This window comes from Triticum urartu, chromosome 3A, assembly GCF_056163025.1.
Source record: "Triticum urartu cultivar PI428250 chromosome 3A, HENAU_Tu73, whole genome shotgun sequence".
In the NCBI taxonomy this organism is placed as follows: Eukaryota; Viridiplantae; Streptophyta; class Magnoliopsida; order Poales; family Poaceae; genus Triticum; species Triticum urartu.
Window position 1 is genome coordinate 730,352,368 of NC_141875.1, and position 144,179 is coordinate 730,496,546.

A 144,179-nucleotide genomic window follows, 5' to 3' on the forward strand; every position below is an offset into this window, starting at 1 on the left:
CTAATGCCTCTAAAAATGCATGCATGCAACATGTGGCGCGCGTGACCGAGAGCTGAAGGGCAAGAGCGCACACGCGTGGGGGGCGGGGAATAGTGGTAATAAGGCAAAGAAATCCGGCATTCTAAACTTGGTTTTCTTTTATTTGGAGAAGAGCTAAATACACTAGCGGTCACTGAAGTTTAGGAGACAGTACACTTTGGTCACTGGTCTTCAGAATACCCTCGTTACGGTCATTGAATACACATTCATATGATTATACTACTACTAGCTCACCGTATAGCTTTGTATTTTGTTTACATGACAGTTTGTTGACTGTTCAAACAGTCTACATGGCAAACAACGTCGCCTCGTCATCTCACGTTCTCTCTTCCATGCGAGTCTTGTCTGTCGATGAAAGAAAGAAGTAAACAAAGAACTAAATTAATGCATGGGGTGGAGTGAGGCAGGTATTCAAACCCTGACCTTAGGTAGGCAGTCCACATGCGCTAGCCAATTGAGCCGACACCAAGTTTGTGTATCATAAAAGAATTATTTTTTGTTGTTTACACCTTTCCCGTCCTAGGCCATCTCCTTTCCCGCGTGGTGGTGATGCAAGGCTAGCATGTTCGATGCTGCGAGTGGGAGCACAGTGGTGCACCACCAAATTCATTGCCGACGCGCTCGCCCACTGTTGTGACCTTGTCCGGCAAGGAGGAAGAAAGGGGCGGAGGTCAGTTTTCATACCAAAATTGGCCACATATGCATGGCCATGTCCGAGTGGGTTGGTCGTGGCTTATTGTGATCGTTTTGCTAACTTTATAGAAGATGCATGACAAGTTATGTGACCCATGGTGCAGTTGGCTCCGATGGTTATCATTCAGAATATACAACATTTTTTTGGTGAATCCAGGAGCATAGAATAGTAGTTACCATAATATATAAGGTACAACCCTTTATATCCAGGAAAAGTTTCCTGTAATCTTCATTCACGGTAATTAACCAACCACAACATCAACACACATGCATCAGCTCCTCACACATGCATTAGCGATGACATGTACACTGACCAGGTATATTTTCTTTAGCATAGGACCTTGGGGCCCTGTTCCATTACTAGAATGGAACACAATATTCAGCATTTACAGAAGCATTAACATCCCGGGCACAGGGAACTGCAAATGCAGTATCTAAAAAGGATTAGAAACCGTCAGGCGACAACACAACAGTAGCAGCAAATGATCAGCGAACCATGCTTACAGCTAATAAGATGATAATCATCAAATACAAAAAGAAGAGGAATAACTAAGCAATCGTAAGTTGCTGGTAATGCTAAAGTTAAGGCAGTCCACAAGAGTCTGGGGTCGTTTTAGCATGCCATCTAGGAAGGAGGAAGCAGGTGTGATGCTTCGATCAGCGAGATGGTAACCCTCGGCGTTGTACCTCTCCTGGAACTCGAAGCTCGGGTAGATGGTATCACCGGCGATGGAGCCGGAGGGGAAAGCCTTGATAGGCACCGAGAGTGACCTACGCATGGCCATGTACAATGCTCGACCAGCACCTAGGCTATTGACCAAGAATACTGTCCCTTTTTCTAGATCTACCTGATACAGGTCATAGCTCGGCTTAAAATTATACCGGGTCCCTGAGAGCGTGCGGTGAACCAGCAACAGCACCCCATCATTTTCCACGAGGTGCTCGGTATCTCTCTCGGCGGAATCCCGGATATGCAGCTCAGCAGCCACCTCCAGCCGTGGTGGGCTCGTCTCCAGCACCATGAGAGCACCTTGATTGACGCAGTAGAAGCGACCTGCGAACATTATGGGTGCTACCTCCCACAAATCATCCTGGTAGGATAGTGACGACCAGTGGTCGTCGCCGGGCTTGGCCGTGCCAAAAATACCCAACTTGTTGAAACAAAGCACTACTGTTGCATCATCACTTGAGCCACATGCAGTAATGTCACTGATGGAGTAAGGCAAGCGCCAAATGTCGCCTTGTGGAGGCAGCAAAGTCGTGACCGGCGGGAGGTCAGTGAGGAGGCGACGGGTCAGCGGGTTGAGCAGGCGGACGTGGTCACCGTCATGGAGCAGGACGAGGAGGCGCTCGGCCGTGATGGCGAGCAGCTTGTGGTCACGGAGCTCGGGGATGTCCACCTGGACGCACTAGCCAGTGGATGTGTTGAGGAAGGAGCGACGGTTGGGCGCGGCGTGTTCCTCCGCGAGCATAGTCCATCGCCGTGGGTGGAACCGGCGGTCCAGGACGCCGTGCGCGTGCGGATTCGAGGAGCAGCGCCGCCAGGAGCGGCATACGGCGCGGAGGCGGACGTAATCAGCGACGTCAAAGTCGAGGACGCGGTCGGCGATGAGCCCAGCCGGCCCGTCGTCGAGGCCCGCCCAGTCCGGAGATCTGGCCATCAGCTCGGATGGCCTGCCGGACGGGGGCTGGAGCAGCAGCAGGCAGGCAGTCGAGCCCCGAGAGGCGGTGAGGGAGACGGGGATGAGGATCTGGCTGAGATTCGCCGGTCAATCCAATGGGGCCGCCGGCGAATCAGCAATTGGCCGGGAGGAGGTAGCGTGGAGGTGGAGCCGATCCAACAGCCGGAACGAGAGTGGGATCCTTCAGATGTAGTACTACTGTATTGATAGGTTCAGACTTTAGAGTGTGTCCCGTTTTCAAAACGTTTTCTCGTTTTTTGGTGATGTATATCCGTCTCATATATTAATTGACACCAGGAAACGAAGAGAGTATTTATTGTTTCTCACAAAGTTGATGATTGCTAGTAAATGGCAATGAAAGGCGCCGGCAGGCCGGCCGAAATTTCGGCCGGTCTTACCGCCCATGTAAGATGTGTGTGGTTCTAACTGCACAATCTATTCTTTAACTGCTTTGTTTAGAAAAAAAACAGAAAGGAAAAATCCTTATGAAAGCAGTATAGACACAAATGCTTATATATACACACATACACTCATCCCTACGAACGCAAACATGCACAATCTATCCCTATGAGCACCTTTCCGAGCGACTCGTAGTCGACGGGAACGTCTCCTCCCACTGCACACGCATCGACGGACCTGAAATAAATTTATAATAAATGCGAGCATCAGGACATGAACCCTAATGGGTTGAGGATATTATGTCCTCCTAACCATCCGACCACATGTTGGTTTGTAAAGGGTATTTATTGTTTCTCACAAATCGATGATTGCTAAATGGGCAATGATAAGGGCCGGCCCGTCGCACTACACATGTACGATATGTGTAGTTGTAGCCACACGATCTATTCTCCAATTGCTTTTCGTTAAGAAAAAAAGAAAGGATCCATGGCACCTCTCCACTGTGTCCACGTCGTGATCCTCCGAGATGCTAGCCAGGTCGTCGGCCGTCCTGTCCCGCTTGGCCCACCGATGATCGCTGCCCTCGTCGCCGGTGGTCACTCTCACAGCACCAACCTCGCCGGTTCCAGCAGGACACGTTGCCCTGTAGCAAATCGCCACCGCCTTATAGCACATCCGCCGTTTCTGTAGTTGCAGGACCTAGCTGCCATCGTCATAGTACAACCATGCCACCGCCCGCAGCTCTCAACGTCACCGTTCACGCAAAAATCAACACGTCGGGTGAATATTTTTCTCAGGCCGGTGGAAGCTTTTTTTTTCACGCCGGTTGAACCTTTTTCATACAGGTGAAGCTTTTCATCATGACGGTTGTAGCTTTCCCTAAGTCGGTCGAAGCATTTTTCCCCCTAAGGAACTAGTCATATATCATCTTGACGGTTGTAGCTTTCCCCTAAGATGGCCTGCCCAATGATTCTCCCTTATGATAGAGTGCCAGAAAGGGTTCCAGAAGGGATAGCTTCGGAACAGTGGCTTTGAAGTCGTGATTAAATTGTATCGGGTCTCGCCTCGAGGGTTTCTGAATATGTGAAAATTTATAGTCCAAAAATTAGGGCAAACGAAGCTACGAGGGCTCACAAGTCAGTGTGGCTCCCCCTACCCCTCGAGGGCGCGCCTACTGGCTTGTGGGGCCCTTGTAGCTCTTCTGGTCCTTCCATGGAGCTTCTAGGGTCTCATATGTTCCAGAACAAAATCCTCGTAAAATTTCATTGTGTTTGGACTAATTGAGTGATGAAGAAACCTTTGCGATGGTGCTGTGAAGTTGGATTCTCAGAGAAGCTTTGTTGTGGGACAAAAGGGTCTTCTTAAGAAGAGTTTCTTTGATGAAAAGGGCGTAGCCATGACGGCAAGTCAACGTGGGGACCTGTGAAGGAAAGCCTTGTGTATGTCGGCATGATGACGAGAGAAAGGTAATGACCTTTGACAATAGCCTTCCGTAGCACACACTGCAATGACTTCGACCAGGAGACCAGCCTGTCCAATACCCCAAGCCATGACCTTAGAAGTTCATACCCCATGATATTCAATGACACCCATAGACATTTGATCATTGATAACTCACATTACGCTTTCTTTCCTTTTTTGGACTTTGAATTCCAAGTGAAGGAAACTCGGTGAAAGATAGACTAGGATTCGACGACAAGAAGAGCAATCTTAGTACGCGACACACATAGCTGATGAATGAGACTGAAGTCCCAAACCCGGTTCAAGACTAACTGTAGAACCAAGAATGTCGTGGATACAAAAGTGAGTGCTTCCCCATGCTTCATGAAAGATGGGTCCAAGGACCTAAGCGACAATGTGTTTGCTGACACTAAATAGACGTGGCTCGGGGAAGACTTGAGCATCTAGGCTAAGTTCCATGGTCTTCTCTTGGCCTACCTACCCCTACGACATGGAGGTGCTTACCCTTCTCCAAAAAGATTTACACCAGATGCTGCGATTGATTACCGCTTTCCAACTCAATCCAATATAGACCAAGGCCCCTCTCTAATGCAGTGGAGATGGGGGTTCCTTTTCAATCAAAGTGATGGGGGTCCTTCCACACGAGCCATAACAAGTAGTCTGGACCATCCAAATTAGCAATGGGTCTACTCTTAAAGAATAAGAAGATGCGAGGCCATATCACAATCTAGTCGCATGTCGACCGGAGTGTTGCACCCGAAGGTAAGGTGGACAGACCAGAGGGGCAGGGTTGCTTCCGATACAACCATGCTTGGTAATGGAACATTATGTCCTTGTTTTCTTTATGACTGAAGGCGAATTGAATGAACTAAGTTTAGTGGAAGCAATTCGAGTTTTACCGTGATGGATCTGGCTTGATGGATCCGGAGGGGAAAACCTTGATAGGCACCAAGAGTGTCCTATACATGCGCATGGACAATGCTCGACCTCCACCTAGGCTATTGATTAAGAATGATGTCCCTGTGTCAGACCCCACCGTTGTCCACGAGGTGCATGCTATCTATCTGGACGGAAAACGGGCATATGCAGTTCAGAAGCCACATCCAGGCATGGTGGGCTCGGTTCCAGCACCATAAGGGGACCCTGATTGACGCAGTACAAATGGCCTATGAACGTTATGGGTGCTACCGCCCACAAGTGAGGATGGTAAGATAGTGACGTCCAGTGGTCGTCGCCGGGCTAGGCCGTACCAAATACATGGAATTCGGTGAAGTAGAGCACCACTATTGCATCATCACGGGCAATGCCGGAGCCACTAGTATTATAGCCATTCACGGAGAAGATCATACGCCAAAAGGTCATCTTCTAGAGGCAGCAGTGTAGTGACCGGTGGGAGGTCTACGAGAAGGTGGCGAGTGAGGGGGTTGAGCAGGCGGACATGGTCGCTATCATGGAGCAGGACGAGAAGGTCCTCGGCGGTGAGGGCAAGCAGCATGTGGTCACAGAGATAGGGGATGTCCACCTGGAAAAGGAAACGGAGGGTACTATGTTTTTTAACAGAGAAGTGGCAATATTTTACATGCACTAGCAGGTATAGAGAGACTACAAAACCAAACCGTTTGTGGATTGGGATCTACCCTGAAGAACTCATTGATGTAATAGTTGATAAACAAACTATTATTAGCTTTATTTGGGTAATAGTGGGTCTTTTATTGGCTTCACAGTTAACACGCACACACACACACAAGGAGTAAATTGCTATAGGGTTCATAAAAACAAGGTAGCTTCAGTACTATGTGAGGACTCACCATCCAACAATCGTGAGGCCACAACTTGCTGAATGAAGCATTTCCGACGTCATGTCCAGCGTGGTGTCGATTTCTGTCATAATGTTGCATTTCGATAGCTGTGTATATTTTATTTAGAAATTTGAGCTCAGTGACTGTGGCCTTGACACAAGTAACATACCCAATGAGTTTGTTTATGGCACCCCTAAGTTGATACGGGCCATCCAGCTATTCCAGTCCAACGGTTAAAGGCATCTCGTAGTGCAATGCAATTTTGACAGAGCACCATCGCTATCTTCCGGGAGTACTTGTGCTCAAGGGTAATATACTAATTGCGAGAGCCAAAGTTGCAATTAGATTTGCAACTCAGTGTTTCCCCTTCAGATGAGTGCGTACTTCATGAGGAATAAATTGTTTGCATCACTCTGATTAGTTCTTCGCAGCCCTCATGCTATTATTTAGTAACATCTAATCACCATTATCCAGATTGTTAATGATGTGTAAGATTTTGCCTTGAATATACATGTTTGTACTGAGTTTTTGTATATTCATTTTAGTGTCTTCAACAACTAAAAACAAGCTAGAGTAATCTGAAAGATTTTAAAGAGACACTTGAGTTGTCCTCCCCAACAAGTCAGAACCTAAGATCAGCGACCACACTATGGACAGTGACGCACACCTTGCAAGTCAGTCCAATGAACCATTGATTCATGGCCATAATTTTTTCAGAAAGGTTCACGAGCACAAAAGAGTAAAACATGTGAACCATGGGATGGACCAAATGTGACACTTCCATCACCTTTGACACCTCTAAGACTGTCCAAATTATTGGACGACAAGCCATCATATCCCAAGCCGATGATCGTCGAGAACAAAACACCACATGCTCCCTGGTGTCTGACGTGTCAGCCCCACATCACACAAGGGCAGAGAAAAAGCAGTGGGTCTATTATTCTATCTGAAATCATTTCCATCATCTAGACTCAGATTTTTCTATACTCATCATTTACTAAGTTTAAGGGTCTATATAGGGTCGCGCTATTCGTTACCCTAGGTGAGCAATAGTTATTCTTCACCCCCTCTCTATTTTGACATCAATGCACCGTATTTTTAGCTTTCGTTAATTTTGTCTTATTTCATACATAAAAAGAGAACGTAAGAAAATATATACTCGCCGTAAAAATATTTTATGTTACATAAAAATTGCGAATGTAAAAACATACATAAAATGCGATATTTCTGGTTTTATAACCTATATTTTTGTTTTCTTATACCAAATTTTACATAGTGAATCAATATAAATGTAACTATTTTTATTCCAAACATAATTTATTTATGAAGCGATCATAAGATTACCTCAGATGAAGAATAACTTATTCTGCATTCTGGGTGATGAATAGTTCTTTATATTTTAAGTTGTGTAAATTTCCACGGTCTTGGTATTTCTACGCTGATGTAACAGAAAGTGGTGTAAATTACAGCATTTTCATTCTACTGAAGTAGTATTTTTATCTACTTGGATACATAACTTTGCTAAATTTTAAATATATCAGTATTTTTATTCAAATAAAACGTCTATCACTAGAAAAATACACACGCCATGCTAAATTTATATTGTGTCTTCCGGCACACATTATTTTTTCTTTATGAGACATGCCACCTCAAAGATTAATCATGATTCCTTCAAATGTGAGAAAAAAAGAAGAAGAACTGAATAACTTGCCTTCGGTTATTAATTTATGAGACCTACATAAATTACAACATATAACAAGTGACTTTGCGCATATTTTAATATTCTTGAATATCTCATCACAGATATGCAAAACATCTCACCGGGTAGCCTATTGATCTTGCCGTCCTTTAGTCTTACATCATGGGCATTTGAGAAGAAGATTCACGCCCCATCCTTGAAATCTCCACATCTTCCTGATACAACTCATTTTATGCTTACAGCTAAACTTCGCCATGTACGAAGACACCAGAACTCCATGAAATCTCCATGAAGATGTAAACACTACTTCTCTTACAACCTGACTATACTTTTATACACGTATATACGACCTACCAAGCAAACCCTCTCAGACGCTAAACGAACTCGACCAGCACATGGACACGAGTCCAAACCAGACTAATGAATATTTACCTTTGAGAAGGAAAGGGAATTATGTGAAGTAAGTAAAGGAACCTTAAAATGGAGTGCAGGACATTTTACATTTTTTGCTCACCGGAAAAGTAATCCTGACGTAATATAGCCATTCACTGGATGTCTTGTCATTGTTAAATCCACCCTAGAAATCCATAGGGATAAAAAAAATTAAAAAATGCACTAATAACAAATCTCTACTAAGAATGGTGAGTGATTCGGGGCCACAAAATAGATTACTGGTATATTTTAGTCATGAAAAATGGCAGTCAACAAGACTTCTTACCTGACGGCTGAATCCACATGCCAAGAACCATCTACTCAAGAATAAAATTGCTGCCAAAATGACAAGCTCATGTGTCTTCTCTGGACTGTTTCGATGACGACTTAAAGTGTAGGCACCAATTTTGACAAAATTCAGTTCATACCACATCTTCCTGATACTTGCTGTCATGGAAGACTGAAGAATTAATAATGCACGTCCCTGATTTAGTTCAGATTACAACTAATAATACACACTCACAAATCAGTAATAATTTATGTGGTACACATATGATCTTAGTTAATTTGAAAGCTCAAGCAGGTTAGGCTGGCTTAGAGCACCACATCCATCACCCTGGCACCCACTCCTATGGAACAAGGAGGGCAGGGCCTAATGCATGACCAAAGTCACAACTCCAAATCCAGCAAGTAACTTTCAACTTGTGTTAACCAGCACCTATACACAATACACATAAAACTCAGAGATATTACAAAGCATATATACCACATTATGCTTTATTTAAATCAGCCATACAATAACAGACTTTTGCTGCGAAGGAGTGAATGAATTTCAGGGATGTTACACAACTAAATTAGGGAAGCATCAAATAAAACATATCAACTCTTCTACTCAAGCAACAAAATGTGGTGAGGGGCTCGCAAATAGATTTAGGTAATACCTCACAACAGGCAAAACACCTTAATTGAGTACATCTAGCCAACAAATTCCCTTGAGAAATAAATATATTCATGAAAGCTAAACATATATAGAGAAACTCTAGGTACTTTAATTTTACTAAAAACAAAGAAACATAATTAAAGCCTAACATATATAGTTAGTCTAGCCGCACTAATTATATGGGAACTAGGTGTAGTAAATAAATCCACCTGAAAAAATGGGGAGCGGGACATTTTACATTTTGCAGACCAGACATGTAATCTTGAAGTCATATAGACATCCATTGGAAGTCAGGTTTGTCATTGTGGAATCAAAATCACTTAGACAATACATTTTCAATCTACACTAATAAGAAATCTTTGATGAGGATTACAAGTGATTCAGGGCCAGTAAAATCATCCTGATGCTCACTGTTATGGAAGTTCAAAGAATTATTATAACACCTCCCTGGATTTGGTTCATTGTACAAGAAATAATATGCAATCGAGCAAATTGGCATTTGTTAATCGTGTGCACACTTGATCTTGGTCAGCACCATATTTTATACCACAATATGTACTAGTTAATTTGTAAGCTCAAGCGCGCTAGGCTAGCTTAGAACACCACATCCCTCACCCAGACACCCAGTGCTATGCAACAAGCAGATCATGGCCTAAGACATGACCAAAGTCAAAACTCCAAATATAGCAAGCAACATTGAACTTGTGCCAACCAGCATCTATACACAATACTCATCAAACACGGAGATATTACAAGCGATATATATTGCTCAGGAAGCTGCTTTGTTTAAATCACATGCAAACAATAATAGATTTTTGCTACAAAGGAGTAAATAAAATTCAGGGATGTTACGCAACTAAAGCAGCAAAGCACCAAATAAAAACACATCCACTCTTCTACTCAAGCAACCAAATGTGACGGGAAGCTGGCAAATAAAATTAGGAAATAACTCACAACAGGCAAAGCACATTGGGTACACCAGCACAACAAATCCCGTGAAATATCTAGCATATTTCATGTTGCTATTGTGATGCAGATTGAGGAGCAGGTAAGGCATCATCCCAGGATCCAATTAGAAGAAGGCAGGAAGGAGTCACCTGCCAGAAAATCATTACATTGTGAAGGCCAAATAAAACCGGGTAAGCTCAGAAAAATGTTTGTCTTTCAACAAGCAACATCTCAAGATCTCGCAGTGTCGACAACCCAGGCAAAAAATAACCTTTATGAAAGCAATGTAGACAGGCTTGGCTTTCCAGAAAGATTGTCATCGAAGGAAAAGATTTGCTTTGCTTTCAAGCAAGGCCACTAAAAATGAGAGTGCACAAGACTACCTACCTGATGGCTGAATGCACATGCCAAGAATCATCTACTCAAGAATGAAATTGCTTCGAGAATTACAAGCTCATGTGTCTAGTCTGGACCGTTTTGACGATCTGCAGTGTAGGCACAAAGTTTGGCAAAATTCAGTTCATATCACATCTTCCCGATATTTGCTGTTGCGGAAGACTGATGAATTAATACTGCAGCTCCCTGAATTTCTCCGAGATTACAATAAATAAAATGCACTTGCGTCGGTATCAATTTATGTTGCCCTCATCGTATCTTGAACGGAACCAACTTGTTCTATACCACAAGATGTACTAGTTAATTTTTAAGCTGAAACACATTAGCCTGGCTTAGAGCACTACCTCCATCGCCCAGACACCCACTATTGTGGAACAAGCCGAGCAGGGCCTAGTGCATGACCAAATTCACAACTCCAAATCAAGAAAGTAACTTTCGATCTGTGCCAACCAGCACCTATACAATACACATCAATAGCCCAGTCTGGTTTATTGAAATCACAGGTATACAATAACAGACTTTTGCTATGAAGGTATAAAACACATCAACTGGAAGGAGTCACTTACTGGAAAATCCATTTCATTACATAGGTCAAACCAACCAGGATAAAGATAACAAACATCTGTATTTCAATGAGGCAACTTTCCTAAGACAAGCTTGGCTCTCAACAAAAAATTCCATCAAATGAAAAAAGATGATTTGCTTTCAACTAAAGCCACAAAATGATAAACTGATTAGGCAAGTACTTGGAGTACAACACGCTTATTTTCAAGACTAGACGTACCTTCAAGCGGAACTCCGCAATAAAGTATGCAAAACACGACCAGTTCTCATTCATATAAAAGTCTAGCAAACCAAATACGATAAAATAGTACACATTGTTTATACGTTACTGCTAAATGATAGATCCTTTGGATCGGGGTAGGCTAGATCATCCCGGTGAACCTACCTTCTGCCTGTCCAACAAATACTTTATCTCTATTGTTTTGGCAGCATTACTCGACTTGTTGTTGTGAGCATAGGATACTGCGGACTGGTTGTCACAGTATATCTTTAGTGGTTTGTGAATAAAATCTACCACTTCCAAGTCGGGTACAAATTTCTTTAGCCATATCGCCTGCCCCGTGGCTTCGAAGTATGCTATGAATTATGCATACATCATGGATGATGCAACTAATGACTGTTTGGAGCTTTTCCGCGAAATAGCTCCACCAGCGAGAGTGAAGACGTATCCTGACGTGGATTTTCTATCATCTCTGCCCCCGCAAAATCTGTGTCTGAATACCCTTTTATCTCTAGGGAATCACTTCTCCTGTACATTAGCATGTAGTCCTTCGTGCCTTGCGCATAACGCAATGCTTTCTTTACCATCTTCCAGTGCTCTATGCCTGGATTCTCTTGATATCTACCGAGTACCCCGGTGATAAAGGCTAAGTCAGGGCGAGTGCACACTTGTGCATACTGTAAGCTGCCAACTGCCGAAGCATATGGTACTTCTTTCATTTGATCGATCTCGTACTGGTTCTTGGGGCATTGGAATTTCCCAAAACTATCGCCCTTAACTATAGGAGCAGGCGTGGCTTTACTCGCATGCATATTATACTTTTTAAGAATCTTTTCTAAATATGCTCCATTGTTCTAAGACTCCATTGTTCCTATCTCGGTGAATTTCTATGCCCAAAACATATGATGCTTAACCAAGATCTGTTATGTCAAAATTTGAGGATAAGAATTTCTTTGTTTCTTATAGCAGACTAACATCACTGCTAGCAAGCAGGATATTATCCACATACAAGATTAGGAAAATATATTTCCCATTTTTAAACTTTGCATAAATGCAATTATCCTCAATATTTTCTTTAAATCCAAAACTTTTAATCGTTTGATTAAACTTTAGATACCACTGTCTAGAGGCTTGTTTTAATCCATAAATGGATTTCTTCAGGCGGCATCCCATATTTTCCTTGCCTTCCATGATAAAACCCTTGGGTTTTTTCATGTGGACCTTTTCTTTTAAACCACCATTCAGAAATGCCGTCTTAACATCCATTTGATGTAACTCTAAATCAAAATGAGCAACTAATGCCATTATGATTCTGAAGGAATCTATCCCTTCTCTTTGTGTAAATCCTTTTGCCACGAGTCGTGCTTTATACATTTCTATATTCCCTTTAGAGTCATACTTAATTTTGTAGACCCATTTACAGCCTACTGTTTTGGCTCCTTTAGGAATTTCCTCTAAGTCCCAAACATCTTTGGAACTCATCGATTTCATCTCGTCTTCCATTGCCTTCATCCACTTCAATGAATGAGGGCTTCTCATGGCTTCTTCATATGAGGTGGGATCTTTTTCCATATGAACCATTTCTGTGTTATAAACTTTAAAGTCAGTAGAAATAGCTGACTTTCATGGTCTTGTAGACCTTCTAAGGGCCTCAGTTTCTGGCACATTTTGTGCCTCAACTTCTGGCACTTCTTCTAAAATTTGCTGCTGCACCTCCCTTTCATGCTCAACAACTGGTTCAGTCGGCTCCTGTCGGACAGGTTCCGGGTCTACTCCCATAGTTGTCATGGATGGAGTTGCAACTGGTAGTGAGAAAAAAGGCTCGTGAATCATCGGATTAGGTGCATGCACCCTCTTCTCCTCAAGATCAATTTCCCGAGCTACCAAGCTCCCCCTCATCATTTCTTCCTCTAAGAAGACTGCATGTCTCGTTTCTACAAACTTTGTATATCTATCTGGGCAGTAGAAACGAAAACCCTTTGATCTGTCTGTATAGCCAATGAAGTGGCAACTCACTATTTTGGGATCTAACTTTGCAATGTTTGGGTTAAACATTTTGGCCTCAGCAGGGCACCCCCACACACTGAAGTGTTGTAGGGAGGGCACCCTTCCTGTCCATAGCTCGTACGGTGTTTTGGGCACCGACTTGCTTGGTACTGTATTGAGAATGTGAATGTCGGTTTCAAGTGCCTTCATCCATAATCCCAATGGCAAGTTGGAATAACTCATCATGATGCGCACCATACCCATAAGTGTACGGTTGCGCCTTTTAGCTACTCCATTCTTTTCTCCCAGGGTGGGATACATTAAAAGCACATGAGTTATCATATCTTTGTCTTGCCAGAATTTCTCCTGCCATACGGGATTTTTGACATAATATTATATCAGCTTTACCCCGTTACGCAGGTATTTTTCCAGACTTTTCCCGCCATGCTGGTTTTATCATAATCATCTTTTCCCGCCATGCGGGTAATTCCCTGTAAGGGAACATAAATGCCAGAATTGGCTCTTTTGACTGCATATTCAATCATCAAATTTAGGAATAAATCCGAATGCTCTTTGACACACATGCTTGATCCGACGTTGGTCAAATTAAGCACGCATGTTGTTTGTTTCATCTCAAATCATGTTGACTGAAAAATCTTCCTCATAGAGAGTACATGAAAGACCTTCATCAATCAAGACTCTCAATGATCTATCTCTTTTCTTTTGATGCCATTCTTTAGAGAGAACATACTCCCTCACGTTATGACCTTTCTTAGTCATCTTTCGGGTCACAAGTACCCAGCCATTCGCTTTCACGAATGAAAGCATGAAAAACTTTTATCTGAGAAAACATAGCCAATAATCAATAATAATGGGCATAAAAATAACCCTACGTTGGTCTGGTTGAAAAAATGCACATTAAACTTTTGAAACTTTCTTTTATATTCTAAATCACCGTTGTGGAAGAATTAGAATAAACATCATCCTTCTACATTAATTCCATATCACCGTTGGGAGGAAATGGAAATAATGCATATAACTCATAAACAGTGTGATGATAGTATTTCTATTAAACAACTTTGCTAAGAATTAATCATCTTCATCAACTTTATTGCAGCGGGAACAAGAAATATACATTTTTCTAGTTCAAGAGCATTTCTTGATCTTTATCCGTTCTCTAAAAATTGATCACTTAGATACAAAATTTATCAGAGATTTAAACTTTGGATTATAGCACTGTTATCACCAAGGTTGGTCAGAAAATAACAATACCATATTTTAACTTTAAAACAAATATCTTTCTTCTGTCATAGCGAAAACTATGTGCATCTTATTTCACCCATGGGGAAAAAACATTGCTAAGAACATTTCTTCCAATTAAATTTTCCCGTTGGTTCCAATTTAATTGGAGGATAAAACTTTTACTTTGCAGCGGAAACTTTACAATATTCTATTCAAAAACAATTCTGTACTCTTTTACTCTCTAAGCAATTTTAACCGGTTGGTTAAAAAATGCATTAGAGAAGCAACAATTTAATCTTTTACTTTAGCTTTATTCACTTTTAAAAGAGCACCTTTTAATTTCAATAATAAAACATTATCATGTTATTAATAACGTTGGTCATAAACATAACATAATCATATTCATTAAAAGAGCACTAATTATTGACGCAACGAAAAAACACGAATAAAAAAATTCATGAACTTTTTATTAATTACAGAAACTTTCTTTGACCGAAAGAAAATCATGAACTTTATTATTCTCTATATAAAATTCATGAACATTTCTTTTCAGAAATTTGCATTTTACTTTTCAGAAACACTCTATTTTCTGAACAATCAAAAAATATCAGAAACTTTTCTTTTTACTTTTCAGAGACCTTTCTTTTCCTGGAAAATCAAGAATTAGCCGCAGTAGAACCCAGCGCTCGCGGCCCTAAGCTGAAAAAGCCAGCCCACGGCCTGGCCTACGTGCCGCCCGCGGCTGTGGCCTCAGTCCAGCGCCAGTGCGCGCGCTGCCGCCGCCGGCCTAGTCCACTTTTGGCCCAGAAGGCCCGCAACGCTCTAGGGTTTATATCTAGATCGTCCATCGCGATCCAACGGTGGCCCGTGGCTTTCGCTGGATCAAAATCGAGGGAGCGAGGGGATTGACCGAAACCCTCGGTCATTTCTCTCTCCCCCGCGCCGCTCGCTGCCTCTCTCGCTCGTTCCTTTCTCTCTCAGCGGCGAGGCAGAGAAGAACTGCTGCGACGGCGGTGAGAGCCACCGCGCCGCGCGCGCCTCTCCCTTTCTTTCCTCCCTTTTCTTTCTCCTGTGGCAGAGAGAGCGCAGCGCCGCTGAGCCCTCCTCTTCCCCACTGCGCGCGACGACGGTCGAGTGGCGGTGCGGTTGGAGCTGCGCCGTCCGCCGGCCGCCGGCGACGCCGTGGATCTACCACCGCGCCGGAGCCCCTCCCATATCCTTTTCCCCTCCTTTCTATGTACTGTCTCCATCCACCACCTCCCCACAGAGAGAAAGAGAGGCAACTGCCGCACGACGGCGACCTAGATGGATGGAGCGGCTGCGCCCCTGCTGACCCCTTCGCCGGTCGCGCGTTCCCCTTGCGGTGAGCGCGCCGTCGTCGAATGGATCAGTGGTGGTGATCTTTGCCCCTGAAAAGGGGTGGTGTTCTTCTTCTCGATGCCTCGGCTTGCCGATGCGCATCGAGATCGAGAGGAACGACGCGGCCTTGCGGCGGCGCTACTTTTTCCGTTTCCGTGAAGGATTCGTTCTTTGCCCTGTCTAGGGTTCTTGGGGGGGAGGGGATCTCTTTTTCTTTTTCTGTTTTTTGTTTCTTTGTACCGAAATCATCTAGCCAGTGGCATCTGATACCATTGATAGATCCTTTGGATCGGGGTAGGCTAGATCATCCCGGTGAACCTACCTTCTGCCTGTCCAGACGAGCTCGATCCAACGCCGGCCATGGTGAAGTAGGGGCCGATGACGATGTGGACAGAGAGTGGACGGCGGCGGTGGTGGAGCTTCCCGTGAGCACCGCGCTAACCCTAGATCGGTAGGGATTGTAGGTGGGGATTGTGGCAGCGATTAACCTCGTAACTCGTGCCCTGGCCCCCACCTCTGTTTATATAGCGCGGGTCACAGGGGCCCACCAACCATATTGAGGGTTGGGCGCCCCCGATCAGGGCGCGGATCTAAGGGCCCGGTGGGCCGTTGGGCCCACACGGAGGAGATCAACCTAACACTAAACAGCAAGGAAATAAGAGCAACTCCAATGGGGCGACCCATTTTGTCCGCCCGCGTCTGTTTGGGTCGGCGCGGACAAAAGTGGTGGCCCAACGCACCGACCCAAGCGGACGCGCGTCCCTTTTTCGTCCGTGGGCGACCCATTCCAGGCCCAATTTTGAGCCGGATTTGCGTCGGCACGGACACGAGACGGACGCGCGCGCGCCTACTCCTCTCCCTGGGCCCGCCGGTCGGTGGCAGCCACCAACACCCCCACCCCATTTTCCCTAAAAACGCTCCCGCCTGCGCGCCCCCGCCCCCTAACCAGCCATAGAGGACGCCATCGACCTCGACCTCGACGCCGCTGCCGGCCTCGCCTCCCTTGCCTCGTCCGGCGCCGTCGCTCCCTTCGGGAAAGGCAAGCCTCGTGCCCCGCGCAAGACCGCCGCCGTGACCAAGCCGAAGAAGGCGCTAACGCCCGAACATCGGGCAAGGGAGTCGGCCAAAAGGAAGGGCCGGAGGCATGCCGCAGACGCGAGGGACGAGGCCGCCGCGCAGGCCGCCGTCGTCGCCGCCGCGCAGCAGGAGTTGACCAACGCCCGCGTCGTCGCGGCAACGAGGGAGGCGCTCTACATGCTAGGGGTAAACCCTAGCCAGCACAGCGTCCTCCAAACCGCCATCGCCGCGGCCAGCACCGGCTCGTCGGCGTTTCCTCGAATGGTGCTTCCCGACTCACCCCGCGCGTCGGTTTGCAACCCGGTCCCCGGCTTCCACGTCTACCCGCAGGCCTCCCGCCTCTCTGGGGAGTGCTCACCCGACGTGAGCGTGGTCGCGCCTTCCACGCCCACGCCCATCGACCTCAACGCCACCCCGGTGGTCGGTGGCTCGTCGTCCGGCGGCACGAGGAAACACGCGTGACAGACGCCGGCGGACGGGCTCCTAGACGCCTGTAACCCGTTCGAGGAAATGCCGACCACCGTCGACGAGGACTACATGCAAAACCTCATCTTCGAGGGTGGTGCGCCGGGCACTGGCTACGATCCCGACGAGACACAAAGCCAGGACGGCCTTGGGGCGTTCACGCCGGCCGCTGGCTATGATCCCGAGCAGGTGGCCTTCATGCGTGATCAGGTCGGCATCGACCTGGACGGCTTCCCCCTCGACCACGAGTTCCCAGAGGACTATGGGCTAGAGGAAGAGGACGAGTGCGACATCGAAGTGGAGCCTTTCTTCGAGGACGAGCTCGCCAACCAAACCGCCGGTCCTAAGCCGAAGCGCAAGAGCAAGCGCACGAAGGCGTACACAGCTACCGAGGACAAGCTTCTTTGCGAGTGTTGGCGAGACATTGGACAAGACCCAAAGACGGGCGCCGAGCAAAAGCATTCGACCTTTTGGACTCGTGTGCACCGCGAGTTTCATGAGCTCAAGAAGTTTCCACCTTACCAATTTGTGAGCACGCGCGGGTGGGTCTCCATTTCCAAGTGGTGGAGGGTGATCCAACAAGAGTGCAACAAGTTTTGCGCCACCCTTGAGAGCGTCAAGGCCCTCCCCGTGAGCGGCATCGGCGTGCAAGACATGGTATGATAGCAAGCAAGCCGCCCTCTTTTGTGCCATCAAGATCATTCTTTTACGTCTTCATTTGCTATCACTTGCCCATATGCTTGCATGGAAACATTTTGTAGGCATTTCAAGCTTTGGAGGCATTCGAGGTTCAACACAATGGCAAGTGCTTCAACCTATCCCATTGCTATCGGGTCATCAAGGACGAAGTGAAGTTCAAGGCACAATATGCCGCGCTCAAGGCACGTGGGGGGAAGGGCACCGTGGAGGATGTTGGGGAGGGCGAGCCAGCGCGGCCGCGGGGGAAGACAAACTCAAAGAAGGAGGACAAGCGAGATGCGGCCACCAACGCCTTGATCGCAAGCGTGGACGGCATGATGAATAAGAAGGACTCAAGGGAGGAGGAGCGCCGGCGTTTCATGGCGGAGCAAATGGATACTTTCATGGAGATCCAAAGAAGGAGGCTTGATCTTGACGCCGAGAAGCAAGCCAAGATGTTCGAGCTCGAGGCGGAGAAGCAAGCCAAGATGCTAGAGATCGAGGCCGCCAACGCCAAGACAAAGGCGAAAGAAGTGGCTCTTGCAAGCATGATGACCGGGGTGGAGATCATGAAGGTGGATCTCAACACCTTGTCGCCAAGGAAGAGGCCGTGGTTCGAGAAGATACAAGCCGGCATGCTCAAGTTCGAGGACGAGTGATCTATGGCGTCGAGGGCCATCTTTTTGTATGCCGGCAGGTGTGCCGGCATGACCACGGGAGCCGCGATGGCGTGGTCAAACTCAAGTCCCACCTTTTTTTGTGTGATGGCATGTGTGCCGGCCGGCTGGCGAGTGCGCCAGCATGAACTGTGGTATTTTCTGAAGCCGGCATTGTATGCCGGCGCTGGCATTGGTGCCGGCATGAGACATGGCCGCTGGCATGATCGGCCACGGGCCTTTTTTATTTAAAAGTTGAATGCGGATATGAAATGGATCGGCGCGTTGGGCGCATTGCCGACCCAAATGCAAAAGTGGGCTGACGCCCGACGGGCGGCCGACGCAAACGGATAAAAAACGGACAAATGCTGGCCGTTTGGGTCGTCCCATTGAAGTTGCTCTAAGATAGCTCCTCAAACGGTATACTTGACAGTATTGGCTAAACACAGGCAGTCAACAAGAGTATGGGGCATGGCACCAAGCCACCCCAGCGTCTGCTAGCACGTCCCACGCATCCCAACCTGAGATGATATTTAAAAACTCCCTCTCGCCAAAGTCAAAGCTCAAGTAGATTGTGTCAGCACTAATCGTGCCGGAGGGGAAAACATCCACAGACACCGACAAAGAGCCGTCCGTACCCATGAACAGCGCACGCCCTGTGCCGCCGCCCAAGCTCTTGACTCGGAATAGCCCCTCAGTGTCCAAATCCACTCGATATGTGTCGTACCTCTCCCTCCAAATACTACTCCCGGACGGCGGCGTCAGGCTTTTGACGGTGGATCAGCAATAGCTCCCCACAATTGTTCACCAGGTGCATGCAATCCTGAAATGGCCGGGCAGTCATATTCAGGTTGGCATCCACCATCAACCGAGGTGGCTCATCTGCACCCATTTCCAACACCATGACGCCTTTTACGGTAACACAATAGAAGCGGCCTGCCAACATCACGGGTGCTGTACCCAGAGAATAACCGTCGTAGTAGGCCGGCGTCCAGTGGCCGTCGCCGGGCTTGGCCGTGCCAAGCATGCCGAGCCGATTGAAGCTGAGCACCACTGTTGAATCATCACCAGCGATGCCGGTGCCCCAGGCCGTGCACTGTCTATAGATGTCGAAAAAATAATGGAAAAGACCTACTCCGGGAGGCAGCAGCGTGGTGATCGGCGGGAGATCTGCAATGAGATGGCCGGTGAGCGGATTGAGCAGGCGGACGTGAGTGCACTCAGGCCTTTGGAGCAGAACGAGGAGGCCCTCGGCCGTGACCGCCAGCACGTCGTGGTCCAGGAGCTCGGGGATGTCGACCTGGATGCACTCGCCGGTGGAGGTGTTGAGGAAGGAGCGACGGCTGGGGGTGGCGTGTTCCTCCCGAAGCATCGTCCACCGCCAGGGGTGGAACCGGCGGTCCATCACGCCGTGCGTTCCTGGATCGAGGGAGCACTGCCGCCAGGGGCAGCACACGGCACGGAAACGGACGAAATCAGCGACGTCGTAGGACAGGACGCGGTCGGCGATGATCCCCGCCCGCCTAGTCCCGAGATCCGGCCATCAGATTCAGATCCGGATGCTTGCCGTACCGGCGGTGGAGGAGGAGCTAGGCAGGCAGCGGCTTGCACACCAAGAGGAGGAGTGGGGAAGGGGGTGGAGATCTGCGTAGTAGCAGCTGTTGTTGTCGAGATCCGCCGGCGGTGGTTCAGCGGCCGGGAGGAGGAAGCACGCCCCGGCCCATACCCATCCAATTCCGCCGCCGGCAGCAGATGCAGGTGAGTGTTGTGTGTTTCAGACCGTCCGGGTCCCGAGTCGTGATTGAAGTCGTATTGTTGTCATGTACTCCGTGTAGTACTATTTTCTTTCAGGGATACTTTCGTTTAGTACATGACACTGTTGATAGTACAAATTTTTTTTTTTTTGTGACGGAGTGTACCACTGTGTGTTTTTTCTTTAGGAGAAACAACACACTATTCCATTTGTTCCTAAATATTTGTCTTTCTAGAGATTTCGACAAATGACTACATACGAAGCAAAATAAACGAATGTACACTCTAAAATATGTATATATACAATTCATATGTGATACTCCATTTGAAATTTCTAAAAAGACAAATATTTAGGAACGGAGGGAGTACTTGATTACTCAGATAGTAAACATAGCTTACATGCAACACTCGCGGGAAGAGTCCCCAAGAAAACCAATAATGCACAAGGGAATAAGATGAAGGAGCTGTGCACAAACCCAGGGCCCGAGAGACGCCATCGTGGGCAAGCCTCTTTGAGAGCCAAAAAAACGCCGGCAGAACTGAAACTTTGTGGCGCGTCGGCTGATGAAGCTATGTACCGAGGGTAGGGTCATGGATCTGTTCAGCATACCCTCCCCGAGGACATCTTTTACAAAGAATCAAAAGCAGCCGAAGAGAAAATATCATCCACTCGACCATGAAGATGTGCTTACTCGACTTCCTTGAAGACACTCGACCACCTTGAAGACACTCGACCACCAGAAGACGAGAAGCCCTCCACTCTGCAACGGTCGCGACTTAAACCATAGCATTATGGGCATTTATAACACTTTATTATAGACGTTACCAGTAACGCCCCACCTTTATGAACATTGAACCCTGTGTAACAGAGGGGAGCTGGGGTCTTGGCGCACTCTATATAAGCCACCCCCTTCCTCTGGGACAGGGGTTCGCACTTTGGTAAACACACACACACACACGTATAATCCAGTCGACCGCCTCAGGGCACCGAGACGTAGGGCTGTTACTTCCTTCGAGAAGGGCCTGAACTCGTAAAACTCGTGTATACAACTACTCCATAGCTAGGATCTTGCCTCCTCATACCTACCCCCCATTCTACTATCAGTCTTAGATCCACGACAGTTGGCGCCCACCGTGAGGCAGGTGTCTTAGCGACTTATTGGAGAAGTTGCAATTTTTCCGATCCCCATCATCATTGTTCCAGGCGGAGGTTTGGCTGAGGGCCGCGAGATCCGTCTCGGCGCGCTCGTTTTTGTCAACGACGACTCCGCTTGGCTTCAAGAGGCACCACTCGATGTCGATGCGCTCCCCGCCCGCGGGGCGACGCACTTTCACGCGTGCGTCCGCGGCGTCCTCCTGCGGCAACCGTCGACCCAGTAGCAGTCGACTCCTACGGGTTTCCACCTCCCTGTGACCCGCCAGAACAAGCGCACCGGCCGGTCGAGGGTTCAACGGTGGGTGAAGCATGCGGTGGCACGCCAGTCGGCCACCCCTCAAGTCGCGGCGCTCGAGCCCGACGAGTGTCTCTATGGCCTGTTCGATCTGTCGATTGGCTCCGTAGAGACCGCATCCGAGTGCGGCAGCAATGACTCGGCAGCGGAAGTCCTGATGGTTAATGGACCACGCGGTCCTCCTTGCTTCGATCGTGAAGACGGAGGTGATGGGAACGGCGATCCGTCGTGCGTTCACGAGGAGTACCGCCCCGAGCCTCTCTCCTCACAACAGAGAGAAGAACTTCGTCGCCGGAACATGGATGCCCTGCATACTCCTATAGTTGGAGAAACGCCCGAGGCCCAGGCCTTGGAACAGGCTCGCTTGGCCAATCTGGCTGAGCGCACTCGGCTGGAGAACCTACAGCGCGCACTCAATGATCGCGCTCGTCAACGTGCTCCTGAGTCCAGCCGACGCCAACTTTTTCCACCTCCGGCTCAGGTATACCGAACAACGATCCAAAACCTAGCAGCTGCGGCCCGGATAGCAGAGTCGATTCAACCTTCCCAGTCAGAAGCTGGCCGAGGTCTGGCGCAGATCAGGGCCTTGCTCCGGGCAGCAGGAGAGCAGAATACGGCCGTGTCTCAGTCGCGGGATAGGATCCATAGCAGATCTGTAGTCGCAGATACGGTCCAGTCGGCCCATAGCCCGAGATCGCCCCCGGGGCGTGAGGGACGTGGAGAGCGGCGTGATCAGTACAGAAACCAGGAGCAGTATGATCGTCGAGCCGATCGCGATGGTCGCCGTCGAGTGCCCACGCCTCCTCCAAGGAGTGGGTCGTACGTGTCGCGGCCACATGAAGACAGGCGCCCTAACAGCGTCGGAAGAGGTATTCCAGTCGACCCCAGGGAGTCAGGCTTTGATGCGAGATCTATTCTCGTACAAGGCTTGGTCGACAGAAACAGAGCTCACCGAGATGGCCATGACAGAGGCCCGCAAACCAGCAACAGGGTGCATGTCTCCGGCCCAGAGTGCTTCAGCAGAGCTATCAGAGCTGCAGTGATCCCCCCCAACTTCAGGTTGGCGACTGGAGCCAGTAAGTTCACCGGAGAGTCCAAGCCTGACACCTGGCTCGAAGACTACCGAGTGGCTGTCCAGATTGGTGGCGGCAATGATGAGGTGGCCATGAAACACCTTCCTCTGATGTTGGAGGGCTCGACTAGGGCGTGGCTGAATCAGTTGGCGCCTGGCAGCATCTATACTTGGGAAGATCTCACCCGAGTGTTTGTCAGAACGTTTGAGGGTATTTGCAAGCGGCGAGCAGGTTTGACAGAATTACAGTGTTGCGTCCATAAACCGAATGAAACTTTGAGAGATTATATCCAAAGGTGGATCACCCTGCACCACATGGTGGAAGATGTGTCTGATCATCAGGCAATTTGTGCTTTCAAGGAAGGCGTCAGGTACCGAGAGTTGAATCTGAAATTCGGTCGGACAGGAAACATGACTTTGACTCGGATGATGGAAATCGCCACCAAGTATGCCAATGGTGAAGAGGAGGAGCGACTGCGGAGCGGCAAGCACAAAGCAGTCGCCCACGAAGCCGGAGGAGGAAACTCCAGTTGGAAACAAAAACGCAAGGCCGAACCAGCTGCTCCGGGTGAGGCCTTGGTTGTGGTTCAAGGAAAGTTCAAGGGGAAACCCAAAGGGCCGTGGAACCCCAAGAAAGTAAAAGATCAAGATGGAAATGACGTGTTGGATCTGCCGTGCCATATCCACACCAAAAAAGACGAAGAAGGTAATTTCATTTACCCGAAGCATACCACTCGACAGTGTCGGCTCCTGATCCAGCAGTTCCGAGAGAAACAGCCCAAGGAAAAGGAGAAGGAGGCAGACAAGGCTGAGAGTGAAGGGGAAGATGATGATGGTTATCCTCACGTGAATTCCACTCTGATGATTTTTGCTTATGTTGAAAATAAGAGTCGATTGAAAGTCATCAACAGAGAAGTGAACATGGTCGCTCCGGCGACACCCAATTACTTGAAATGGTCGCAGACTGCCATTACGTTCGACCAGTCTGATCACCCAGCGCACATCGCCACCCCTAGGAGGCAAGCGCTGGTGGTCGACCCGGTGGTCGAAGGCACTCGACCGACAAAGGTCCTGATGGATGGTGGCAGTGGCCTGAACATTCTGTATGCAGAAACGTTGAAAGGAATGGGCATTCCGATGTCCAGACTCAGTGAAAGCCACATGAGTTTCCATGGGGTCATCCCAGGCAGGAAGGTTGCGTCCCTCGGTCAGATTGCACTCGACGTGGTTTTCGGTGATGCCAAAAATTACCGCAAAGAAAAGTTGACGTTTGAAGTCGTGGATTTTCAGAGTGCGTATCATGCAATTCTGGGCAGGCCAGCTTATGCACGATTCATGGATCGACCTTGTTACGTGTACCTCAAACTGAAGATGCCTGGTCCCAGAGGAGTGATCACTATCTCTCGTAATTGGAAAAAGGCGGAAGAGTGTTTCCAAAAGGGCTCAAAGATCGCCGATGCCCATATGGCCGTGGCAAAATTGCAAGAATACCAGAAAAATGCAGACCTAAGTGACTTGTTGCGAGCCAAGAAGCCAGCCACGGATTCAGCATTCCAGTCGTCTGGCGATACGAAGTCTGTTCACATTCACCCGACGGACCCCAATGCAGCTCCGACCCACATTTCGACCACACTCGACTCCAAATAGGAAGAATCGCTCATACAGTTCCTCCGTGAGAACTGGGACATCTTTGCATGGAAGCCTTCTGACATGCCAGGTGTTCCCAGGGGACTGGCTGAGCATCGTTTGCGAGTCGACCCGAAAGTGAAACCAGTCAAAGAGCATCTTCGACGGTTCGTCGTCCAGAAAAGAAAAGCAATCGGCGAAGAGATGGCTCGGCTTTTGGCAGCTGAGTTTATCCGAGAGATTTACCACTCTGAGTGGTTAGCCAATGTTGTCATGGTCCCAAAGAAAGATGACTCACTCCGCATGTGCATCGATTTCAAGCATATCAATCGGGCCTGCCCGAAAGATCACTTCCCTCTCCCTCGCATCGATCAGATAGTCGACTCGACTGCTAGGTGCGAGCATTTGTCCTTTTTGGATGCCTACTCCGGGTACCACCAGATCCGTCTGTACGGACCCGATGAAATAAAGACAGCTTTTATCACCCCGTTCGGGTGCTTCTGTTATGTCACAATGCCATTTGGCTTGAAGAACGCCGGAGCCACATTTATGCGAATGATTCAGAAGTGCCTGCTCACTCAGATTAGTCGGAATGTGGAAGCATACATGGATGACATTGTGGTCAAGTCACGTAAAGGTTCTGACCTGCTGACCGACCTCGCCGAAACCTTTGCTAACCTCAGAAGGTATGATATCAAGCTCAATCCATCAAAGTGCGTGTTTGGAGTTCCAGGCGGAAAGTTACTCGGTTTTCTTGTTTCTGAACGAGGAATCGATGCTAACCCAGAGAAAGTAGGCGCTATACTTCGGATGAAACACCCTGTCCGTGTGCATGATGTCTAGAAGCTTACTGGTTGCTTGGCCGCCCTAAGTCGATTCATTTCTCGCCTCGGTGAAAAGGCCCTGCCTCTTTAGCGACTGATGAAGAAATCAGATGCGTTCGAGTGGACTCCAGAAGCAGATACAACATTTGCAGAGCTAAAAGCCCTGCTTTCCACCCAGCCGGTGCTTGCTGCTCCAATCAGCAAAGAGCCTCTTTTGCTTTATATAGCAGCCACTGGACAAGTCGTAAGTATAGTACTTACGGTCGAGCGGGAAGAAGAAGGAAAAGCGTACAAAGTTCAACGCCCAGTTTATTATATTTATGAAGTCCTGACCCTGTCAAAGCAGAGATATCCTCACTATCAGAAGCTTGTCTATGGAATTTACATGACCACGAAGAAGGTTGCACACTACTTCTCAGATCACTTTGTTACAGTCGTCAGCGACGCTCCATTGTCAGGGATTCTGCACAACAGGGATGCAACTGGTCGAGTGGTAAAATGGGTGATTGAACTCCTTTCCTTGGATATCAAGTTTGAGGCAAAGAAAGCTATCAAGTCCCAAGCAATAGCAGATTTCCTCGCCGAGTGGATTGAACCGCAACTGCCGACTCAAGTTCACTCGGAGCATTGGACCATGTTCTTTGACGAATCCAAGATGTTGAACGGTTCTGGTGCTGGAGTGGTTCTGGTATCCCCGCGAGGAGACAAGCTCAGATATGTCCTCCAGATTCACTTTGATTCCTCCAACAATGAAGCAGAGTATGAAGCACTCCTGTATGGGTTGTGCATGGCCATCTCACTCGGCGTCCGTCGCCTCATGGTCTATGGCGACTCAGATTTGGTAGTTAATCAAGTGATGAAGGAGTGGGACATCAGAAGCCCAGCCATGGCTGGTTACTGCAACGCGGCGAGAAAGCTTGAGAAGAAGTTCGAGGGGTTAGAAGTCCACCACATCCCCCGATTGAAAAATCAAGCAGCCGATGAATTGGCAAAGATAGGTTACAAGAGAGAGGCCATTCCCAGCAATGTGTTATTGGAGCATATTCACGCGCCGACAGTTCAGGAAGACCCTTTCATTGAAGAGCCCCCACAAACCAAGAGCGCCACGGATCCGACTGAAGTCGAGGTCCCAGCTGTGGTCGACCTAATCATGGAGGTTCTGGCCATTACTCCCGACTGGACGGTGCCCTACATTGCGTACATCCTCAGGAAAGAGCTCCCAGAGGATGAAGAAGAAGCTCGACAGATCGTCTGCCGATCTAAAGCTTTTACTGTGATAAGAGGGCAGCTGTGGGTCGGCGGGCAGAGGAAGAGCGGCGTGGGGTCTGCTCCTCCGGGTGGTGGCGCGTGGGCGCGGGCGGCGGGATCGGCTTGAGCTAGGTGGCAGCGGCGGCGAAGAGTGGATCTGAATCGGGGGAGAGGGGTCTGACGGGAGGAGTGGAGTTAGGGTTTGGGCTGCGGGTGGGTGGATGGATGGATGGATGGATGGATGTGTGCCATGTCATCAATCCATGGCACAAACATCTCCACCAATGACAATTAAGCTTATGCAAATGTGTTTTTTCTTTTTGTTTCTCTTTTTTGTTTCACCTATGTGAAGAACCTATCAACTATTAGTTAAAAAATTGGACCGCAACAATTTTAAAAAATATTATGCCATATTTAATGCATAATTAACCAAATGGTTGGGTGTCAAAAGCTTTTATCCACCTCTCGTGGAAAAGACAAATTTCTGCCGATTCAGTTGGAAGCGGGTCAAATTTGAACTGCAGCTGTCTCATAGTTTGCTATTTATTTTTCCCAAAAATCTATTTTAGGTACAAAAGTATCTATTTAATCAGAGAAACACAAAAAGTTTTCCAAGATTCAACTACTAGCTAGGAACGATCATGCCCGCCGTTTTGACCACATTTTGAAACGGGCATAAAAAATTTAAAAAAATCAAAAAATTGGGAAACCTTCGCATTGTGTCATTATATGTGGCCAAGTTCCTAGGAAAAATAATAAACTTGTAATATGGCAATTATTTTAAAAAAGTGTTCTCAGAAACGAGCTATCACGTGTGGAGATCAATGGCTTTCAAGCCAAATGATCAATCTTATGGCCACATCCATGGCATAGTTTGTTCAAATGATCTCATATTGTGCACAAGGGTGCATATTGGAATGGCAAACAATGTTGCCTAAGGAAGTTGTCACTTTCTTTGGACGAAAAAACCATTTTCCATTTTTCGAGTGCCCGAAAGGAGGTTTTTTTGTGAAGGAACTACCAAATAATTGTTGCAAAATTGTACCAAATCATTTTTATAAAATACTAGGCCATATTTAATGCACAATTGACAAAATAGTTGGGTGTAAAAAGTTTTCATCCACCTCTCGTGAAAAAGACAAATTTCCGCCGATTCAGCTGGAAGCGGGTCAAATTTGACCTGTAGCTACCTTCTAGTTTGCTCTTTATTTTTTTCAAAAATCATTTCTAGGTACATAAGTATCTATTTAATCATAGAAACACCAAAAAAATTCCAAGATTCAACCACTAGCTAGGAACGGTCATTCCCGCCGTTTTGACCGCATTTTGAAACGGGCATAAAAAATTCAAAAAAAATCAAAAAATTGGGAAACCTTCGCATTGTATCATTATATGTGGACAAGTTCCTAGGAAAAATAATAAACTTGTAATACGGCAATTATTTTAAAAAAGTGTTCTCAGAAACGAGCTATCACGTGTGGAGATCAATGGCTTTCAAGCCAAATGATCAATCTTATGGCCACATCCATGGCATAGTTTGTTCAAATGATCTCATATTGTGCACAAGGGTGCATATTGGAATGGCAAATAATGTTGCCCAAGGAAGTTTTCATTTTCGTTGGACTAAAAAACCATTTTCCATTTTTCGAGTGCCCGAAGGAGGTTTTTTTGTGAAGGAACTACCAAATAATTGTTGCAAAATTGGACCAAATCATTTTTCTAAAATACTAGGCCATATTTAATGCACAATTGACAAAATGGTTGGGTGTAAATTTTTTGATCCACCTCTCGTGAAAAAGACAAATTTCCAGCGATTCAACTGGAAGCGGGTCAAATTTGAACTGCAGCTGCCTCATAGTTTGCTATTTATTTTTTCCAAAAATCATTTCTAGTTACATAAGGTCCTATTTAATCATAAATACATGGTTTGGTGGCGATATGTCGAGGTTTGGGCGGTGGCCGAGGGCCCCAACTCTAGAGCGCGTAAACTCGCATGCCCGTCGCGTGGTCACCGCGTGACCGTAATGTTGCCATGTGTTCTGGGCGGCCTAGGCATGTCTAGTGGGTTGGGCACTCCCCAGGTTGGTGCTAGGAAGAAAATTACAACATAAGATTCTCACGAGGAGACCGATCGATGCTCAAACATGAATTAGCAGCCAAGTGTTTGATTTGCGGTACGGGAAATGCACATGGCCAATGGGCGTGAGTTTTGGCTGAGGATGATCATCTACTAAGGAGAATGTCTTCACAAATTTTTAGCTCAAAAGGAGGAACCTAGGTGGTACTTTCTTTGCAAAGTACCACGCTGGACAAAAATATGAATGTTGAAGCTGGGCTCAAAAGAATGAATGGAGTGAGCTGAAATTTTGTGGAGGATGGTTATTTGGGCATAGGAAAGAATTGTAGAAAATTGATACCATTTGGACATGCGAAAGTAGTAGTTCCTTCAAAATGCTCTTCTATGGACAGAAACTTGGGAAAACTAGTGAGAGAGATTGGATGAATGAAATGAGCTCAAAATTGGTGTAGGTAAGTTACTTTGGTATGGTCATGCGCTGGTCAATTTTCAGATCATTTGGGTAAGCCTAGCTAGTACTTACTTCACAAAGCTTCTCTCGAGGCAGAAACTTTGGAAATTTCCCGAGAAAGATTTACTAGGAAAATTAAGCTGAATATTACCATGTGGCAATGATTTGGGTATGGAAGAGTGCCCGAAAAGTTTGAGGGTAATAGGAGGGTTCTATATAACACTTGCTTTGCAACGTGCCAATTTGGCCATAAAATATAAATTGAACCTGGGCTCACATAGATGATTTGACTGAGATGCAATTTGGAGGAGGGTGATAATTTGGGCATATGAAGGAACTGTATACATTTCATGTCATTTAGAGATATAAAAAAGGTACTTCCTTCACAATGCTTCTAAGTGGATAAAAACTTTGAAAATTTGCCGAGGAAGATTTTCTAGGCAAATGGAGCTGAATTTTGTCATGCGGTAATGATTTGGATAGGAAAGAGTGCCCAAAAATTCCGAGGGCAATCAAGAATAAATAAATAGCACTTCCTTCATAAAGTGTTGTTGTGAACAGAATAGGAAAATGAATATTGTTGAATTAGTTTTGAACTAGGCAAGGAAGGATTTTTACATATTTGATGAAGATATGCCCCAAAGAATTTATGAGATTTTTTTGGGAATTTTGGGAATGATAGAAATATAGGTTGCTTCACAACCTAGGGCAAAAACTGCCACATGGACATGACACATAGGCAAAACTGATGAGATGGCGCCTAGTCATCACAACCCACCACAAATCTACAAGGCTATGACCATCTATATTGGTCATTAACAACTAGAAATAAGGCAGCGGACTAGCACTGTTTGCTTTGTGACCATTTCGTGTGAGGAAATTACGACCTTTCTGACCAAAATGGTCGCAATGGTTTAGGGTTTGGAGCCCCCTGAAGAGATTTTGACCAATTGGTCTAAAATGGTCATAAATTTATGACCAATTCTTCGAGGGTCACTGACAGAAGGTCATAAGTTGACATATTTCTTGTAGTGAGTGTGGCTGGAGTCGGTCAGAAGTGCATAACACCAGAAGAAGGTCGAATGATCCTCAATGACATCCACTCGGGGACCTGTGGTCACCATGCGTCCTCTCGGGCCATCGTGGCTAAAGCATACCGAGTTGGATTCTATTGGCCACGAGCAAATGAGATGGCGAAAGATATAGTCGACAGATGTGAAGGCTGTCAATTTTACTCTGATATGTCTCACAAGCCAGCGTCAGCCCTGAAGACCACCCCCCTCGTCTGGCCCTTTACTGTTTGGGGACTGGATATGGTTGGACCGCTGAGGACCGGCAGAAGCGGCTTCACTCACGTGCTCATTGCAGTTGACAAGTTTACCAAATGGATCGAAGCCAAACCCATCAAGAACCTCGACGCTAGCACCGCTGTCAGTTTTATCAGAGAATTGACGTTCCGATATGGAGTCCCACACAGCATCATCACGGACAACGGATCGAACTTCGATTCCGATGAGTTCAGAATTTTCTGTGCCTCTCAGGGCACTCGAGTCGACTATGCTTCTGTTGCTCACCCGCAGTCGGATGGACAAGCAGAAAGAGCCAATGGCCTAATTCTCAAAGGACTGAAGCCCCGACTGATGCGTGATCTCAAACACGCAGCAGGTGCTTGGGTTGATGAACTACCGTCAGTTCTGTGGGGTTTAAGGACAACTCCTAATTGATCGACTGGAAGAACTCCTTTCTTCTTAGTCTATGGAGCCGAAGCTGTTCTGCCAAGTGACTTGCTCCACAACGCACCCTGAGTTGAACTCTTCTCCGAAGCAGAAGCAGAGCAGGCCCGGCAAGATTCACTCTATCTCTTAGAGGAGGAAAGAGAGATGGCCTTGATCTGCTCGACCATTTATCAGCAAGATTTGCATCGATTCCACGCCAGGAATGTGAGGGGTCGGGCCTTTCAAGAAGGAGACTTGGTTCTTCGAGTGGATCAGCAGAAACCACACAAGCTCGCTCCAACTTGGGAAGGCCCCTTCATCGTCACCAAAGTTCTCCACAACGGAGCATACCATCTTTACAGTATCGGGCATCAGAAAGACGGGCCACGGGCTTGGAACGCAGAGCTGCTCCGCCCCTTTTATACTTAAACACTCGTTCGAATAAAATGTAATAAGCAACACCTTTTGTAATTCGTTTATCAAAGACAAGAGCTTATGGTTCTCTCATTCGGTTGTGTTGTTCTTATTTACTACTAAAATCCCCCAGTGGGTGGGCTTAGTCGCGAATCCGTTCCGCCTAAGTTCGAAGAAATCCTACCGAGTGAAGAGTAATCCTTCCACTCGGGGGCTTAGCTGTAGTCGATCACTCTCCTAAGTTCTCTCACTAAGACGCTTAATGGCAGTCCAGCACTCGCCTAAGTTTGGAAAAATCCTACCTAGTGGAGAGCAATCCTCCCACTCGGGGGCTTAGCTGCAGTCGAGCACTCGCCTAAGTTCTCTCACTAAGAGGCTTAACGGCAGTCGAGCACTCGCCTAAGTTTGAAAAAATCCTACCGAGTGGAGAGCAGTCCTCCCACTCGGGGGCTTAGCTGCAGTCGAGCATTCGCGTAAGTTCTCTCACTAAGAGGCTTAACGGTAGTCCAGCACTCGCCTAAGTTTGAAAAAATCCTACCGAGTGGAGAGCAGTCCTCCCACTCGGGGGCTTAGCTGCAGTCGAGCACTCGCCTAAGTTCTCTCAATAAGAGGCTTAACGGCAGTCCATCACTCGCCTAACTTTGAAAAAATCCTACCGAGTGGAGAGCAGTCCTCCCACTCAGGGGGCTTAGCTGCAGTCGAGCACTCGCCTAGGTTCTCTCACTAAGAGGCTTAACGGCAGTCCAGCACTCGCCTAAGTTTGAAAAAATCATACCGAGTGAAGAGCAATCCTTCCACTCGGGGGCTTAGCTGCAGTCGAGCACTCGCCTAAGGTCTCTCACTAAGACGCTTAACGGCAGTCCAACACTCGCCTAAGTTTGGAAAAATCCTACCGAGTGGAGAGCAGTCCTCCCACTCGGGGGCTTAGCTGCAGTCGAGCACTCGCCTAAGTGCTCTCACTAAGAGGCTTAACGGCAGTCCAGCACTCGCCTAAGTTTGAAAAAATCCTATCGAGCGGAGAGCAGTCCTCCCACTCGGGGGCTTAGCTGCAGTCGAGCACTCGCCTAAGTTCTCTCAATAAGAGGCTTAACGGCAGTCCAGCACTCGCCTAAGTTTGAAAAAATCCTACCGAGTGGAGAGCAGCCCGCCCACTCGGGGGCTTAGCTACAGTCGAGCACTCGCCTAAGTTCTCTCACTAAGAGGCTTAACGGCAGTCCAGCACTCGCCTAAGTTTGGAAAAATCCTACCGAGTGGAGAGCAATCCTCCCACTCGGGGGCTTAGCTGTAGTCCAGTACTCGCCTAAGTCTGAGACCCATCCCTATCTGCAAGGACGACGAGGTGCAGGTCGACTGCCACCTTCTCCTTCGGAGCTGCGTCACTAATACAACGTCCGCTCCATCCCTATCCGCAAGGACGACGAGGTGCAGGTCGACCACCACCTTCTCCTTCGGAGCTGTGGCACAAATACAACGTCCACTCCATCCCTATCCGCAAGGACGAAGAGGTGCAGCAAGCAAAGTCCATCCGAAGGCAAACACAAGCACATTCAGAGATAAACCAAATTCAGATAAATACTAAAAGGTTCCAAGCAGCAAATCAAAAGTACTCGGGCACCAAGCCCGAAGGAGTTTAACGGTTACAGAAACCACTCGGCATTCCGAGGCAAATTTAAAGCGTATCCAAGTTTCATAAGATTGTTCACTCAGCCAGAGGAGGACTGGCAGGCTCCACGAATGAGTCCAGATCGATCCCATCAGCGATCCGAGTGGCGGCAGCAATGAAAGTCTCCATGAAGGACTGGAAGTCGTGCTTTTTGGTGTTAGCGACTTTGATCGCAGCCAACTTGTCTTCACGAACCTCCTTGCAATGGACTCGCACCAGGGACAGCGCCACGTCAGCACCACACCGGGCGGAGGATTTCTTCCATTCTTGCACTCGGTCAGGGATCTCGTTCAGTCGAGTCATCAGAGATTCCAGATCATTCTGAAGCGTCGCCTTCGGCCAAAGCGTCGAGTCGATTCGAGAGACAACCTCCTTCACGCGTGCGAGGTAGCTTGTGGCGCTGGCGATACGGGACTCCAGTCGGAGCACGTTCATTGCAGTTTCGTCGCAGACCGGGGAAGCGATAGGGTCCAAACCCGTCTCAACCCTCCCAGTTTCTTCGTCAAAGTCTTGACAAAGTTCTGCAGCCAAAAGTCAGTTCAATCAACCGAGCAAAATCCGATCGCAAACATCAACATAGTCGGATTAAAAGAAATACCTCCCAGCACGAGATAAAGCTTCTTGGCGAGGGTCATCAGATAAGCTTCTGTGTCATTCCTCTTGCGGATCGCAGACTCCAACTTTTCGTTCAGGGCGACCTTATCCTTCTTCAGGCTGGTCACTTCGCGGTTAGCTTGATTAAGACAAGATGTCAGTCCAGTCACCTCTCCTTCAAGCGTTCCGACTGAAGCTAGCTTCTTCTCTGCGAGAGCGGTTTTGTCTTGGGATGCTTTTTGCGCGGCGGCGAGGTCCGAATCCTTCTTGTCCAGAGCCAACTTCATTTTCTCAGCAAAATAAATAATCGAATCAAAAAAGAGATCAAAGAGATATATTGAAATTCATTCAGCAATCAGTTACCTTCCATACCAGCGGCCTCGTCTTGAGGTTTTTTTTAGATTTTGCTGAGCCAATTCCAAGTCTAAGTTGAGTTGCCTCTGCTTCTCTTCGAGTTCGGCAAACTTGGAGATAAGAGTACAAGACTTCTGCAAGAGGCAAGAGACAGGTCAATCGATAGGTTCGAAAGCAGTTCATTTCCGAATGAATAAAACCTAAAGAAGTGGACAACAAGCTGTTCAGACCCTAGTCGACTGCCAGCAGTTGACCGCGGTCTCGGGGACTACACCCAGTGGGTGCACTTGGCGTGCCCCCACCGGTTCTGATCCCACTCGCCCGGCCCGCCGGAGTCGAGTGCAAGGAGTAAAGAGAGAGAGAGAGAGAGAGAGAGAGAAAGGACAATTGCGCCGTCAAAAAAAGAAGAACTCAGACCACAGTCGACTGCCAGTAGTCGACCGCGGTCTCGGGGACTACACCCAGTGGGTGCACTTAGTGTGCCCCCACCGGTTCTGATCCCACTCGCCCAGACCGAGTGGAAGAGCGAAACTACCAAAAACGACAACAACACCCAGTGGGTGCTCTAATTCAACGCGAACAACAGGAGATTATGCAGAAGAAGATTTTTCGAGAAAAAAAATAGTCGGAAAGTCTACTCACCTCGACATTGGCCCGAAGAGCGGCACTAGCATCATAGGCAGCCTGACTGCTCTCGTGCACTATCTTCACCCGCTCCATCATCATATCAGCCTGTCGGATGGCTTCCGCAGCTGCTTCCGACTGGTTGTCTGGGACGGGGTAGCTGGTGAAAAAATGTGCAGACGACCCAGGTGCAGCTGCTTGATGCTCCGTGGTGTGGAGTTGGATAGTTGAAGGAACCACAGGCGTGGTCGACCGCGTGGGGTGCCCACTCGGCAAGGGTGCAGCGAATGTCACAGCGGCCCTGCCCGCATCTTCAGCTTGACAGACGGGAGGCATTGCAGTTGGTTCCTGCCGAGCCACCCTGCCAGCTGTTACCTTCTTGCTTTTCCTAGGCTTAGGAGCCACATCTTCGTCGTCGTCCGGAAGGTCAATGATGTTGGGTGGAGCTGCAAGATAGAACATTCGACTCCAAGTGAACCACTCGACCCTAAAAGGATCAAGAATCGAAATCGCAAGAGTTCATACCTGGGTTAGAGGTCACCACATCCTCCATTTCCTCGGCCCGGTACTAGTATGAAGAGGTCCCTAACGTAGCAGCACTGCAAAGGCCCGCATTCAATCGGTTACACCCAGTTAATTGAATCCACATAAAGGACAAGTCAGATGGTTACCCGGAGATAGTAGGAACGGTCACTTTGATCCGAGGCAAAGCTTTGGGTGGTTTGGAAGAGATGGCTTTCGGCACTTTTGGCGCTGGAAGCGGTGCGACCTTGGATTTCTTTGGAGGCTTCTCAGTCGGCGTCGGGGAAGACGTCCTGGGGCGCTTCGAGAATTGCCCGATCGGCGCAGCCACCAAGTCCGGAGCGCGTGCCTGGTCATGAGTGTGCTTGGACCTCCTCTCCCTGCGAGGAGGCGAGTCGACTTCTTCCTCATCGGTCGATTCATCGCTCTCCTCATCCTCCTCGGCTTCTGAATGCTCCTCGCCGCTCTCGCCCCCGCTCCCTTCTTCTTCAGCGCCGGGGTCCTGCACTCCGTTGGGCATCGAGTACATTTCAATGAGGGCCTGAAAGGATGACAATCAAAAGACATTCAGTCGACCACAAACGGGACATCACGTGGTGAATCGGAAAGATACTTGATAAAACAGAAATATACCTGCTCCAGCTGGCGCGAGTTGTCGAATGGAATCACCCTCCTGGATCCCCGAGGGTTGTCTTTGTTGCCAGTGATTCCCCTCAACCAGTTCTCCATGGTATCCTCACTGACCTCCTCCGGGTGGATCCGAGTGGTATCTTCGAGCCCAGAGTACACCCACATCGGATGATCGCGCGCCTGAAGAGGTTGGATGGGTCGATCGAGAAAGACCTCCAGCAGATCCATCCCGGTCACTACGTCGCGGATAAGCTGGATGACCCATTAGACCAGCTCCTTGACCTGTGCCTTCTCTTCTGGAACTACCTTCAGGGGAGAAGGCTTTTCCACTCGAGCCAAGGAGAAAGGAGGAAGTCCAGTCGACTGGCCAGAGGTTGGCTTGTCCTTGCAGTAAAACCAAGTCAACTGCCAGCCCCGGACCGAGTCAGGAAGGATCATCGCTGGGAAAGTACTCTTGCTCCTCATCTGGATCCCCAGACCACCGCACATCTGGATCACCCGCGTCCTCTCGTCACTCAACTTGGCCTTTTTGACCGACTAGGAACGTCAAGCGAAGATGTGTTTGAAAAGCCCCCAGTGCGGTCGACAGCCCAAGAAGTTTTCGCACATGGACACGAAAGCGGCCAGATAGACTATGGTGTTCGGAGTGAAATGGTGGAGCTTAGCCCCAAAGAAGTTCAAAAACCCCCGGAAGAAAGGGTGGGGAGGCAGCGAGAATCCGCGATCTACGTGGGTTGCTAGGAGGACACACTCACCCTCTCTAGGCTGCCGCTCAGTTTCGTCCCCCGGGAGCCGAGCCGACTTGTGGGGGATCAATCCCCCCTCCACCAAGTCGTCGAGGTCATCCTGCGTGATCGCCGAGCGAATCCAGTCGCCCTGGATCCAGCCCGCCGGCAGGCCGGACCTTGACGAGGATCCGCCCCGGCTAGTCCGCTTGCCCTTCGCCTTCGCGGTCGCCTTCTTCGCGCGTTCCAGCGCCACCGTCTTATCCTTCCCCATGGTGGCAGATCGAGCTCGAGCGGAGGTCCGGCGACGAGGCGGAAGCGAGAGTGGCGGAGAGATCGGGAGAAAGAGAAGAGAGAATGGTGGCGTGCGGAGCAGAGGCCTGGCCCGAGACCTTTTATAAGACCTTCCGCCGAGTGGCTGATTAGTGGACCCAAGCGATCTAAACAAATCCCGCAACAGTCGCGCGCGCAGTACGTGGCGAAAAAGGTGGCGCGGGGATCGAGGAGACTTACCTAATCCGTCCCGATGACCTTGTTTCCTCCCGTCTGGCGCGCTTCCCAAAATTCGGATCCCGCGAGATCCATGGAGAGCAGAAGAACCTGTCAGACTGAAGACAAACACCCTCTACATCATCATTCGGAATTCAACCATGAAAGTTCACTCGACAACAACCAAGAATGGACCAAGGCGACTGAGAAAGGAGTCGACGTCGTCTCCTCAACTCATTGTTTCAGGACAAGGCATATTCATAGCACAAAGAGTGGGTCGGAAGTGTTCTCAACCCCTTCCTCATTCGAACCCTGATCCATTCGGGGGATAATGATGAAGCTATGTACCTAGGGTAGGGTCATGGACCTGTCCAGCATACCCTCACCGAGGACATCTTTTACAAAGAATCAGAAGCAGTCGAAGAGAAAATATCATCCACTCGACCACCTTGAAGACACTCGGCCACCAGAAGACGAGAAGCCCTCCACTCTGCAACGGTTGCGACTTAAACCATAGCATTATGGGCATTTATAACACTTTATTGTAGACGTTACCAGTAACGCCCCACCTTTATGAACATTGAACCCTGTGTAACGGAGGGGAGCTGGGGTCCTGGCGCACTCTACATAAGCCACCCCCCTCCTCTGGGACAGGGGTTCGCACTTTGGTAAACACAGACACACACACGTATAATCCAGTCGACCGCCTCAGGGCACCGAGACGTAGGGCTGTTACTTCCTCCGAGAAGGGCCTGAACTCGTAAAACTCGTGTGTACAACTACTTCATAGCTAGGATCTTGCCTCCTCATACCTACCCCCCATTCTACTGTCAGTCTTAGATCCACGACATCGGCCGAAGGTCTTCTCACGCTCGCCGGTCCATGACTCTGATGTCTCCCTCAGACCACATTAGCGGAAAGCGCCGAATCCACGAACCGCAAACCCCGAACCTAGCATTGCACGCCGGCCCAAACACCCAAACTGGGTCTCCCACACCCAATGCCGGCGCGGGAGCAAACGCCGACGCGACAAGGACAAGAGCAGAGAATAAAATTCACCACTGGTGGCACCACCGAGGACGCCGCCACCTCCAGCACGACCTCCCCGGCACACTCCTCCCACACCCTATGTACCCAGAGATCCCGGGTTCCCAGCCCATCCTACTATTGTAGCGGCTAGCGGAGGAGAAGGGAATCCCTGGAACGAGGACACATAGAGGGAAAATGAGATCACCTCTTGGCCATGCTAGTATGAGTTGTTCGCAGTGTAGCACTGTCAATAGTATTGTTTCTGTCAACAAGTTTCCATGGTTGTTTTTTAAGGCTTTGCAATTAGCATCATCTTTTATGGCTCAACATATTTCACTGGGATAGCTCATTTGATTATATGCAGTTATGGATATACTTTGATAGCAAGTGTTATTTTTTTTATGTGCATTTACCAATGCATGTCCTCTGTTGGTATGAGCTTCAGCATTATAAACGTTTATTGAGATATTCTGCTTAATAAACATATTGTTTCCTTTCATTCAGTTTAATGACCAGTATTAACGGCAAGTTACATTAGGAAGTGCATATACATGTTGCATTTTTCATTGCTTCTGTATAAATGAGCATTCTTTCACTACAGGGTTTATCTGTTGCTGCAGATATTTTATTCAGACATTTCTTGCAGCTGTTACATTTTGCTGAATAAATGTTGCTTATTATTTGAAGGATCCTGGTCTCCCACCTATTTTGAAAGAAGAACCACCGTTTTTGTTGTTACACGTTACGATGTAATAATGAATAAACTGACATTTTATCTCTTATTGTATGGCCCTGTTTACTAGTCCCCAACCAAATTTTTGGCATTCCAGAATACAAATCCCCCATAGAACCCCGCTGGGTTCTGTAATTTAGACGAGCGCACGGCTAGCTACTAAAGTGATCATCGGTTAGTCGCTGATGATTGGGTGCAGAGAGTTAGGGAGAGAGAAGAGTAAGCATGTGGCACGACAGAGCTTAAGAGAGCAGAGCTCGAGCTAGTGACTGTCAGTGGGCCAAAATATCCACTACTGCGGGAATGCCTAGTAATTCGGGCGCAAAAAGCATAACAGTGGCGGGCCAACTCTCGGGGGCGCCCGCCACTGACCTGCCGCCATTGCTATCACATCATTAGTGACGGACGCATGCCCGCCATTAATTATATACTTACCTCTGGCGGGCATCCACTTGCACTCACCACAATTATCTTATGACAACCAAAACAAACAATGCCATGTCAGCATTTTGTGGTGCAGTTACAACTTCTTTCAGTTTAGCAATAATATCAGTACCCTAAAGTCATAAAAAGCACACTTCACATACACACTTCAGTTCAACCACTCTGTAATGTTCAATACTTTTTTTCGCGAATACGCCAAGCTTGCGTATATTTTCATTGATAGAAGAAGTTGAAGTGAGAACATAGAGGGGGGAGGGGTACATCACATGACACAACCAAAGATGGCGTAAACATAGCGCCCAAAGCAGAGAGACATGGGCTGCTCGGCCCAAAAAAAGCTACAACACAGTGCTAAACTATCCTATCCAAGCGAAACAACCCAACCAAGAAGATGCCTCAAAACTCAGAATCCAGTACCAAACACGCCATGAGCAAATAAGACGACGCCATTACGTCGTCGTCGTCCGGTCCGAGGAACTGCACCTGGGGTTTCCCCCAGTGCTCGAGTAGGGGAACGGTGTAAAGGCCGTGGCAGCGGCTCCAGGAAGGGAACGGCACCCATAGGTGTCGCCGCTGCGAACATCAGCAAGCCAAGCAGGGATTTTGCCCTGGACGATGTCCGAACAATCCCAAGGTCGTGGGATAGGATCCAAATATGAGAACATGTCATAAGCTGGGGCTACCATCGCTAGAAGGGGAGCCAAGCCCACTGCCAAAGTGGCATCAGGAGCCACCAGAAGCGCGAGCATTGGATCTGGCGAAGGTGGGGCGACGCAAGGTGTAGCGTTCGGGGCTGGAGAGGTCATAACAAGGCGTAGAGAACCATCACATGGGAGGCGACAGCATCTGGCACGTCGATGAGCCAAGATCTGGAAAAACGCAGATCTGGACCGACAAGGCCGCAGCTGCCGAAACACCGACGCCCGATGAGCCCCGGAAGCCGGAAAGAGCGCAGCTTCAAGAGCGCCAGGGTCGGAGCCGCCAAAACATCGACGAACACAAAAATCCGGAAAGAGCGCAGCTTCTAGGGGGTCGGGGTCGAAGCTGCTACGAGAGGAACGCCGGTAAGCTGGACACCGGAAAACGCAGGCCCACGCCTACCAGGCCGCAACAGCGACGACTAGATCCACCGTGTGCAGGCCGTCGCGTCGTCGAAGATGAGGAGATCCGCACCACCACCAAGCAGAGCGGTTGCAGGCCCACGTGGGGCCCAGATTGGGCCCGCCTGCAGCACCAACGCATGGAGCATCCACAGGCGCACCTCGCATGGCCACGACCGTGCCAGTCGTGCCAGAGAAGGAAGACGCAGCACGCCAACGCAGCGGGCGCCGGGTCCCTCCGTCGTGGCCCCCATGGCCAAAACCGCCACTCTCGTGCGCGTAGCCAGGGAAGGAGGATGCCGCGGGGGACATGAGAGCTGGCCAGAGAGGGGAAGCGCCGCGGCGAGAGAAGAAGCCCCGCCGCGGAATCACACCGCGCCGCCGGGAGGCCATGGCCCCGCATCTTGACGCCACAGAAGCAAGAACGCCCCGCCGCCACCATCCTTGGGGCCGCGCAGACTTCGCCGGCGTCCCCTCCAGCCGCGGCGACACGAGGGGCCGCAGATCTAGGGGCGGCTGGTGGCGAGGCTAGGGTTCCCCCCGAGTCGACTGGGTGGCGGCGCGGGAGGGGGAGGGGGGGGGGGGGTAGTTACTTACACAACATAATAAGTGTGTGCAACACATATATGTTCAATAAAGTGCTAGCTAGAACCATACAAGTACTTATATGATATTCGGTTCACCACCGAAACATGCGTAATATGGTGACTGTGGGACATCGTACCACAAATATATTGTGTTGCCACGTTGGGCCTCCTCAAATTCTTCACAGAAATAGTAAGAACGTATTTCCAGCTTGCGTCCCTAATTATGTGGCAATCTGAATCCAACCTGGAACACTAAAATATGTTCTTCTTGCCTTATTGGTGACACTGAGGGTTACGGGTATGCCATTTTTTAACATCTTCGTATCAAACTGAACTATGCCCTCCACATTGATGGGCAGGTTGGCCACACGCATGAACTTGGCCCTTCCCCAACAAGGGATATGTTGAGCATGATAAAAAAACAGAAATTAGACAATTCTGGGCGCAACTTTATATACATTTCAAAACAATAAGCTATAGCACTAATTGAATGAAAATATACCGCCCATTGCATAAAGTAATCCTAAAGATCTACACAGACTTCATTGCAAGTGAGGTGAACCTTGTGACATGCACCTAGTCTCATGTCGCCATGCCAGTGGCAATCTTGGTTCATTGCCCACATTCATGATATGGAATAAGCGGTCAAACTTATGGATGGACGTAAAATTGGGCGTGACTTGTGCCAAAAATGAAAACATTGAGTGTTAGAAATGTTGCGAAAATAAATAAAAGTTAATCAAATTTTCCAATATTTTCGACACTCTTTTGAAGCCATGTACGGTTTGAGCACTCGACATAAATATGTATGTGAATACTCAATGTGGATGAGAGATTAATATAATAAAAGGCTACCAACTATATAAATATATTAAACATCAACTAATCTTAAAGAGTATGGATGGACGAAAAATCTAGGCATGACTTGTGCTAAAAAAATGTAAACATCGAGTGTCAGAAATTTTGCGAAACGGAAATTAATCAATGTTTCACCATAATTTCAACACTCTTTTGAAGCCCTGCATAGTTTGAGCGCTCCAAATAAATATGCATGTGAGACTCCGTATGGATAAGAGACAACTTGAATAAAAGGCTACAAAATATTTAAAAATATGAAACATCAACCAATATTAAAGAGTATAGATCGGATGGACAAAAAATGTGGCATGAGACGTGCTAACAAATGTAAACATTGACTGTCAGAATTTGCAAAACAGAAAATAATTTTGACACTCTTTTGAAGCCCTGCATAGTTTAAGCACTCCAAAAAATAGGATATGTGCTTTTCCCCTAAGGACAACAGCTCTAATCTAAATATTTGATTGATTGGATGTTAAAAACAAAAGTACATATGTTTAGAAGCTTCTGTATGACAGATGTAATTACGGAACATATGAATTATGAAGAATGTTGTCATACACTGTTAAGTTAGTATAGGCACAATAGTCCAATCAATCCTCCAAAAATAACCATCACACGGACAAGAGCATAAGACGTTAAGAATTGGTTAACCTTTCTCTCATAAATCATATATGAAGAAAATCTATTTGAGGTAAGGTCGTAAGGAGGACATCACAAGTTTATTCCTCTCCGAATGATTCAGTTTGATAGTTTTATGAAAGAGAGTCTACTTTGTAGAGTTCATAATATTTTTTGCATGTCAAGGACATGCACAACATAGATAGTTAGGGTGCTATTTACTAGAATAGAACTATTTTTACATAGAGCTAGGTAGAAAATATGAATGTCATGTAGCATCCTAGCTTGTTTCATTAGGTATACGCAGTCAGCTACAATTTGATGACTAGACCTGTGAACAATGATACTAGGTGCTGGACAAGGATAGGTCATGGAGAGTAGGAGGATTCAATGAGGTAGAAAGTGCAGAATGTCAAAGTATTAGATATATAGTTGTGGTGTTCGTCACACATGTCAACGTGTGAATGGAAAATGCATATGGAGGAGCAGAGATATAGGTGTTGGTTGTGAAAAGGTCTATCCAACAGGATGGTCGTGAGGCATCATGATCTCTGATATGTAGTCAACATAAGTGATGTTGTTAAGTAGGAGTTCCTTTTATGTGTGGCACATAATAAGAGAGTTATTTTTTACTTTCATTTAGATCAGTATTTAGTGTGTGATGGCGTTGAGCGGAAGTCTAGGAAGTTGGAAGCACAAAACAAGAGTGAAGTAGAAAACAATTTTGCTAGAAAATTGACTATGACGTAGCAGACAGTACATCACAACACTACATCGCCAACAGATAGGTTGGAAGGGAAAATAGCGCTTCAGCAAACAGTCGGTCGGCAAAGACTATTATCGACTGGCCCCGTTTGTTTGGGAAAGTCGAGATGCGAAAACCTTTCCAGGCCGACATACCTTTGCCAACTGACTATTTGACGGCTATTGGAAAAGTCTTGGTCGACGGTCATCCTTTCCCGACTGACATTTTATGCCAACAGACTGTCCGACGGTATTTTCATGCCGACCAACTTTGCGTGGGCATTCCCGAGCCTTTCAAGACCAACTGCCTGAAGGTGTTTGTTTCGCCGACTGAATTGCCGCTAACACTTCCCTGAGCCTTTCCCGACCAATTGTCTGACGCGTCATCTAAATAAGACAATATAGTTGTAGCTTGAGTCATGTGGAGTCTTAGAGTAGCAACGAACTCATAATAAGATCTTAGTTTCAATATAATGTGGTTCGACGCACGGTCAAATTCAATATGATGGAGAATATTCGTCAAGGGATCTTGTTTAGTTCTATGACTGTAATACTGTACTATTCTTGGTTGCGTCTATCTTAACTGAAAAGTTTTTTTTTGACGAGACATGTTACTGCCCATTATTTGGGTCATGCATTGTGCATCACAACTTCACGCTTTGCTTTTTGTGGAATCTAGGGATGGCACCCCACATGTTCCCGCTTGAATTTGGTGGAATTATTTCATTGAGATTTGGTTTTATGAAAACATTATTGTTGAGACTAACAACATGAAAACTTAAACTTACATATCGGTTATAGCATTGAATTATAGTATAGTTGTGGAATATTTATTGAACGTTTGTAGGGCATCCTAAAAAACAACTGTGTTGTGGGAGTGGTCGAGGACATACTTAAGGAGGGTATCCTCAACCTCGGGGTCATTCTTGAAGTCAGCGTTCTCGAACGTGTCCCGATGATCCCACTCCTCCTTGATGAGAGTCAGTCTCCTCCTGTGTGGCCTCCTCATTCAATCTGTCATGCCTCCTCCTCTATGATCAGTGGCATCTAATCTAATCTTAGGCAACGCGGCATGCTGAGGACCAGAAGAGGTGTACCTAGTGAAGGAAGGGGGGATGCAGAGATGGTAAGTGGATCTATGGATAGGGATGGGGAGGCATTGGCCTCTTTACATCCATAGACAATGGATGGCGGGAAATGGCACATCACTAGTAGAAAAAGGACCTAATGTGAGATACATTAGTCCCGGTTCGATTTTGGCCCGATACTAATGGCAGCATTAGTGCCAGTTCGAACGGCTATGCATTAATGCTGGTTCGTGTTGAACCTTTAGGACCGGTTCGTGCCACGAACCGGTGCTAAAGGGGTGGTGGCAGGCTGGCGTCAGGCCGGGGCCCCATGATCACCTTTAGTACCGGTACGTGGAACAAACCGGTACTAAAGGGCTAACCTTTAGAACCGGTTCGTGCCATGAACCGGGACTAAAGGGGTCTGACCTATAGTCCCGGTTGGAGACACAAACCGGGACTATAGGGCAATTTTCAAACTCTACCCCCCCCGTATCGCCATTTTAGTTTTGAAAAAATCAAAAGAAAATGATAAAAACTTCAGAAAATAAAATCCTTCGAGAGTTAGTTATATTACTACACCTACTAGTTATGAAAATTTGAAAACTTAAATTTGGACATGTTTTGCAAAAAGTGTAGGGAAAATGTAAATCGGCTATAACTTTTGCATACGATGTTGGAAAAAAACGTATAATATATCAAAAAATTCAGCACAAAAATCCGCATCCGATGGAGACCGCCTACGGCCTGTTTGCAATTTTTTAGAATCCTCAAATTTCAAAAGGAAAAAAAGATATGCTCAAATTTCAGTTTTTTTTAAATTTTGGTCAAACTATGGTCAAACTACTTATTCAAGAAGTATTAATGTTACTACATAATTATTCAAGAATATTAGTGTTACTAAATAATTATTTCAATTTTTTGAATTTTGGTCAAATCTGGTCAAACTGTGGTCAAACTATGGTCAAACTTATTGAAGAAATATTAGTGTTACTAAATAATTACTGTTTTTTAGAATAATAGTTTCAAACTCAAATGGTGAAATGAGTGACCTAATGCTCAAGCTAAACTACTGAGGGTTAATAGGATTGACAACTTACATTTGTTAGAAAAACAACAAGTGCAGACTTGGAAAGTAGGGGGAATAGAACTCCGAAGTTAAGCGTGCTCAGGCTGGGGGAGTGAGAGGATGGGTGACCGACCGGGAAGTTAGACGATTTGGAATAAGTGATCCATACTTGAGCAGTTAAGAGGGGTGATTAGAGACTAAATCATCAAATAATTCAATTTAGAAAATTGAAAATCGAAAAAAATCAAAAAAAGTTCCAAAATTTTCAAAATAAAAAATTCATAAAAAAACCTTTAGTACCGGTTGGTAACACCAACCGGTACTAAAGGTCCCCCATGCCACGACGCGAGCTCACGCCACGTGGTTGGCCTTTAGTGGCGGTTCGTGCCGAACCAGTACTAAAGGGGGGGGGGGGGCTTTAGTGCCCACACTTTAGTGCCGGTTACAGAACCGGCACTAAAGGCCCTTACGAATCGGTTTTAAAGCTCCGCTTTCTACTAGTGCGTGTGGCCAAATGGGCACGAGTCGTTGGATATGTGGCAATGGTCATTAATTGGCTCTCTTCCCGGTGAGAGAAGCGGCTGCGGAATTGGTATGGGCTGTTCGGAATCGTCCTCATGATCGATCACATCAAATTATGATGAACATGCGCGCACAGAAAACTGGTGGCCAAAGGCACATGTCATGCCTTATTCTTCTCCTCTTTATTGATTTTCTGTTTTCTCCATTGTGTTACAAAAGACTCACTAGATCAGCCAACCCATGGCCTAAACCTATTCGTAGGACCCTAATCCTACTAGCACTAGGACACACACATGTAGACACTACAAATTCCTAAGCTGATTACTACTAAGACTCTGCCTCAATTAGACACGGTACATGCAACTAGAATACGAACCGGACTCGAGTACTATACCAGCATGCACCCAGCCGGACACATCAAGTAACTAATCAACCTAGTTAACAATTAGACAAGATTATAACCTAGAATTTGTAGTGTCTACGTGTGTGTTCTAGTGCTAGTAGGATTAGGAGTCCTACGAAAGAGGTTTAGGCATTGGGTCGGCTGATCTGCATATCAAACACATTAACCAATGGGAGAATGGCGGCCAACCAGCATGGTCACGTGACTCATGCTGGTTGGCCCTGGCAAGAAACTTTTTGATTTTTTTGAAAGATGAAATTGAGAAACATTTTGATTTTTCTTTGGAAAATGAAATTGATACTTTTTTTCTTTTGAGGAAATTTTCTTGGAGATTATTTTTGGAAGATGGAAGTGAGACTTTTGTTTATTTTTATTTTAAAAATGTTTTTTAGGGTTTTCCTTTTTCTTTTTGAGAGATGGATGCGATGTTCACATGTTGTTAGAAAGTTTTCTTTTTAATTTTGAGACGAAGTTGAGGTTTTTTTTTGAAAGGGAGAAATACACGCACAACTTCCTTTCAAGAGGCCCGCAATGGCGGGTTCCAACCACTAATGTATGTGCATAGGCCGTGAGTCTTTTGTACCACCGTGGAGAAGACAGAAAATCAATAAAGATGAGAAGAACAAGGCACGACACGTTCCTTTGGCCATTAGTTTTCTATGCGCACGTGTTCATCGTAATTTGATGTGATCGATCCCGAGGACAAATCCCAACAATTGGTATCGAAGCTAGGTTCGAGGTCGTCGGCTGAGCGCTGCGATTGCATGGAGTGATGACCAAGATCATGGCTGAAAAAGGTGAAAGCATGTTTGTCACGTATCCGATGCTAACGAAGACCAACTACTCGATTTGGGACATCAAGATGAAGTCGTTGATGTGCACACAAGGAGTTTGGGATGCGGTGGAACCGGCTGTCGCCGACATGGTGGACGAAATGATGGATCAGAAGTCGTTGACGGTTATCTATCAAAGTATCCCGGATGATGTGTTTGCCTCCATCGCCGAGAAGGAGACGTCACATGAGGCTTGGGAGGCGAGAAAGGCGAACCATCTTGGAGATGATCACATCATGCAAGCGAGGTTGCAAACCCTCAAATCTGAGTTTGATATGCTCAAGATGAAAGACACTGAATCAATTGATGACTTTGCTCTCAGGATGACAAGCATCGCTAATGGGATAAGAGGACTTGGAGAAAAGTTTGATGAGACTAATGCTGTCAAGAAAATTCTTCGAACGGTCCCATCAAAGTTTCTTCAGATTGCATTTGCCATAGAACAATTTGGTGATTTCAAGACGATGACCATGGAGGAAGTCATAGGGAGATTGAAGGTTCACGAGGAATGACCACGGGGCTATGTTCATGATGACTAAGATGGTGAGCAACTATTGCTGACAAGGTCGGAGTGGATAGCAAGGGAGCGTGAACACGGTCGAACTAAATCCAAGGTCCAGTGTTGGAACTGGAAGGAGTTCGGACACTTCAGGTTGGACTGTCCCAACCGGAAGAAGGACCCGATGAAGATGAAGGAAGTGGTGAACCAAGCTGTGATGGGAGATGTTGACAATGACCCAAGGTTGTTCTAAGGACAAGAAAGGCGACAAGGTTAAGAGGCGCGTCTTTCCGTCCGGTCGACGGATCGATCTGGTGTACTATTCGAGCATATAGCTTCTGGGTGCAAATAATTCTAGTAGGTACCTTGACGTGATAGTTTCTCTCGGCCAGCAGCAGCGACGACATACGATTTGGCTACTTAGGAGACGATTTGATCTACGGCAGGCTGATAATTCCAACATGAGCGTCTCGTCATTGGCAAGGCGAAAAGACAAATTAAAGGCAGAGAGCGTGCGGGGTGATGATGAGAGAGAGGCGAAACTTCCCTCCCACACAGGCGGTTGGGGTCGGAGTACTGCAAACCAGCGCTAGCCAACCTCCAAATATGGAGGCTATTACCCCGATTGGAGGGCAAGGAAAAAATTGGCGATCGATATCGACAATGGGGACTCTGCTAGCGTCTTTATCAACTATTTTTGTCATAAAAGCAATTATTATGGCGATCAGACACTTCTGACAACTCTGCTAGTGTTGCTCTAAGATATGGCAATATAGCTCGTGCACATAAAAACAAACTGTTATTCAGAGAAGCATTGTTTCCATGGACTGAAGTGTACAAATGGTTACGACAATCAAGTTATAATTGTACGGATTAAGACATCTTCCAATTTAAGAATGATACTGCGTTCAACTAATGTCAATTAACACCAACTTTGCAACACAATATTGGCCTAACAGGATTATAACTCCGTTCAAAATAAAAAGGGGCACATTCCGATCATGGGTTGTCATTAAAACTAGAATAAGCATGAATTATCACAATGATTTCACTGATTTGATTTTACGAGACTAAAAATAGAAAACCAATCATCTTCATCCTCCAAAAGCAATCAGGAAACAAACAATCACCCAACTCAATAGAAAAAGGAAACAAACAACCATGGGCTTCATTACAGACACACAATGATTCCCATTAAAAACTTAGGAGCAACTTGAAAGGTTCATCATTTGACAAACAATCTGTTGATGAGGAAACAACCAAATTACTCCCTCCGTTCCAAATTACTCGTCGCAAAAATGGATGTATCTAGAACTAAAATACATCTAGATACATCCATACCCACGACAAGTAATTCAGAACGGAGGGAGTAGATCTTAATCAGTTCGCTCAAAAGAAAACCTTATTAGTTCATTAGCAGAAACAGGTGAATCATTCTTTTTTCTTTGCATGATTCTTATACTCATGAGCCTCGTCCCAACAATTTGGAGTAGACTCTCGAGTAGGAAAAAGTAGAATTAGCAGTTTTTCTGAAATTCGGGAAACACGAGTTAGGGGAAATTATCATGAAAATTAGGAATAAAGCAGGATGCAGTTGCTCAAAGAATAATTAAATTAACAAACCCATAAACACAAAAAGAAAGCATCAGCATGCACGGGACGGCGTGCATAGGTGCACAAATCGACCGGGGGGGGGGGGGGGCCTTGCTCGTTGAACATCTGAAAAGAACGCAGCAGCAAATTTTTGAAAGGCCAACAGCACAATTTTGCGCTTTCAATATGATCTTCAGCTCGACTATTACCATGTGAAGTCAGCTTTAGTCCAACCAGTCCTTATTTTTAAGCCCATGGCTATGTAAATTTGTGTTGCACTCTTTTCTATCTTTAAAATCACACCATAGGCTGTGCTGTTTCAATTATGAAGGAAAAAAACTTTAGATTCTATAATCTGAACTGTATTGACTGGGATTTTTTTCGGCCATGCTGTACTGATTTTAAAAGATAGGCCTAGCAGGCTGGCACATATATTAGTTTTCCGCATATGCTGATCAGATAGAATCATAGAAGTAACCTGTGGACCAGAAACTAAAAAGAATAGTTATGAGTGCAGCCTGAAACCACCTCTAGCAATTTGAAAATGAACTTTCGCTTAACTGAAGGAAGAAATCAGTAGAAAGCAATATGTGCTTGTGAACCATTTTTGTTAAATTTCAACCTTTTTTATCATCAGAATTCATTGTGCTAAGAGGAATAAATGAGGAACGGCCAAATTAAAATGCAGCTAAAAAGTAACAACAACAGCCATGCTTAGAACTAGTAAATCATAGAACAAGAAGAAAAAAGAAGTCATATAAACTCTTGTATTTAGTCAATGCTCAGAATCTAGTATATCTGATGAATTAATAGTTCCCTCTACCAGGGGATGGCGATGGTACTGTAGACACCGAATATTGTGTTTCATTCTAGTAATGGAATAGAGAGCGGTATGAAGGTTCTTTGGCTCTAAAAACAAATATACCTTTTTAGAGTACATGAAAGTGCTAATATTTTTTTACCGATCCATGCTGTGAGGAGGTGATGCCAAAAATATCTTAGAATATCATGTTGATCCTTTGGTAAATAAAGCACTAGGTCTTGCACCCTTTTTCTGACATCTAGTCATAGGCTTTATTAGCAACTAAATCACTAGCCACCACATCAGATGCAAAGTCAGGTGCAGACTTCAGACTCATGCCAATACATGCAGACACTTTGGGTCAGTATCAGTATAGCTAGTGGTACACCATGCCAAGCAGTGTCCAAAGTCATTGGTGAGAAGGGCTGCATCTGTTTCGATGATGATCCGGCTGAAGCCCACTTCAGAAGCAAATTCAATAGCCCTGACATGGACGATTGTCCCTGCATACAAAGGATATGCATGAGTCTTCTCTAGCATAGAATCTGCAACCTCAAGAGCTGGCATCTTTCATAATCTTCAGGAGGCAAACAATTATTTACTACTAAGAACTTCCGCAGTCAATCATCTGAACAGGGAATCAAGAACCATACAAAACCAAGAGTATGCCATGTGAAGCACACATGAATATTTACCTCTGAGAGGTAGCCATTCACAGGAAGTTTTGTCAATATAAATCTATTCAGCTTATGAACAAGTGGTGCACCCTCAAAAGGGAAGTGGAGCTTCCAAACAAGATAAATGAAACTATAAATTTGCTTGCATCTTCCCAACTTACAGGCTGAAAATTGCAAGCATATTCGAGTACATACAAAGAAAGTAAACTAAAAGGTAGAATCCACACTTCTCTGTTTCAAGAGCGGCCATAATCTGTAAACTGAGGAATTGCACATTCAAAAACTTTGTACTGAAAAGAGTTCTAAAATATTAAGGAGGGAAGATGCAAGCCCAGTCTAAAAGAGTTCTAAAATATTAATGTAAAAGAAACTAAGCCCAGTCTAAACTTCTGAAACCGCGTCATCTGATGTCCAGTTACATCAGTAATTGTGATAACCTAGCTTTGCAAAAAAACATAGTTCAATTTAACCTAACAAAGTTAATTGGCAATCACCCCTAACCTGGCCATAAAAATCACCTAGACAAGAAATTTACAAACTGCCCTAATAACAAATCTCTACTAACAACATAAATTTTATGGTGCGTTTGTGATGAGAACCAGGTTATGCATGTTCTCAATGTCCAATTAGAGGTAGGCTGGTAGGAGTCACTTACCGGACAATTCATTTGTTTACAAATGTAGTACAAGCTATGTAGAGTGCAAAAGGAGGTTTGTCTATCAACTAAACATCTTCCCAAAACAACCTTTCTGCAATTTTAACGGAGATTTCCATCAGAGGGAATAAGTTTCTTTTAACAAAGATTCCCAGCAAATATGGAAGTAGTACAATAGACTGCAGTGCACACACTTCTTTTCTTGATATATGCAATTGAAAATAAATGTGTATGTGTGCACATCCAAACAAAACTCAGCAACAAAGTGAGCAAAATAATGACCAGTCATCCATACACAACTCTATTCAAAATAACAAATATATTAAAAACATAAACTTCATGGTGCATATATGACGAATGCCAAGATAGCCATCTTATCCAATAAGAGTCACTTACATAAAAATTGATTCCCTTACACAGATGTCATATGTTTATGGGAAAGTGAAAAAGGAGGTTTTGTCTTTCAACCAAGCATCGTCCCAAAAACTCACAATGTCACCACAGCCATACATAACTCCTGCGAGATACATGCACTTGAACACTATGTAAACCAAATGAGATAAAAGGGTACACATTGCATATCCATGCCTGCTAAATATCAAGGAAATGGTGTAAATCCTCGGACAGTATTGGACAATGATAGACAGTCAACAAGAGTATGAGGCCGTGGCACCAAACCACTGCTATATGTGCAAGGGCGTTGTACCCTTCCATCCGTGAGATGATATGCTCCAACTTCTAACCATTCTCTCTCATCATCATCATCAAAGCTCAAGTAGATTGTGTCGGCGATTAAGGATCCGGAGGGGAAAACATCCAGAGACACCGAAAGAGAGCTATGCATGCCAATGAACACCGCGCGCCCTGCACTACCGCCAAAACTCTTGACCGGAAATAGTGTGCCGTTGTCCAAATCCACTCGATACGGGTCATACAAACAACACGATTTATTCTCGGCTGTCACTCCACCCCAACGGTGCACCAGCATCAGCTCCCCACAATTGTCGACAAGGTGCAAACCAGTGTGGAAACTATCCTCAAATGGGTAGTCATCCATGTTTTCCATCTTGGCATAAATGCTATCCATCTTGGCAGCCACCTCCAGGCGTGGTGGATGATCTGCTCCAGTTTTCAGTACCATGACACCATTGTTGTCAACGCAGTAGAAGCGGCCCTCAAACATTAAGGGTGCCTGTGCCCAATCACCGTTGTTATTTACCGACGTCCAGTGGTCGTCGCCGGGCTTGGCAGTGGCAAGCAGGTCGAGCATGTCGAAGCAGAGCACAAATGTGGAACCATCACTGGCAACACCAGAGCCCCACGCAATGAATTCGGTGTCGAAAAGTTCATTACTCTCGTCAAGTATGCCCATGTCCTTGAACTTGGAGGGCAGCAGTGTGGTGAGCGGCGGCAGCTCTGTGAGTTGTCGGGTGAGCGGGTTGAGGAGGCGGACGTGGTTGCGTTGGTGGACCAGGAGAAGGAGGCCCTCGGGGGTGACGGCCAGCAACTTATGGTCATGGAGCTCCGGGATGTCGACCTGGACGCACTCGCCGGTGGATGTGTTGAGGAAGCAGCGGCGCTCCGGCGAGGCGAGTTCCTCCCGGAGCATGGTCCACCTCCGGGGATGGAAGCGGCGGTCCAGGCCGTCGTGCGCGTGCGGGTCCACGGAGCACGCCCGCCACGGGCGGCATACGGCGCGGAAGCGGAGGAAGTCGGCGACGTCGTAGGCGATGACGCGCTCCGCGATCAGCCCCGCCGGGCCATCGCCAAGAGCCGCCCAGTCCCTCTCCCTCCTGCATCTGGGCAAAGCGGATCAGATCGGAATCATCCTCCGCATCTTACCACAAGTGAAATGAATTTTAGTGGGAAACAGACCTCGAGGAGCCGGCGAGGTCCATGTCTACTTCGCTTCGCTGGTCCGCGGGTAGGGAAGAAGACCAACTGCGACCAGGCTGCTCCTGTCCCCGCCTGACTGTGCGCTGCCGCCGCCGTCGGGAGGAGTGGTGGAGGGCGAGAGGTCCGGCTCGCCGTGTTTGTGATGGATGGGCCGGGCCAGTTCTCGGGACTGGCCTGTTGCTTGTGGTCCGATAGAGATCTAAAAAACGTAGTACTATTTTAAGCTATACGAAATTAGGGAGTACTATTTCGAATGGTTAACATACGACATTAACACCAAGTGAGAGAAAAACCTAGTGCTCTTTGTAGAAAAGTCGAAATTCAGTCAAAAATAGCAAGAAAAGAAATCTAGGCCGGAGGCGCGGGAGCGTGCTCATTAAGAAGAGTGATGGCGCATTCACAAGTCGCAACATGGGCAAGGAGGTTCTGCGGATGTGGGAAACTGTCCATTCCGCCGCCTTGGCAGGGACGCTGGAGGTCATGTCGCTGAGCTCCTAGTTGAGGCCGATGAGCATTTTGATCATGAGGGCGGCGTCGGTGACGTCGTTGACGGGGTTGCCAATGTCATGCAGGGTTTCAGAGAGGGACTTGAGGCCGTCGCAGTAGGCCGTGATAGAGATCTCACCCTGGAAGTTCATGTGGAAATCATGTTGGGCATACACCGTGAGGTACATGCGGCTGTCGAGGAAAATCACATTAATGGACGTTTACAAAGTGTATGCCGTGTTTTCCCACTAGATGACAATCTTGAGGATCTCCTTGCAGATGGTGACGTTTTTCCAAGAGACAATGAAGAAATATGTCTTCATCCAAATCATGTCGAAACGGCTGGAATGCGTGTCGATAGGGCCGTTGACGTGGTCGACGATGCAGAGCTGACGGAAGGCCACCATGTATAGCATGCTCTAGGCGGTGTAGTTGGATTCTTCCAAACTGAGAATCGTCGAGATGGGGAACGGGGATTGTTGAGTATGGCGGTGAAGTCATGGTGGAAGGAGGGGTCGGTTGCATTGGCGAGGGGGTTGTTGCTGTGGCCGGCCGAATTCGGCGACGGTGTTGGAGTGAGAATCAGCTATTAGCCCGGGAAACCAGGCCTAAGCCACGAAGAACACCAATAGGAGGAGACGTTACATGGCCCGTACCCAAGGGAGTAGCCACGGCCGCCGGCAGCAACCGTTACGTGGGCTATGACTGTGTGCTTCATCGTGCCACCACCATGGCGTGTGCTCTACTGCCGGTAAGATGCAGTGAGGAGTGGGGGCGGTCGTATGAAGGGGGAGACAAGTGATGGCTAGGGTAGTAGGGTTACGTAATTGGGGGGGGGGGGGGGGGGGGGGGTATAATATTGTGGTGGGTTGCTGGGCTGGCCTGGGCCTCATTTCTATGCTTGGCGAGAGGCCACAGTCCGCAGACGTACAGAAGTTGGAGATATCATAGAACAATTGGTCATTCTCAACCTGGGCCAGTGATAACCCACAAGTATAGGGGATCGCAACAGTTTTCGATAAGTAAGAGTGTCGAACCCAATGATGAGCCAAAGGTATAACAAATATTCCCTCAAGCTCTATCGACCACCGATACAACTCTACGCGCGCTTGACATTCGCATTACCTAGAACAAGTATGAAACTAGAAGTACTTTGTAGGTGTTTTTGGATAGTGAGGGAGTCCTGGATTAGGGGGTCTCCGGACAGCCGGACTATATCCTTTGGCTGGACTGTTGGACTATGAAGATACAAGATTAAAGACTTCATCCTGTGTCCGGATGGGACTCTCCTTGGCGTGGAAGGCAAGCTTGGCAATGCGGACATGTGGATCTCCTCCCTTGTAACCGACTTTGTGTAACCCTAGCCCCCTCCGGTGTCTATATAAACCGGAGGATTTAGTCTGTAGGACAACATACAATCATACCATAGGCTAGCTTCTAGTGTTTAGCCTCTACGATCTCGTGGTAGATCAACTCTTGTAATACTCATATCATCAATATCAATCAAGCAGGACGTAAGGTATTACCTCCATCAAGAGGGCCCGAACCTGGGTAAACATCGTGTCCCCTGCCTCCTGTTACCATCCGCCTTAGACGCACAGTTCGGGACCCCCTACCCGAGATCCGCCGGTTTTGACACCGACATTGGTGCTTTCACTGGGAGTTCCACTGTGTCGTCATCATAAGGAGGAATGGCTCGTCTCGTTGTCAAGGACAACATCACCTCTGGGGGAGCCCTGGCTGTAGGCCGAACTCTCCGACTAGGCGGCTTCGTCATGACCGCACGCTGGGCCGCTGCGCCGACGATGACTTCTCGGGTCATCGAAAATAGCCTCCACATCGGCTCGAAATTCACCGAGCAGATGGATCCAACGGAGCTCTCCTCTTTGAACGAGCTCTTGGATCGCATCGCCGCTCTGTGAGTCGCTACAGACTACGATCGGATTGGGCTTAAACCCAACCAAAGGGAGATTAACTCTCCGCCGGTCACCCATTAGATAGCGGCGGTGGAGCAGTAATGCGGCGATTCTCCCTCTATCCTGAGGACAAACTATGTCCGGATTCCCGAGCTCTCCGAGCCGGATACCCGCCCACGGAAGGACATCACCCTAACCCTGAACCTAGAATCAGGCTGCTTGCCGAACTTGCGGGGCAACATCCCGGAGCCCGAACTTCCAAGATCGGAAACTCCCCCGCCCCGGGGTCTTAGATTGGGTCAAGGTCTAGACTTAAATCCACCCACCACCCAGATGTTGGGGAACGTTGCAGAAAACAAAAAATTTCCTACGGTTTCACCAAGATCCATCTATGAGTTCATCTAGCAACGAGTGTTTAGATGCATCTACGTACCTTGTAGATCGCGAGCGGAAGCGTTCAAAGAACGGGGATGAGGGAGTCGTACTCGACGTGATCCAAATCACCAGAGATCCTAGCGCCGAACGGACGGCACCTCCGCGTTCAACACACGTACGGTCAGCGTAACGTCTCCTCCTTCTTGATCCAGCAAGGGGAAAGGAGAGGTTGAGGAAGATGGCTCCAGCAGCAGCACGACGGCGTGGTGGTGATGGAGCTGCAGTACTCCGGCAGGGCTTCGCCAAGCTCTATGGAGAAGGAGGAGGTGTTGGAGAGGGAGAGGGAGGCACCAATGGCGTAGGTGAGAGGCCCTCCCTCCCCCCCCCCACTATATATAGGGGGCCTAGGGGGGCGCCGGCCCTAGGAGATGCAATCTCCTAGGGAGGGCGCCGGCCAAGGGGTGGGGGGCTTGCCCCCCAAGCAAGGGGGCGCCCCCCTTTAGGGTTTCCCCCACCCTAGGCGCATGGGCCCTAGGGGAAGTGGCGCCCCAGCCCACTTTGGGCTGGATCCCTTCCCACTTCAGCCCATGGGGCCCTCCGGGATAGGTGGACCCCCGGGACCCTTCCGGTGGTCCCGGTACAATACCGGTGACCCCGAGACTTGTCCCGATAGCCGAAATAGCACTTCCTATATATAATTCTTTACCTCCGGACCATTCCGGAACTCCTCGTGACGTCCGGGATCTCATCCGGGACTCCGAAAAACATTCGGGTTACTTCATATACATATCCCTACAACCCTAGCGTCACCGAACCTTAAGTGTGTAGACCCTACGGGTTCGAGAGACATGTAGACATGACCGAGATCGCTCTCCGGTCAATAACCAATAGCGGGATCTGGATACCCATGTTGGCTCCCACATGCTCCTCGATGATCTCATCGGATGAACCATGATGTCGAGGATTCAAGCAACCCCGTATACAATTCCCTTCGTCAATCGGTATGTTACTTGCCCGAGATTCGATCGTCGGTATCCCAATACCTCGTTCAATCTCGTTACCGGCAAGTCACTTTACTCGTACCGTAATGCATGATCCCGTGACCAGACACTTGGTCACTTTGAGCTCATAATGATAATGCATTACCGAGTGGGCCCAGTGATACCTCTCCGTCATACGGAGTGACAAATCCCAGTCTTGATCCGTGTCAACCCAGCAGACACTTTCGGAGATACCCGTAGTATACCTTTATGGTCACCCAGTTACGTTGTGACGTTTGGTACACCCAAAGCACTCCTACGGTATCCGGGAGTTACACAATCTCATGGTCTAAGGAAAGGATACTTGACATTGAAAAACTCTAGCAAACGAACTATACGATCTTGTGCTATGTTTAGGATTGGGTCTTGTCCATCACATCATTCTCCTAATGATGTGATCTCGTTATCAATGACATCCAATGTCCATAGTCAGGAAACCATGACTATCTATTGATCAACAAGCTAGTCAACTAGAGGCTTACTAGGGACATGTTGGTGTCTATTATTCACACATGTATTACGATTTCCGGATAACACAATTATAGCATGAATAAAAGACAATTATCATGAACAAGGAAATATAATAATAATTCTTTTATTATTGCCTCTAGGGCATATTTCCAACAGTCTCCCACTTGCACTAGAGTCAATAATCTAGTTACATTGTGATGAATCGAACACCCATGGAATTCTGGTGTTGATCATGTTTTGCTCTAGGGAGAGGTTTAGTCAACGGATCTGCTACATTCAGGTCCGTATGTACTTTACAAATATCTATGTCTCCATCTTGAATATTTTCACGAATGGAGTTGAAGCGACGCTTGATGTGCCTTGTCTTCTTGTGAAACCTGGGCTCCTTGGCAAGTGCAATAGCTCCAGTGTTGTCACAGAAGAGCTTGATTGGCCCCGACGCATTGGGTATGACTCCTAGGTCGGTGATGAACTCCTTCACCCAAATTGCTTCATGCGCTGCCTCCGAGGCTGCTATGTACTCCGCTTCACATGTAGATCCCGCCACGACGCTCTGCTTGCAACTGCACCAGCTTATTGCCCCACCATTCAAAATATACACGTATCCGGTTTGTGACTTAGAGTCATCCAGATCTGTGTCGAAGCTAGCGTCGACGTAACCTTTTACGATGAGCTCTTCGTCACCTCCATAAACGAGAAACATTTCCTTAGTCCTTTTCAGGTACTTCAGGATATTCTTGACCGCTGTCCAGTGTTCCTTGCCGGGGTTACTTTGGTACCTTCCTACCAAACTTACGGCAAGGTTTACATCAGGTCTGGTACACAGCATGGCATACATAATAGAACCTATGGCTGAGGCATAGGGAATGACACTCATCTCTTCTATATCTTCTGCCGTGGTCGGACATTGAGATGAGCTCAATTTCACACCTTGTAACACAGGTAAGAACCCCTTCTTAGACTGATCCATATTGAACTTCTTCAATATCTTATCAAGGTATGTGCTTTGTGAAAGACCTATGAGGCGTCTCGATCTATCTCTATAGATCTTGATGCCTAATATATAAGCAGCTTGTCCAAGGTCCTTCATTGAAAAACTTTTATTCAAGTAGGCCTTAATGCTCACTGGTAGAAAAAGGGCCTATAGTCCCGGTTCGTAAGGGCCTTTAGTCCCAGTTCCTGAACCGGGACTAAAGTGTCGGTACTAATGCCCCGACCCTTTAGTCTCGGTTCAATCCAGAACCGGGACTGATGGGCCTCCACGTGGGCAGTGCGCAGAGCCCAGGCAGGAGACCCTTTGGTCCCGGTTGGTGGCACCGACCGGGACCAATAGGCATCCACGCGTCAGCATTTCTGTGGCTGGGGTTTTTGTTTTTTTTCTGAAGGGGGGGGGGGGGTTTGGGGGTTTTGGGGGGTTAATTTAGGTGTTTCATATATGGTGTTAGCTAGCTATAATTAATAGAGAGAAGTGTCCTCTCTTATGTCCGTGCTTGGTGGACGCTACGTACTATACATACGTATAGAGAGGACTAGACACGCTGGCTAGCTAGTAAGCAAACGAAGGAAACAGAAGATCGTCATGAACATATATGCATACAGAGAGAAGTGATATCAACCACCTCTCCTTCTCCGAGAGATTGGTCGAACAACAAGTTCTCGTATATCTATCTGACACTACCGGCTACATATATACTATAATTATCTCTTACAAATATAATCATACGGACTCAGGGTCCACATAGAATTCTCCATCTTCAGGGATCACGTGGTCAAGAAAGAATGCCGCCAATTCCTCTTGAATTGCTCGCATGCGAGCTGGTGCTAGGAGTTCATCCCGCTTCCGAAACATCTAATTTAAAGAAGGGGGTCAATACATATATATATGAATGAATGAAACTCAACACAAATGATGGTAATAAAATAAAATTGTGAATGTTGTTATTTACGTACTTCATATTGTTCGTTAGAGTACTATAGTACTACTTCTCCACTATTCCTTCTGATGAGAACCAGTCTATTGTACTACTTCCATATTTGCTGGGAATGGACTCGCAAACATAGAATATATTCTATTTTCTCTAGAAGAGGAGAAGATCGTGTGGCGAATGGAATAGCTAGAGGAGATGATCGAATATGGAAGTAGAGGAGAAGATCGAATAATGGATACTATGTTTGTGAGTCCATTCGCCACACGACCTGTATAAAATAAAAAGAGGAGAAGAAGAAAGGAATAGCTAGAGGAGAAGATCGAAGAAAAAAAAAGAAGAAAAAAAAGAGGAGAAGAAGAAAGGAATTCTATTTTCTCTTCTTCTCCACTATTCCTTTCTTCTTCTCCTCTTTTTTTCTTCTTTTTTCTTCTTATTTATTTCTCCTCTTCTTTTCCTCTCCTCTTCTTCTTTCTTTCCTCTTCTTATTTTCTTCTTTCCTATCCTTCTTTTTCTAAAATTGTAACTTTTGCATATATAAAACTTTTCTAAAATTGTAACTTTCTATATAAAACTTTCCTATCGGGAGGGGGAGAAGATCGAAGAAAAAAAAGAAGAAAAAAAAGAGGAGAAGAAGAAAGGAATAGAGGAGAAGAAGAAAAATAGAAAAAAAATTCTATTTTTTCTTCTTCTCCTCTATTCCTTTCTTCTTCTCCTCTTCCTTTTCTTCCTCTCCTCGTCTTCTCCTTCTTCTTCTCCTTCTTTCTCTACTTATTTTCCTTTTCCTTATTTTACTTTTTCCTCTCCACTAACATAAAATGCAACAAACATAAAATGCACTAAATCGATCAACTAACCTAAAATCAGTGATAAAATGCACTAACCTAAAATCGATATCTACTAACAACTTAAAAAATTAATACATATATGAAAAAATGCATATATGAAAAAAAAACATCATCATATCATCAACAGAAAAAAACATCATCATATCATCAACAGAAAAAAAACATCATCATATCATCAACCTAAAATCAGTGATAAAGGGCGCCGGCGGCCGGACCGAAGGTGGCGACGTGTGGTCGGGGCGACGGCGACGGGGTTGGGGAAGGGGCGGCGCGTGCGGCCACGGCGACGGGGTCAGGGAAGGGGCGGCGCGCGGCGGGCGCGGGGCGACGACGGGCTCGAGGCGGCGACGGGGCGGGGCGACGGCGGCGGGCGCGGGGCGACGACGGGCTCGGGGCGGCGACGACGACGACGAACGGCCTGGGGGCTTCGAGGCGAATGGGAGCGGTTGGCCAAAATTTCACAAGTGTTGGCTTATATAGCCAGAGCAATGGTCCCGGTTCGTCGCACGAACCGTGACCAATGCCCCCCTTTGGTCCCGGTTGGTGCCACGAACCGGGACCAAAGGCCAATTTTCAGCAGCCCAAAGGGCGGGAAGCGGCGGTCTTTGGTCCCGGTTGGTGGCACCAACCGGGACTAAAGGTGGGCATTGATCCCGGTTCATGCGACCAACCGGGACCAATGGCCTTGTGCTGCCCCGTGCCCAAAAGTTTAGTCCCACATCGCTTTAGTCCCGGTTGGTGCCACCAACCGGGACCAATGGCCTTGTGCTGCCCCGTGCCCAAAAGTTTAGTCCCACATCGCTAGCTGAAGGGCGCCGGCACTTGTTTATAAGCGCTGTTGTGCCTCCCCATTCGAGCTCCTCTCTAATGCAGGCTTTCGGGCCTAAACTTGCTACTGCCTGTGGGCCTATTGGGCCTTCTGCAGGCCTAAATCCTGGCCCATGTAGGGTTTCCAGTCGTATTCAGGCCATGGAGGCCCAGTAGGTGGCAATTTTTTTGGTTTTTTCTTTTTTATTTCTACATTTCTTTGGTTTTTTATTTTTTTTATTTCTACTTAAAACTAAATATTTACAGTTTTTTAGTGATTTCTTTTTGCTTTTAGGTCACAAAAATTATAAACTTTCTGTTAGTGCCATTAGTTTTAAATTTTGAATAGTTTAAATTTGAATTTTTAAAAATTTGTGTGAATCACTAGTTTATGAATAACTTTACTATAAAAATAGAATTTTTTTTATTTATTTTTTATTTATACTTACAACTAAATACTTATAGTTTTTTAGTGATTTATTTTTGATTTTAGGTCACAAAAATTATAAACTTTCTGTTAGTGCCATTAGTTTTAAAATTTTGAATAGTTTAAATTTGTATTTTTTAAAATTTGTGTGAATCACTAGTTTATGAATAACTTTACTATAAAAATAGATTTTTTTTTTCTTTTTTGCTATTTATTTTTTATTTATACTTACAATTAAATACTTATAGTTTGATTTTAGGTCACAAAAATTATATTCTTTTTGCTATTGAAGAATATTATAGTTTTATTTTAGTTGATCATAACATAATATTTTAATTGATTGTTTTTATTTTCATAAAAGTTTTGTAGTTCATTCTGTTTGCTATTAATTCATTCTTTGAGCTAAATGACTCTGAAATTGGAAAGCATTTAAAAATGAACTCTGAAAAGGTTAAAAGTTGGCATGGTATCATCATTTCACCCACATAGCATGTTCCAAAAAGTAGAGAGGGTTACGACAAAAACTTGATGCACTTCGTGTACAAAATGGACAATCACTTTCGAAGTATCAAAGTTTCGGACAATAACTGCGCCACATCGTTGGCTAGGACGAATGGTTCGTCTGTGTACCCAAGATTGTTTAGATCCACTGTTGTCATACCGTACTGTGGGTCTACCTGTACCCCGCCTCCTGACATATTGATCCATTTGCCTCAACACATAAAACCTTGAACCATAAGACATGAAAGAATTTCAAATGAACTCTGAAAAAGTTGAAAGTTGGGATGGTATCATAATTTCACCCACATAGCATGTGCATGTACAAAACGGACAATGGTAGCATGTTCTTCTGTTACAAATTTGGCATGGTATCATCATAATAGTTGCGGGAGAAAGTCTTCACTTTTTCTTCGCTTGTGTCATTTGCTTATTGCGCCGTAACCATGGATAATCTTCATTGTTTATCAGTCAGCCTTGACATTGAAGGGAGGAATTTCATGAAACTTTTCATAATCTTCAGACATGTCTGTCTTGCCGTCCACTCCCAGGATGTCCCTTTTTCCTGAAAGAACTATGTGGCGCTTTGGCTCATCGTATGATGTATTCGCTTCCTTATCTTTTCTTTTTCTCGGTTTGGTAGACATGTCCTTCACATAGATAACCTGTGCCACATCATTGGCTAGGACGAACAGTTCGTCAGTGTACCCAAGATTTTTCAGATCCACTGTTGTCATTCCGTACTGTGGGTCTACCTGTACCCCGCCGCCTAACAGATTGACCCATTTGCACTTAAACAAAGGGACCTTAAAATCAGGTCCGTAGTCAAGTTCCCATATGTCCACTATGTAACCATAATATGTGTCCTTTCCGCTCTCGGTTGCTGCATCAAAGCGGACACCGCTGTTTTGGTTGGTGCTCTTTTGATCTTGGGCGATCGTGTAAAATGTATTCCCATTTATCTCGTATCCTTTGTAAGTCAATACAGTCAAAGATGGTCCCCTGGACAACAAGTACAACTCATCACAAACAGTGTTGTCACCTCTGAGACGTGTTTCCAACCAACTGCTGAAAGTCCTGATGTGTTCACATGTAATCCAGTCGTCGCATTGCTCCGGGTGTTTGGAGCGCAGACTGTTCTTGTGTTCATCGACATACGGGGTCACCAAGGTAGAGTTCTGTAGAACTGTGTAGTGTGCTTGAGACCAAGAATATCTGTCCCTGCATATTATTGAGTCTCTTCCAAGAGTGCCTTTTCCAGTCAGTCTCCCCTCATACCGCGATTTAGGGAGCCCTATCTTGTTAAGGCCAGGAATGAAGTCAACACAAAACCCGATAACATCCTCTGTTTGATGGCCCATGGAGATGCTTCCTTCTGGCCTAGCGCGGTTACGGACATATTTCTTTAGGACTCCCATGAACCTCTCAAAGGGGAACATATTGTGTATAAATACGGGCCCAGGATGACAATCTCGTCGACTAGATGAACTAGGACGTGCGTCATGATATTGAAGAAGGATGGTGGGATCACCAGCTCGAAACTGACAAGACATTGCGCCACATCACTCCTTAGCCTTGGTACGATTTCTGGATCGATCACCTTCTGAGAGATTGCATTGAGGAATGCACATAGCTTCACAATGGCTAATCGGACGTTTTCCGGTAGAAGCCCCCTCAATGCAACCGGAAGCAGTTGCGTCATAATCACGTGGCAGTCATGAGACTTTAGGTTCTGAAACTTTTTCTCTGGCATATTTATTATTCCCTTTATATTCGACGAGAAGCCAGTCGTGACCTTCATACTGAGCAGGCATTCAAAGAAGATTTCTTTCTCTTCTTTCGTAAGAGCGTAGCTGGCAGGACCTTGATACTGCTTCGGAGGCATGCCGTCTTTTTCGTGCAAACGTTGCAGGTCCTCCCGTGCCTCAGGTCTATCTTTTGTCTTCCCATACACGCCCAAGAAGCCTAGCAGGTTCACGCAAAGGTTCTTCGTCACGTGCATCACGTCGATTGAGGAGCGGACCTCTAGGTCTTTCCAGTAGGGTAGGTCCCAAAATATAGATTTCTTCTTCCACATGGGTGCGTGTCCCTCAGCGTCATTCGGAACAGCTAGTCCACCGGGACCCTTTCCAAAGATTACGTAGTGTAAATCATTGACCATAGCAAGCACGTGATCACCGGTGCGCATGGCGGGCTTCTTCCGGTGATCTGCCTCGCCTTTGAAATGCTTGCCTTTCTTTCGACATTGATGGTTGGTCGGAAGAAATCGACGATGGCCCAGGTACACATTCTTCCTGCATTTGTCCAGGTATATACTTTCAGTGTCATCTAAACAGTGCGTGCATGCGTGGTATCCTTTGTTTGTCTGTCCTGAAAGGTTACTGAGAGCAGGCCAATCGTTGATGGTCACGAACAGCAACGGCTTAAGGTTAAATTCCTCCTGTCTGTGCTCTTCCCACGTACGTACACCGTTTCCATTCCACAGCTGTAAAAATTCTTCAACTAATGGCCTTAGGTACACATCAATTTCGTTGCCGGGTTGCTTAGGGCCTTGGATGAGAACTGGCATCATAATGAACTTCTGCTTCATGCACATCCAAGGAGGAAGGTTATACATACATAGAGTCACGGGCCAGGTGCTGTGATTGCTGCTCTGCTCCCCGAAAGGATTAATGCCATCCGCGCTTAAAGCAAACCATACATTCCTTGGGTCCTTTGCAAACTCATCCCAGTACTTTCTCTCGATTTTTCTCCACTGCGACCCGTCAGCGGGTGCTCTCAACTTCTCATCTTTCTTTCAGTTCTCACTGTGCCATCGCATCAACTTGGCATGCTCTTCGTTTCTGAACAGACGTTTCAACCGTGGTATTATAGGAGCATACCACATCACCTTCGCAGGAACCCTCTTCCTGAGGGGCTCGCCGTCAACATCACCAGGGTCATCTCGTCTGATCTTATACCGCAATGCACCGCATACCGGGCATGCGTTCAGATCCTTGTATGCACCGCGGTAGAGGATGCAGTCATTAGGGCATGCATGTATCTTCTCCACCTCCAATCCTAGAGGGCATACGACCTTCTTTGCTGCGTATGTACTGTCGGGCAATTCGTTATCCTTTGGAAGCTTCTTCTTCAATATTTTCAGTAGCTTCTCAAATCCTTTGTCAGCCACAGCATTCTCTGCCTTCCACTGCAGCAATTCCAGTACAGTACCGAGCTTTGTGTTGCCATCTTCGCAATTGGGGTATAACCCTTTTTTGTGATCCTCTAACATGCGATCGAACTTCAGCTTCTCCTTTTGACTAATGTATTGCGTCCTTGCATCGACAATGACCCGGCGGAGATCATCATCATCGGGCACATCGTCTGGTTCCTCTTGATCTTCAGCAGCTTCACCCGTGGCAGCATCATTGGGCACATCGTCTGGTTCCTCTTGATCTTCACCAGCTCCCCCCGTTGCAGCATCACCGTATTCAGGGGGCACATAGTTGTCATCGTACTCTTCTTCTTCGCCGTCTTCCATCATAACCCCTATTTCTCCGTGCCTCGTCCGAACATTATAGTGTGGCATGAAACCCTTGTAAAGCAGGTGGGAGTGAAGGATTTTCCGGTTAGAGTAAGACCTCGTATTCCCACATTCAGTGCATGGACAACACATAAAACCATTCTGCTTGTTTGCGTCAGCCGCATCGAGAAACTCATGCACGCCCTTAATGTACTCACGGGTGTGTCTGTCACCGTACATCCATTACCGGTTCATCTGCGTGCATTATATATAATTAAGTGTCCAAATTAATAGAAGTTCATCATCACATTAAAACCAAAGTGCATACATAGTTCTCATCTAACAACATATAGCTCTCCAGAGCATCTAATTAATTAAACCATACATTGAAACTATGTAAAACACTTCAATGCGAAAACAAACGCGATCATAATCGCAACCAAGGTAACAATTGATCCAACGGCATAATGATACCAAGCCTCGGTATGAATGGCATATTTTCTAATATTTCTAATCTTCAAGCGCATTGCATCCATCTTGATCTTGTGATCATCGACGACACCCGCAACATGCAACTCCAATATCATCTTTGTTGGAAATATGCCCTAGAGTCAATAATAAAAAGGTTTATTATTATATTTCCTTGTTCATGATAATTGTCTTTATTCATGCTATAATTGTGTTATCCGGAAATCGTAATACATGTGTGAATAACAGACACCAACATGTCCCTAGTAAGCCTCTAGTTGACTAGCTCATTGATCAACAGATAGTCATGGTTTCCTGACTATGGACATTGGATGTCATTGATAACGAGATCACATCATTAGGAGAATGATGTGATGGACAAGACCCAATCCTAACCATAGCACAAGATCGTATAGTTTGTTTGCTAGAGTTTTTCCAATGTCAAGTATCCTTTCCTTAGACCATGAGATCGTGTAACTCCCGGATACCGTAGGAGTGCTTTGGATGTACCAAACGTCACAACGTAACTGGGTGACTATAAAGGTAGACTACGGGTATCTACGAAAGTGTCTGTTGGGTTGACACGGATCAAGACTGGGATTTTTCACTCCGTATGACGGAGAGGTATCATTGGGCCCACTCGGTAATGCATCATCATAATGAGCTCAAAGTGACCAAGTGTCTGGTCACGGGATCATGCATTACGGTACGAGTAAAGTGACTTGCCGGTAACGAGATTGAACGACGTATTGGGATACCGACTATCGAATCTCGGGCAAGTAACATACCGACTGGCAAAGGGAATTGTATACGGGGTTGCTTGAATCCTCGACATCGTGGTTCATCCGATGAGATCATCGAGGAGCATGTGGGAGCCAACATGGGTATCCAGATCCCGCTGTTGGTTATTGACCGGAGAGTCGTCTCGGTCATGTCTGCACGTCTCCCGAACCCGTAGGGTCTACACACTTAAGGTTCGGTGACGCTAGGGTTGTACGGATATGTATATGCAATAACCCGAATGTTGTTCGGAGTCCCGGATGAGATCCTGGACGTCACGAGGAGTTCCGGAATGGTCCGGAGGTAAAGAATTATATATAGGAACGCCTTAGTCACATAGGTGTCAAACGCATGAAGAAGCTCCATGCAGATGGACTTTTAGAGTCTCTTGATTATGAATCATTTGACACGTGCGAACCATGCCTCATGGGTAAAATGACCAAGACTCCGTTCTCAGGAACAATGGAGCGAGAAACCAACTTATTGGAAATCATACATACTGATGTGTGCGGTCCAATGAGTGTTGAGGCTCGCAATGGCTATCGTTATGTTCTCACCCTCACTGATGACTTGAGTAGATATGGGTATGTCTACTTAATGAAACACAAGTCTGAAACCTTTGAAAAGTTCAAGGAATTTCAGAGTGAGGTTGAGAATCAACGTGACAGGAAAATCAAGTTTCTACGATCAGATCGTGGAGGAGAATATTTGAGTCAGGAATTTGGCACACACTTAAGAAAATGTGGAATAGTTTCACAACTCACGCCGCCTGGAACACCTCAGCGTAATGGTGTGTCCGAACGTCATAATCGCACTCTATTAGATATGGTGGGATCTATGATGTCTCTTACCGATTTACCGCTATCTTTTTGGGGCTATGCTTTAGAGACTGCCGCATTCACTTTAAATAGGGCTCCATCGAAATCCGTTGAGACGACACCGTATGAATTATGGTTTGGGAAGAAACCTAAGCTGTCGTTTCTAAAAGTTTGGGGATGCGATGCTTATGTCAAGAAACTTCAACCTGAAAAGCTCGAACCCAGGTCGGAAAAATACGTCTTCATAGGATACCCTAAAGAAACTATTGGGTATACCTTCTACCTCAGATCTGAAGGCAAGATCTTTGTTGCCAAGAATGGATCCTTTCTAGAGAAAGAGTTTCTCTCGAAAGAAGTAAGTGGGAGGAAAGTAGAACTTGATGAAGTATTACCTCTTGAACCGGAAAATGGCGCAACTCAAGAAAATGTTCCTGAGGTGCCTGCACCGACTAGAGAGGAAGTTAATGATAATGATCAAGATACTTCTGATCAAGCTCCTACTAAAATTCGAAGGTCCACAAGGACACGTTCCGCACCAGAGTGGTACGGCAACCCTGTCTTGGAAATCATGTTGTTAGACAAACGGTGAACCTTCGAATTATGAAGAAGCGATGGCGGGCCCGGATTCCGACAAATGGCTAGAAGCCATGAAATCCGAGATAGGATCCATGTATGAAAACAAAGTATGGACTTTGACTGACTTGCCCGTTGAACGGCGAGCCATAGAAAATAAATGGATCTTTAAGAAGAAGACAGACGCGGATGGTAATGTGACCATCTATAAAGCTCGGCTTGTTGCTAAGGGTTATCGACAAGTTAAAGGGGTTGACTACGATGAGACTTTCTCACCGGTAGCAAAGCTAAAGTTCGTCCGAATCATGTTAGCAATTGCCGCATTCTACGATTATGAAATATGGCAAATGGACGTCAAAACGGCATTCCTTAATGGTTTCCTTAAGGAAGAATTGTATATGATGCAGCCGGAAGGTTTTGTCGATCCTAAGAATGCTGACAAGGTGTGCAAGCTCCAACGCTCGATTTATGGGCTGGTGCAAGCATCTCGGAGTTGGAACATTCGCTTTGATGAGATGATCAAAGCGTTTGGGTTTACGCAGACTCATGGAGAAGCCTGCGTTTACAAGAAAGTGAGTGGGAGCTCTGTAGCATTTCTCATACTATATGTAGATGACATACTTTTGATGGGAAATGATATAGAACTCTTGGACAGCATTAAGGCCTACTTGAATAAGAGTTTTTCAATGAAGGACCTTGGAGAAGCTGCTTATATATTAGGCATCAAAATCTATAGAGATAGATCGAGACGCCTCATAGGTCTTTCACAAAGCACATACCTTGATAAGATATTGAAGAAGTTCAATATGGATCAGTCTAAGAAGGGGTTCTTACCTGTGTTACAAGGTGTGAAATTGAGCTCTGCTCAATGTCCGACCACGACAGAAGATATAGAAGAGATGAGTGTCATCCCCTATCCCTCAGCCATAGGTTCTATTATGTATGCCATGCTGTGTACCAGACCTGATGTAAACCTTGCCGTAAGTTTGGTAGGAAGGTACCAAAGTAATCCCGGCAAGGAACACTGGACAATGCTCAAGAATATCCTGAAGTACCTGAAAAGGACTAAGGAAATGTTTCTCGTTTATGGAGGTGACGAAGAGCTCGTCGTAAAGTGTTACGTCGACGCTAGCTTCGACACAGATCTGGATGACTCTAAGTCACAAACCGGATACGTGTATATTTTGAATGGTGGGGCAGTAAACTGGTGCAGTTGCAAGCAGAGCGTCGTGGCGGGATCTACATGTGAAGCGGAGTACATGGCAGCCTCGGAGGCAGCACATGAAGCAATTTGGGTGAAGGAGTTCATCACCGACCTAGGAGTCATACCCAATGCGTCGGGGCCAATCAAACTCTTCTGTGACAACACTGGAGCTATTGCACTTGCCAAGGAGCCCAGGTTTCACAAGAAGACAAGGCACATCAAGCGTCGCTTCAACTCCATTCGTGAAAATGTTCAACATGGAGACATAGATGTTTGTAAAGTACATACGGACCTGAATGTAGCAGATCTGTTGACTAAACCTCTCCCTAGAGCAAAACATGATCAACACCAAAATTCCATGGGTGTTCGATTCATCACAATGTAACTAGATTATTGACTCTAGTGCAAGTGGGAGACTGTTGGAAATATGCTCTAGAGACAATAATAAAAAGGTTTATTATTATATTTCCTTGTTCATGATAATTGTCTTTATTCATGCTAAAATTGTGTTATCCGGAAATCGTAATACATGTGTGAATAACAGACACCAACATGTCCCTAGTAAGCCTCTAGTTGACTAGCTCGTTGATCAACAGATAGTCATGGTTTCCTGACTATGGACATTGGATGTCATTGATAACGAGATCACATCATTAGGAGAATGATGTGATGGACAAGACCCAATCCTAAACATAGCACAAGATCGTATAGTTTGTTTGCTAGAGTTTTTCCAATGTCAAGTATCCTTTCCTTAGACCATGAGATCATGTAACTCCCGGATACCGTAGGAGTGCTTTGGGTGTACCAAACGTCACAACATAACTGGGTGACTATAAAGGTAGACTACGGGTATCTCCGAAAGTGTCTGTTGGGTTGACATGGATCAAGACTGTGATTTGTCACTCCGTATGACGGAGAGGTATCACTGGGCCCACTCGGTAATGCATCATCATAATGAGCTCAAAGTGACCAAGTCTCTGGTCACGGGATCATGCATTACGGTACGAGTAAAGTGACTTGCCGGTAACGAGATTGAACGAGGTATTGGGATACCGACAATCGAATCTCGGGCAAGTAACATACCGACTGGCAAAGGGAATTGTATACGGGGTTGCTTGAATCCTAGACATCGTGGTTCATCCGATGAGATCATCGAGGAGCATGTGGGAGCCAACATGGGTATCCAGATCCCGCTGTTGGTTATTGACCGGAGAGTCGTCTCGGTCATGTCTGCATGTCTCTCGAACCCGTAGGGTCTACACACTTAAGGTTCGGTGACGCTAGGGTTGTAGGGATATGTATATGCAGTAACCCGAATGTTGTTCAGAGTCCCGAATGAGATCCCGGACGTCACGAGGAGTTCCAGAATAGTCCGGAGGTAAAGAATTATATATAGGAAGTGCTATTTCGGCCATCGGGACAAGTTTCGGGGTCATCGGTATTGTACCGGGACCACCGGAAGGGTCCCGGGGGTCCACCGGGTGGGGCCACCTGCCCCGGGGGCCGCATGGGCTGTAGGGGGTGCGCCTTGGCCTACATGGGCCAAGGGCACCAGCCCCAAGGGGCCCATGCGCCTAGGGTTCAAGGAGGGAAGAGTCCCACAAGGGGAAGGCACCACCTAGGTGCCTTGGGGGGGAGGGAATCCTGCCTTGGCCGCCGCCCCCCTAGGAGATTGGATCTCCTAGGGCCAGCGCCCCCCCCTAGGCACCCCTATATATAGTGAGGAGATGGAGGACTTCATACCTCAGCCTTTGGTGCCTCCCTCTCCCTCTCCAACACCTCCTCCTCCTCCATAGCGCTTAGCGAAGCCCTGCCGGAGTACTGCAGCTCCATCATCACCACGCCGTCGTGCTGCTGCTGGAGCCATCTTCCTCAACCTCTCCTTCCCCCTTGCTGGATCAAGAAGAAGGAGACGTTACGCTGACCGTACGTGTGTTGAACGCGGAGGTGCCGTCCGTTTGGTGCTAGGATCTCCGGTGATTTGGATCACGTCGTGTACGACTACCTCATCCCCGTTCTTTGAACGCTTCCGCACGTGATCTACAAAGGTATGTAGATGCATCCGATCACTCGTTGCTAGATGAACTCATAGATGGATCTTGGTGAAACCGTAGGAAAAATTTTGTTTTCTGCAACGTTCCCCAACAATCTTCTCCTCCTCAATTTTTTTTATTTTTTCCTTCAAAAAATTGTTTTCTTCTTCAACTAAATTTAACCTCTCGACAATAGGGTCGGTTGGCATTTCCGATTCACATACATCCTAGATAAATAAAATCTATGTCACGTTGGTTGGCATAATTTTCATAAACAATAAATGAACCAATAGTTATAAAGATAATATACATACCACATCCAAATCATAGACAGGACGAGGGCCGACAGGGGCGGATACCAAAACCATCGCACTATATAAGATGCAATAATAAATGTAACAAAATGATACAAGTATCTATCTAAACATACAAGTAAGAATATTTTTCCTTTTAGAAAGAAGATAAGAACAAGAGGCTCACCACGGTGGTGTCGGTGATGAGATCGGCGCGGGTGACCGACGGCGGTGAAGACGGGGACGGGGCATGACGGACCGCTAAATCTAGACAAATCTTGAGGAAAATGGAGCTTGGAGGTCGAGCTTCGAGAGGAGAAAGCTTAAGTAGTGTGGCTCGGGCTTTCCATCGAACACCTCATGTGCATAGGAGGTGAGCTAGAGCACCACAAAGCCCTCTCCCCCTCGGTCAGAAAAAACAGAGCACTGTGCTCTGCTCTTGCGCGAGGGGGTATATATAGGCACTTCATTGGTCCCGGTTGGTGGCATGAACCGGGACTAAAGGGGAGCCTTTGGTCCCGGTTCAAGCCAACAACCGGGACCAATGGTGGTGGGCCAGGAGCGAGGCCCATTGGTCCCAGTTCGTCCCACCAACCGGGACAAAAAGGTCTAGACGAACCGGGACCGATGGCCCACGTGGCCCGGCCGGCCCCCTGGGCTCACGAACCGGGACCAATGCCCACATTGGTCCCGGTTCTAAACTGAACCGGGACTAATGGGCTGACCCGGCCTGGACCAAAGCCCTGTTTTCTACTAGTGGTTGTCCAAGAGTTCTATATCATTTCCCATCAAAAGTATGTCATCTACATATAATATGAGAAATGCTACAGAGCTCCCATGCACTTTCTTGTAAACGCAGGCTTCTCCATAAGTCGGTGTAAACCCAAACGCTTTGATCATCTCATCAAAGCGAATGTTCCAACTCCGAGATGCTTGCACCAGCCCATAAATCGAGCGTTGGAGCTTGCACACCTTGTCAGCATTCTTAGGATCGACAAAACCTTTTGGCTGCATCATATACAATTCTTCCTTAAGGAAACCATTAAGGAATGCCATTTTGACGTCCATTTGCCATATCTCATAATCGTAGAATGCGGCAATTGCTAACATGATTCGGACGGACTTTAGCTTCGCTACCGGTGAGAAAGTCTCATTGTAGTCAACCCTTTGAACTTGTCGATAACCCTTAGCGACAAGCCGAGCTTTATAGATGGTCACATTACCATCCGCGTATGTCTTCTTCTTAAAGATCCATTTATTTTCTATGGCTCGCCGCTCAACGGGCAAGTCAGTCGAAGTCCATACTTCGTTTTCATACATGGATCCTATCTTGGATTTCATGGCGTCCAGCCATTTGTCGGAATCCGGGCCCGCCATTGCTTCTTCATAGTTCGAAGGTTCACCATTGTCTAACAACATGATTTCCAAGACAGGGTTGCCGTACCACTCTGGTGCGGAACGTGTCCTTGTGGACCTACGAATTTCAGTAGGAGCTTGATTAGAAGTATCTTGATCATCATCATTAACTTCCTCTCTAGTCGGTGCAAGCACCTCAGGAACATTTTCTTGAGTTGCGCCCTTTTCCGGTTCAAGAGGTAATACTTCATCAAGTTCTACTTTCCTCCCACTTACTTCTTTTGAGAGAAACTCTTTCTCTAGAAAGGATCCATTCTTGGCAACAAAGATCTTTCCTTCGGATCTGAGGTAGAAGGTATACCCAATAGTTTCTTTAGGGTATCCTATGAAGACGCATTTTTCCGACTTGGGTTCGAGCTTTTCAGGTTGAAGTTTCTTGACATAAGCATCGCATCCCCAAACTTTTAGAAACGACAGCTTAGGTTTCTTCCCAAACCATAATTCATACGGTGTCATCTCAATGGATTTCGACGGAGCCCTATTTAAAGTGAATGCGGCAGTCTCTAAAGCATAGCCCCAAAAAGCGGTAAATCGGTAAGAGACATCATAGATCCCACCATATCTAATAGAGTGCGATTATGACGTTCGGACACACCATTACGCTGAGGTGTTCCAGGCGGCGTGAGTTGTGAAACTATTCCACATTTTCTTAAGTGTGTGCCAAATTCGTGACTCAAGTATTCTCCTCCACGATCTGATCGTAGGAACTTGATTTTCCTGTCACGTTGATTTTCAACCTTAGTCTGAAATCCCTTGAACTTTTCAAAGGTCTCAGACTTGTGTCTCATCAAATAGATATACCCATATCTACTCAAGTCATCAGTGAGGGTGAGAACATAACGATAGCCACCGCGAGCCTCAACACTCATTGGACCGCACACATCAGTATGTATGATTTCCAATAAGTTGGTTGCTCGCTCATTGTTCCTGAGAACGGAGTCTTGGTCATTTTACCCATGAGGCATGGTTCGCACGTGTCAAATGATTCGTAATCAAGAGACTCTAAAAGTCCATCTGCATGGAGCTTCTTCATGCGTTTGACAGCTATGTGACCAAGGCAGCAGTGCCACAAGTATGTGGGACCATCATTATCAACCTTACATATTTTGGTACTCACACTATGAATATGTGTAGCATTACGGTCGAGATTCATTAAGAATAAACCATTCACCATCGGAGCATGACCATAAAACATATCTCTCATATAAATAGAACAACCATTATTCTCGGATTTAAATGAGTAGCCATCTCGCATTAAACGAGATCCCGATACAATGTTCATGCTCAAAGCTGGCACTAAATAACAATTATTGAGGTTTAAAACTAATCCCGTAGGTAAATGTAGAGGTAGCGTGCCGACGGCGATCACATCGACCTTGGAACCATTCCCGACGCGCATCGTCACCTCGTCCTTCGCCAGTCTCCGCTTATTCCGCAGCTCCTGCTTTGAGTTACAAATGTGAGCAACTGCACCGGTATCAAATACCCAAGAGCTACTATGAGTACTGGTAAGGTACACATCAATTACATGTATATCACATATACCTTTTGTGATGCCGTCCTTCTTGTCCGCTAAGTATTTGGGGCAGTTCCGCTTCCAGTGACCACTTCCCTTGCAAGAAAAACACTCAGTCTCGGGCTTGGGTCCATTCTTTGGCTTCTTCCCGGCAGCTTGCTTGCCGGGCGCGGCAACTCCCTTGCCGTCCTTCTTGAAGTTCTTCTTACCCTTGCCCTTTTTGAACTTAGTGGTTTTATTCACCATCAACACTTGATGTTCCTTTTTGACTTCTACCTCTGCTGATTTTAGCATAGCAAATACTTCAGGAATGGTCTTTTCCATCCCCTGCATATTGAAGTTCATCACAAAGCTCTTGTAGCTCGGTGGAAGCGACTGAAGGATTCTGTCAATGACCGCGTCATCTGGGATATTAACTCCCAGCTGAGTCAAGCGGTTATGCAACCCAGACATAGTGAGTATGTGCTCACTGACAGAACTGTTTTCCTCCATCTTACAGCTGAAGAACTTGTCGGAGACTTGATCTCTCTCGACCCGGGCATGAGCTTGAAATACCATTTTCAGCTCTTCGAACATCTCATATGCTCCGTGTCTATCAAAACTCTTTTGGAGCCCCGGCTCTAAGATGTAAAGCATGCCGCACTGAACGAGGGAGTAGTCATCGGTACGTGCCTGCCAAGCGTTCATAACGTCTTGTTCTGCAGGGAGAACAGGTGCGTCACCTAGCGGTGCTTGTAGGACAAAATCTTTCTTAGCAGCTATGAGGATGATCCTCAGGTTCCGGACCTAGTCCGTGTAGTTACTGCCATCGTCTTTCAGCTTGGTTTTCTCTAGGAACGCGTTGAAGTTGAGGACTACGTTGGCCATTTGATCTACAAGACATATTGTAAATATTTTAGACTAAGTTCATGATAATTAGGTTCATCTAATCAAATTATTCAATGAACTCCCACTTAGAGAGACATCCCTCCAGTTATCTAAGTATAATATGATCCGAGTTAACTAGGCCGTGTCCGATCATCACGTGAGACGGACTAGTCAACATCGGTGAACATCTTCATGTTGATCGTATCTTCTATACGACTCATGCTCGACCTTTCGGTCTTCTGTGTTCTGAGGCCATGTCTGTACATGCTAGGCTCGTCAAGTCAACCTAAGTGTTTGCATGTGTAAATCTGTCTTACACCCGTTGTATGTGAACGTTATAATCTATCACACCCGATCATCACGTGGTGCTTCGAAACAACGAACTGTCGCAACGGTGCACAGTTAGGGGGAACACTTTCTTGAAATTATTGAGGGATCATCTTATTTACTACCGTTGTTCTAAGTAAACAAGATGCAAAAACATGATAAACATCACATGCAATCAAATAATAATAGTGACATGATATGGCCAATATCACATAGCTCCTTTGATCTCCATCTTGGGGCTCCATGATCATCTTGTCACCGGCATGACACCATGATCTCCATCATCATGTCTCCATGAAGTTGCTCGCCAACTATTACTTCTACTACTATGGCTAACACGTTTTGCAATAAAGTAAAGTAATTTACATGGCGTTTCTCAATGACTCGCAGGTCATACAAAAAATAAAGACAACTCCTATGGCTCCTGCCGGTTGTCATACTCATCGACATGCAAGTCGTGATTCCTATTACAATAGCATGAACATCTCATACATCACATATATATCATTCATCACAACTTTGGCCATATCATATCACAAAGCACTTGCTGCAAGAACGAGTTACACGTCCTCTAATTGTTGTTGCAAGTTTTACGTGGCTGAATTAGGGTTCTAGCAAGAACGTTTTCTTACCTACGTGAAAGCCACAACGTGATTTGTCAACTTCTATTTACCCTTCATAAGGACCCTTTTCATCGAATCCGCTCCAACTAAATTGGGAGAGACAGACACCCTCCAGCCACCTTATGCAACTAGTGCATGTTAGTCGGTGGAACTGGTCTCACGTAAGCGTACGTGTAAGGTTGGTCCGGGCCGCTTCATCCCACAATACCGTTGAAGCAAGATAAGACTAGTAGCGGCAAGAAAGTTGACAATATCAACACCCACAACAAATTGTGTTCTACTCGTGCATAGAGAACTACGCATAGACCTAGCTCGTGATGCCACTGTTGGGGAACGTTGCAGAAAACAAAAATTTTCCTACGGTTTCACCAAGATACATCTATGAGTTCATCTAGCAACGAGTGTTTAGATGCATCTACGTACCTTGTAGATCGCGAGCGGAAGCGTTCAAAGAACGGGGATGAGGGAGTCGTACTCGACGTGATCCAAATCACCAGAGATCCTAGCGCCGAACGGACGGCACCTCCGCGTTCAACACACGTACGGTCAGCGTAACGTCTCCTCCTTCTTGATCCAGCAAGGGGAAAGGAGAGGTTGAGGAAGATGGCTCCAGCAGCAGCACGACGGCGTGGTGGTGATGGAGCTGCAGTACTCCGGCAGGGCTTCGCCAAGCTCTATGGAGAAGGAGGAGGTGTTGGAGAGGGAGAGGGAGGCACCAATGGCGTAGGTGAGAGGCCCTCCCTCCCCCCCCCCACTATATATAGGGGGCCTAGGGGGGCGCCGGCCCTAGGAGATGCTATCTCCTAGGGAGGGCGCCGGCCAAGGGGTGGGGGGCTTGCCCCCCAAGCAAGGGGGCGCCCCCCTTTAGGGTTTCCCCCACCCTAGGCGCATGGGCCCTAGGGGAAGTGGCGCCCCAGCCCACTTTGGGCTGGATCCCTTCCCACTTCAGCCCATGGGGCCCTCCGGGATAGGTGGCCCCACCCGGTCGACCCCCGGGACCCTTCCGGTGGTCCCGGTACAATACCGGTGACCCCGAGACTTGTCCTGATAGCCGAAATAGCACTTCCTATATATAATTCTTTACCTCCGGACCATTCCGGAACTCCTCGTGACGTCCGGGATCTCATTCGGGACTCCAAACAACATTCGGGTTGCTGCATATACATATCCCTACAACCCGAGCGTCACCGAACCTTAAGTGTGTAGACCCTACGGGTTCGGGAGACATGTAGACATGACCGAGATCGCTCTCCGGTCAATAACCAATAGCGGGATCTAGATACCCATGTTGGCTCCCACATGCTCCTCGATGATCTCATCGGATGAACCACGATGTCGAGGATTCAAGCAACCCCGTATACAATTCCCTTCGTCAATCGGTATGTTACTTGCCCGAGATTCGATCGTCGGTATCCCAATACCTCGTTCAATCTCGTTACCGGCAAGTCACTTTACTCGTACCGTAATGCATGACCCCGTGACCAGACACTTGGTCACTTTGAGCTCATAATAATGATGCATTACCGAGTGGGCCCAGTGATACCTCTCCGTCATACGGAGTGACAAATCCCAGTCTTGATCCGTGTCAACCCAACAGACACTTTCGGAGATACCCATAGTATACCTTTATGGTCACCCAGTTACGTTGTGACGTTTGGTACACCCAAAGCACTCCTATGGTATCCGGGAGTTACACGATCTCATGGTCTAAGGAAAGGATACTTGACATTGGAAAACTCTAGCAAACGAACTATACGATCTTGTGCTATGTTTAGGATTGGGTCTTGTCCATCACATCATTCTCCTAATGATGTGATCTCGTTATCAATGACATCCAATGTCCATAGTCAGGAAACCATGACTATCTGTTGATCAACGAGCTAGTCAACTAGAGGCTTACTAGGGACATGTTGGTGTCTATTATTCACACATGTATTACGATTTCCAGATAGCACAATTATAGCATGAATAAAAGACAATTATCATGAACAAGGAAATATAATAATAATGCTTTTATTATTGCCTCTAGGGCATGTTTCCAACACCAGATACAAACGATCTTTCCCACATTAGGCAAGAGCCCCAAGAGACAGTACATCACTATTGGGCCGGATTCCTCCTTGTAATGAACAAGGTCAAGGACTGTCGCGAGGAAGACGCAATTTCGTTCTTTTGCAACAATTGCACGGACAAGGGAATCCTCAACGCCATAAGTCGCCGTGACATAGCACACTTCACTAACTTGGCGGCCATAGTACGGAAGTACTGTGTGATGAAAAGCGCCTAGAAAACCCGAACAAAATTTTGGGATAATCCGGCTCTGACAAAACCCCCAGTCCGAACTAAAAGGGTGCACTCTCATAAGTCGCCCGACTCAATTACAAAGAAGCAAAAGCCCACTACAGGGCCTGGAACCGTATTGGAGGGATGGTTTAACGGGCCCTGCAAAATTCATAGTACAGCGGATACCATACCAACACACAACCTTAGAGCATGTTGGGTACTCCGGCAGGTGGCCAAGAGCGGTGAGGATCTCCTCATCCAAAACACCTCAGAGCACCATCCAGTGGATAACAATACAGTATTGACAGTCTTCGAGACCTTCGCCTCAAATAATAGGCATAAGCGAGCACTCCGCAGCCTTGTCGAAGTCTGCCACGTGGCAGAAATAAATCCATGAAGCGACACGGCTATCACCTTCAATGCTAGTGACGAACCTAAATTCCGAACAGCCCGAGCACCAGCCGCCTTGGTCCTCAGTCCAATTGTGGACGGCTTTCGGCTCACTAAAGTGCTCATGGACGGCGACGACGGATTAAACCTCATTTATGAGGAGACTCTTCAAAAAATGGAAATAGACAAAAATCGTATTGAGCAAAGTAGCACGACCTTCCGAGGAATCATCCCTAGTCGGGAGGCACGTTGCGCTGGGAAAATCATACTAGATGTGGTATTCGACACTCCGGAGAATTACAGGTTCGAAGAAATTACATTCCAAGTGGCCCCGTTGAGTAGCGGATACCACGCCCTTCTAGGGCGGGAGGCATTCATGATCTTCCAGGCCATACCCCATTACGGGTACATGAAGCTCAAAATGCCCGGGCCCAATGGAATCATCACTCTAGCTAGTGATCCGGACATAGCACTCCGCGCCGATAACAAAACAGCCGCACTGGCCCTCGAGGTATTATCCGAAGCCCTTGTGGCGGAGGAATTAACCATGCTGTGCTCCACAGTGGACAAGGACGATGTGATACTAGACAAAAGATCCAAGTCCACCTCTTTTAAACCAGCGGATGAAATAGTCAAATTCGAAGTCCATCCAACGGACCCCACAAAAACAGCATCCATCAGGGCACAGTTAAACCCCGCTGTAGACGCCGCACTACGGGAGTTCCTGCGCGAGAATTGGGACATATTCGCCTGGCATCCTTCAGACATGCCTGGAATCCCACGCAGGCTGGCCGAGCATAGCCTTAACATTCTAAAGGGATTCAAGCTGGTTAAGCAGACTCTTCGGCGTTTCTCCGAACCTAAGCGACAAGCCATGGGAGAGGCGCTAGCCAAGTTACTGGAGGCCGGATTCATTAGAGAAATAAAGCATCCAGACTGGCTAGCAAACCTGGTGATGGTACCAAAGAAGGACAAATCCTGACGCCTATGCGTCAACTACAAGGACCTTAATAAGGCTTGCCCAAAGGATCCCTTCCCCCTCCCTCACATCGATCAAATTATCGATGCTACCGCGGGACACGACTCATTGTGCTTCCTTGACGCATACTCCGATTACCACCAAATTAAGATGGAGGAGTCGAATCAAGCCGCAATGGCATTTATGACTCCATACGGCCCCTTCTGTTTTAACACAATGCCCTTCGGGCTCAAAAACGCCGGCGCAACGAATCAGCGCATGATTCAGACATGTCTGGAAAAGCAGATCGGCAAAACAGTGCAGGCATACGTCGACGATGTGGTCGTTAAAACCAGACATGTCAACTCCTTAATAGATGACTTGAGGCTCATATTCGACAAAACAGCGTGGTAATTTTCTTTAATTATGTTAGGCATTCAAGATTAATAAAAAAATTCTTATGAGTGTGTTGAATACTATGAGAAGTTTGATACTTGATAATTGTTTTGAGATATGGAGATGGTGATATTAGAGTCGTGCTAGTTGAGTAGTTGTGAATTTGAGATATGCTTGTGTTGAAGTTTGTGATTCCCGTAGCATGCACGTATGGTGAACCGTTATGTGAAGAAGTTGGAGGATGATTTATTTATTGATTGTCTTCCTTATGAGTGGCGGTCGAGGACGAGCGATGGTCTTTTCCTACCAATCTATCCCCCTAGGAGCATGCGCGTAGTACATTGCTTCGATAACTAATAGATTTTTGCAATAAGTATGTGAGTTCTTTATGACTAATGTTGAGTCCATGGATTATACGCACTCTCACCCTTCCACCATTGCTAGCCTCTCTAATACCACGTACCTTTCGCTGGTATCATACACCCACCATATACCTTCCTCAAAACAGCCACCATACCTACCTATCATGGCATTTCCATAGCCATTCCGAGATATATTGCCATGCAACTTTCCACCGTTCCGTTTACTATGACACGCTCCATCATTGTCATATTTCTTTGCATGATCATGTAGTTGACATTTTAGTTGTGGCAAAGCCACCGTTCATAATACTTTCGTACAAGTCACTCGTGCATCATTGCTATCCCGGTATACCACCGAAGGCATTCATATAGAGTCATACTTTGTTCTAGTATCGAGTTGTAATCATTGAGTTGTAAATAAATAGAAGTGTGATGATCATCATTCATAGAGTATTGTCCCAAAAAACGGACAAATAAAAAAAGGAAGGCCCAAAAAATATATATAAATGGACAATACTACTATCCTTTTTTTCCACACTTGTGCTTGAAAGTAGCATCATGATCTTCATGATAGAGAGTCTCCTATGCTATCACTTTCATATACTAGTGGGAATTTTTCATTATAGAACTTGGCTTGTATATTCCAATAATGGGCTTCGTCAAAATGCCCTAGGTCTTCGTGAGCAAGCAAGTTGGATGCGCACCCACTTAGTTCTTTTTGTTGAGCTTTCATATACTTATAGCTCTAGTGCATCCGTTGCATGGCAATCCCTACTCACTCACATTGATATCTATTAATGGGCATCTCCATAGCCCGTTGATACGCCTAGTTGATGTGAGACTATCTTCTACCTTTTTGTCTTCTCCACAACCACCATTTTATTCCACATATAGTGCTATGTCCATGGCTCACGCTCATGTATTGCGTGAAGATTGAAAAAGTTTGAGAACACCAAAAGTATGAAACAATTGATTGGCTTGTCATCGGGGTTGTGCATGATTTAAATACTTTATGTGGTGAAGATGGAGCATAGCCAGACTATATGATTTTATAGGGATAACTTTCTTTGGCCATGTTATTTTGAAGAGACATAATTGCTTAGTTAGTATGCTTGAAGTATTATTATTTATATGTCAATATTGAACTTTTGTCTTGAATCTTTCAGATTTGAGTATTCATACCACAATTAAGAGAATTACATTGAAATTATGCCAAGTAGCATTCCACATCAAAAATTCTGTTTTTATCATTTACCTACTCGAGGACGAGGAGGAATTAAGCTTGGGGATGCTTGATACGTCTCCAACGTATCTATAATTTTTTATTGTTCCATGCTATATTATATCCTGTTTAGGACATTATTGGGCTTTATTATACACTTTTATATTATTTATGGGACTAACCTAGCTATTAACCGGGGGCCTAGCCCAGAATTGCTGTTTTTTGCCTATTTCAAAGTTTCGTAGAAAAAGAATATCAAAAGGAGTCCAAACGGAATGAAACCTTCGGGAACGTGATTTTCGGAACGAACATGATCCAGAGGACTTGGACCCTACGTCAAGAAAGCAACCAGGAAGGCACGAGGTAGGGGGCGCGCCGGAGGGGGCATCGATCACGGAGGGCTTCTACATCAACACCATAGCCTCTCCGATGAAGTGTGAGTAGTTTACTTCAGACCTTCGGGTCCATAGTTATTAGCTAGATGGCTTCTTCTGTCTTTTTGGATCTCAATACAAAGTTCTCCCCCTCTCTTGTGGAGATCTATTCGATGTAATCTTATTTTGCGGTGTGTTTGTTGAGACCGATGAATTGTGGGTTTACGATCAAGTTTATCTATGAACAATATTAGAATCTTCTCTGAATTCTTTTATGTATGATTGGTTATCTTTGCAAGTCTCTTCGAATTATCAGTTTGGTTTGGCCAACTAGATTGATCTTTCTTGCAATGGGAGAAGTGCTTAGCTTTGGGTTCAATCTTGCGGTGTCCTTTCCCAGTGACAGTAGGGGCAGCAAGGCACGTATTGTATTGTTGCCATCGAGGATAACAAGATGGGGTTTATTTCATATTGCATGAGTTTATCCCTCTACATCATGTCATCTTGCTTAAAGTGTTACTCTGTTCTTTTGAATTTAATACTCTGGATGCATGCTGGATAGCGATCGATGTGTGGAGTAATAGTTGTAGATGCAGGCAGGAGTCGGTCTACTTGTCTCGGACGTGATGCCTATATACACGATCATACCTAGATATTCTCATAACTATGCTCAATTCTGTCAATTGCTCAACAGTAATTTGTTTACCCACTGTAATACTTATGCTCTCGAGAAAAGCCGCTAGTGAAACCTGTGGCCCCCGGGTCTATTTTCCATCATATTAATCTTCCGTCAGCAAGCTATTTCCTTTTTCGTTTATTTTGCTTTCTTTACTTTGCATCTTTATCATAAAAATACCAAAAATATTATCTTATCATATCTATCAGATCTCACTTTCGTAACTGACCGTGAAGGGATTGACAACCCCTTTATTGCATTGGTTGCGAGGATTTTATTTTTTTTGTGTAGGTGCGAGGGACTCGTGCGTGGCCTCCTACTGGATTGATACCTTGGTTCTCAAAAACTAAGGGAAATACTTATGCTACTGTGCTGCATCACCCTTTCCTCTTCAAGGGAAAACCAACGCAGTGCTCAAGAGGTAGCATACCGCGGCGGTAATGGCCGTGGAGGAGAAGTCGGTAGGGTCATCTTCAGACTCTGGTAGTGATTGTGTTGGCTCCTTTCTATTGAATCATGTGAATTCGTATGGATTTTGAAGTTCATTCCCTTCCTTGCTTCATGTGCAAAAAATGTAGTCTGTTCCTTGTAGAAAGTTCCAACGTAGATCGGGATCAAAGTGGACATAAAATGATGTGTCTGTATGTGCAGATTATATCAAGTAATACATTGATTCTTCGCGTCAACCGGTTTCTCATATTGCTTATGACATTAAACACATTATCCATGTGATTTCTAGGCTTAGAAGATGGTGCTAATGCTTCACCAAAGAGCAAAAAATATTATCAAGAATGACATGTATAAGGAGCCACTAGATGTATTTATAATGGCTGAGGTATGCTTCCTTGTTGCGATTGTTGGGAAACGTAGCATGCAATTTCAAAAAAAAATCATATGCTCGTGCAAGATCTATCTAGGAGATGCATAGCAATGAAAGGGGGAGAGCATCTTCATACCCCCGAAGATCACAAAGCGGAAGCGTTTATCAACGCGGTTGATGTAGTCGTACACCTTCACGGTCTATCCCTATCAAGTACCGAACGTACGGCACCTCCGCTTCAGCGCACGTTCAGCTCAATGACGTCCTCGCCTTCTTGATCCAGCAAGACGGGCGAAGTAGTAGATGAATTTCGGCAGCACGATGGTGTGGTGATGGTGTTGGTGAAGAACATTTCCCGCAGGGGTACGCCAAGCACAATGAAAACTATGACAGAGGATAAACTAGAGGGGACGGGGTTGTCAGCACATGGCTTGGTGATTCTTGATCTGTTCTAGGTGCTAGCCCTACCCCTCTATTTATATGTTGAGCCCTGGGGTCCTAACTTGGAGAAAGAGCCTCCTCAAAGTCGGTTTTGCCCATAAGGAAAAGTACTTCTCGGACTTCCAGGACCCAACGCCCTTGGCGTCTGGCCCATACGCCATGGGCCTCGGCGTCTGGCCCAGGGTCAGACACCAGGGTCTATGGCGTTTGGCCCCTTGGCCTCCGCAAAACTCCTTTTGCACCGACCTAAAGCCCCGTGGGCTTCACCCCTTGGCCGAACCATATCATCTTATATATCAATCTTTACCTCCGGACCATTCCAAAGCTCCTCGTCATGTACGTGATCTCATCCAGGACTCTGAAGAACATTCGATCACCAAATCACATAACTCATATAATACTATATTGTCAACGAACGTTAAGCGTGCGGACCCTACGGGCTTGAGAACTATGTAGACATGATCGAGACACCTCTCCGGTCAATAACCAATAGCGGAACCTGGATGCCCATATTGGCTCCTAGATATTCTACGAAGATCTTTATTGATCGAACCTTATGACAACATATGTGATTCCCTAATTTGTCCATCGGTATGTTACTTGCCTGAGATTCGATCGCCGGTATCTTCATACCTAGTTCACTCTCGTTATCGGCAAGTCTCTTTACTCGTTCCTTACACTACTAGGGAAAACCTTATACACAGAAACTTACCAGTAGCGCGGGACAAAAAGAAGCGCTACTACAATTTACCACTAGCGCATGTTATCCGAACGCGATGCAGCTAAGATCATAGCAGCAGCGTGTCTAATTGTAGAGGCGCTACTACTACAATTCTCCTTACTATTCTCACCAGGGTACCTATAGTAGTAGCGTGCCTAAGGAAAGCGCACTGCTGCTAAGATTGTTGTAGCAGCATGTTTCGCGCAGGAAGCGCTACTGCTAAGGAAAGGAAAATAAAATGAAAAACATATATAAAAGTAAATGAAAATGAAACAAATAGAAAAAGGGGAAGGAAAAAAAGAAAATGTGAATGAAAATAAATGAAAAAGAAAAATAAAGGAGAAATGCGTAGCAGCAGTAGCGGGCTTTATGGACAGGCGCTATACCTAATGTAGCAGTAGCGCTTTCCGTGGAACGCGCTGTTGCTACTTTCCACTTAACCAATTGTTTTCTTCTTCCCCAACACCCACTTCCCCCAAATCCAACACGCGTGCGTCTGCTGTCACCGCCGTCATCGCCCGGCCGCCGCGCGCTCTCACGTCTTCCTCTGCACGCCGTCGACGCCGCCCCCGACCCCGACCTCGATGCCCCCCAACATCGCCGCCCTCCGCCGTGCGCCCGCCGCCCATACCCCGACCCCGTCCCTGACCACGACGCTGTGTGCCCCTCTCCCTAACTCCGCCGGCGCCCGAGGTGAGCACGCCCTCCTCCTCCTCCTCCCCTACCTTTGCCTAGCTAGGGTTCTTAGGGTTAAATTTCAGAGTTCATCTAATTAGTTAGGGTTGATCAAATTAGATGCTAATTATGGCAGTAGTTGTTAAATAGAATTAGTTTTAGAGTTCATCAAATTAGTTAGGGTTAAATTTTAGAGTTCATCAAATTAGTTAGGGTTAAATTTTAGAGTTCATCAAATTAGTTAGGGTTCATTAAATTTTAGAGTTCATCAAATTAGTTAGGTTTAAATTTTAGACTTCATCTAACTAGTTTTTTTACTGTTTTTTAGTAAGTGTTTAATAGAATTAGTAAGAAAATTAATATAACTAGTTGAACTAGTTTATTTTTAGTAAAAACTAGTTTATTTTTATTTATAGTAAGTGCTTAATTGAACTAATTGAGTTAATACAACTATTTTATTTTTAGTACAAAAATTAATAGAACTAGTTTACTTTTTTAGTTAAAGCAATTATTCCCGCATCGATGTCGAGGATGCCTATCCCGCATCCTCGTCGGCGAGTCGGCGGAGGACACCTGCGTCACCAGATGGGCCATGCCCGGGACTAGGCTCCGTCGGGGTGGTACTGGGAGGCGCTACCTACCGAGGGGCGCAGGTTGGTGAGGAGTCAGCCCGTCGTTGACCCGAACCTTCTTTGGTGGCGGTCGCGTGGGCCAGAGGCTCAAGGACCCCACGGAGGTGGTCCGTGACCGTGTAAGTGAGGAGGATGCGCATGTCCATCACTACTTGTTTGCGTTGGAGCACAGGTTCTCCCATACCTGGCAGGTTCTCTAGGGATCTCACTGGAGCTATGATCTTGTGATGGTTCCTTCTCTATGGGTGTCCATCGCCCGCGCCGATACCCGTCATGCGCTAGGGTTTTAGTTGTATTAGTGATTTTATATGTATGATACTATTCGGGATGTATTAGTGATAATATTCGACGATGTACGGACGCATGAGATGATTTACTTTTGCTTATTGAATGCATGCTAACTTGAATACTTGTTTATTTTACGATTTGGTTTTGCTTATTGAATTCTCATGTCAATATGAGTCCTATAAGATATTTTGAAATGTATATCTTGTGTTGCTCAAATAGGATATGTGCTTGCCCAAGTGGCCGGTCATGTTTGCAGGTTACACCTCCGAGTGGCCTATGTTTTGCCGGAGTGTTGATTCATTTCCGTTCCGGCAAATTTCAGGCGCTCGATATGTCCTATTTTAGCAAAGGTCATGCCGGATTTTTCCGTGAATTTTGGCATGACTTGTGCCAGATTATGTAGGAAATATCGAGTGCCCCGGATTTGTGTGTTGAGTATCCTGGTAGTTTCCTTTGATCGATTTTCAATTAATGTTTCAACTATGAACATAGGAAATGTCTGACGACGAAAAGGATTTCGGTATTTGTGAATACTGCGAAGACGAGCACAGCCTGTGCGACAGAATCATCCTAGATGATGATAGGCGCTTCAGCATCAAGCTGGACGAGAACTTCGAAGTGGATATAGTAAGTCACAACGACAAGTCTTTTTTCTTAATTAAGCATGACATCTGCTTCATTTGCTTCAACTTATAATTTAAATTTTTTACTATTCTACTAGCATATCCCCTGCCATGCAAGAGTTTTTGTCTTGGATAAGATAGGTTTCAGTCCTATGAAAACTACTATGGAGGTAAAGAGAGTTAACTTGAAGACCGAGCATGGTTATACTTTCCACGCAAAATTATTCAACGCAGACACCTACACCTATTTTGAATGCAAAACTTGGCAAGCACTATGCAAGGCTTATGCATTTGAGCCTGATATGGTTATCACCTTTGATATTCGCCCCGAAGATGATATTGACAGCTTCCAGTTATACCATTATGTGAGTTTCTCAACCATATTTATGTCTTTAATATTGTTTATTCAAAGTTGACAACTAATTTCTATTGACAGCTTATTTCCATTCAAGAAAACATGTCCGGCGCTTGGTAGACATGACCGTCCACTGTCCCGGGGCTGAACTAAACTGCAAGGAGATAGGTCATTATGTTTCATGGCTTGAGGATCTTCATACTGTCAAGACAAATTATTTTCCTGGACTTAAAAATCTTAGTACTCAAAACATGCGACCAATAGTGTTCGTACTGAACTACGGTAACATCTATTTAGGAAAGATGGTAAGATTTTTACTATTTGTCCTCAGTGCATCTTTTGCATACATTATTTTTTAAGCTAAACTTCATTGCTAAGTATGTTACTATACGATGTTCTTCAACAGGGACTCCCGATGAATGTTGTGCCTCATTGGATCGAGACTAAAGGTCGCATGAGAATTGTTAGCTTACGGCCAAGATTTCCTACAATGCACTCTAGTGCATTCAGGATTTCGAATAGCGGGGAATGCTTAATAGTGAAAGGATGGAGCAAAATTGTGAACGATCGCAGAGAAGTATTAGGGGGCAGCAATCAGAAGTGTAGCCCATGATTAGGAGACAGGTTCATCTGCATGCTCCAACTTGATGAAGCAGGAGTGCTACACATGTTTTTATGTTATTTTAGCTGAGAGAGAGCAGCAGGAGTGATTAGCTAGCTAGAAATGAGTTATGATGATTAAATATCTAGTGTTGGTGGTAATGACTATGATGATTATTATTAGCTAGTGTTGGTGGTGATTAGATAGCTACCGCAACTAGTGTTGGTGGTGATTAGCTAGCTAGCTAGAACGAGTTTGAAGATGATGATGTGTGCTACACTATGACTATCATGATTAAATAGCTACTGTTGGTGGTAATGACTATGATGATGATAAAATAGCTTGTGTTGGCGGATTAGATTCAAGTGGAGGCAACATGTGGTGCACATCAAAAGTACTACTAGTCCAAACTAGATCAAGTTTGGATTAGTAGTATACTTTTGACATGCACCACATGTTCCCTCCACTTAAACCTAACCCACCTTCATTTGACATACTGTTATGGACATATTGATATAACAACCTCATAATTGGTATTGTATCAAAATTTGTACAACCGTGTATAAATACACTAAAAATTAAAATAATGAGAAAAAGAATACTAGTAGCGATGGAGAGTAAACACGCTACAACTAGCGATATTAGCAGTAGCGCTGGAGTGAACAAACGCTGCTGCTATATGTCTTAGCAGCAGCGCGCGTAGCACGCGCTACTGCTAAGGAATAGCTGTAGCGCGTTATCAGTAGTGCGTCCTCCCGCGCTACTAATAGGCAAAATACCGGCGCTACTGCTAGGGTTTTCCCTAGTAGTGTTAATACATCATCCCGCAACAAACTCATTAGTCACATTGCTTGCAAGGCTTCTTATGATGTGTATTACCGAGTGGGCCGAGAGATACCTCTCCGATACTCGGAGTGACAAATCCTAATCTTGATCTATGCCATCCCAACAAACACCTTCGGAGATACCTGTAGAGCATCTTTATAATCACCCAGTTACGTTGTGACGTTTTATAGCACACAAGGCATTCCTTCGGTATCCGGGAGTTGCATAATCTCATAGTCGAAGAAATATGTATTTGACATGAAGCAATAGCAATAAAACTGAACGATCATTATGCTAAGCTAACGGATGGGTCTTGTCCACCACATCATTCTCCTAATGATGTGATCCCGTTATAAAATGACAACTCATGTCCATGGTTAGGAAACCTTAACCATCTTTGATCAACAAGCTAGTCTAGTAGAGGCTCACTAGGGACACTGTGTTTGTTCATGTATTCACACATGTATTAAGGTTTCTGATCAATACAATTCTAGCATGAATAATAAACCTTTATCATGAATAAGGAAATATAAAATAACAACTTTATTATTGCCTCTAGGGCATATTTCCTTCAGCGATTGGTTTTGTCCTACTGTAAGAAGTATGTGCATCATTTAAATAACTACTAGTATGTATTAACAAAAACAATGTGAGGTTTGTAAATGTCCCAAGAGAGGTTAGGTTTGGAAAATTCAAACAATGAGAAAAAAATTGTTGAATAAGATTGATATTGATATCATTATCAGCGACTTTGCATATAGGATATTAAAAGAAAAATTTTAGGGTAAAATATAATGGCCCTAGGTTCTTGTTTCTCCGGGGACCCCCAAAATCTCAGGACTGGCCCTGGGAGGAGGAAGAGGTGGCGATGTTGCTTGGCTAAGCGGCATGTGATCGGGCCTTGGCGGCTTCCATCCTTCATTGTACAACGCCACGAAGGGGACGATGGTCGGGTCGATCAATCGAGTTTGTTGTTGTTTTGTGACCGGCAGCCCCCGTGGTCATTGTATATATATGGTGGACCGATCCTACTTCGACTATGATTCTTTGCTTATCCTCCCTATTACCCTCGACAGGCCAGAGGATTGGAACACACCTAGCGTCCCACCCAAGGTTTTGGTTACCGCTCAAATTTTTGAGTTACCGTGTGCGGTTACTGAGAAATTTTTCAGAGTCTACATTGCCAAATAGAAACAATATAAAATTATGCTTGTGGTGCATCTAATGCTATCGTTTTTGTATTCTAGATGTTGATAGTTTCTATAAAACAGTTAGCCAAATTTTATAGAGTTTGACTTAGGATGAAATCTCTATGTACTACTCCCTACGTTCCATAATATGTGATGTACTCTATATTGGTTGTAAAACATCCTAAATGGTGTACATACAGTAAGTAGGAGTCAAGTTAACCCGTCACCCTACAAGAAAATAGATGATAAACAAAAAGCATTTCATCATTGAAAAAACAGTTGATAAGCAAGCACGCTATCATTTAAAAATAGGTTGATGAGTAGACATCATTACGTAACTCCATTCAGGAAAGACGCGGTATACTTAGATTGCCTTATCTCCAACAATAGTCGGGTGTCGGACCCTAAGATGTCTATCCATGTTAACGAGTTTACATCCCAAAGTTCAGTCCCACTGGTAGAAAAAGGACCTATAGTCCCGGTTCGTAAGGGCCTTTAGTCCCGGTTCCTGAACCGGGACTAAAGTGTCGGTACTAATACCTCCCCCCTTTAGTCCTGGTTCAATCCAGAACCGGGACTAAAGGCCCTCCACGTGGGCAGTGCGCAGAGCCCAGGCAGGAGACCCTTTGGTCCCGGTTGGTGGCACCGACCGGGACCAATAGGCATCCACGCGTCAGCATTTCTGTGGCTGGGGTTTTTGTTTTTTTTCTGAAGGGGGGGGGTTTGGGGGTTTTGGGGGGTTAATTTAGGTGTTTCATATATGGTGTTAGCTAGCTATAATTAATAGAGAGAAGTGTCCTCTCTTATGTCCGTGCTTGGTGGACGCTACGTACTATACATACGTATAGAGAGGACTAGACACGCTGGCTAGCTAGTAAGCAAACGAAGGAAACAGAAGATCGTCATGAACATATATGCATACAGAGAGAAGTGATATCGACCACCTCTCCTTCTCCGAGAGATTGGTCGAACAACAAGTTCTCGTATATCTATCTGACACTACCGGCTACATATATACTATAATTATCTCTTACAAATATAATCATACGGACTCAGGGTCCACATAGAATTCTCCATCTTCAGGGATCACGTGGTCAAGAAAGAATGCCGCCAATTCCTCTTGAATTGCTCGCATGCGAGCTGGTGCTAGGAGTTCATCCCGCTTCCGAAACATCTAATTTGAAGAAGGGGGTCAATACATATATATATGAATGAATGAAACTCAACACAAATGATGGTAATAAAATAAAATTGTGAATGTTGTTATTTACGTACTTCATATTGTTCGTTAGAGTACCCGCCCCGCTCACACGTTGTGTGGCGGATGGACTCGCGGATGTAGTATCCAAAGAAATCATTCCCTTGTTCCTGCCACAACCACTTTACAAGAAATAGAGGTCAATCAAACTGATAAGCAAGAATGCTAAATGGTATTGATGAACCTAGCGCTTGAATCACTAGGAGATGCGCGGAACATGCTACTATAGTACTTACTTTCGGGTGTCTAAATTCCAGCTCCTTCGGCAGTCCCGAAACTTTTTTGGTGAATTTTCTCCAAACCCTGCCGGACAAAGAAAACAATTACTTGATATCAGGAAATGAACAAAGTTGCTGATATGGTGGATAATGATCGATTTAACTTACTTCTTGAGGATTTCAGTCATGTCTGCATAGTCCTGGGGATCTTTTCGTTTTGAGTCTAAGACGGTTACTAGTCCCTGCTCAAGCTTAATCTCTAGGAGAATATAGTGGAAACTGCACACGCATGCATAACTCATGAATTACATTACTATAACCTTGACTAATATATAAGGGAAACCGAATACGCACAAGACAGTAACACTCACTTGAAGTTGTAAGGAAAGAGTATTATATCTTTGTTTTGATTTATTACGAACGATTGTAGCAAGTTGGCCTCGGTAGCTGCGGCATGAAGTTTAACCTGAGTTGCATCTATGAGATATGTGTTAATGAACCCAATATCACCGACTTGTCTTTTCTTCAATTCGACGATCTTCAATCTGCATAATATAGTGAGGATGATTATAAATACATGCAATGAAAGAGCTAAGCTATATAGAGAAACTTAATGACAGAAGTAGTACTACTTACAGACAGTAGCAGGCGACCGTTGTTTTATCGAGGGCCAATTGATTGAAAAACTGATAGAACTCCTCAAATGGAACAGGCAAAAGATCAATTCCAGCGAGGTCATGCTCCTTTTTAACTTTCACATACAAAGTACTCCTCCCCCCAGAGTCTCTGCAGATTTTCAAGTACCAATCATGCAATCTTCGCATCATCGTTGATAGAGATCTTTCATCTTTGACGAGAGGCTTCCCATACTCGTATCTTTGTATCTGCATGTCCATGGGTTCATAATGTACTTCGTCGGGCAGGTAATCTGCAAGATTGCTATAACCGGGCACCATCCTCGGATCATTAGCGATGCTGTGGCTAGGCACCTTGAGCGGGGGGCATGATTGCTTCGCTTGTTTGCCGAGCTGGGCAATTTGTTTCCCAACTCGTCGTTCTTTCAGCCTTTGATCACTGACAGTACTTCCCGACCACTCCGCTTCGGCAAATTCCTTTCCAATAATGCGGTCATAGTTTCCTTTCGGCGGATCAGACTTCGGTGGTTTTGTCAGGGCAGCCAGAGTGCGCTTCACTTTCACCCGATCTACCTTCTCCTCCGGAGGTGGATGTTCCTTTGCTTTCACCCCTTCAAAGAATTTCCTCACTTCTTCTCGCGCGATCTCGGCGTTCTCCTCCTGGGTCCTCTCGTATGGTAACTTCTCTGGAGTCTTCAGAGAAGGACCGAATCTGTATGTCCTCCCACCTCTGGTTGTACTGCTAAACGCCGACCGAGCAGACGAAGCGGTTGTCTTCTTTACTTGCTTAAGAGGCGGAGGAGAAGGACTACGACGCGCCGGAGCAGCTGGAGCGGCGGCAGGTCTCTTCCGCCCTTGCTGACGAGGCGGAGAAGGAGGAGGCTGGCTGCTCGGGCGCGTCGGCGCAGGCGGAGACGGAGGCGGAGTGCCGCCACGCGCCGGAGAAGGAGCCGGCCGAGGGCCCTGATCGTCACTCGCCGGAGGAGGAGGCGGTGGAGGAGGCGGAGTGCCCTGACTCGCCGGAGGAGGCGGAGGCGTCCAGTTCGGAAGGTTGATGAGCTCCTTCCGCCATAGGCATGGAGTCTTCAGAGCAGACCCCAGCCGAGTCTCCCCTTCACCGGTAGGGTGGTCAAGCTGGAGGTCCTCAAATCCCTCCGTTATCTCATCCACCATCACCCTAGCATATCCTTCTGGAATCGGCCGGCAGTGAAAAGTTGCGCCGGGTTCAGTAGGATAAACAGAGCCAACAGCCGCCTTGACCTTCAAATTCATCCATTGCGTCATAAGGTGGCAATTTTGAGACTCCGTTATAGCATCCACGGGATAGCTGGCAGGAGCCGTCAAGGCATGCTCCGGCTGAAGCAGCTCGGTGGAAGCCACGCTGCTTCTGCGCTGAGATGGCGGGGTAGCTTCGGGGGAGGCTTCGGCAGTACGTTTGCTGCGATTTGCTTCTCGTTCCTCTATCGCTTGTACCCTTGCGTGCAGCGCCTGCAGTTCGGTCTGCTGCATTTTTTTGCTCCTCTCATGGGATTTGTAACCGCCTGCGTCCGGAAACCCAACCTTCCACGGAACGGAGCCTGGCGTGCCTCGTGTCCGTCCAGGGTGCTCAGGATTCCCGAGGGCTATTGTGAGCTCGTCGTGCTCTCTGTCTGGAAAGAACGTCCCTTCCTACGCTGCTTCGATATACTGCTTAAGCTTACTGACTGGTATGTCCATTTGTTCATTCGTCCAAATGCACTTCCCTGTTTCAGGGTCCAAGGTTCCGCCAGCTCCGAAGAACCAAGTCCGGCAACGGTCTGGCCAGTTATTTGTCTCTGGTTCGATCCCTTTATGAACCAGATCATTCTCAACCTTGGACCACTTAGGCCGGGCTACGAGGTAGCCACCTGACCCCGTGCGATGGTGAAGCTTCTTCTTCACAGCATTTTGCTTGTTTGTCGCTGACATCTTCTGACTCTTTTCCGATGTCTTGTGGGCCACAAATGCGGGCCAGTGATCTCTGATCTTCTCATATCTGCCCTTGAATTCTGGTGTCTCATTATTTTCGACAAACTTATTATTCAACTCTTTCTTCCACCTCCTGAATAGTTCTGCCATCCTCTTCAGAGCAAAAGACTTGATTAATTTCTCTTTAATTGGGTTCTCTGGATTATCCTCTGGCGGTAGGGTGAAATTTGACTTCAGCTCAGTCCAAAGATCATTTTTCTGCATATCATTGACATAAGACACCTCAGGGTCTTCTGTAGCCGGCTTAAACCATTGCTGGATGCTTATCGGGATCTTGTCCCTAACCAGAACCCCGCACTGAGCAACAAATGCGCTCTTTGTCCGGAGGGGTTCAATAGGTTGGCCCTCGGGCGCGATTGCTGTGATCTCAAGCTTTTCATCCGAGCTCAACTTTTTCTTCGGGCCTCGTCTCTTTACCGAAGTTGTGCTCGATCTGGAGGGCTAGAAAAAATAACAAAGACTTAATTAATATGTGTACATACCAAAACAATGAATGCATCAATCAGCTAGTCAGCATAGTCTTAACTAATATATATACCTGGCCGGACTCGGTTCGGTCACCGGAGCCGTCATCACGGTCTCCTTCTTGGACCGGCATTGGGTCATCGGAGCCGTCCTCATGTTCTTCTTCTTGCACCGGCATTAGGTCACCGTAGCCAGCTTGTTCACCCTCTCCTTCCATACCATCGGTTTCATTGAGATAGTACGAGACGGCATCACTTCCTTCTGCAATTATCTCCCTCAACAACGCTTCTTTTGTTGCTTCATCTAGGGCGGTGTCCATAGTTTCTACAAATATTTACAACATGGCAATTATTATTCAAACATGACAGATGGATATATTAGTGCCAAACGTAGAACTAGCTACCTAATCATAGTAAGCTATCGGGAGGGGGTATATATCGACAACGACGACACTACATCTATGTCCCTCGACGACCCTCGTTCCCGATAAAAAAAAGAGGAAGAAGAAGAAAAAAAAGAGGAGAAGAAAGAATAGAGGAGAAGAATCCTCGAACCCTCGAACCCTCGACCCCTAGACGACCCTCTTCTTCCTCTCATGTTTGAGAGGATCGCCGAGGGGTCGGGAGGTTGCCTAGTGTCAAAGGATTCAACAAAACCATGTCTTCATCATTAGGAGAAAGTAACATGTGCATGATGGTACGAAGCTCTTCAAATTTGTTCTGGAACGGAGTCCCAGATAGGATAATTCGCTTTTTGGTACAAAGTTCAGAAAGAGCCTTCCGAATATCGCTATTTGGAAGGCCTTTGCTGAATTCGTACCAAAAGGCGGATTATTCTATCCGGGACTCCATTCCAAAACAACCTTGTAGAACTTCGTACCAACATGCCCTGGTTACTTCCGGCTAATGATGAAGGCATGGATTTCTTCAATACTTTGACACTAGGAAACCTCTCTCGACCCCTCGGCGATCCTCGACCCCTCGAACCCTCGACGACCCTGAAACCCTCGACCCCTAAACGACCCTCTTCTTCCTCTCATGTTCGAGAGGATCGCCGAGGGGTCGGGAGGTTGCCTAGTATCAAAGGATTCAACAAAACCATGTCTTCATCATTAGGCGAAAGTAACATGTGCATGACGGTACGAAGCTCTTCAAAGTTGTTCTGGAACGGAGTCCCAGATAGGATAATTCGCTTTTTGGTACAAAGTTCAGAAAGAGCCTTCCGAATATCGCTATTTGGAAGGCCTTTGCTGAATTCGTACCAAAAGGCGGATTATTCTATCCGGGACTCCATTCCAGAACAATTTTGCAGAACTTCGTACCAACATGCCCTGGTTACTTCCGGCTAATGATGAAGGCATGGATTTCTTCAATACTTTGACACTAGGAAACCTCTCTCGACCCCTCGGCGATCCTTGACCCCTCGAACCCTCGACGAACCTGGAACCCTAGACCCCTAGACGACCCTCTTCTTCCTCTCATGTTCGAGAGGATCGCCGAGGGGTCGGGAGGTTGCCTAGTGTCAAAGGATTCAACAAAACCATGTCTTCATCATTAGGCGAAAGTAACATGTGCATGACGGTACGAAGCTCTTCAAAGTTGTTCTGGAACGGAGTCCCAGATAGGATAATTCGCTTTTTGGTACAAAGTTCAGAAAGAGCCTTCCGAATATCGCTATTTGGAAGGCCTTTGCTGAATTCGTACCAAAAGGCGGATTATTCTATCCGGGACTCCATTCCAGAACAATTTTGCAGAACTTCGTACCAACATGCCCTGGTTACTTCCGGCTAATGATGAAGGCATGGATTTCTTCAATACTTTGACACTAGGAAACCTCTCTCGACCCCTCGGCGATCCTCGACCCCTCGAACCCTCGAACCCCCGATAAAAATTAAGAAGAAGAAGAAGAAGAAGAAGAAGAAAAAAGAGGAGAAGAAGAAAGGAATAGCTAGAGGAGAAGAAGAACTGACAAAGTCTTCTCCTCTATTCCTTCTTCTTCTCCTCTTTTTTTCTTCTTCTTCCTCTTTTTTTCCTTTTCTTTTTTTTCTCCTCTTCTTCCTCTTCTCTTCTTCTCCTTCTTCGGGTAAGCCCTAGTTTCCCGACCCTCGACCGCTTGACGACACTCTCGACATGCCCTCGTTCCCGATAAAAAAAGAAGAAGAAGAAAAAAGAAGAGAAGAAAGAATAGAGGAGAAGAAATTCTTCTCCTCTATTCTTTCTTCTCCTCTTTTTATTCTTCTTCTTCCTCTTCTTTTTTTCCTCTTCTTCCTCTCCTCTTCTTCTCCCTCTTCCCCGCCTCTCTCATGAATGTTCTCCGCCCCCCCCCCTCGACCCCTCGACGACCCTCGTTCCCGATAAAAAAATAAGAGGAAGAAGAAGAAAAAAGAAGAGAAGAAAGAATAGAGGGGATCTTTTTTTATCCTCTTCTTCCTCTCCTCTTCTTCTCCCTCTTCTTCCCCTTCCCCGCCTCTCTCATGAATAGAGGTTAACATCATTTGATCATCTATCATCTATGAACAAAAAATTCATCATTTGATCATCTATCATCTATGAACAAAAATATTCCTAGATACATAAAAAATTTCTACAAATGAAAATAACCTAAAAAAAATCATATGATCATCTAAGAACAAAAAAAACATCATTTGATCATCTATCATCTATGAACAAAAAAATCATCATTTGATCATCTATCATCTATGAACAAAAATATTCATCATTTGATCATCTATCATCTATGAACAAAAATATTCCTAGATACATAAAAAATTTCTACAGATGAAAATAACCTAAAAAAATCATATGATCATCTATGAACCAAAAAAACACCATTTGATCATCTATCATCTATGAACAAAAAAAACATCATTTGATCATCTATGAACAAAAAAACATCATTTGATCATCTATCATCTATCATCTATGAACAAAAAAATTTGCAAATTAAGGGAGGGCGCCGGCGGCCGGACCAAGCTAATTAAGGAGAGGTCGGCGGCGAGGATGGCGTCGGGGCAGGGGTGCGGGCGACGGTGAGGGCGGGCCGGGGCGGCGCGGGGGCGACGGCGACGGGGGCGGGCCGGGCGGCGCGCGTCGGGGCAGGGGCGGGCCGGGGCAGGGGCCCAGGCGACGGCGAGGGCGCGGGCGACGGCGGGTGACGGCGAGGGCGTGGGCGACGGCGGGCGACGGCAAGGGCGCGGGCGACGACGGGCACGGGCGAGGCGATGGCGACGGCGGGGCAGCCTGGCGGCGTCGGCGTCGGGGCGGCAACTGCGAGAGACGAGAGAGAAAATTTCCAGAGTGTGAACTTATATAGCAAAGCCTTTAGTCCCGGTTCGTGGCACAACCCGGGACTAAAGGTGGGCATTAGTCCCGGTTGGTGCCACGAACCGGGAACAAAGGCCAATTTTCGGCAGCCCAAAGGGCGGGAAGCGAAGGCCATTGGTCCCGGTTGGTGGCACCAACCGGGACTAAAGGGGGGCAATGGTCACGGTTGGTGCCACGAACCGTGACCAATGCCCCCTTTAGTCCCGGTTGGTGCCACCAACCGGGACCAATGCCCTTGTGCGCCCCGCGCCCAAAAGTTTAGTCCCACATCGCTAGCTGAAGGGCGCCGGCACTGGTTTATAAGGGCTGCTCTGCCTCCCCATTCGAGCTCCTCTCTAATGTAGGCTTTCGGGCCTAAACTTGCTACTGCCTGTGGGCCTATTGGGCCTCTACGGGCCTGAATCCTGGCCCATGTAGGGTTTCTAGTCGTATTCAGGCCGTGGAGGCCCAGTAGGTGGCATTTTTTTTTGGTTTTTTCCTTTTTATTTCTACATTTTTTTGGTTTTTTATTTTTTTTATTTCTACTTAAAACTAAATACTTAAAGTTTTTTAGTGATTTCTTTTTGCTTTTAGGTCACAAAAATTATAAACTTTCTGTTAGTGCCATTAGTTTTAAATTTTGAATAGTTTAAATTTGAATTTTTAAAAATTTGTGTGAATCACTAGTTTATGAAAAACTTTACTATAAAAATAGAATTTTTTTCTATTTATTTTTTATTTATACTTACAACTAAATACTTATAGTTTTTTAGTGATTTCTTTTTTATTTTAGGTCACAAAAATTATAAACTTTCTGTTAGTGCCATTAGTTTTAAAATTTTGAATAGTTTAAATTGTAATTTTATAAAATTTGTGTGAATCACTAGTTTATGAATAACTTTACTATAAAAATAGAAATTTTTTTCTTCTTTGCTATTTATTTTTTATTTATACTTACAATTAAATACTTATAGTTTGATTTTAGGTCACAAATATTATATTCTTTTTGCTATTGAAGAATATTATAGTTTTATTTTAGTTGATCATAACATAATATTTTAATTGATTGTTTTTATTTTCATAAAAGTTTTGTAGTTCATTCTGTTTGCTATTAATTCATTCTTCGAGCTAAATGACTCCGAAATTGGAAAGCATTTCAAAATGAACTCTGAAAAGGATGAAAGTTGGCATGGTATCATCATTTCTCCCACATAGCATGTTCCAAAAAGTAGAGAGGGTTACGACAAAAACTTGATGCACTTCGTGTACAAAATGGACAATCACTTTCGAAGTATCAAAGTTTCGAACCATAATACATGAAAGCATTTCAAATGAACTCTGAAAAAGTTGAAAGTTGGGATGGTATCATAATTTCACCCACATAGCATTTGCTTATTGCGGGAGAAAGTCTTCACTTTTTCTTCGCTTGTGTCATTTGCCTATTGCGCCGTAACCATGGATAATCTTCATTGTTTATCAGGATGCTTGGGTCAGCCTTGACATTGAAGGGAGGAATTTCATGAAACTTTTCATAATCTTCAGACATGTCTGTCTTGCCGTCCACTCCCAGGATGTCCCTTTTTCCTGAAAGAACTATGTGGCACTTTGGCTCATCGTATGATGTATTCGCTTCCTTATCTTTTCTTTTTCTCGGTTTGGTAGACATGTCCTTCACAAAGATAACCTGTGCCACATCATTGGCTAGGACGAACGGTTCGTCAGTGTACCCAAGATTTTTCAGATCCACTGTTGTCATTCCGTACTGTGGGTCTACCTGTACCCCGCCGCCTAACAGATTGACCCATTTGCACTTAAACAAAGGGACCTTAAAATCAGATCCGTAGTCAAGTTCCCATATGTCCACTATGTAACCATAATATGTGTCCTTTCCGATCTCGGTTGCTGCATCAAAGCGGACACCGCTGTTTTGGTTAGTGCTCTTTTGATCTTGGGCGATCATGTAAAATGTATTCCCATTTATCTCGTATCCTTTGTAAGTCAATACAGTCAAAGATGGTCCCCTGGACAACAAGTACAACTCATCACAGACAGTGTTGTCACCTCTGAGACGTGTTTCCAACCAACTGCTGAAAGTCCTGATGTGTTCACATGTAATCCAGTCGTCGCATTGCTCCGGGTGTTTGGAGCGCAGACTGTTCTTGTGTTCATCGACATACGGGGTCACCAAGGTAGAGTTCTGTAGAACTGTGTAGTGTGCTTGAGACCAAGAATATCTGTCCCTGCATATTATTGAGTCTCTTCCAAGAGTGCCTTTTCCAATCAGTCTCCCCTCATACCGCGATTTAGGGAGACCTATCTTGTTAAGGCCATGAATGAAGTCAACACAAAACCCGATAACATCCTCTGTTTGATGGCCCATGGAGATGCTTCCTTCTGGCCTAGCGCGGTTACGGACATATTTCTTTAGGACTCCCATGAACCTCTCAAAGCGGAACATATTGTGTAGAAATACGGGCCCCAGGATGACAATCTCGTCGACTAGATGAACTAGGACGTGCGTCATGATATTGAAGAAGGATGGTGGGAACACCAGCTCGAAACTGACAAGACATTGCGCCACATCACTCCTTAGCCTCGGTACAATTTCTGGATCGATCACCTTCTGAGAGATTGCATTGCGGAATGCACATAGCTTCACAATGGCTAATCGGACGTTTCCGGTAGAAGCCCCCTCAATGCAACCAGAAACAGTTGCGTCATAATCACGTGGCAGTCATGAGACTTTAGGTTCTGAAACTTTTTCTCTGGCATATTTATTATTCCCTTTATATTCGGCGAGAAGCCAGTCGTGACCTTCATACTGAGCAGGCATTCAAAGAAGATTTCTTTCTCTTATTTCGTAAGAGCGTAGCTGGCAGGACCTTTATACTGCTTCGGAGGCATGCCGTCTTTTTCGTGCAAACGTTGCGGGTCCTCCCGTGCCTCAGGTGTATCTTTTGTCTTCCCATACACGCCCAAGAAGCCTAGCAGGTTCACGCAAAGGTTCTTCGTCACGTGCATCACGTCGATTGAGGAGCGGACTTCTAGGTCTTTCCAGTAGGGTAGGTCCCAAAATATAGATTTCTTCTTCCACATGGGTGTGTGTCCCTCAGCGTCATTCGGAACAGCTAGTCCACCGGGACCCTTTCCAAAGATTACGTAGTGTAAATCATTGACCATAGCAAGCACGTGATCACCGGTGCGCATGGCGGGCTTCTTTCGGTGATCTGCCTCGCCTTTGAAATGCTTGCCTTTCTTTCGACATTGATGGTTGGTCGGAAGAAATCGACGATGGCCCAGGTACACATTCTTCCTGCATTTGTCCAGGTATATACTTTCAGTGTCATCTAAACTGTGCGTGCATGCGTGGTATCCTTTGTTTGTCTGTCCTGAAAGGTTACTGAGAGCGGGCCAATCGTTGATGGTCACGAACAGCAACGCCTTAAGGTTAAATTCCTCCTGTCTATGCTCATCCCACGTACGTACACCGTTTCCATTCCACAGCTGTAAAAGTTCTTCAACTAATGGCCTTAGGTACACATCAATTTCGTTGCCGAGTTGCTTAGGGCCTTGGATGAGAACTGGCATCATAATGAACTTCCGCTTCATGCACATCCAAGGAGGAAGGTTATACATACATAGAGTCACGGGCCAGGTGCTGTGATTGCTGCTCTGCTCCCCAAAAGGATTAATGCCATCCGCGCTTAAAGCAAACCATACATTCCTTGGGTCCTTTGCAAACTCATCCCAGTACTTTCTCTCGATTTTTCTCCACTGCGACCCGTCAGCGGGTGCTCTCAACTTCCCATCTTTCTTTCGGTTCTCACTGTGTCATCGCATCAACTTGGCATGCTCTTCGTTTCTGAACAGACGTTTCAACCGTGGTATTATAGGAGCATACCACATCACCTTCGCAGGAACCCTCTTCCTGAGGGGCTCGCCGTCAACATCACCAGGGTCATCTCGTCTGATCTTATACCGCAACGCACCGCATACCGGGCATGCATTCAGATCCTTGTATGCACCGCGGTAGAGGATGCAGTCATTAGGGCATGCATGTATCTTCTCCACCTCCAATCCTAGAGGGCACACGACCTTCTTTGTTGCGTATGTACTGTCGGGCAATTCGTTATCCTTTGGAAGCTTCTTCTTCAATATTTTCAGTAGCTTCTCAAATCCTTTGTCAGCCACAGCATTCTCTGCCTTCCACTGCAGCAATTCCAGTACGATACCGAGCTTTGTGTTGCCATCTTCGCAATTGGGGTATAACCCTTTTTTGTGATCCTCTAACATGCGATCGAACTTCAGCTTCTCCTTTTGACTAATGCATTGCATCCTTGCATCGACAATGACCCGGCGGAGATCATCATCAACGGGCACATCGTCTGGTTCCTCTTGATCTTCAGCAGCTTCACCCGTGGCAGCTGTTGGAAATATGCCCTAGAGGCAATAATAAATTGATTATTATTATATTTCCTTGTTCATGATAATCTTTTATTATCCATGCTAGAATTGTATTGATAGGAAACTCAGATACATGTGTGGATACATAGACAACACCATGTCCCTAGTAAGCCTCTAGTTGACTAGCTTGTTGATCAATAGATGGTTACGGTTTCCTGACCATGGACATTGGATGTCGTTGATAACGGGATCACATCATTAGGAGAATGATGTGATGGACAAGACCCAATCCTAAGCATAGCACAAGATCGTGTAGTTCGTATGCTAAAGCTTTTCTAATGTCAAGTATCATTTCCTTAGACCATGAGATTGTGAAACTCCCGGATACCGTACGAGTGCTTTGGGTGTGCCAAACGTCACAACGTAACTGGGTGACTATAAAGGTACACTACGGGTATCTCCAAAAGTGTCTGTTGGGTTGGCACGAATCGAGACTGGGATTTGTCACTCCGTGTGACGGAGAGGTATCTCTGGGCCCACTCGGTAGGACATCATCATAATGTGCACAATGTGATCAAGGAGTTGATCACGGGATGATGTGTTACGGAACGAGTAAAGAGACTTGCCAGTAACGAGATTGAACAAGGTATCGGGGATACCGACGATCGAATCTCGGGCAAGTATCGTACCGATAGACAAAGGGAATTGTATACGGGATTGATTAAGTCCTTGACATCGTGGTTCATCCGATGAGATCATCGTGGAACATGTGGGAGCCAACATGGGTATCCAAATCCCGCTGTTGGTTATTGACCGGAGAACGTCTCGGTCATGTCTGCATGTCTCCCGAACCCGTAGGGTCTACACACTTAAGGTTCGATGACGCTAGGGTTATAAAGGAAGTTTGTATGTGGTTACCGAATGTTGTTCGGAGTCCCGGATGAGATCCCGGACGTCATGAGGAGTTCCGGAATGGTCCGGAGGTAAAGATTTATATATAGGAAATCCTGTTTCGGCCATCGGGACAAGTTTCGGGGTCATCGGTATTGTACCAGGACCACCGGAAGGGTCCCGGGGGTCCACCGGGTGGGGCCACCTGCCCCGGGGGGGCACATGGGCTGTAGGGGGTGCGCCTTGGCCTACATGGGCCAAGGGCACCAGCCCCAAGAGGCCCATGCGCCTAGGGTTTCAAGAGGGGAAGAGTCCCACAAGGGGAAGGCACCCCCTAGGTGCCTTGGGGGGAAGGGACTCCTCCCTGGCCGCCTCCCCTTTTCCCATCTAGGGCTGCCGCCCCCGTAGGGGTGGGAACCCTAGAGGGGGCGCACCCTTCTCCCTCTCCCCTATGTATAGTGAGGCCTAGGGGCTGCCCATAATACACGCGATCTGATCTCTGCCTCTTGGTGCAGCCCTCCCTCTCTCTTCCTCCTCTTCTGCGGTGCTTGGAGAAGCCCTGCAGGATTGCCACGCTCCTCCATCACCACCACGCCGTTGTGCTGCTGCTGGATGGAGTCTTCCTCAACCTCTCCCTCTCTCCTTGCTGGATCAAGGCATGGGAGACGTCACCGGGCTGTACGTGTGTTGAACGCGGAGGTGCCGTCCGTTCGGCACTAGGATCTCCGGTGATTTGGATCACGACGAGTACGACTCCTTCAACCCCGTTCTCTTGAACGCTTCCGCTTAGCGATCTACAAGGGTATGTAGATGCACTCTCCTTCCCCTCGTTGCTAGTCTCTCCATAGATAGATCTTGGTGACACGTAGGAAAATTTTGAATTTCTGCTACGTTCCCCAACAGTGGCATCATGAGCTAGGTCTATTGCGTAGATTCTATGCACGAGTAGAACACAAAGTAGTTGTGGGCGTTGATTTTGTTCAATATGCTTGCCGTTACTAGTCTTATCTTGATTCGACGGTATTGTGGGATGAAGCGACCCGGACCAACCTTACACGTACGGTTACGTGAGACCGGTTCCACCGACAAACATGCACTGGTTGCATAAGGTGGCTAGCGGGTGTCTGTCTCTCCCACTTTAGTCGGATCGGATTCGATGAACAGGGTCCTTATGAAGGGTAAATAGCAATTGGCATATCACGTTGTGGTCTTTGCGTAGGTAAGAAACGTTCTTGCTAGAAACCCATAGCAGCCACGTAAAACATGCAAACAACAATTAGAGGACGTCTAACTTGTTTTTGCAGGGTATGCCATGTGATGTGATATGGCCAAAAGGATGTGATGAATGATATATGTGATGTATGAGATTGATCATGTTCTTGTAATAGGAATCACGACTTGCATGTCGATGAGTATGACAACCGGCAGGAGCCATAGGAGTTGTCTTAATTTATTTATGACCTGCGTGTCAACATAAACGTCATGTAATTACTTTACTTTATTGCTAACCGTTAGCCATAGTACTAGAAGTAATAGATGACGAGACAACTTCAAGAAGACACAATGATGGAGATCATGATGATGGAGATCATGGTGTCATGCCGGTGACGTTGATGATCATGGAGCCCCGAAGATGGAGATCAAAAGGAGCAAAATGATATTGGCCATATCATGTCACTATTTGATTGCATGTGATGTTTATCATGTTTATACATCTTATTTGCTTAGAACGACGGTAGTAAATAAGATGATCCCTCATAATAATTTCAAGAAGGTGTTCCCCCTAACTGTGCACCGCTGCGACAGTTCGTTGTTTCGAAGCACCACATGATGATCGGGTGTGATAGATTCTAACGTTCACATACAACGGGTGTAAGAAAGATTTACACACGCGAAACACTTAGGTTGACTTGACGAGCCTAGCATGTACAGACATGACCTCGGAACACGGAAGACCGAAAGGTCGAGCATGTGTCGTATAAAAGATACGATCAACATGAAGATGTTCACCGATGTTGACTAGTCCATCTCACGTGATGATCGGACACGGCCTATTTGACTCGGATCATGTAATCACTTAGATGACTAGAGGGATGTCTATCTGAGTGGGAGTTCATAAGATGAACTTAATTATCCTGAACATAGTCAAAAGGTCTTCGAAAATTATGTCATAGCTCGCGCTTCAGTTCTACTGTTTAGATATGTTCCTAGAGAAAATTTAGTTGAAAGTTGATAGTAGCAATTATGCGGACTAGGTCCCTAAACTGAGGATTGTCCTCATTGCTTCATAGAAGGCTTATGTCCTTAATGCACCGCTCAGTGTGCTGAACCTTGAACGTTGTCTGTGGATGTTGCGAACATCTGACATACACATTTTGATAACTACGTGATAGTTCAGTTAAACGGTTTAGAGTTGAGGCACCGAAGACGTTTTTGAAACGTCGCGAAACATATGAGATGTTTTGAGGGCTGAAATTGGGATTTCAGACTCGTGCCCACGTCAAGAGGTATAAGACCTCCGACGATTTTCTGAGCCTGCAAACTATGGGAGAAAAGCTCAATTGTTGAGCTTGTGCTCAGATTGTCTGAGTACAACAATCATTTGAATCGAGTGGGAGTTGATCTTCCAGATGAGATAGTGATGTTTCTCCGAAGTCATTACCACCAAGCTGCTAGAGCTTCGTGATGAACTATGATATATCAGGGACATATATGATGATCCTTGAGATATTCGTGATGTTTGACACCACAAAAGTAGAAATCAAGAAGGAGCATCAATTGTTGATGGTTGGTGAAACCACTAGTTTCAAGAAGGGCAAGGGCAAAAAGGGATACTTCATGAAACGGCAAATCAGTTGTTGCTCTAGTGAAGAAACCCAAGGTTGAACCCAAACCCGAGACTAAGTGCTTCTGTAATAAGGGGAACAGCCACTGGAGCAGAATTACCCTAGATACTTGGTAGATGAGAAGGCTGGCAAGGTCGATAGAAGCATATTGGATATACATTGTGTACTTTACTAGTACTCCTAGTAGCACCAGGGTATTAGATACCGGTTCGGTTACTAAGTGTTAGTAACTCGAAACAAAAGCTATGGAATAAACGGAGACTAGCTAAAAGGTGAGATGACGATATGTGTTGGAAGTATTTCCAAGGTTGATCAAATATCGTACGCTCCCTCTACCATCAAGATTGGTGTTTGCGTTGAGCATAGACATGATTGGATTATGTTTATCGCAATACGGTTATTCGTTTAAGGAGAATAATGGTTACTCTGTTTATTTGAATAATACCTTCAATGGTCTTGCACCTAAAATGAATGGTTTATTGAATCTCGATCGTAGTGATACACATGTTCATGCCAAAAGATATAGGATAGTAATGATAGTACCACCTACTTGTGTCAATGCCACGTAAGTCATATTGGTATAAAACGCATGAAGAAGCTCCATGTTGATGGATCTTTGGACTCACTTGATTTTGAATCAATTGAGACATGCGAACCATGCCTATTGGTATATATGCATGAAGAAACTCCATGCAAATGGACCGTTTGGACTCACTTGATTTTGAATCACTTGAGACATGCAAATCATACCACATGGGCAAGATGACTGAAAGCCTCGGTTTCAGTAAAATGGAACCAGGAAGCAACTTGTTGGAAGTAATACATTTTGATGTGTGCAGTCCAATGAGTGTTGAGGCGTGTAGTGGATATGGTTATGTTCTTACTTCACAGATGATTTGAGTAGATGTTGAGTATATTTACTTGGTGAATCACGAGTCTGAATTATTGAAAGGTTCAAGTAATTTCAGGGTGAAGTTGAAAGATCGTCGTGACAAGAGGATAAAAGATCTATGATATGATCATAGAGATAAATATCTGAATTACGAGTTTGGCACAGAATTAAGACATTGTGGAAATTGTTTCACAACTGATACAGCCTGGAACACCATAGTGTGATGGTGTGTCCGAACATCATAACTGCACCCTATTGGATATGATGCATACCATGATGTCTCTTATCGAATTACCACGATAGTTTATGGGTTAGGCATTAGAGACAACCACATTCACTTTAAAGAGGGCACCACGTAATTCCGATGAGATGACACCGTATGAACTATGGTTTAGAGAAACCTAAGATGTCATTTCTTAAAAGTTTGGGGCTGTGACGCTTATGTGAAAAAGTTTCAGGATGATAAGCTCAAACCCAAAGCGGATAAAGGTATCTTCATAGGACACCCAAAACAGTTGGGTCCTCCTATCTCAGATCCGAAAGCAATAAGGGATTGTTTCTTGAATCGGGTCCTTTCTCGAGGAAAAGTTTCTCTCGAAAGAATTGAGTGGGAGGATGGTGGAGACTTGATGAGGTTATTGAACCATCTCTTCAACTAGTGTGTGGCAGGGTACAGGAAGTTGTTCCTATGGCACCTACACCAATTGAAGTGGAAGCTTATGGTAGTGATCATGAAACTTCAGATCAAGTCACTACCAAACCTCGTGGGATGACAAGGATGCGTACTACTTCAGAGTGGTACGTAATCCTGTGTTGGAAGTCATGTTGCTAGACAACGATGAACCTACGAGCTATGGAGAAGCGATGGTGGGCCTGGATTCCGATAAATGGCTTGAGGCCATATAATCCGAGAGAGGATCCATGTATGAAAACAAAGTGTAGACTTTGGCAGAACGGCTCGATGGTCGAAAGGCTGTTGAGTACAGATGGATTTTAAAAGGGAGACGGACAATGATGGTAAATGTCACCATTAAGAAAGCTCGACTTGTCATTAAAATGTTTTCCGACAAGTTCAAGGAGTTGACTACGATGAGACTTTCTCACTCGTAGCGATGCTAAGAGTCTGTTGGAATTATGTTAGCAATTACTGCATCATTTATGAAATCTTGCAGATAGGGTGTCAAAACATTGTTTCCTCGACGATTTTTTGAGGAAAGGTTGCATGCGATACAACCGGAAGGTTTTGTCAATCCTGAAAGATGCTAATAAGTATGCAAAGCTCCAGCAATCCTTCTGAGGACTGGAGTAAGCATCTCGGAGTTGGAATGTATGCTTTGATGAGATGATCAAAGTTTTGGGGTGTATACAAAGTTTATGAGAAACTTGTATTTCCAAAGAAGTGAGTGGGAGCACTATAGAATTTCTGATGAGTATATGTTGTTGACATATTGTTGATCAGAAATGACGTAGAATTTCTGGAAAGCATATAGGGCTATTTGGAAAGTGTTTTTCAATGGAAAGCCTGGATTAAGCCACTTGAACATTGAGCATCAAGATCTATAAGGATAGATCAAAACGCTTAATGGTACTTTCAAATGAATACATACTGTGACAAGATTTTGAGGGAGTTCAAAATGGATCGGCAAAGAAAGAGTTCTTGGCTGTGTTATAAGGTGTGAACATTGAGTAAGACTCGAAACCTAACCGCGGCAGAATAGAGAGAAAGGACGAAGGTCGTCCCCTATGCTTAAGACATAGGCTCTACAGTATGCTATGCTGTGTACCGCACCTGAAATGTGCCTTGCCATGAGTCAGTCAAGGGGTACAAGAGTGATCCAAGAATGGATCACAGGACAGCGGTCAAAGTTATCCTTAGTAACTAGTGGACTAAGGAATTTTCTCGATTATGGAGGTGGTAAAAGAGTTCGTCGTAAAGGGTTACGTCGATGCAAGCTTAACACCTATCCGGATAGCTCTGAGTAGAGATACCATATACGTATAATGGAGCAACAATTTAGAATAGCTCCAAGTAGAACAGTTATTTGGAATAGCTCCAAATAGAACATGGTAGCTACATCTAGGAGATGACATAGAGATTTGTAAAGCACACACGGATCTGAAAGGTTCAGACCCGTTGACTAAAACCTCTCTCACAAGCAACATGATCAAACCCAGAACTCGTTGAGTGTTAATCACATAGTGATGTGAACTAGATTATTGACTCTAGTAAACTCTTTGGATGTTGGTTACATGGCGATGTGATCTGTGAGTGTTAATCACATGGCGATGTGAACTAGATTATTGACTCTAGTGCAAGTGGGAGACTGTTGGAAATATGCCCTAGAGGCAATAATAAATTGATTATTATTATATTTCCTTGTTCATGATAATCGTTTATTATCCATGCTAGAATTGTACTGATAGGAAACTCAGATACATGTGTGGATACATAGACAACACCATGTCCCTAGTAAGCCTCTAGTTGACTAGCTTGTTGATCAATAGATGGTTACGGTTTCCTGACCATGGACATTGGATGTCGTTGATAACGGGATCACATCATTAGGAGAATGATGTGATGGACAAGACCCAATCCTAAGCATAGCACAAGATCGTGTAGTTCGTATGCTAAAGCTTTTCTAATGTCAAGTATCATTTCCTTAGACCATGAGATTGTGAAACTCCCGGATACCGTGGGAGTGCTTTGGGTGTGCCAAACGTCACAACGTAACTGGGTGACTATAAAGGTACACTACGGGTATCTCCGAAAGTGTCTGTTGGGTTGGCACGAATCGAGACTGGGATTTGTCACTCCGTGTGACGGAGAGGTATCTCTGGGCCCACTCGGTAGGACATCATCATAATGTGCACAATGTGATCAAGGAGTTGATCACGGGATGATGTGTTACGGAACGAGTAAAGAGACTTGCCGGTAACGAGATTGAACAAGGTATCGGGGATACCGACGATCGAATCTCGGGCAAGTATCGTACCGATAGACAAAGGGAATTGTATACGGGATTGATTAAGTCCTTGACATCGTGGTTCATCCGATGAGATCATCGTGGAACATGTGGGAGCCAACATGGGTATCCAAATCCCGCTGTTGGTTATTGACCGGAGAACGTCTCGGTCATGTCTGCATGTCTCCCGAACCCGTAGGGTCTACACACTTAAGGTTCGATGACGCTAGGGTTATAAAGGAAGTTTGTATGTGGTTACCGAATGTTGTTCGGAGTCCCGGATGAGATCCCGGACGTCATGAGGAGTTCCGGAATGGTCCGGAGGTAAAGATTTATATATAGGAAATCCTGTTTCGGCCATCGGGACAAGTTCCGGGGTCATCGGTATTGTACCGAGACCACCGGAAGGGTCCCGGGGATCCACCGGGTGGGGCCACCTGCCCCGGGGGGCCACATGGGCTGTAGGGGGTGCGCCTTGGCCTACATGGGCCAAGGGCACAAGCCCCAAGAGGCCCATGCGCCTAGGGTTTCAAGAGGGGAAGAATCCCACAAGGGGAAGGCACCCCCTAGGTGCCTTGGGGGGAAGGGACTCCTCCCTGGCCGCCTCCCCTTTTCCCATCTAGGGCTGCCGCCCCCCTAGGGGTGGGAACCCTAGAGGGGGCGCACCCTTCTCCCTCTCCCCTATATATAGTGGGGCCTAGGGCCTGCCCATAATACACGCGATCTGATCTCTGCCTCTTGGTGCAGCCCTCCCTCTCTCTTCCTCCTCTTCTGCGGTGCTTGGCGAAGCCCTGCAGGATTGCCACGCTCCTCCATCACCACCACGCCGTTGTGCTGCTGCTGGATGGAGTCTTCCTCAACCTCTCCCTCTCTCCTTGCTGGATCAAGGCATGGGAGACGTCACCGGGCTGTACGTGTGTTGAATGCGGAGGTACCGTCCGTTCGGCACTAGGATCTCCGGTGATTTGGATCACGACGAGTACGACTCCTTCAACCCCGTTCTCTTGAACGCTTCCGCTTAGCGATCTACAAGGGTATGTAGATGCACTCTCCTTCCCCTCGTTGCTAGTCTCTCCATAAATAGATCTTGGTGACACGTAGGAAAATTTTGAATTTCTGCTACGTTCCCCAACAGCAGCATCATTGGGCACATCGTCTGGTTCCTCTTGATCTTCACCAGCTCCCCCCGTTGCAGCATCACCGTATTCAGGGGGCACATAGTTGTCATCGTACTCTTCTTCTTTGCCGTCTTCCATCATAACCCCTATTTCTCCGTGCCTCGTCCAAACATTATAGTGTGGCATGGAACCCTTGTAAAGCAGGTGGGAGTGAAGGATTTTCCGGTTAGAGTAAGACCTCGTATTCCCACATTCAGTGCATGGACAACACATAAAACCATTCTGCTTGTTTGCCTCGGCCGCATCGAGAAACTCATGCAGTGTCTGTCACCGTACATCCATTGCCGGTTCATCTGCGTGCATTATATATAATTAAGTGTCCAAATTAATAGAAGTTCATCATCACATTAAAACCAAAGTGCATACATAGTTCTCATCTAATAACATATAGCTCTCCAGAGCATCTAATTAATTAAACCATACATTGAAACTATGTAAAACATTTCAATGCGAAAACAAATGCGATCATAATCGCAACCAAGGTAACAATTGATCCAACGGCATAATGATACCAAGCCTCGGTATGAATGGCATATTTTCTAATCTTTCTAATCTTCAAGCGCATTGCATCCATCTTGATCTTGTGATCATCGACGACATCCGCAACATGCAACTCCAATATCATCTTCTCCTCCTCAGTTTTTTTTATTTTTTCCTTCAACAAATTGTTTTCTTCTTCAACTAAATTTAACCTCTCAACAAGGTCGGTTGGCATTTCCGCTTCACATACATCCTAGATAAATAAAATCTATGTCACGTTGGTCGGCATAATTTTCATAAACAATAAATGAACCAATAGTTATAAAGATAATATACATACCAAATCCGAATCATAGACAGGACGAGGGCCGACGGGGGCGGATACCAAAACCATCGCACTATATAAGATGCAATAAAAATGTAAGAAAATGATACAAGTATCTATCTAAACATACAAGTAAGAATATTTTTCCTTTCAGAAAGAAGATAAGAACAAGAGGCTCACCACGGTGGTGTCGGTGATGAGATCGGCGCGGGTGATCGACGGCGGTGAAGACGGGGACGGGGCGTGACGGACCGCTAAATCTAGACAAATCTCGAGGAAAATGGAGCTTGGAGGTCGAGCTTCGAGAGGAGAAAGCTTAAGTAGTGTGGCTCGGGCATTCCATCGAACACCTCATGTGCATAGGAGGTGAGCTAGAGCACCACAAAGCCCTCTCTCCCCCTCGGCCAGAGAAAAACAGAGCACTGGGTGCTCTGCTCGCGAGCGAGGGGTATATATAGGCACCTCATTGGTCCCGGTTGGTGACATGAACCGGGACTAAAGGGGAGCCTTTGGTCCCGGTTCAAGCTACCAACCGGGACCAACGGTAGTGGGCCAGGAGGGAGGCCCATTGGTCCCGGTTCATCCCACCAACCGGGACCAAAAGGTCCAGACGAACCGGGACCAATGGCCCACATGGCCCGGCCGGCCCCCTGGGCTCACGAACCGGGACCAATGCCCACATTGGTCCCGGTTCTAGACTGAACCGGGACTAATGGGCTGATGCGGCCTGGACCATAGCCCTGTTTTCTACTAGTGTCCCAGCCAGAAGAGGGACAACAACTTTCGTGACTATGTGAATGAGTGGGTGGTTAAATTTCACAGCACATGAGAAATGGGAAGATCGGAAGGCTATACCATAATCTCCATCAACATCTTCATCAACACAATCATCTCCATCAACCCCCTTCATCCCTTCTATCTGTTCTACAAACTTTCTTCTTGGATTCCATGTTGAGAGTAGTTTCTAGTGTTGATTGCTACTTGTAATTGATGCCTAGCTAGAAGTATTATCTATGAAAGATTCATATGTTCAGATTGTTAATCATATATTCATCTCCACTAATCATGACCCATATGATGCATGTGTTGTCAATAGTTCGTTAAGTTCTTGAGGACTTGGGATAAATCTTGTTGCTAGTAATCTTTTAAAGTTGAATCTAGTTCAATGTTTTGATATTGTGGTGTGGTGTAATTCTCTAGTGGTGTTGTGCAAACATCAACTGCTTACCACTTCACCTATAAGAGCCTAGAGAAGAGCATTGTGTGATTAGTTTGTTTATAGTTGGGTGGTCGGAGTGACAGATATTAGTGTACCCTGAGTTTATGAACTGTTACATGAGGGGTTATGAAACCCTAGAATTTATTTCTATGGTTAGATTGTTATCTTAATTACTCTCATGTATTTTTGGATGCTTACATAGAGGTATAATCATAAGTAGGTTTCTTGTTGAAGTAAGAACAACACCTTATCATTGGTTGCACCGACAAATTATCAAAATAATGAACGGGAACTCAATGAATCTTAATGGAAGTAATAAAATGAAAGTCCCATGTGTCCAGGAGAATGCTTCCATCCATATAAGTAATGCAATTGGTTTGTACTTATCACAATTAAGGATTGGTCCATCAAACACTCTTTGCAGCTTCTACAGTGATCTTTTTCCAGTTGCCACAAACCAATTCCTTCTGCTCATCGTTGAAGTCGAAACTCTTACTTATCAAAAAGGTTGCGATCGATCTCCTATACTTATGTGATATCAAGCGGCAGCGGAAAAATGCTCAATAATTAGGGTGCAGTTTTCAGTGTATATATATAGACCTTGGGGCACCAATGGCCACCTGGGGTCACCATAGGTCACAGGTGCCCCTGTAAGGTGGGCACCTATATGGAGTGCCTACACCTTGTGGGGCCCACCATGGGTTGGGTCTTGGCACTGGTACTCTCCCGGCGTGAAACTTCAAGAATTTTTTGGTTTCATTTTTTCTTGGATATTCTTTGTGGTGTTTTCCTGAAATTCCGAAAACACCAAAAACTGGGTAATGGATTAATATGTTAGTCCAATAAAAATAAATAGAAAGAATGCCCAAAGTGTAGGTAATTGATAGCAATGTAGCATGAACAATACAAAAATTATAGATAAGTTTGAGATTTATCACTCTCTACTACCGGAAAACCAAAATAAATATGCAAGGGGTCTTACGGTTGACTATGGAGTCCCCGCCATATGAGAGTTGAGGAGGCCCCCACACTGTTGGGCCGCACGATCTAAGTGGACCATCTTGGGGCCCTTATGGGTCCTATGGCCGGGCCTCCTCCCATTAGTCTATATTCCCTTCAGTATCTCTAATTTTTGGTGTTTTCTTGGTTTCCATGAAGTTTCTAGCATATGACATGAATAAACAGAATATGCTGGATTCTCTTAGCTGTTTGTAGATTTTAGTTTTAGAAACTATGAATTCTAAAGGAAAACAATATTTAAACTTGAAAACACTAGATATCTTTTGAACAAATCACTTATACAGAATAATAAACTAGAAAGGACTATTAAGATATATTCCGTAGGTCATCCACTTTGAAGATATGTACCAAAGTATTTAGGGATATTAAACACACACACACACACGCACACACACACACACACAGAGAGAGAGAGAGAGAGAGAGAGTTTGTACATTAGAACTCATGCAAATATCACAACTTAATCCATCGGGTGTGCAATTTCTCCTTTTTTATCTTTCTTACATTTCAGATAATTTAATTCATTTAAAAATCTAAGGCGTGATATACCAAAGAGGGGAAAATAAGAAAGCAACTGTTACAAAACATTAATTAACGAGAGTGCAAATATTTATTTAATTATAAACCTTAGAAATGTATAACAAAGGCATGGTAATGACATTGTTATGCAAGTTCATGCTAAATAAATGATATAAAAATTTAAAATGTATAAAAGTTTGACATAAATGTATCTCTTTATAATCATTTTAACATATTAATTAGTAAGGGCAAAAGAAGGATTTTACTTGTTGTATATAACAGTTCTTTTAAGGCCGGTTACGATTTCACATGTGCTTGCACACTACACCTCACAAGATGTATAGTATTCGATTATGTCTTTAAAATTTCAGATCTACAAAAGTTTTAAACCAGAACCTGCAAAATTCGAAGATATGATGGCTAGTCATTTTTCTAAACATATGAATTTCACCGCAAATCTTCCATTAAACAAAACTCTTTCAGCCGATGAACAGGGCTTCTCAACTCTTTCAGCTGATAAAAGTCGGTACGGGAAGAATGGTCATGTTGTTGGAGGGTGGTTATGATCTTCCTAAACAAGGCGATTGTGTCTCCCAATGTGTGAGGGCGCTTCTTGGTGACACAGATGTATTGCTGGATTGAAGCGAACGTGATCTTCCATTTCGATCAACGAAGAAAACCATCAAGGACCTTAAAGCTCTACTATGGAAGTGGAATTGTTTTAAGTCAGCAAAAGACCCATCCTAGATACTATTGTAGAAGTCTTGTTTTACTCTAACCCTATCTAGCTCAACGGTACAAGGATGATGGTAGAAGAATAACTCGACGGTACAAAGGACGATTTTACTTTGTTCGATAAAGGTGAAGTTTTCGAACAAGTCGTGCTCTGATACATAAATCTTCCGGTCTATTTTCATGGTTTTTAGCCTACGCGATTTTGAATGAGAAATTGATAAGTGATAACTCGGTAGGAATAGTTGTTTTTTCTTCTTCGTGTTATAAGTTGTCAGCTCGCCTTCACCTCTCACTCGGACTGGAGTGACTTCAAGATGTCATGGTTTTCGACCATGAGGCTGAAATTGGCGATGAACATCGCAAAGGTGGCAATGCCTGCTTCACTGCCTCCAACCACGCTTAGGCCGCGAGGCACTCCATGCTCCGGCTCCACGTCATGGGTAGAGGTGGAACTCCGTCACCACCTCCTCCATGCTGAATCCGCCAAGCTCAACCTCCATTCCTGGCACCTCTTCCGGCACCTTCATGCATGTTTCCGACATGTCGTCCTCCTCTGCAAGGGGAGCAACACGATATATCTCGGTGGCGGGCATCTTCCGCGTGATTTCCACCTAGCGCTCGAGCATGAGCATTTTGTAATATGTTATCTTCTGCCATACCATTGCGGACAGGAAGGTTGGATATAAATGGGGAAGATGTGGCGACACAGATGGGGGGAGGGAAGGAAAATGGGGCGTCTAGGGTATACCCTCACTGCCCAGCTTAAATAACCGAATTTGACCCCTTCGCCAGAGCGATGGCATGAATGCGTCCTCACCAAACCGGTGACCTCCCCGGTGGTTTCCATGCGGGTCCTATCCAGCTGTCCAAGGTGTAAACGCCTCATCTTTGCCCCACATATGAATTGGATATGTGGGGTGACAAACAACACAGAGTGTACGGGCTGGGTTTGGGGTCTGGTTGGCTAACATTTTTTGGTCCTCTAACCTCTTGCGCAAGGAATCCCACGGGATTTTTTTGGAAACGTAAGGCTGAAGCTGGCAATGGTTAAATGGTACCCGCGTCCCCGTGGGTAATTACTCCATAGGGGATAGGGATGTGCCAGCTTTCATGTCCACGAGAAAGCTGGTGGGTCAAATACATTACCCGCAAGACGGAGATGGGGATGATAACATTACACGCGACTGTTGCCTGCCTTACCCGTGAAGGCCTTAGTAGTAGACCCCATGCAATCCCCGACCTTATCCGTCCACAAATTTTCACCCATCCCACCTCTTGGCCAAAAATCCCTAAGAAAACCCTAACCTAGCCACAACATATTTTTTATTGTGTTGAAATATTTGTTTTGCTGAAATGCTATCGAAGATTGTAGTTGATTACGGGCCTGTTCGAAGACTCTCCCGTTCCCCAAGTTCGCTCCAGGAGTTGATGGAGCTATAGCTAAAAATAACGGAGTGGGAAAAAGGTAGCTCCACATATTCTCAGATTTCAAGGAGCTGAAGGACTGCCGAATAGCTCCTACGTTTATGAGTTTCCTCACGTGGATAAAAAAACCGACGGATGGGGATGGTATAATATTTTTATCCCTGCAAACTAGTATGAGACATGAACCGATGGACGAACGAAGATGAAAAGCCATCAAATTCTGACACGAGACTAGCCACAATGGGTAGTAACATAGACTGGTAACATATGAATGTTACTGGTCTATGTTCCTACCTCTATAGTAGGGAGTAACATATGTGTGGTAACATGCAACACTTCATTTATTATGCTATAGACTCATCTTGCCTTCATATGTGTGATATTACTCATACTACTAGTAACTAGCTATATTACCACTTTCCTCTCTTTCTTCATTTATTGCTTGCCACATCATCTATTTTATCTACTGGGGCTCAGAAAAAAGCAAGAGGAAAGCACACTGGAAAGAGCGGGCACATCTTTTGCAACCCAAAGACAGAGGAGGTGTAGGGTCCCGTAATTTTCGACTGTTCAATCAAGCCTTGTTTGCGCGTCAGGCTTGGAAGCCCCTATCTAGACCTGACAGTTTATGTGCTCAGTTGCTCAAGGCAAGATACTACCCGGAAGGAAATCTTAATGACACTTTTTTTGCTGGTAACGCCTCATCCTCTTGGCAAGCAATTAGCTATGGGATCAGTGTGGCGGGTCGGCAATGGTCGAAGTATTAGAGTTTGGAGAGATAACTGGATTCCTAGACCATTCTCTTTCAAGCCAATTTCACAGCAAGGAGTTTGTCGTATTCGTTTTGTTTCGGGGCTGCTTAATGATAATGGATCGTGGAATGTGGGGCTTCTCACACAGTACTTCGTTCCTGCTGATGTAAATGAGGTCATAAAAAATAGGGCAAGTCCAAGAGGCGAAGATGATGTTATTGCCTGGGGTCCCAGGAAGTTTGTTATTTTCACTGTAAAGAGTGCTTATCAGTTTGCTTTTAAGGAGGTTTATGGATTGAATGTTCCCTCTTCTAGCTTAGTGTCATCAGGTAGCCGTAAGAGTTGGCAGTACATTTGGAAATGTGAAGTCCCACCTACAGTACGAAACTTTGCATGTCGACTGGCCTCTGATTCCCTGCTTATGTGGAAGAACACACACAAGATAGGCTTAGAGACTACAAGTCACTGCTCAGTGTGTGCGGTTGAGGAGGAAGATAATTACCATCCATTTTTGCGCTGTCAATTTGGACATGATTTGTATTTGGCAATGACGATGGTGTGGAAACTTCCAAGTATGGAGTCTGTATGCAACAATGGAAAGGAATGGCTGCTACATGCTCTAAGCCCACTTGCTGATATGGAAAGAAGCATGTTGCTAATGACCCTCTAGAGGAGCTGGCATGTTCGGAATGAACTGGTGCATAATAAACCAGCCCCGCCGATGGATGCCTCGGTCAGATTTCTGCAGAACTACCTGGATTCACTGATCGAAATGAAGCTGAACTCCCACTGTGACCCGGTGAAAGGCAAAACTGTCATATCGCCCCACGGTGGAAACCATCGATTGAAGGATGGGTTAAACTGAATACGGACGGGTCGTTTATCTCATACGACGAGGCGGGGGCAGGAATGATACTTCGTGATAATTCTGGAGCGATAATCTTTTCGGCATGCAGAGCCTTATTTGCTTGTAGAGATGCTCTGGAGGCGGAGTTATGTGCGTGTATGGAGGGGCTTTCTTTTGCTATTCAGCGCTCTGATCTCCCCATAGCGATTGAGATGGACTCGCTCGAGGCAGTTTCATTGATATCCAGTGAAGAGGTTGGCCGCTCGGTTTACGCTTCGGTGATCAAGGAGATTAAATATCTTTTGAGTCTTAGACATACTTGTATTACTTATGTTTTTCGCTCGCAAAATAAGGCTAGTAATAGTTTAGCTAGCTTTGGTAGAAATAATGGCAGGACTATGACTAGGATTGCTTCAGGTCCCCGGAGGTTTTGGAGTTAGCTATCTCCGATTGTAATGACCTGTACGTTGTGCAGCGTATACGTCATGTTTCCCCTACGCCGCGAGGCTAGGGTTTCCTCTCCTCTCAGGCGATCGCGATCGCCTCCGAGTCTACCCAAACACATCTAGTCCCCGATCACCACCTGTCCGCCCACGCCCTCCGCCGCTCGTGTCGGTCTGTGCCTAGGGTAGGGTCGGCGAACGGTGATGGCGTCCCCCTCCGACGCCCAGTCTGCGACGAGCGGCGGTGACTTTGACGAGGCCGCGAAGACGGATCTGGGCGAGTTCTTCGACCACCTGGACCTCAATGATGAAGTGTTTGAGGACGTAGAGATCGATGAGGATGATCCCGATTTGCAGGCAAGTGTGCGCTGGCTTGCCCTAGCGCGGGTTCACACGAACAAGAGCTTCAGCCCATCGGCCTTCTATAAGGAGATGAGAGCTGCATGGAATCCAGCACAACCAATGAGATTTAGGCCAGTAGGACCGAATCGGTTCGTTGTCCAGGCATCTTGTCTAGGAGATTGGGAGCGCGTCATGTTGCAGGGACCATGGCTGTTCCGTAATATGGCGTTGCTTATGTGCCAGTATGATGGTTTTAGTAAGGCGGAGGAAGTAGAGATTGTGCATATGCCGATCTGGCTCCAAATCCATAAGTTGCCAGACCCCTATTGCAAGCATCACATTGTGGAGAAGCTGCTGAAGGGTGCAGGTGAGATCATGGAGATGCGTCTGAACAGAAATACAAGAGGTGATTACGTGAGGGTGAGAGTGAAACACGATACCCGAAAGGCCCTCACTAAATTCGTTAGTATTGTTCGTGCTGGGGAGAGGCAAGTATTCCTGGTTCGCTATGAGAAGCTTGCTAGGTTTTGCAAGGTATGCGGAATCGTTGGACATGAGCATAAGGAGTGTGGGCTGGGGATCCATGATGAGAAGGCGCTGAAGTACGGGGATTGGTTATATGCTGATAATCTGAGCCGGCCTCGTCAAGATCCCAAACCTAGCAGGGCAAAGGGCCAAGAGCCTACGGTGAATGACACTCCCAGGAAGGGCAAGTCAGCTACAGAATTTGGCCCGATAGACCCAGAGACAGCTGATACTGCTTCAAGCCCGGTTAAAATTCCGGGCGCGAGAATGGAGGTGGACAAGGATCCAAGAAAGCGATTGATCATGGATGGGGAGAACCCTCCGGAAGCCTCAGTCAAACCAAAACCATTGCTGGCCATCACAGACGGCAGTGGCAATGATCAGCAAGAGGGGGCTTCACCCACAAGCAGTAAATCAAGCAGTAAGAGGATGAAACTAGCCTTGGAAACTAACAATAATGAGATATCGGCGGCCTCCCTTGAGGAGGACCGCCGGAAGCAATGAATGTTTTATCCTGGAACTGCCGGGGGGGGGGGGGGAACCGCCGGACAGTTCATGAGGTGTTGGCCCTCTCAAAAGCCAATAACCCCAAGCTTGTCTTCCTATGCGAAACGAGGCAAGCTTCAGATAAAGTGCAGAGACTCAAGTGGAGACTTGGGATGAAAGGATTTCATGGCGTTGATTGTGACGGAAGGGGAGGAGGTCTAGCTCTATTCTGGGATGAATCGTTGACAGTAACAATTCTGGAATCTTGCAAGCGCTTCATAGATGTCCGGGTTGTTGATGGTGCCGCGGATGTCTCGTGGAGAGGGACCTTTGTCTATGGGGAAACGAGAGTGGAAAACAGACATATTATGTGGGAGCATCTGGCTAGGCTTCGAGCTGTATCGCAGGAGCCGTGGCTTGTCTGTGGTGACTACAATGAAGCGTTGTGGCAACACAAACATTTGTCCAGGGCAATGCGTTCTGAGACACAGATGTTGTCGTTCAGGGACTGTCTGATTGTGTGTGAGTTGGAGGATCTGGGGTTCTGTGGAGTTCCATATACTTACAACAACGGCCAGTCAGGCGACCGTAACGTGCAGGTGCGTCTTGATCGCGCGTGTGCAGATGAGGCATGGAGAGACTTATTTCCGGCAGCTAAGGTAGTTCATTTGGCCACCTCATGTTCAGACCATACGCTGTTATTGGTACAGCTGCATGGGGTACCAGACGTGCGGAAGAAAGAGTACAACCCGCAGTATGAGATCATGTGGGAGCGCCACCCAGCGTTTGCGGATGTAATTGCCAAGGCGTGGGAGAATATAAAACCTACTGAGGGTCTGAACTCGGTTGCAAGTTCACTGGCAGGGATGATGAAAGATCTAAAAAGTTGGAGCAAAGAAAATTTTGGTAATGTCTTAAAGGAGATAGAAACTTTACGCTCACAGCTCGCGGCACTTCAAGTGGGAGGGGCTGAACACTCTCAGATTCGACGAAACATGTACGAGCTAGACGAGCTTCTGTATAGAGAGGAAATGATGTGGTTACAGCGTTCTCGCATCACCTGGTTGAAGTGTTGGGGAACGTAGCAATAATTCAAAATTTTCCTACGTGTCACCAAGATCAATCTATGGAGTCATCTAGCAACGAGGGATGAGTGGATCTACATACCCTTGTAGATCGCGCGCGGAAGCGTTCAAGAGAACGGGGTTGATGGAGTCGTACTCGTCGTGATTCAAATCACCGATGATCCTAGCGCCGAACGGACGGCACCTCCGCGTTCAACACACGTACGGAACGGAGACGTCTCCCACGCCTTGATCCAGCAAGGAGGAGGGAGAGGTTGATGGAGATCCAGCAGCACAACGGCGTGGTGGAAGTAGCGGGATTCCAACAGGGCTTCGCTAAGCGCTGCGGGAGGAGGAAGATGTGTCACGGGAGGGAGAGGGAGGCGCCAGGCCTTAGGTATGATTGCTCCTCCTTTTCCCCACTATATATAGGGCCAAGGGAGAGGGGGAGGCGCAGCCCTTGCCCCTTCCTCCAAGGAAGGGTGCGGCCAAGGGGGGGAGGAGTCCATCCTCCCCAAGGCACCTCGGAGGTGCCTTCCCCCTTTAGGACTCTCCCCTTTTCCTCTTCTCTTGGCGCATGGGCCTCTTGGGGCTGGTGCCCTTGGCCCATATAGGCCAAGGCACACCCCCTACAGCCCATGTGGCCCCCCGGGCAGGTGGCCCCACCCGGTGGACCCCCGGGACCCTTCCGGTGGTCCCGGTACAATACCGGTGACCCTGAAACTTGTCCCGATGGCCGAAATAGCACTTCCTATATATAATTCTTTACCTCCGGACCATTCCGGAACTCCTCGTGACGTCCGGGATCTCATCCGGGACTCCGAACAACATTCGGGTTACCGCATACTAATATCTCTACAACCCTAGCGTCACCGAACCTTAAGTGTGTAGACCCTACGGGTTCGGGAGACATGCAGACATGACCGAGACGACTCTCCGGTCAATAACCAACAGCGGGATCTGGATACCCATGTTGGCTCCCACATGTTCCACGATGATCTCATCGGATGAACCACGATGTCAAGGACTTAATCAATCCCGTATACAATTCCCTTTGTCTAGCGGTATTGTACTTGCCCGAGATTCGATCGTCAGTATCCCGATACCTTGTTCAATCTCGTTACCGGCAAGTCTCTTTACTCGTTCCGTAACACATCATCCCGTGATTCAACTCCTTGATCACATTGTGCACATTATGATGATGTCCTACCGAGTGGGCCCAGAGATACCTCTCCGTTTACACGGAGTGACAAATCCCAGTCTCGATTCATGCCAACCCAACAGACACTTTCGGAGATACCTGTAATGTACCTTTATAGCCACCCAGTTACGTTGTGACGTTTGGCACACCCAAAGCACTCCTACGGTATCCGGGAGTTGCACAATCTCATGGTCTAAGGAAATGATACTTGACATTAGAAAAGCTTTAGCATACGAACTACACGATCTTTGTGCTAGGCTTAGGATTGGGTCTTGTCCATCACATCATTCTCCTAATGATGTGATCCCGTTATCAACGACATCTAATGTCCATGGTCAGGAAACCGTAACCATCTATTGATCAACGAGCTAGTCAACTAGAGGCTTACTAGGGACATGGTGTTGTCTATGTATCCACACATGTATCTGAGTTTCCTATCAATACAATTATAGCATGGATAATAAACGATTATCATGAACAAGGAAATATAATAATAACTAATTTATTATTGCCTCTAGGGCATATTTCCAACAGTCTCCCACTTGCACTAGAGTCAATAATCTAGTTCACATCGCCATGTGATTAACACTCACAGGTCACATCACCATGTAACCAACATCCAAAGAGTTTACTAGAGTCAATAATCTAGTTCACATCACTATGTGATTAACACTCAATGAGTTCTGGGTTTGATCATGTTGCTTGTGAGAGAGGTTTTAGTCAACGGGTCTGAACCTTTCAGATCCGTGTGTGCTTTACAAATCTTTATGTCATCTTCTAGATGCAGCTACCACGCTCTATTTGGAGCCATTTCAAATAACTGTTCTACTTGGAGTTATTCTAAATTGTTGCTCCATTATACGTATCCGGTATCTCTACTCAGAGCTATCCGGATAGGTGTTAAGCTTGCATCGTCGTAACTCTTTACGTCGAACTCTTTTACCACCTTCATAATCGAGAAAATTCCTTAGTCCACTAGTTACTAAGGATAACTTTGACCGCTGTCCTGTGATCCATTTTTGGATCACTCTTGTACCCCTTGACTGACGCATGGAAAGGCACACTTCAGGTGCGGTACACAGCATAGCATACTGTAGAGCCTATGTCTTAAGCATAGGGGACGACCTTCGTCCTTTCTCTCTATTCTGCCGTGGTCGAGCTTTAAGTCTTAACTTCATACCTTACAACTCAGGCAAGAACTCCTTCTTTGACTGATCCATCTTGAACACCTTCAAGATCATATCAAGGTATGTGCTCATTTGAAAGTACCATTAAGCGTTTTGATCTATCCTTATAGATCTTGATGCTCAACGTTCAAGTAGCTTAATCCAGGCTTTCCATTGAAAAACACTTTCCAAATAACCCTATATGCTTTCCAGAAATTCTACATCATTTCTGATCCATAACATATACTCATCAGAAATTCTATAGTGCTCCCACTCACTTCTTTGGAAATACAAGTTTCTCATAAACTTTGTATAAACCCAAAATCTTTGATCATCTCATGAAAGTGTACATTCCAACTCCGAGATGCTTACTCCAGTCCTCAGAAGGATTGCTGGAGCTTTGCATACTTATTAGCATCTTTCAGGATTGACAAAACCTTCCGGTTGTATCACATACAACCTTTCCTCAAGAAAATCATCGAGGAAACAATGTTTTGACATCCTATCTGCAAGATTTCATAAATAATGCAGTAATTGCTAATATAATTCCAACAGACTCTTAGCATCGCTACGAGTGAGGAAGTATCACCGTAGTCAACTCCTTGAACTTGTCGGAAACTTCTTAACGACAAGTCGAGCTTTAATGGTGATACTTACCATCATTGTCCGTCTTCCTTTTAAAATCCATCTGCACTCAACAGCCTTACGACCATCGAGCTGCTCTGCCAAAGTCTACACTTTGTTTCCATACATGGATCCTCTCTCGGATTTTATGGCCTCGAGCCATTTATCGGAATTCGGGCCCACCATCGCTTCCCCATAGCTCGTAGGTTCATTGTTGTCTCGCAACATGACTTCCAAGACAGGATTACGTACCACTCAGAAGTAGTACGCATCCTTGTCATCCCACGAGGTTTGGCAGTGACTTGATCTAAAGTTTCATGATCACTATCATAAGCTTCCACTTCAATTGGTGTAGGTGCCACAGGAACAACTCCCTTTGCCCTGCCACACACTAGTTGAAGAGACGGTTCAATAACCTCATCAAGTCTCCACCATTCTCCCACTCAATTCTTTCGAGAGAAACTTTTCCTCGAGAAAGGACCTGATTCTAGAAACAATCCCTTATTGCTTTCGGATCTGAGACAGGAGGTATACCCAACTGTTTTGGGTGTCCTATGAAGATGCATTTATCCGCTTTGGGTTCGAGCTTATCAGCCTGAAACTTTTTCACATAAGCGTCGCAGCCCCAAAATTTTTAAGAAATGACAGCTTAGGTTTCTCTAAACCATAGTTCATACGGTGTCATCTCATCGGAATTACATGGTACCCTATTTAAAGTGAATGTGGTTGTCTCTAATGCCTAACCCATAAACTATCATGGTAATTCGATAAGAGACATCATGGTATGCATCATATCCAATGGGGTGCAGTTATGATGTTCGGACACACCATCACACTATGGTGTTCCAGGCTGTATTGGTTGTGAAACAATTTCCACAATGTCTTAATTTTGTGCCAAACTCGTAATTCAGATATTCATCTCTATGATCATATCATAGATCTTTTATCCTCTTGTCACGACGATCTTTCAACTTCACCCTGAAATTACTTGAACCTTTCAATAATTCAGACTCGTGATTCATCAAGTAAATATACTCAACATCTACTCAAGTCATCTGTGAAGTAAGAACATAACGATATCCACTACATGCCTCAGCACTCATTGGACTGCACACATCAAAATGTATTACTTCCAACAAGTTGCTTTCTAGTTCCATTTTACTGAAAATGAGGCTTTCAGTCATCTTGCCCATGTGGTATGATTTGCATGTCTCAAGTGATTCAAGATCAAGTGAGTTCAAACGGTCCATTTGCATGGAGTTTCTTCATGCATATACACCAATAGACATGGTTCGCATGTCTCAAACTTTTCAAAAACGAGTGAGCCCAAAGATCCATCAACATGGAGCTTCTTCATGCGTTTTATACCGATATGACTTAAGTAGCAGTGCCACAAGTAGGTGGTACTATCATTACTATCTTTTGGCATGAATATGTGTATCACTATGATCGAGATTCAATAAACCATTCATTTTAGGTGTAAGACCATTGAAGGTATTATTCAAATAAACAGAGTAACCATTATTCTCCTTAAATGAATAACCGTATTGTGGTAGACATAATCCAATCACGTCTATGCTCAACGCAAACACCAATCTCGATGGTAGAGGGAGCGTGCGATGCTTGATCATATCAACATTGGAAACACTTCCAACACATATCATCAGCTTACCTTTAGCTAGTCTCCGTTTATTCCGTAGCTTTTATTTCGAGTTACTAACACTTAGCAACCGAACCGGTATCTAATACCCTGGTGCTACTAGGAGTACTAGTAAAGTACACATCAACACAATGTATATCCAATATACTTTTATCGACCTTGCCAGCCTTCTCATCTACCAAGTATCTAGGGTAATTCTGCTCCAGTGGCTGTTCCCCTTATTACAGAAGCACTCAGTCTCGGGTTTGGGTTCAACCTTGGGTTTCTTCACTAGAGCAGCAGCTGAATTGCCGTTTCATGAAGTATCCCTTTGTTCCCTTGCCCTTCTTGAAACTAGTGGTTTCACCAACCATCAACAATTGATGCTCCTTCTTGATTTCTACTTTCGCGGTGTCAAACATCGCGAATATCTCAAGGATCATCATATATGTCCCTGATATATCATAGTTCATCACGAAGCTCTAGCAGCTTGGTGGTAATGACTTCGGAGAACTATCACCATTTCATTTGGAAGATCAACTCCCACTTGATTCAAGCGATTGTTGTACTCAGACAATCTGAGCACAAGTTCAACAATTGAGCTTTTCTCCCTTAGTTTGCAGGCTAAGAAAATCGTCGGAGGTCTTATACCTCTTGACGTGGGCACGAGCCTGAAATCCCAATTTCAGCCCTCAAAACATCTCATATGTTTTGCGACGTTTCAAAAACGTCTTCGGTGCCTCAACTCTAAACCGTTTAACTGAACTATCACGTAGTCATCAAAACGTGTATGTCAGATGTTCGCAACATCCACAGACAACGTTCGAGGTTTAGCACACTGAGCGGTGCATTAAGGACATAAGCCTTCTATGAAGCAATGAGGACAATCCTCAGTTTACGGACCCAGTCCGCATAATTGCTACTATCAACTTTCAACTAAATTTTCCTCTAGGAACATATCTAAACAGTAGAACTATAGCGTGAGCTACGACATAATTTGCAAAATCCTTTTTGACTATGTTCAGGATAATTAAGTTCATCTTATGAACTCCCACTTAGATAGACATCCCTCTAGTCATCTAAGTGATTACATGATCCGAGTCAACTAGGCCGTGTCCGATCATCACGTGAGACGGACTAGTCAACGTCGGTGAACATCTTCATGTTGATCGTATCTTCTATACGACTCATGCTCGACCTTTCGGTCTTCTGTGTTCCGAGGCCATGTCTATGCACATGCTAGGCTCGTCAAGTCAACCCTAAGTGTTTTGCATGTGTAAAACTGTCTTACACCCGTTGTATGTGAACGTAAGGATCTATCACACCCGATCATCACGTGGTGCTTCGAAACGACGAACTTTAGCAACGGTGCACAGTTAGGGGAGAACACTTCTTGAAATTTTAATGAGGGATCATCTTATTTACTACTGTCGTTCTAAGCAAATAAGATGTATAAACATGATAAACATCACATGCAATCAAATAATAGTGACATGATATGGCCAATATCATATAGCTCCTTCGGTCTCCATCTTGGGGCTCCATGATCATCTATTACAAGAACATGATCAATCTCATACATCACATATATCAATCATCACATCCTTTTGGCCATATCACATCACATAGCATACCCTGCAAAAACAAGTTAGATGTCCTCTAATTGTTGTTTGCATGTTTTACGTGGCTGCTATGGGTTTCTAGCAAGAACGTTTCTTACCTACGCAAAACCACAACGTGATATGCCAATTGCTATTTACCCTTCATAAGGACCCTTTTCATCGAATCCGATCCGACTAAAGTAGGAGAGACAGACACCCGCTAGCCACCTTATGCAACTAGTGCATGTCAGTCGGTGGAACCAGTCTCACGTAAGAATACGTGTAAGGTCGGTCCGGGCCGCTTCATCCCACGATGCCGCCGAATCAAGATAAGACTAGTAACGGCAAGCATATTGAACAAAATCAACGCCCACAACTACTTTGTGTTCTACTCGTGCATAGAAACTACGCATAGACCTAGCTCTGATACCACTGTTGGGGAACGTAGCAATAATTCAAAATTTTCCTACGTGTCACCAAGATCAATCTATGGAGTCATCTAGCAACGAGGGAGGAGTGGATCTACATACCCTTGTAGATCGCGCGCGGAAGCGTTCAAGAGAACGGGGTTGATGGAGTCGTACTCGTCGTGATTCAAATCACCGATGATCCTAGTGCCGAACGGACGGCACATCCGCGTTCAACACACGTACGGAACGGAGACGTCTCCCACGCCTTGATCCAGCAAGGAGGAGGGAGAGGTTGATGGAGATCCAGCAGCACGACGGCGTGGTGGAAGTAGCGGGATTCCAACAGGGCTTCGCTAAGCGCTGCGGGAGGAGGAAGATGTGTCACGGGAGGGAGAGGGAGGCGCCAGGCCTTAGGTATGATTGCTCCTCCTTTTCCCCACTATATATAGGGCCAAGGGAGAGGGGGAGGCGCAGCCCTTGCCCCTTCCTCCAAGGAAGGGTGCGGCCAAGGGGGGGGAGGAGTCCATCCTCCCCAAGGCACCTCGGAGGTGCCTTCCCCCTTTAGGACTCTCCCCTTTTCCTCTTCTCTTGGCGCATGGGCCTCTTGGGGCTGGTGCCCTTGGCCCATATAGGCCAAGGCACACCCCCTACAGCCCATGTGGCCCCCCGGGCAGGTGGCCCCACCCGGTGGGCCCCCGGGACCCTTCCGGTGGTCCCGGTACAATACCGGTGACCCCGAAACTTGTCCCGATGGCCGAAATAGCACTTCCTATATATAATTCTTTACCTCCGGACCATTCCGGAACTCCTCGTGACGTCCGGGATCTCATCCGGGACTCCGAACAACATTCGGGTTACCGCATACTAATATCTCTACAACCCTAGCGTCACCGAACCTTAAGTGTGTAGACCCTACGGGTTCGGGAGACATGCAGACATGACCGAGACGACTCTCCGGTCAATAACCAACAGCGGGATCTGGATACCCATGTTGGCTCCCACATGTTCCACGATGATCTCATCGGATGAACCACGATGTCAAGGACTTAATCAATCCCGTATACAATTCCCTTTGTCTAGCGGTATTGTACTTGCCCGAGATTCGATCGTCAGTATCCCGATACCTTGTTCAATCTCGTTACCGGCAAGTCTCTTTACTCGTTCCGTAACACATCATCCCGTGATTCAACTCCTTGATCACATTGTGCACATTATGATGATGTCCTACCGAGTGGGCCCAGAGATACCTCTCCGTTTACACGGAGTGACAAATCCCAGTCTCGATTCATGCCAACCCAACAGACACTTTCGGAGATACCTGTAATGTACCTTTATAGCCACCCAGTTACGTTGTGACGTTTGGCACACCCAAAGCACTCCTACGGTATCCGGGAGTTGCACAATCTCATGGTCTAAGGAAATGATACTTGACATTAGAAAAGCTTTAGCATACGAACTACACGATCTTTGTGCTAGGCTTAGGATTGGGTCTTGTCCATCACATCATTCTCCTAATGATGTGATCCCGTTATCAACGACATCTAATGTCCATGGTCAGGAAACCGTAACCATCTATTGATCAACGAGCTAGTCAACTAGAGGCTTACTAGGGACATGGTGTTGTCTATGTATCCACACATGTATCTGAGTTTCCTATCAATACAATTATAGCATGGATAATAAACGATTATCATGAACAAGGAAATATAATAATAACTAATTTATTATTGCCTCTAGGGCATATTTCCAACATGAAGGAGGGCGAGAGGAATACAAAGTACACGCACAGAAGGGCGGTGTGGCGAGCTCGCTGTAATCTTATTCAGCGGCTGCTCAAAGCGGACGGCTCTTGGTGCTCAGCTCCAACAGAAATGGAGAGAATGGCCAGGTCGTATTTCAAGGAGGTGTATACTAAGGACCCAACTCTTGATCCCAGTAAGGTCCTAGATTGCATTACTCCCAAAGTCACAGATGTTATGAATGAGTCACTGTGTAGACCATATTCCGAATAGGAAATTTCGGACGCCCTATTCCAAATCGGCCCTCTGAAGGCCCCTGGCACGGATGGCTTTCCCGGCCGGTTCTACCAACGGAATTGGGCGATGCTAAAAGAGGAAATCGTGGCAGCGGTCCAGAAGTTCTTTGTTACAGGAGTCATGCCTGAAGGGATCAATGATACGGCCATCGTCTTGATCCCAAAAGTCCAACACCCAAAGGAACTGAAAGATTTTCGACCCATCAGTCTTTGTAACGTGATTTACAAGATTGTGTCGAAATGCTTGGTAAACAGGTTACGACCTCTTCTTACTGAGTTGATCTCGGAGAACCAGAGTGCGTTCATTCTGGGAAGGCTCATCACGGATAACTCCATTATAGCTTTTGAATGTATCCATCATATTCAGACACTGTCGGAAAATTCGGAGGCCTTGTGTGCATACAAACTTGATATGTCCAAGGCATACGACCGTGTCGACTGGGTGTTTTTGGAGAAGGCCCTTCTTAGGTGGGGTTTCTCTCAGCAATGGATCTCCCGTGTCATGGCCTGTGTAACATCAGTCAAGTATTCGGTAAAATTCAACGGCAAGTTAACGGAGTCTTTCACCCCTTCTAGGGGACTTCGGCAAGGTGACCCATTGTCCCCCTTTTTATTCTTGTTTGTAGCTGATTCCTTGTCAGCTCTCTTCAACAAGTCAATGGTGGAGGATGGTTTGAGAGGGGTCAAAATATGTCGAGGTGCGCCCGAGATATCACATCTTTTATTTGCAGATGATTCCCTCTTATTCTTCCAAGCGTCAGAGCAGCAGGCTCTGCTGGTGAAGGGTTTGTTGAGCACTTATGCAGAGGCCACGGGCCAACTTATTAATCCATCCAAGTGTTCCATTCTTTTCTCCGAGCATTGCTCACTTGCGGTCGCTACAGAAGTTAAAGGAATCCTGGAAATTACACAGCAATGTTTTGAACCTAAGTATTTAGGACTCCCTGTGCCGGAGGGGAGAATGCACCAAGGCAACTTTGAATCTATTCAGGAAAGACTAAGGAAGAGGTTGGTTGATTGGGGGAGCAATATTTGTCCACTGGCGACAAAGAGATTTTGATCAAGTCAGTGGCCCAAGCAATTCCGACTTATGTGATGAGTGTTTTAAGCTCCCTGCATCATCAGTCTGTGATGAATTAACTCGCATGATTAGACAGTACTAGTGGGGGGTGGAGAAAGGGAAGAGGAAAATGGCATGGCTGAGCTGGGAGAAAATGAAGCTTCCAAAAGCCATGGGTGGTATGGGTTTTAGAGACATGAGAGCTTTCAATCAAGCTCTACTTGCTAAACAGGCCTGGAGACTTATTGATACACCAGATAGCCTTTGTACAAGATTGTTGAAAGCGAAGTACTATGCTGCCGGTAACCTTCTGGATACTGTTTTCAAGGGCAACGGGTCAGCGGTCTGGAAGGGTATTTTGCATGGGCTCGAATTACTAAAAAAGGGCATAATCTGGCGCGTCGGGAATGGCACCCTTATCCGGACTTGGAGAGACCCATGGATCCCTTGGCCATATTCGTATAGGCCTATTACACCAAAGCGTAACTGCCGTTTTAATAGAGTGTCAGATTTTCTTGATGGCAATGGAGCGTGGAGGTTGGACAGATTAACAGAACATTTTTGGTCGATGGACATTCAGCATATACTAAGGATACGCACCTCGTCAAGGCAACGCACCGATTTCGTTGCTTGGGCACCAGAGAAAAGTGGAGTGTTTACGGTGAGAAGCGCGTATTTTTTGGCCACATGCGATCATGATGCTTCCCTCGCAGGTGGTTCTTCTAGTGCGGCTCCTAATGGGAACCGCAATCTGTGGAATTGCATATGGAACTCATCGGTTCCCCAACGTATGAAAATCTCAGCTTGGAAGGCAGCGCCAGAGGCCCTCCCAACGCAGAAGTGCAAAGTTTACAGGCATCTGGCTACCAGATCCACGTGTCCCTTGTGTGGGGTGGAAGAGGAGGGTTCTTTTCATGCCTTAGTGGCGTGCCCTCATGCCAGAAGTGTTTGGCTGGGCATGCGCACTAGATGGCCACTTCCTGGTGATGAGGTTTTGATTGATACTGGTAAGGAATGGTTACTACATCTCTTGTCCAGGTGCCCTGATGACATACGGAACATGATCATTATGATATGCTGGCGTATATGGCAATTGCGATCTGATCAAACGCATGGCAAGGAGATACCTCCAGTCCAAGTTACGGTCGATTTTCTGGATAGCTATTATAATTCAGTCTTGCTGGCTGGCCGGTTCTCATCGGATGAAATCATCAAGGGGAAGATGCCATCTTCGGCAGCCCCTGCCATGCTTGAGAAGAAGACGCCTTTGGCCCTGCCGTGGCCAAATCCAAATCCAGGGCGGTTGGCTCTATCTGTGGACGGGTCGTTCGATAGCTCGGATGGTACAGCCGCCGCGGGGATGGTTCTACGTGACAGCAATGGACATCTCATCTTCTCTGCGTATCGAGTGTTATTTCACTGTAATGATGCTCTCGAAGCTGAACTACATGCGATAATGCAAGGTATGGCTCTGGCCATCCAACATACTTCACTCCCAGTGATCGTTCAGTCGGACTCGGCGGAAGCACTATCAAGTTTGGCGAGCAAGGGACTGGAGCACTCTGCATATGGGCACCTGGTTCGTGAGATCAAGGAGTTAATGTGTAATAGGGAGTTTTATTCTCAGAAAATTCATTGTAGTCAAAATAGAGTTGCAGATCGGTTGGCCAACTATAGCCATACGGAGTGTACCACTGCTGTGTGGTTAACTTCGGCTCCACCTTGTATCGAGGAGCTTTGGCCTCTTGATTGTAACACTATTATCAAGTAATAAAACTCCTTTTACCCCCGCAAAAAAAAAGATTGTAATGACCTGGTAACTGAGGAATACAAGTATTTCTATTAAAAAAAAGTTATCTATTTTATTTAGATATGTGTGGTGTTACGGGTAGTTTGAGGACGGAGATGCGAGTCTAATACAGTACCCACCTGCGTAACAGCGTAAGGCACGTGGCTGGATTCGTGGACCGGTGGACGGAGCTACACTGCGGCTTGCGCTTCATCCATCGCGTCGTCCTCTCCATACCTCGCCGCCGATGGCGCTGCTCCGCCTCCACCTCCTCCGGCCGCCGCCTGCTCCGCTCGCCGCCTTCTCCTCCCCCTGGCGCCGCGCTCTCCCAACCACCAGACCCGCTGCACCCGCCTCCCGCCTCCTCTGCTCCAACCACCCCGCCGCCCCCTCCTCCCCCTCGCCCTCCATCGTCGGCGGCCTGCTCGACTACCTCAACGAGTCATGGACGCAGTTCCACGCCACTGGTGAGTGAACGAGCGAGCGAAAGCCCCTCCGCTCCATGCTTCTGCTTCACAACCCACGCCACGCCAGGCGTCCCGTCTCTGCTCGGCATGCGCGAGGCCCTCAATCTGTTCGGTCTTATTCCTCACCGGGACGAACGCTAGCTCGCCGCCCATTCTTACCACTAAATGCTGCTAATTATCTTGTGAACTATGTGCACCATGGACCCTGGCATTTAGGCATTGTTGCCTGTTGGTGGCAAATTCAACTATTCAAGTGCTTACTTCGTCCTGTTTGTTTGTGTTGGTCATGGTTTCAGCCGAGGCCAAGAGGCAGCTGCTCGCGGCGGGGTTCGAGCTGCTCAGCGAGAACGACGACTGGGACCTGCAGCCTGGTGGCCGCTACTTCTTCACTCGCAACATGTCCTGCTTGGTGGCCTTTGCAGTCGGGGAAAAGTGAGTTTGTTCGAAGAGCTCCGCTCCTCCATACTCGCAGTGCATTCGTGTTATCACTCAAGATTTCTTGGTTAACCTTGCCCTGCATATCTTATATTTTGGCAATTCAATCTTATCAAACAAACCTCTGTTGTAGCATAAAGCATGACCATAGTATTTAAGTGATTTAGATATCTGTAGTTAAGGAAGAGGTCATGACAGCATTAGAATTTGTTTTTCTTCTCATGCCTGTACTGTATTCGTCCTAATTTCGAAGATCTGTAAAAGCTCTGGATTGCTGGGTGGTATCCCATGGCAACATACTATGAGTTTCAAACTAATAATTCGTATCCCATGGCTCAGTACCAAAAACATGATTTCAAATCAAAAATTTGTGATTGTGAAACTGTCGTAAGTGCATGTTTAATCTGAAAGACATGCAAATGCCTTTGTTCTGTTCTGCAGGTACAGAGTTGGTAATGGTTTCAATATAATTGCAGCCCACACTGATAGTCCATGCCTCAAGCTGAAACCGAGATCTGCTTCTTTCAAATCTGGCCATCAAATGGTAGGTGTACAGACCTATGGAGGTGGGTTGTGGCACACATGGTTTGATAGAGATCTAACACTGGCCGGACGAGTCATCCTCAAGGTTCCAGATGGTTCATTTACGCATAAGCTTGTCAAAGTGAACAGACCACTCATTCGCGTACCGACACTGGCTATACATCTTGACCGGTTATTTCTCATGCCCTTTCTATCACTGTTAATTTCAATTTTCCATTGAGAACTAAAATGCAATCTAAGATGTAGTCTTCTACCCTCTGGCTAGCAATAGAGTTTTAGACATCTCTTCTAGTACTGCAGTCTCGTGTGGCCCTTCCCAAGTATAATGATTTTTTTTTCTATAATAGAAAATTTATCCATATCATGGTATTTGAGACCTATCCCAGTAACATTCTTTCAATGCATCCAGTAGATTGTTGATGTCCTGTTTAAATGGATTTATCTGTAGTAACATTCTTCCATTTTACCCATATAATCCACCATTTATCTGCATCTAAGTTTTTTGAAAGCTTATCTCGATACCATCCTTTCAAGTTCATTGAATCTGCAGCCAAGCATCTAGTAGGTTGTTGCTATTGCTATCCTATTTAGCTGTAACTTTATTTGGCCATTCCATGTGTAGCTGAGTGAGTTGTTTTCCTTTTAGCACAGTGAATTCTGAAGGATTCAAGCCTAATCTAGAGAATCATCTGGCTCCACTTCTTGCAACAAAATGTGAAGAGACTATTATCAGTTCTGATGACAAAAAAAGTTCAAGTTCCACAAAGATTGTCCATCATTCACTACTTTTGCAAGTAATTCCACTCTCTATCCTTTTCCTATTGCCCATCATTGAAGCAAGAGTTTAGTTTTAAATTTGTAAGCTGGCTTCAAATTGCACTTATAGCCAACTTTCTGACCCACAGGTTCTTTCAGAAGAAATCGGTTGTGGATCAGATGAAATTATTGGTATGGAGTTGAACGTGTGTGATACCCAACCTAGCTGCCTTGGTGGGGGGAAGAATGAGTTCATTTATTCTGGTAGATTGGATAACCTCGCTTCATGTTATTGTGCCCTTAAATCCCTCATGGGCTCTTCCAAGATGCCAGAAGATTTGTCCAACGAGAAGGGTATTAGAATGATTGCTTTGTTTGATAACGAAGAGGTATTCGAACAAGTTCTGCTCTCCTTGGTGCAAGTATATGTATGCATATCCTGGATTCCTAATACTTGTTTGGAGCCTGTTTTGATGGCTTTAAGACTAATATGGTTGTGAATGAGAAATATCACTGATAAGTTATAGCTCAGTAGTTGCTCATGTTCACATAAACTATTGCTGATTGTTGGACTAAGAGTAGTTCTTAATGATATAGTTATGTATAAAATATTTGCACAAAGGATTTTTGAATTAGAACTATCTAGGGTGTCCTTGTTTGTTTTCTGTGCCTGGCTTCTTCTTCCTCGTGTTATAACATGACACTGTTCAGGTTGGTTCAAATTCGATGCAAGGGGCAGGTGCACCAACCATATTCCAGGCCATGAGACGAATTGTTGACTCCTTGATGCATCAGTCCATGGGGGAGGGGGCTTTAGAGCGTGCACTAACTTCTTCTTTCCTTGGTAGGATTCATGTCTATACTGTCTGTTGGGTATAGCGTGTGACAAGTCTCTGATTGAACTCTGTTCTCCCTTTCAGTTTCCGCAGATATGGCTCATGCCCTGCACCCAAACTATCCAGACAAGCATGAAGAGTACCACAGACCAGAACTACAAAAAGGACTTGTTATCAAGCATAATGCTAACCAGCGTTATGCCACAAGTGCTGTAACAGCTTTTCTCTTCAAAGAAATAGCTCGAATTCATAACCTTCCCGTCCAGGTATTTTTTGACTTCTTTGCTTTTAAACAACGGTTACAAAATTCCTTCTGGTGCAAGGTTCACTGTTTAAACAAATGATGATCGTTTTCTTACTCTCTATTTAACTATGAGATAAAATTTGCTGTCTTTCGAGTATGTGAGTGAGTTTGAGAAATGGTACTGATGCAATGAATACCCTACAGGAATTTGTTGTGAGGAATGATATGGGTTGTGGGTCAACTATCGGTCCCATACTTGCTTCCGGTGTTGGCATACGGACTGTTGATTGTGGTATTCCTCAGCTTTCCATGCACAGGTATGCTCAGCTTTCTCTTCTTTGCACCTGTTGGTTATCGCACACTGATTTAGCATGTATCTGGAAAAATATCAGCTATACGACTTCTCTTTCAGTTCACATACACAATGTCTTACCGAGATGCTGCAAATGGAACACAAATGACAATCACATCTCATGAATAATATGCTTCGATTTGTATCTATCTCTATCCGCATCATGGTTCTTCCTACAATCATGTGTTGTATTACAAGTACTTGACCACTATTGCATTGGTTTGCAGCGTTCGGGAAATGTGTGGCAGAGAAGACATAGACACCACATACAAGCACTTCAAAGCTTTCTTCGAGATGTTCTCGGACATTGACCAGAAACTGAATGTAGACTTTTAGCTCTTGACATCTGAATGTGCAGTCTCTGAAGAATGTATGGATATTCAGCTCGGCCTCTGAATAATGTCTTGATCATAGTATCAGTTTTTGTTGTATATCCGATCTAGTTTAAGACAAGAGCACTGGCTTTGAAAATCATTTCCCAAGCAATAATACAAATTAACAGAAATTTCCTTGAGATTGTGTTTATAACTTAAATTTCTGAAGCTAATTGTTTCTCCTTGTTGCTGATCACAGTTAGTTTTATCCGTAAATTAGAAAATTTCTAATTGCTGTAGGCACACTTAACTTAAGAGCTGCTGGTACAACTCCGCAAAATGATCAAACAAGAAAAAACAAATAACACATTCTAATAGCTTTTCTGAAACTTAACACTCAACAATGGCCGTTCTTGTTCACTTGTTCACACTATCATTGCCAAGGAAAAACATAGCACGGAAAATAAATGGTATAGCCAGTTTAACCTCCCACTGTTGTACAATGTGATCATGGATGATAACAACTATCCTTTGAACCAATGCAGTTCTTTTTGCCAAAAAAAAAAACTCGATGAAAACTGAACCAAATTGGTGCACAGCTGCACGCAAGTCAGGTGTACTTTACAATGCTTGTAAAACACAAACAGGCTGTTAGGGATGTCGCTAACACTGCATCCCTGTTCCTGGACTACTATAGGAACGCAGAACCAAGCGCGTCGCAGAAATACGGCATGCTTCAGTTGCCCACAAATGGCAGCGGCGTCAATCTCTATCCTTTCTTTTGCCAGTTACTGGTGCAGCCTGTTCTTCAGGTTGCCTCTGCCCAGCTCCGTTAGATGCCTCAGATGGAGATAAATCCTGGGCAACTCGGTTGGCCACCAGAGGTTCACAGGGTGGTTTGGTGAGATCTGTCCTACCAATACAAAGCCAAGTCCTAGCTCTCTCGTCGCCAGATTTCTCCTCTATTGGCACGTGCCAAGATCCTGTCTCAGATTCCTGCGATGAAGACAACATCAGTGACAGCACGTTCCAACATCGGCACATGCCGGGATCCTGTCTCGGATTCCTGTGATGATAGGAAGCTCTATATAAACCTAAGTTGGATACTTACTTGAATCTCCGAAGAATAGGGGGGTGGCAGAACAAGCACCGCCTTCCCTTTATTAAAAGTGTACTTGACCTGCAATTGCAATTAGATTAGCACATTAACAAATAAATAGGAATAGGAGTGGTTATATGATTCATAAGTTTTGCAGTGCACACCCGATGTCTTTGCTTCCACTTGTAGAAGAAGGATGATGATCCTAGGAGCTCAAATATGTGATCTCTCATTTCATCATTAGTCACGAGCAAACAGTTCAATCCAATTGCTGCATATAGCCAATACCTGCAAAGTTATATCACATATATTTAGCAAACCCAGGAAACATAACAGTTGGTAAGATGCTGAAAATCAACAACAATCTAATTTCACATATTAGTCAATATATGCAGTTCAGGGTAAGAGATGCACTTCCAGCTCAGAATAAGGCGAACTTGAACTTAGATTAATATCTGAAGCATACTACAAATGTGAAACAAGAAGTGCAAGAATATCCACGGCTAGAAAGTGGGGAAAACATTACCAGTCATCATTTGACCCACTTGGCGATGTGTACAATGCTCCATTTGCTCTCCAAGTTTCAATAAGATGCCTATTGGATGCAGTTTCCATAAGCTTAGCGATGCGTTTATTATGTAGTATAACAAGTGGCCATTTCCCATTATATCTATCTCGTAGCTCAGTTACAACAGCATCCAACTGCTCTATATTAAGCATGACAAATGGAACATGGGATTAGTACAAATTACTTCAGTGGTGACAGCACATCAGAATACAGTGTAGGATGATGCACAGACCTGAACTAAGCTGAAACCGCCCTCAGCAAAATTTTGTTGATAAAGTGCAATATTTGCACCATCGACTATAGCTTCGTATTCTTTATGTGCTTCCAGCCACTCCTACAGCAAGTCAAAATTTCAGCTTGTAAAAGGAAAAACTATGTTCTGAACTTTATAAACATGTATTTCTCCAAATAAAAGCAACAGACAAATCAATACAGTATACGGAACATAATTTGATTGTCATCTTTCCTTAAGCTACCTTAGTTCCTAGACAGGTGAATACGGACTCCCCTGACTACCAGGTTTACGATCAGTTTCTTGAGCAAGCAAATATTGTGCAGTATGGCAACCAAAAACAAGGCCTTTAGGGGTGACTAAAATGTTTTAACACAACTGCAGTTCAGTTTCCATAAACGAATCAACATATAAACTTACTGTACAAACACTTAATTTGGCTACAGAACAACAACACCAAAAGTAGTCATATGCACAAAACAGGGTGGCGCGCTTTCTTCAGGTATAGTTTTGATAAATTAGTTCTTAGTAATCACACAATGCCAGCTACTAATTGAGTAAAACCAAGCACACATGAGTCTGCCTATCACAATTTATGTTAATTTGATTGGCACTTCTCATTAGCTAGTTTTTATTTCTAGACTAATAATAACTGTCATGCTTTAGTTATATGATTTTTTTATGGATTTCACTAACTACAGCTTTAGGACCAGTTACTTGAGCAAGCAATTATTGTGCAGACATGGCAACCAACCAGAAGGTCTTTAAGGATGCCTCAAGTATGCTAACCAACAGTAGTTCAATTTCTATAAACCAAACATAAAATATAGATGAAGAAAGTAATCATATAAGCCCATTCAATTTGGCCACAACATATCATCACACAAGCAGTTATCTGCACAAAGCAGGGAGGCACACTATCTCCAGGTGAATGTCATGCTTTAATTATATGAAGATTATGGATTCCCCTAACTAAAACTTACGGAGCAGTTACTTCTGCAAGCAATTATTTTGAAGGCATGTTAACCAACCACAAGGTCTTTCAGGATTACTCAGATTGTTAACACAACCAGAGTTCTATAAACGGAGGTGAAAATTAACATAGATGAAGAAGCTTATCATATAAACCTACTGAATTTGGTCACGATACAAGTCACTATCCTCAGAAAACAGGGAGGCATACTATCTCCAGGTCTCGTTTTCCCAATTTAATTCTTAGAAAACCACACGGTGCCAGCTAGTAAATGGAATAAAACCAAACACAATATCTACTCTGCATATCACAATTGCCAGTAAACTAAAGAAACTAACTATATTAACAAAATGTGCAATGCTCCAGGTTAGCTAGGGAGTTAAACCCAAGGGACAGTATATATGCACCTGAAATTGGCTGAAATTTGCTTTGGTCTCCCTCTCAAGGGCCAACCCAGAAATAGAGTCAGCAAACTTCTGTGTCTCCTCCATGTCAATATCAACAGAAGCTAGGCGGCATCCGCATCCGCCACACTCGCCTTCTGCCCCAACTTTCACCCGCTGCACCATCCACGGGCCACTCTGGAGCCACCCCAGCTGATGGCACCCACCGCCATTCGCCACAATGGCGTCCTTCACCTGGCATGCATCCCAATCCATCTTCCCAGCCGTCGCCGCCTTCTCGCTCCGAAACCATGCCTCCAACACCTCCGCAGTCTCCTCTTTAACACAGCCGACCGCTCGCCGCAGCTTGTGCATATACTCATACACCTTGTCTGCATCCCCCGCCTTGGCGCTCACCTCAAGGAGCGCAGCGAGCTCAGGCTCCTCCGGCGAGACGGCGGATGCCGCCATGTGTGCCTCAACCGCGTAGGCCTTGCCGGCCTCCCCGGCGCGCCGGAACGCCGCGAGCACGGGGCTGTAGGACCGGAGGCGTGGCGCGAGGCCGTACTTCTCCCGCATGGTGGAGACGAGCCCGAAGGCCTCGTCGGCACCCTCAGCGTCCGCGGCGGCGACGACGCGGGCGAGCGAGGTGATGGTAGCCTCGGAGGGGGGAGCCCCGACCCCGAGCATGTGGGCGAACACGCGGCGCGCGGCGGCGGCCGGGTGGGCCGGGAACGCGGCGCGGTCCGCGGAGGCGAGCAGGTGGAGGAGCTGGTTGTACTGGTGCGCGGCGAGGCGGAGGTCGGGCGCCGCGTCCGGGCCGGAGACGGCGGCGTCGAAGGCGGCCATGGCCGCCGCGGCGTCCCCGCGGCGGGTGCAGTCGGTGAGGGTGCGGGAGAGGTCCGAGTTGGGGCCCTTCCCGCCCCGGCCGCGCTTACGGCGGGTCCCGTCGCCGGCGGCGGCGGCGGCGGTGGCCATGGGCGGCTGGAGAGAAACCCTAACGGGAAGCGAGGGTTTGGACTTGGAGCCGCTCAGCGGCCATGGCCCATATACTCTTGGCAGGAGGGCGCTGCCGGTCGCTGAGATTAGTCCCATACCGCTAGCCGAGAGGAGTTCATCGCGGTTTATAAGGCGGAGTTGGTGCCTCTGGGAGCACTAGCCACAGGATGAAGTGAGCGGGCCTAACCAGCCCTGGAAAGTCCCCGGGCCCCATGCGCAGCGATGCGCCCACGGAGACGTGGACGGCCCATGAGCCGGCTCTCCCTGCCTCGGCGGGGGGCAGAGACGAGTGTGGAGCCCAATCACAGGGGGCCGGCTCTGGGTCAATTGGCCAATCTCACAGTTATTCACTTGGTCCGTAATGGATTAACAGAACGGGGCTTACACTCCTGTGGCACCACCTTTTTTTTTTTGTCGTTATATTGAACACCGTTAGTGGTGTCGGTCGTTGTGATCGGACATCTATGCCTCGATTGACGTCGTTGTTCCACTCCAAGGTCTTCTTGGCCCACGAAAATAGCGTAGCAGATGCCGAGGCCTGAATCCAGGTTAAATCATGGCTCATGGTCGGATTGCACTTGTTAATGATGTACTCCTCCGTCCATGAATAAATGTACTTCTACCTTTTGTCTTAAGTCATAGTTTTAAAACTTTGACCAACTTTATAGGGAAAAGTAGCAGCATTTATGACACTAAATTAGTATCACTAGATTTGTTTTGAATTGTAATTTCATAATATATTAATTTTATGTCATATATGTTACTACTCTTTTGTATATATTTGGTCAAAATTTTAAAACTTTAACTTAGAACAAAGGCTAGAAGTACACTTATTCGCGGACGGAGGGAGTAGGCATTGATATGAAGGTTGGGGGTCAAAGACGATGCTAAAGTCCCGGTCCTTCTTGCCATTGAAGTAAAAGTAATCCCGGTCACCGCATGAGACTCCGGGGTTAGAAATCACACACTCGAGGGAGAAACGTTGATAAATAGTATTGTGCATCATCAGGACATGTATGTATAACATCGTTTCAAAGGTACACATTAACTACATACTTGCATTGCCACTTATGTAGGAAATGTGCGTATCAAATTTATCCTAGGTATACTCACTACAGAACGTCTTGCAGCTGAGCGGCGGGCCATGCATCCGCTGCCACCACCTTGAATTCCTTGGGTAGAGTCGCACCTGAGCGGCGGCGCCAACAAATGTGACGGCACAAAAGACCACCATCGCAGTAGCAACCACGGCTACCAATTGCCACAACATGCCGTAGCTCGAATTGCGAGTTCTTGCCTGAGATAGTACGATCCGTATGTGCACTGTATTGCTGCTGCTGCCTGCTGGTGACCGGTTATGACGAGAATTAACTACCTTGTTTATACACGAATTGACCCGAAGGACTTTATTTTAATGTTGTACCCATGGTACTTCCTCCGTTCCAAAATACTTGACTTCCATTTGTCAAAAAAAAATATACCTATATACTAAAACATGTCTAGATACATCTATATTTTGATAAATGAAAGGCATGTATTGTGAAACGGAGGGAGTACATAGTTGACATTCATGTGGGTCAGTTGTACTAAACCCATCATGGGTAAGTAAAAGCCATGCAAAAAGAATGACATTGAGTGAAGCTTGACCTACAAATTAACAAATTTAGTCTAGGCCACTCAGAATATGCCAAGAAAAGCAAAAAGAGAAAATAATAGAAGAACAGCTAGGTTTTTCATGGTTCTAGCCACTAGCTAGTGTTACATCACCGCCTGCACATAATCAGCATAGAGGCGAGCCAATGATCCCATGGCTGACCTAGGTAGGCTCAAGAATTGGCTTTTAGACCGTTGGATGCTGGTCATCAAGTGTCTAATTAAAGATGTTTTGCCTTCTAGTTTTCGAAGAGAATATTCTTTTAACATACAATCATATGAATTGATGTGCCATTTGCAAAGGAACCCTCCGGAACAAGACTATTTGAATTTTTAATTTCACATTAATCACAAGTACCTTTTGTTCCTTAATTGTTCAACACTCCTTCCATGAATACTATTTTCACTAACAATTTTCTACTTATTTCACATGCTATTTTTTTTTGTTCAACTAGTTCTTCTAGTTCTTTGGGTAGGTTTTTTCCATCCATAAGTTTATATCAATTCCAATTAGGTTGTATTTTTCCAACACGACCTTTAACTGTATTGAAATTCTGAAAATATATTCTCTAAATAGCGTTCCACTATTTCCCTGTAGACACACCCACTGATACCCCGATAAAGTAAACATAATCAATTGGGAGGTAGTATGTCGTCCCTTGGAATATGGTGGTCTGGGTGTCCTCAACATTGAAAAATTTGCGCGTGCTCTGAGACTGCGGTGGCCTTGGTATGAATGGACAGACCCATCCAAACTCTGGGTGGGTCTGGGCAACCCCTGTGACGAGAAGGACCTTGAGTTCTTCTACGCCTCCACCGCCATCACTGTGGGGAACGGAGCGAGAACGCCTTTTTGGAACTCTCCTTGGCTGCTTGGCCGTAAACCAAAAGACATCGCTCCCCTTATTTACGAGGCCTCGACGAGGAAAACATGGAAGATGATGTGATTGTGTGGAAACATAAAAATGATGGGGTTTACTCCGCGGTCTCAGCCTATAGGGCCCAATTCTTGGGCCTGGTGATATCCCCCTTGGACCGCATGATATGGAAGAATTGGGCACCACCAAAGGTCAAGTTCTTTGCTTGGTTGGCCCTTCAGGACAGAATTTGGACTGCCGACAGACTTGCAAAACGTGGATGGGAAAATTGTGGCTTATGCCCGCTTTGCAAACGGGAGCCCGAGACCGGGCCACATCTCTTCTTCAAATGTCGTTACATCATCAGACTCTGGAGCATGCTGGTCGCAAAACTTGGCCTTGAACATGTTGATATATCTACATGGCACTTGGCGGGATCCGTTGAGGAGTGGTGGGATAGAAGAACCGGCATGGATATTCCATCACGCAAGGCCATGGCCTCTCTCACCATGCTTGTCTCTTGGGCAATTTGGAACGAAAGGAATGCCAGGGTCTT

At 45.9% G+C, this 144,179-nt stretch overlaps 4 protein-coding genes, 1 non-coding gene and 2 pseudogenes across 6 annotated transcripts; 3 read left to right on the forward strand and 4 right to left on the reverse strand.

The window, feature by feature from the left end:
- Positions 1 to 1,256: 1,256 nt before the first annotated feature.
- Positions 1,257 to 2,393, reverse strand: LOC147982337 (uncharacterized; annotated as a pseudogene).
- A 16,795-nt stretch (positions 2,394 to 19,188) lies between these two features.
- On the reverse strand, positions 19,189 to 40,665 carry LOC147982338 (uncharacterized; annotated as a pseudogene).
- Positions 40,666 to 46,915: 6,250 nt separating this feature from the next.
- Positions 46,916 to 47,488, forward strand: LOC147982339 (uncharacterized). The gene has a single exon (XM_087516276.1). It carries the CDS (start codon positions 46,916 to 46,918, stop codon positions 47,486 to 47,488), a length of 573 nt encoding a protein of 190 aa, XP_087372402.1.
- Positions 47,489 to 51,506: 4,018 nt separating this feature from the next.
- Positions 51,507 to 53,276, reverse strand: LOC147982340 (uncharacterized). Of its 2 annotated transcripts, none has more exons than XM_087517318.1 (2): positions 53,078 to 53,276; positions 51,507 to 52,995 (listed from the first exon to the last, which is right to left on the reverse strand). In XM_087517318.1, exons 1-2 carry the CDS (start codon positions 53,098 to 53,100, stop codon positions 51,801 to 51,803), a joined length of 1,218 nt encoding a protein of 405 aa, XP_087373444.1. In that variant the 5' UTR covers positions 53,101 to 53,276; the 3' UTR covers positions 51,507 to 51,800. The 2 variants fall into 2 exon arrangements, with proteins under 2 accessions (XP_087373444.1, XP_087373443.1); XM_087517317.1 differs by having other exon boundaries at positions 51,507 to 53,001.
- A 79,778-nt stretch (positions 53,277 to 133,054) lies between these two features.
- Positions 133,055 to 137,059, forward strand: LOC125546271 (Zn-dependent exopeptidases superfamily protein). The gene is made up of 9 exons (XM_048710482.2): positions 133,055 to 133,379; positions 133,676 to 133,811; positions 134,256 to 134,528; positions 135,004 to 135,151; positions 135,263 to 135,502; positions 135,825 to 135,957; positions 136,034 to 136,215; positions 136,398 to 136,510; positions 136,773 to 137,059. Exons 1-9 carry the CDS (start codon positions 133,160 to 133,162, stop codon positions 136,879 to 136,881), a joined length of 1,554 nt encoding a protein of 517 aa, XP_048566439.1. The 5' UTR covers positions 133,055 to 133,159; the 3' UTR covers positions 136,882 to 137,059.
- Positions 137,060 to 137,311: 252 nt separating this feature from the next.
- Positions 137,312 to 141,224, reverse strand: LOC125546270 (proteinaceous RNase P 2). The gene is made up of 6 exons (XM_048710481.2): positions 140,139 to 141,224; positions 138,759 to 138,860; positions 138,485 to 138,660; positions 138,123 to 138,246; positions 137,971 to 138,039; positions 137,312 to 137,855 (listed from the first exon to the last, which is right to left on the reverse strand). Exons 1-6 carry the CDS (start codon positions 141,207 to 141,209, stop codon positions 137,622 to 137,624), a joined length of 1,776 nt encoding a protein of 591 aa, XP_048566438.1. The 5' UTR covers positions 141,210 to 141,224; the 3' UTR covers positions 137,312 to 137,621.
- Positions 141,225 to 141,270: 46 nt separating this feature from the next.
- Positions 141,271 to 141,510, forward strand: LOC147982341 (RNase MRP). The gene has a single exon (XR_015600067.1).
- The last annotated feature ends 2,669 nt before the right edge of the window (positions 141,511 to 144,179 follow it).

Bases quoted from the DNA above. Each gene is read 5' to 3' on its own strand.
- LOC147982339 (XM_087516276.1), top strand. From the start codon at position 46,916: ATGACCAAGATCATGGCTGAAAAAGGTGAAAGCATGTTTGTCACGTAT.
- LOC147982340 (XM_087517317.1), bottom strand. From the start codon at position 53,100: ATGGACCTCGCCGGCTCCTCGAG. The intron at 53,002-53,077 runs GTCTGTTTCCCA...CGCTTTGCCCAG, and splicing joins GACCTCGCCGGCTCCTCGAG to ATGCAGGAGGGAGAGGGACT.
- LOC125546271 (XM_048710482.2), top strand. From the start codon at position 133,160: ATGGCGCTGCTCCGCCTCCACCTCCTCCGGCCGCCGCCTGCTCCGCTC. The intron at 136,216-136,397 runs GTATTTTTTGAC...AATACCCTACAG, and splicing joins TTCATAACCTTCCCGTCCAG to GAATTTGTTGTGAGGAATGA. The intron at 136,511-136,772 runs GTATGCTCAGCT...ATTGGTTTGCAG, and splicing joins CCTCAGCTTTCCATGCACAG to CGTTCGGGAAATGTGTGGCA.
- LOC125546270 (XM_048710481.2), bottom strand. From the start codon at position 141,209: ATGGGACTAATCTCAGCGACCGGCAGCGCCCTCCTGCCAAGAGTATAT. The intron at 138,661-138,758 runs GTCTGTGCATCA...AATATAGAGCAG, and splicing joins GCGGTTTCAGCTTAGTTCAG to TTGGATGCTGTTGTAACTGA. The intron at 137,856-137,970 runs GTAAGTATCCAA...TCTTCATCGCAG, and splicing joins CCTATTCTTCGGAGATTCAA to GAATCTGAGACAGGATCTTG.